Genomic DNA, 144,179 nt, shown 5'->3' on the forward strand with positions numbered 1-144,179 from the left:
GGATTCAAGAATTCAACCAGGGAAGGAACACAGACAACGGGCATCCAGGTACACTGTGGTGTCCTTATGGAAGTGACAGACAGGTATCCCAGTGTAGATTACAAGAGTGTCACATCTACATGGGAGAGAAAGGAAATGGCTTTCTGACAGTTTAATCCTGGGAACCAGAATCCTGAAGCATTATGTGGATCAAGTCTACAAGTACATCTTCCCAGGGTATCGCCAGGCTGGCAGGGCAGCCCAAGACCCTCCTACATCCTCTCTCTTCCTCTTCTCTGTCTCTCTCTCTCTCTCTCTCTCTCTCTCTCTCTCTCTCTCTCTCTCTCTCCCTCCCTCCCTCCCTCCCTCCCTCCCTCCCTCTTCCTTCCTCCCTTTCCTTCTCCCCCTCCCCTTCCTCTTCTTCCTTCCCCTTCCTAAGACCCTCCTACAAGCTCTCATCTCTCTCCTTCTCCCCTTCCCCTTTCCCCTCCACCCACTCTCCTTTTCTTCTTAGAACATGGGACACAAACTAAAAATGATGCCAAATGTTAAAGAATGCTGAGGCCGTCCTTTAAAAGATAACAGCCCCACGTTTCCTCATCACAGGACACAATGTCCAGTCTTACATAAGCATTGTTTCATCTCAGGCTTATGATGGGGCTCCAGGGGCAAGCACACCACTACATCAGGGGATATGTGCTTCCTTTCTTAGAGAATCTTTTAGAAGCTCTACTGTGTAAACATTCTGAGGCTCCCATGGTCCTGAGTGGCTGGCCATTTCTGCCCTTAGGTGGACTTGTTTTTTTTTTTTTTTTCTCAACTGACAGGGTAGGAGTGGCCTCTGCTGTTACCCCTCCCATCTGTCATGTTTTCTGCAGGTGCATCCAGTGACTGGGGCCATGTCACATGGATGTCCTCTTTCACAGCCTCCTGTCTCAGCCACCTTCCTGGCAGCCTGCCATACTTGGATGTGAGTTCCCAGCTTGGCTCTTGTCACAGTCATCCAGCCAATCTCCAGAGAGTCCGACAAGCAGGGTAATGGAAACTCAGCTGACAAGTGGAAGACAACCAACACAAATTTCCCTTTCTCGCCACAATTTTATAGGACTCTGCAAAAATGCACATCAGCACTTCTGCAAGTGGAGCTGTGCTCTGACAAGAAGCCCGCCTTGTCAGAGGCTCTGAGCTTTCACAGTGTTGTTTTTGTAATGGTTTGATCCTTTACCAAGCACATTATGTCCTTGGAACCCCCGTCTCATGCCATAGAAGGAGGTTAGAACACCAGGGTTTCGGGAAAATCTCTTTGCCATACCAACCAGAATTTTAAGTAACTCTTGGTGCATTTTATCCTGTGTTCACAAACACTGACCCTCTGTTAATGTTGTTAAAATCCCTGGCTGGCTGAGCTCACTTCTGAGTAACAGGCCCAGGATGAGAAGTAATGTTAGCAGCCAGTGACACACCTGTGTGAAAAGGCAAGGTCTTCAGCTGAATGCCCTGAGTGCTTCACAGGCTCTCGATCACCTTAGGCTTCTCTTGAAAAAAAAAAAAAAAAAAAAACCACATGACATGTAAGATTTTAACCTCCCTATACCCAGTTTGGACCTCAGGGGGGACAAGCTGATTTCTTTCCCTTGATCTTAACTCTTCAGAACCAGACATGACACTTTGGAGTTAACAGTGAACATGACTGTTATTGACATGTTCTCAATAGCATGCTCAAGCAGGACCTTGCCCAGAGAGATTGTCTTGATCTGGAGGTAGGACTGAACCTTCACAGTGTGACCTCTTTGTGGGCAAGGCTGCTGTATAATTATCTTTTTATGTGGTTGTGCAAAGGATGGGTATTGTAACTGAGTAAAACCATATACTAAACACTAGACAACCTTCCAGGGCCTCAGAGGCTACAACATTCCACGGCCTGGCCTTGGCTCGCTGCTATCCACTGTTTCTTCATTGGCCAGAGTAGTACCTTCTCTTCCTTCAAGCCTTCCCTGGGCTCCTTCCCTGTGCCCTCTGAAGTCTACCTCAGAAACACCAGAACATCTCGAGAAGTCTGATACTATAATATACAACATTTAATTGTCCCTACATGTAAACATGTAGATTCCATTTCTCAATCTCTATAACTGTTGATATATTGGGCTAGGTATTTCTTTGCTAGGGGTGTTTTCCTGGGCTTGCAAGGTACTTAGAAGAACTCTGGACCTCTGCTAGCTACATGCCCTTTGCTTGCAACTTTCTCAGAAACCACAGCTTGAGTGATTATTGTCAGATGTTCCCAGGAGACAGATTTGTCCTAGTAAAGAACCATTTCATTGGTCTCAAAGCTCACAGGGACAAGCACAAAGCTGTGTTTTTCTTTGAGTTAGAAGCATGGTCCCTGCTCTTTGGTGGGCATTTAGAACGCAGTTGTTGAGTTCTGAGTGGAACCAAGGGGTTACATGGTGAGTATTTGCGTTTGGACAGATGTCAACAGTTCTCTTACTGCTGTTGGGAATCCAGCCACAGGTAATGATGGTGTCACTGATGGCGTAGTTCTGTAGATGCCTGTGGAGTGTAGCATGGCTGACTCTAAACTTGGGTTGACCTCTGGGATGGCTCATGCTCCCTGAAGCTTGTGAACACTCTGGAGATCTGGTCACCTGACTCTGGACTCTTATGTGTCAACCTCGTTTATTGGAGCTTGCTTCCAACTTTTAGCTGCAAGTCCAGCTGTGTCTCAGCCTCCTGATCTCTCAGAGAGTCTAAAAGAAATGATCTCTTTTCCCACTACATGCCTGAACCACCACCCGTTTCTCCTCATTCCAGCCAGCTCTTGGCCCAGGGCCACTTGCGACATCATTTCCAGTGCCTCAGGATTGTGTTATTTTTGGACACCATAGCAAAGAGGTGAGCTGAAAGGACCTGTTCTGACTAGTAACTGAGCCTAGAGCTCTAAACTGTGTGAAACAACTAGCCCAAATGGCTACATAGCAGCCCAACAGTTTCAATGTGGTGTGAGCATAGTTCAGGATAGGCTTCAGTAAGATGCCATCAGAAGTGGTACTTAGTGGGCTATGGCCACATTATAAATCTGTCATCATCCCAAGGATTTCTTGCAGCCATCGTCTCCTTTGAGACCTGCAATAATATAAGAAATAAATCTTGCACTCCAAGAGAGTGTCCATCTCCTAATGACATCAGTGGCCTACTTGAACTGACAAAATGATTCTTGCTAAGGATAGTGAACCTCAACAAGACTCTCTGTAGTTGATAGCCTTGACTCTCTGTAGTGGATTGCCTTGACTCTCTGTAGTGGATAGCCTTGACTCTCTGTAGTGGATAGCCTTGACTCTCTGTAGTGGATTGCCTTGACTCTGTAGTGGATTGCCTTGACTCTGTAGTGGATAGCCTTGACTCTGTAGTGGATAGCCTTGACTCTCTGTAATGGATAGCCTTGACTCTCTGTAGTGAATAGCCTTCTGCATATTGCAAAGTCCATTCCCACTTCTCCTCCACTCCCTTCAACACCATAAGAATGTGTATCCCATAGTATAAATGGCTAATCTTGGTAGCCAACTTGGAAAGAGGAGTTGGAGAACTGCCTCCATCAGATTGGCCTGTGGGCATGTTGGAGTGATTTTTTTTTTTTGATTGCTGATTGATATGGGATGACCCAGCACACTGTGTATGGTGCCACCCCTGGGCAGGTGGTCTTGGGATACATACATACGTACATACATACACACATACACATATGTCATCATGTCAAACGTGTGTGTGTGTGTGTGTGTGTGTGTGTGTGTGTGTGTGTGTGTGTGTGTGAAAGTTAGCTAAATGTGATCCTGGGAGCAAGACAGCAGACAGCATTCCCCACGGTCTCTGTTGCAGCTCTCCTGTCCAAGTTCCTGCTATGAATGCCTCTGCTGGCTTCCCTCGGTGGGTGATATACTGTCAGTTCATCAAACCAAATAAATTCTTTCTTCTCCAAGTTGTTTTTGTTTCTGAGGGGAAGACAGATGAATAATAAAATGAAATCAGCAAAGTACCTGAAGCCATAAAGGCGGGATAGGAGAAGGAGGAGGGAGAGGAGGGGGAGAAGGGGGAAAGGGGAAGAACAGGAAAAGAAGGAGGAGGGGAAGGAGGGGATGGGGAGAAGAGAGGGAGGAAGAGGAAGGGGAGAAGGGGGAGGGGAGGATGACAGGGGAGGAGGAGGAGGAGGGGAAAAGAAGAAGAGGGAGTGAAAGAGGAGGAGGAGAAGGAGGGAAGGATGATGGGGAGGAGGAGAAGGGAGAGGAGGGGTGCAGGAAGAAAAGGAGGAGGGGTTGATGTGACTTGACTCTTCAGGACAAGCAGGGGCCCAGGAGCAGGAGCAGCAAGAAACACATGTGAGTCCCCAGGACCCTCTTGCAGTCTCTCAAGTGCAAGTCTGAGGTGGTTCAGGAAGGCATGTTTCCTATTTGCAGGCTCCAGAACTGTCTTCCAATGTACAAAACTCAGAAAGTGCAGGCCCATTCATGCCTAGTGGGTAGAACTAGCCATTTACGAGACAAATCTACAAACCAGGCAGATGTGAAATGTAACTGAGGAATCAGACAAGAATATTCAGGGGCTTCAGGATGCCCACTCCAGAGCTAGGGGCCTATGAGTTCTGGTTGCCTTTCACTTTCCCATTTTAAAGACTCTTCTACTGCGAAGAAATGTTAATACTTCTGTTCATCGGCTGTAGCTTGGGTTAAAGTTGACAATAATGGATTCCAGTGTTGTCCTATCTTGGCCAAGTCTATTCATCTGTAAGGTTCTTTGCTTCTTATCAGTACCATGATAAAGCCTAGATCACCCACAGCTGATCCAGAACCTTTAACACTCTTGAGCTGAAAAAAACTCATTATGAAAATTGATCACAGAATGGACTTTCCAGAATTCCATAGATACCTAGGAGTGAGCCATCGCAAGGTAGGAGTGTGCTAACTGATTTCACTTGGCTTTTATCTTTGCATATCTCCAGCAGGCTGGAACCCTAAGCTGTCTGGGTGAGGACCATGTGAAGGCCTTCCAGGCTTCCCAGCACAGCCCAGTACACATCACTCCAGACCCAATATGATGCCCAGATGACAGGCATCACCATATTCCCTATCTCCATGATCAAAACCAACCTCACCTTACAGGCACCAGTTTGAAATATGTGTTAGCCAAATGGTAAGCTCCGTGGCTGGATGTTTTGCTGACGATGTGTCGGTTTCTGTCAGCCACTCTCATGGCAGCAACAAGAAACTCGGGCCTTGAAGAGCTTTTAATGTGTAATTGAGCTGGTGTTGGGAAGAAAACGTCAAAACACTAAAACCAGACTGAAGTTAAAAATCTGGCCTCTGAGCTCATCAGTCCTCATTGTATATATACAGAAGCAACCTCACACTGTCCCGCGCTACTGAGGACAAAGCAATGTGAAAATAATCCTGTGGGCTGCAAGCAAGTTCCCCAAACAGGCTGTCATGAGAGGGCGGGAAGCAAGAAGTCTCAACCATAACAAAGCACCCTTGCATTCTCTTCGGAATTCCCCCAAGAGAACTAATTTGCAGTGTGTATTATTTTATTTTATTTTATTTTATTTTATTAAGGCAGCACAGCCGAGTTGAGTCAGATACAGCTGATTTACACCCGTTATTGTGTGTCTGTTCAGCTGGGAGAAGGTCAACAAGTCTCTCCTCTTGGCAGGTTCCAGATTCGGTCTTTTGGTCACATGATCCTTGCAGGTACTCCAGGACTTTCCCCAAGACTGAGGTAGGGGTCCAGGATCAGACTGCAACCATCAAATTCAAGCAAAACCATTGTGCTTTCATCTGTTATTGATACCAGTTTGATGGCTTGGATAATTATAGGAAACTGTTATTAAAATGTTATACTCTCTCTCTCCCTGTCCTCAAAATGAAGTTCAAACTCCCAAAGAAGTTGGTTACTGACCGGGAGCAGATCCTTACTTAGTGGCAGACTACAGTGAAATCTTATTCTTCTGCCTCTCTTCAGTTTATAGATTTATCTAAATTAGAGATTTCAGAACTTTCTGGTTAATCTCCCAAACGCTTCTTCACAGTACTATATGAATTCATGATGTGAGTTGATTGGGAAAAAAATCCACTGAAGGTTCATGTGGCTTGAATTCATTCTTAAGTAACAGATCTTGTAATTACCAAACTACTTCAGTGTCTAAGCACAGAGCCTGCCGGCACAGACCCAAACAGAATTCTTCAACTTGGAAGCCCTTTGAGAAGTTAGTTATGTAATCTATCCCAGAGGTGGCTGTGAGACTTAGTTGGCATGCTGATCCTGATCAATTGGTAGTGACTGATGAAAATGAATCCAGGACCACCCTGGCCACAGAGATCATACAGCAATGATTGGTAATGTCTGCCATAGTGTGGGAGGGGATTGTGATATAATAGCCTGGCTTTCCTGGGCTTTCCCAGAATAATACATTTGGCTCACAAATTAGCTTAGAATTCCTCTGTTTTTTTCCCCAACCACACTTCTAGTTTTCAAAATTAGAGATTGTGCCTAAAATGCCTAGCAGATTGCGGTACATGAAGCCGGGTCCTAACAGCTATTAGTAGAATAACATCTTATAGCTGAGTCGAGGTAAACCAAATAAAAATGTAATTATGTTGACTTAAACAAGAACATTCAAATAAATACTCAGCAGTGAATGCATGCCTGTTCAGAAGCCAAAAATATTTTCATCAATACTTCAAAATAAAAAAGTTATTCCAGATTGAATCTGAGACTGCTTCTCAAAAACTTGCTTTTAGAATTGAGACACAGTTTCCAAAACATCTTTTTTTTTTTTTTTGGTCTGTAGGATATGGAAGCTTACAGCATTGGACAAAATCAAATCAGCACAGATTTCATTGTGAAGGAGAACTTTCACGCTTTCTAAAAGAAGTTTCTGGGGGAAAACTAATTGTACGTTGTTCGGTTTGTTAAGAACAGAATTGTATTCAAAATTTGGACATTTTAGCCTCCTGTGAGTCTCTTCCTAGGAGTATTTTTGCGTTTTCTTAGTAATACTAGTACATAGAATACAATGTTGGCAGCCAGGCTTGAAGGCTTCTCAAGTCAAAATGCTATAAGCAGAGGAATTAAGATGAGGCTGAAGAAAGTGCTTCCCCTCATGCAGCCATAAACATATATTCTACAGACAAGTATAACATTTATAAGTGTAGAGAATCATGTGGCCCAGAGACAAAAACCATCAAGGACATAGCCTAAAAGCCAAGTATAATTACAGAGACATCTATCCTTGCCTGGCTGTTCTTGAGGGATGATAAGAAGACCCAAACACAGGGCCCTACACTATAGAGTCATTTATGAGAACCCTCTGCCCACCCCATCTACCCCCTCAGCATTCTGATCCTGATCCTCAATCCCCTGACCACTGGCTCCTGGTCATCCTCGCCTCCTTCCTAAGTCACTCACTGCCTCCCACCTATGTCACCTCTCTTATAGCACTGTCACAAGCAGCATCTAAGAAGTGAGGAGGCTTTTGAATTCTTCTCTAAGAGTTTTATCAGGATTAAGTTTCAGAAGCCAACTTACAAGTAATGTGCACACACTAGCTACTAGAAACTCAGTTGATTGCAGTGTTGTGTGCTGTACTGTCCCAGGGTAGGCTGGGCCCAGGGGCTCGGCTTATGCTTTCTGGAACCTTCACATAATGGGCTGTCTTATTATGTGTAAGCTCTGGTATCTTCCAGTTTCTACAAGGAGCATCAGATGCACGGTCTTGCAGCCTAGCCTGGGTGGAAAGATAACACTTCTTTATAAATTGTGTCTAGATGCTAGCTGACACCCGCAATTATTGGCATCCTGAATCCTCAAAGGACAGATTTCTCATGTGCCTGGCTCTTCACACAGCTACAGGAGCTGAGGGATAGAGGAGCTTCATCCATCTCAGATGCAAGTGGAGAATGCTGATGGCACCCCCCCCCCCCACACACACACACCTGATAGGCAGATCTGTACTTTGAGGTCATCCAGAAGCCAGAGCAGTGAAGGACTATTGCAACACTTATGCATGATCCCATTATCAGGAAAGGGAGTGTGGGGACACCCGCTGATCATGCCTTGAGACAGCACACCTGACTTCTGATGACAAAGAGAATCAGAAAATTGGAAATGTTATCACTGAGTCCCTTCATTGATAAAGCTAGTAATGTCACAGGAGAGAGGTCTGGACACCATGGGCCTTCCTATGGCTCCTCTTTTACAGCTGTAAACCCAAGACGAAAGGGATGACAGCATGTCAGAGGCAAGGACTGCTATATTTTTCTCTTATCTCCTATGGTCTCCAATGTCTATGTCTTAGTTAGGGTTTTACTGCGGTGAACAGACACTGTGACTAAGGCAACTCTTATAAGGACAACATTTAATTGGGTCTGGCTTACAGGTTCAGAGGTTCAGTTCGTTATCATTAAGGCAGGAACATGGCAGCATCCAGGAAGGCATGGTGCAGAAAGAGCTGAGAGTTCTACATCTTCATCTGAAGGCTGCTAGCAGAATACTGACTTCCAGGCAGCTAGGATGAGAGTGTTATAACCCACACCCACAGTGACACACCTACTCCAACAGGGCCACACCTTCTAATAGTGCCACACCCTGGGCTGAATGTATACAAACCATCATAGTCTCTAAAAGGATTCCAGGTGTGTCAGATCCTATTTTTTTTCTGTTTCCAAAAGAGGAAAGACAAGAGCGGATGGGAGTTATAGTTTTCCTCATGATGCCTGAGTTTGGAGCAGCCCACGTATCAGCTCCTGCTGATAGGTCTTGCTTGTCACCTGATCAGCAGGGCAGGCGTGCAGCAGATGACGTGGAGACATTTGTGTAATTTGGCGTGTTTAATGAGTGTACTTTTCATCTCTCAGTCAATATACAAATGGTCACTTGAATTACATTTCAAATTTGGTGACAGGTTTTGTTTATTAATTAGCACTAAACAAAAGACTGGACTCCTCAAAAATTTCTTTTAAAAACAGGTCTAGAGTTCAAGGCCAGCCTGGTCTACAGAGTGAGTTCCAGGACAGCCAGGGCTACACAGAGAAACCCTGTCCTGAAAAAACAAAAACAAAAACAGGTCTATTAGTGAACCGGTGGTGGTGCAGCGGCTAAGGTGGCTGCCTGCAGAGGGTGCAGGCCCTCTGCTCTCTCTCTCTCTCTCTCTCTCTCTCTCTCTCTCTCTCTCTCTCTCTCTCTCTGTTTTTCTCTCTGCCTCCACGTGTTTGAATCCCGCTCTGTCCCGTGCGTCTCTGCCCGAGTCTCATGGGGGAAAAAAAGTTTCTTTTTGGGGGCTGGAGAGATGGCACAGAGGTTAAGAGCACTGACTGCTCTTCCAGAGGTCCTGAGTTCAATTCCCAGCAACCACATGGTGGCTCACAACCGTCTGTAATGAGATCTGGTGTCCTCTTCTGATACGCAGGCATATATGCAGGCAGAAAACTGTACATGATAAATAAATCTTAAAAAAAAAAAAAAAGGTCTATTTACTTTCTTTTCGCATTCTTGCTTACTGTGCGGACTATGCGCGTTGTTATATGAATAATCATGGTGGCTCAGTCTACATGTTCTTCAGCAGCTTTTATGAATACGCAAAGGCAAGCACCACTGCATGGATATGCAGCCAAACGAGCTACCAAAGTGCTCAGATCTCACTGAGAGATGTTCACTGTCTAAAATGTTGTATAACTAGCACCCAGGAAGGGGCAGGCCCCCAGAAGTCATTCAAGAACCCATGAAGCTTTTCAATAGAGACACAAAAATGTTTGTAATTTCTGTCTTAAACACATAAATTTTATTTTGGCAAATAGGTCAATTTTTTTCATGAAATTATATAGCAGGAAACCAAGAAGTTGAAAGAGTTTGTATGAATGACATCTGTTCATGTGTTAATCTCAGAGAACGTGGATGGCCTCTCAGGGGAGATGGCCACGTTTGTTTGTATAGTTATTGTAGCCAAAACTAGGGAGGAAGAATTCCTCATATGGACCACTTGTAAGCTAAAGACCATTCCCATTGGCCCAAGTGACTAAAAATTAGTGAGGTTAGAAAGTCAGACTGGATTGACTGAATTCCGCTGGTGTAGGATCCTTGGCAGAAAGAGAGAGCGTGAGACATGGAGATGGGCAAACAGATTTATTTAGATCTGCAGAACAGGATGCCCTCTGATGTGAAATAGCTGGTTCTGGACAACTATAAGTCAATTGAAGGCAAAATCAAAGGCCTCACAGATGAGTTTGAAGAACTGGAATTCCTAAGTAACAATCAACGTAGGCCTCACCTCCATTTCGAACTTACCAAAGTTAAACAAACTCAAAAAGCTTGAATTAAGTGGAAACAGAACCTCAGGGGACCTGGAAGTATTGGTAGAGAAATGTCCGAACCTCAAGCATCTAAATTTAAGTGGCAACAAAATAAAAGATCTCAGCACAATAGAGCGGCTGAAGAAGTTAGACAATCTGATTCTAGACCTGTTGAACCGTGAGGTGACTAACCTGAATGCCTACCGAGAAAACGTGTTCAAGCTCCTGCCCCAGGTCATGTACCTTGATGGCTATGACAGGGACTACAAGGAGGCCCCTGGCTCTGATGTTGAGGGCAACGTGGAGGATGAGGAGGAGTATGAAGAATTTGCCCAGCTAGTGGAAGAGGAAGAGGATGAGAAGGAAGAAGGGGAGGAAGAGGATATGAGTGGAGAAGAGGAGGAGGATGAAGAAGGTTACAATGATGGGGAAGTGGATGATGAGGAAAATGAAGAAGAAGCTGGTGAAAAAGAAGGGAGTCTGAAGCGAAAACGAGAACAGGATGATGAAGTCAAAGAGGTTGACTAAGGGGAATGAGCCTGTTTGGGGAAATTCCTGTTGTGAGTGATTTGACTGTTTTTACCCATCTCCCCTCCCCCTCCTATTTCTGCCCCTAAAACTTTTTTTTTTTTCTGATTGTAGCATTGCTTTGGGAATGAGAGGGGAAGAGTGTACTGGGGGCTGCCGGGGGGTGGGGGTGGGAGAGGAGAAATAGAATACCATTTTTACTGCCAAAAAAATCATAATAATTCAGACTGAATTCCTGTTATTTCCATGGTCAAGGAAAAAAGTGACTTCAGCAATTTTGTTTATTAGTAAGACAGAATCTACTTGTGTGTGACCCTGGTTGGCCTTGAACTCATTATGGAGCTCCAGCTGGCTCAAATTCATGGTGATCTTCCTGCCTCTGCTCCCCAAATGTTGGGATGATAAGCATGGGCAGTCACATCCATCCATCTCTACCCCCCAGCACCCTGAAACAGCTGGAATGAATAAAGATGACTGAACAGAACTTAAGTCAATAAGCAGCAGACGGCTGTCAATAGAGTATCAGATTTCCACTGACATATACTTGACATTCAAAATGGAGGAACAGGGGCAGCACAGAAAACTGGGGCTTAATTATATCCAAACACATGAGTAAAGCTTCTGAGTAACTAATGAGTCCATAACACTGTTAGGACGTCTGTCTGCCACAATGACGCAAGACAAGGGAGGCAAAATGCATGTGAAGCAAACATGTGAGTGGACTCGAGAGCCTGGAAAACCAAAGAACACACTGTTTTGTTCGTTGAGTAAAAACCTCTGCAACTAATTGAATGCTTTCTATATACAAAACACACTCCTGAACACTCCGCAGGGTTTCTCCTCAGCTGACATGGTGGTCTCACAGGAAGCCATCAGGATTCAGCTCCTGCTATGGCAAAAGTTTCAGAAAGTTGCTTCTGATCCCCTGAAGCTGGAGTTACAGCTGGTGGTGAGTGAGCTTCCATGTCGGTGCTGGACACCAAGCCCTGGCCCTCTAGAATAGCATCTCTTAACCACTGAGCCATCTCCCCAGTCTCTCTGAACCAGGGGTTCTTAACCTCACTAATGCTGCAGCCCTTAATACAGTTCCTTATGCTGTGTTGACCTCCAGCCATTAAATTATTTTTGTTGCTACTTTATAACTTTAATTTTACTACGGTTGAGTCTGAAATATCTGTGTTTTGTGATGGCCTTAGGTAACTCCTGCGAAAGGGTCATTTGACCCCTTCCCCCCTCCAAAGACGTAGTCACCCAAAAATTGAGAATGGGTCTAAACTGTTTACAAGTGGAGAAATCCAGCTAAGGACAGGCAAGCAAGCAGGTAAGTGCATGCGTGCGTGCATGCGTCTATTTCTTCCTGCAGTTGACTGTAGATATGAAGCAAGCGGCTGCATCAAGCTCCTGCTTGCCGTGACTTCCCTGCAGACTGTACCATGGAACCATGAGCTAAATAAATCCCTTGTCCCCTCCGTTGCTTTTAGCAGAGGTAGTTTGCCACAATAATTGCAATGAATTGGTATCAAGGTATTATGGTATTGGTATTATGCTTTTGAAGAACTATTTTGTGGAAGAATTTGGAATGTTGGGTTGGAAAAAGCCACTGGGCGTTAGAGTCTGTTCTCTGGGACAGAGCTTTCTTCCTGCAGCCTCCACTGGCCGATTCCACGGGGACCTGTTATCATTCTCTCAGGAACTGTGTACACTAGCCTAGTTAGACTGAGATTGAGTCCAGTCTCTCCCTTGTCCACAGGCAACAGCTAGAATCTTACACCCGTTTCCCAAACCTTCACTCGGCTGCTCTGATCCGGTCCCGTGCAGCTCAGCAGTGAGCCTGGAATATTGTTGTCTGACACCATTTCTGGGAAGATGTGAACAACTCTACTCACCCAAAACAGAGAATCGATGACAGACCAGAGTCACGATACTGCCAAAGGGCAAACTCTCATACACATAAAATAAAAACAAGTCATGAATTAAAAATACGAAACCTTATTCTCTGTCTGCTCATACGCTTACTGGCCATCCATTTTTCATTAATGAAATGTCTTTTAAAAATATTTTAGGAGCTAGGGACATGGCTCAGTGATTAAAGACACTGGCTGCTCTTCCAGATGACCTGGGCTCAATTCCCAGCACCTACATGGCAGCTCACAACTTTCTATAACTTCAGTCCCAGGGGATCCCACACATTCTCCTGGCCTCAATGGTTACTGCATGAATGTGACACACAGACAGACAACACACACACACACACACATGCACACACACACACACACAAATAGTAAGTTTAAAAATATTTTACCCACTAATTTTAACTGGCTGTTTGTTTTCTTATCACTAAGTTGGTATGAAAATATATATTTTTGCCAGATTATGATGTGTTTTCTCCCAGTTCGTGGCTTGATGTTTTATTTATTTCCCTAATGATATCTTCTATACAGCAAGATCTTGTGCATGGGTCCTTATATCAATTTTATTCATAATTAAAAAGAGCAAATTCCTACAGTTTGGAAGATCATGTAAGACTCTCAGACGCATTGTGTGTATGATCTCTCTTCTACAGTGTCCTGTAAAAATATGAATAGAGAATAAATTGGTGGTTTGAGGGCAGGAGGTAGATAAAAGGGGTTATTTAGGGTGTGCCAGAATTGCTTTGTTGTGAGCTGTGGTTATATGCTTACATGGTTACATGCATTTGTTAAAACTTACAGAAATGTGCACCAAAGAAGATGGATTTCACGGTGTGTAAGTTTCCAGCCGGTCCATAAAACAAGGGATACATGTGTGCTCAGCAGGGATGCTGGTACTTAGTGAGACTGTTAATAATACATGGGCAGATATGTGAATAGTGTTATCCTGGTCATTTTCAAACTCTGAGCCGGGGCACAACCCAGTTTTGACTATAATTTAACCCAGGATAATCTGACCACAGATAAAGCAAGACCAAGAAAACCCTCTGCTCTGGCTGACAAGATTCTGTGCCCTCTCAGATCCCAGTTCATTTCCCAGTAACTACAGGCTTCCCAGTGAATAAACAGCACTTTCTGGAAAGGAGTCACAGGTCATTAAATAAGTATTTCCTATATGATAAGGCAGCCCTAAAGCATTCTAAGTGGAATCCAGAGCGTGTCAAACAGCTGTACTCCCCACAGAGTTAGACCATTTGAGATGGCAGTTCGCAAACACTTTTAAGTCTAACATTTAGCTCTTGTTTTTCAATCTAGCATAAAGAAAAGAAGCCATTACAGTTGTCGTAGTTCAGCTTATCACAGTGGACGTTGCGCTGGACTGGACTTGTCTCTCACTCATCCTGCTGGCACACATGGCACTTCAGGGTTTGCTGAATTAAAGCCACGATGGATAAACACTAAACAAAGAGGAAGCCTGACAAATTCTAGATGCCAGGACATGAGTGGGGCTGTGTCATCCTGCAGGTGACCTTGGGCCCAGGGAGAACTGTGTCCCAGGAAAAGGCTGCTTTTGTCTCTGTGCCCAGGACATCCTCAGTCACACCTTCATTCCCCAGTGAGCCTCACACCCATTATAGTACGGAAGTGCTTACGTGAAGCTTTGAACACCCAGCATTGTGTCCCCTCTCCAATCCGTCTAGATTTTAGCTTTCCCAAGCCTCCCAGGAGGTGATAGTGGGTGGCCTTGTGAAGGTGAAAGGGCGGAATGCAAACCAGGCTTGCCGAGAGCCAAGTGGGCAGCCTGAGGTTGAGGGAGATGACATGCTTTGACATCTAGTCTGGGGCCAGGAGAAAGGAGGAAGAGGAGGCTGCTGCAGAGGGTGGGTAAGCTGGAGTTACCTTGCTCTCCCAGACCGGGAAAGAACTGTGAAGGAAGTCTGAGGTTTAGTCTTTCCTTCTGAGGGCTTGATTGTTTTAGTCAACCACATATACAAACAACAGGAAAAAGAATATGCAAGCTCCATTATGTGCCCAAGTGCAGGAGCCACTTGTGTTCAGGCTGCGAGGAGGGAGACGATGGCTGAGCCTGACTTATAGCTCAGAAAGAGGTCAGTTTCTGAGAAAGGGAGGTGTCACGGGACGGGGAAGATGCACTCTTGGGGTGTAGACGGTCTTCCAGGCAACAGCCATTGTGGCCACTTCCATCTGGGCTAACATCTGATCCTTTGTCTCCCTGTGGGCAGAGTGTTCCTATGCGGAAAGCACAGCATTGAGTGGACATGCTGTCCTTTCCTCCACTGTTAACTGGAGTAACCAACTCTAAATATGCAAAAGGGTGGGACAAAATATGCATTTGGGGTGGGGCATTTTCTTACTCACGTGAACATGAGTGTCTTTCCCCCTAAATTTGATTAAACTTTTTAAGGAATACACAGTTAGACATTACTGAGGAGATAATGTAGGCTGAACAAGTACTTGATAAATTTAACTAAATAAGAACTGGGATCTGCAGGAGGTTAAAAAATATATATATATGTCAAAATCAGGAATCTCCTGGGTGGGAAATGCTGTTTTAATTCACATTAGCCACTATCCTGTTTTATTCATGGTACCCATAGAGTCTGGGGGTAGAAGGTTCATTTCTGTCAAAACTCAAAATGGAGAGCCATTTGCATTGGCAAAGCAGAGGTGGTAAGTGAGCTTGAACTTGGCCCTGGAATTACTTAAGAAAACTGCTCTGCACTCGGGGTTTATGAGGATGAAGCCAAATGCAAATTCAGAGGGAGAACAGGCTTGATTGATTAGTGATGTCTGTCCCAGGTTAAGGAAAGGTGAGTGGAGGCCCATGTGCTGGCAGAAAGAGTGTATCTCTGCCTAACCCATCCTGTGCTTTCTAGGAATCTATCCTACCCTACCCTAGCCTAGCCTAGCTTAGCCTAGCCTAGCCTACCCTACCCTACCCTACCCTACCCTACCCTACCCTACCCTACCCTACCCTCTGCTATCCCTTCCCATCCCATTCCATCCCATTCCTATCTCATCCCGCCCTGCCCCCTGCCCCACCCCACCTCACCCCACTCCACTCCATTCTATTTATTTGCCTAATAATAAAATGTTGTAGAAAGTCTGTGTTTGGTTGTCTCCCCGACTGTCAGAAGACTATCTGTGGAACATCTTTGATACAGAGGAAGGAAGAATTTGCTAGCCTGTCATTTCATTATGAATTTAGGAATGTTTCTCACACTTCCTTCTCCAGCTCCTCTTTGAAGTAGATCTATGATGTCTTTTCTAGAAGCCCAAAAGTCTCACCACATCCAAAGGGAAGCCATTTTACCATGAGCACTGTCCTAACGAGGCAACTCACTTTCCTTTCTGGCTTCTCATTCACTGCATATCCACCGGGAGAGGCCAGGCTTGTCTTCTGTTCTCTAGTCAGGCTGAGAATCAGCTGATTGGATCAGCATACATAGTCAGAGCCTCGTTCAGCACCTTTGAGTCTGGATCTGAGACACTGGGACAGGAGTCTGGGAACAGCTTCCTGAGGTCTAACAGTCATGATCTAGGGGTGGCATGATGTGTCTTAAGGGTAAGGGGAAATAGGGGCCATTCAGGCAATAGACATCCAGCAGAAGCTGGTCTCTAGGAGAAAACTGAGCATGCATACACAGAACAAGAGTAGGAGTTATTCAAGCAAGGAACCCAGAAGAGCCCAGGAGATCTAGATGCATGTTACACAGCAACTCCTGTCCTGAGACTCTGGCTCACTTGCTTACCCTCTATGACAGTGAGCCGTGTTTTCCCCCAGCAGCCCCTAGCTCAGCCTTACATGAGACTGGGGCATGATCTAGGATCTGAGTGAGATGTTTGGAAAGGTACTTTACTTTAAATAAATCATCCACACATGACACCTTAAAAAATTAAATCTGTCTGTCTGTCTGTCTGTCTGTCTGTCTGTCTGTCTATCTGTCTATCTATGTGTATGAGTGTATGCGTGTGTGAGTTTATGTGCACCAGATGTGTGCAGGTATCTGCAGAAGCCATAAGATGGAGACAGATCCTCTAGAATTGAAGTTACAGGTTGTTATGAACCAACAGATGTAGGCACTAGGAATTGAACTCAGTCCTCTGCAAAATAGTTAGTGTGTGTGTGTGTGTGTGTGTGTGTGTGGTTTTTCAAGACAGTGTTTCTTTCTCTGTGTCACCCCAACTGTCCAGGAACTCACTCAGTAGACCAAGCTTGCCTCAAACTCATAGATATTCACCTGCCTCTGCCTCCCAAGTGCTGGGGTTAAAGGCGTGTGCCAACATCACCTAGTAACAGTTACTTCTTAAAGAGATAGTTGGAGGTACTGTATATGAAGTTACAGGTCTGGGAGCTAGAGAAGTACTCATCAGTTAAACACACTAGCTGCCCTTGCAGAGGACCCCAGTCCAATTTCCAGCACCCACAGGGCAGCTGATAATTGTAACTCCAGTTCTACAGAATCCAGTGTCCTCTAAAGACACAGACATATATTCAAGCAAAACACCTATACACATACAATAAAATAAATATAATAATGAAAATATTGAAAAACTGTGGTCTTTTTCTTAAAGGTCTGAGGTCAACTCTGACAGTAGGATTGTTCTGTAATTACTCATAATGACTAAAAGCTGTTGTCCTCACATTCTGAAATTCCCGCCCTGCCACCAACTGACCCAGATATGTAGCTTGAATAGGTCAAAGGGGAAAAAAAATAAGTCAAAACTCATTTGGAAAATGCTGAAAGTTATGTCTTAAGTAAACAGCTATGTTAAATGTGCCAGAAGCTGCCTACAGGGTATAAATGACTCCCAAGATTACAGCCCAAGTGAGGGGCCTTCCGAGCAGGAAGTGTGGGACCTCAGGGCCCAGCCATAAAGCACAAAACTCAGGGAGATGGCAGTCAGAAAACAAACGTATTTCAAGACAAAAGACATAAATATATAAATTAATATATGCGACTGTATGTGTATGGGTGTTAGTATATGTTCAAGGGTGTCTGTAAGTGTGTCTGTGTGCATGGAGGCCAGAGATAAAGCTTGGGTATTGTTTCTTATAAGCCATTTATGTCGGTATGTGTTCTGTTAGTGTGTGGTATTCTTGTTTGTGTGAGTGTGAACACTTGTGTGTGGGGTGTCTCCCTTAACTAGAAGCTCATCAGCTCATTGGTTTGGTTAGGCTGGTTGGTCCCCAGGGCTGGGGTTATAGGTATATGCCACCATGCTCAGCTTTTTGTAACAGGACTTAGGATTCCAACTCACGTCTTCACGCTTAAGTATCAGGGACTTCAAGAACTGAGCCATTGCCCGGGATCCTGCCTCCGAGAGAGGGTCTCTCAATTGGTCTGAAACTTACCAGTTCTGAGAGCTTGGCTGTCTGGTGCTCCCAGGTTTCACTTGTCTCTGCCTGGGATTAATACCACATGCCATGATACATGGGCTTTTGTGTTTGTGTGTGTCTGTGTGTGGGTGTCTGTGTGTGCGCATATATGTATGTACGTGTGAATATATGTCTGTGTTTTAAGGTGGGATCCAACTCAAATCACGGCAAGCACTGAGATCTCTTCCCAGCCTACTATATGTCACTTTAAAATTAGGATTTTAAACTTGGACAACTCAGACCCATGACTAGACTTTTCCTAAAAGAACCAGATCGTAAATGTTTTCAGGCCTCACACACCATTTATAGTTGGTGTTCCAGACCATTGACTTTTGTCTTTCTCATTAGTATCCTTTACAGAGCTTCACATATGTACAGACAATTCTGGATTTACAGGCCACATACTGTAGGTGGGTCTCAGACTGAGGGATCAGCATGCTGGGTTGTGTTTCGGGTTTCTCCTGGGGAAGGGAAGCTCTCCATTTAGAAAGATAAGCATTCTTGGTAGGGCCCTTCTAAAATTAGTTGTCACTCTGGGCCAGTTTGCTTTTTCTGTAAACTGATGGGCATCTACTCTGGCCTCTAGAGTTGGCAAGCACTCTTTCCTCACAGGCTTCTGGGAGGTGACATTTTTGTCTTTAGGCAGAGCATCTGGTGGGCGTCATTACAGTGAGAAGTCATATTTTCCTATCTTCCTCTGACTTCAACATCACCCTGCTGTCAATGGCTTTTCCAAAGTGTCACATCCAAGATGACTACCAGAGACTTATTTGATGTATTCTGTAATTTAATGGGATGTTGCTGATAGCACTACCCATGGTGGTTCATTTTTGTTACCAACTTGACTAGAGCCTAGAGAAGTAATGACTAGACACTAGAGGGACAGTCTGCAATGGGGTTCCCTGTGGAAGCTGGCGTGTTAGTCAGGGTAGAATATCTACCCACAGTGTGGGTGGATGATGTTCAGTCAGCTGAGGCCTCAGGAAACAGAGGCAGATGGAAGACAGCAGGCTTTCCTGCTCCTAGAGCTGGGACAAGCTCTTCTTTAAAGAAAATCCCAGGATCACTATCTCTGGATGCCATTGGCTCAGCCTCTCAGGCCTTTGGTCTTGGCCTGAGAGTGACAGGGGTGATGTCTTTTGTTCTAGGCTCTACAGCCCTAAACCCATTTATACTGCCAGAATGCTAGGCTTTCCTGCTCTCAGTCAGACTATTGTGAGTCTTGTCATCTTCTGTGAGCCAATTGCTTCAGTTAAAACCTTTGATAGCATCTATGTATCTGCATATCTCTGTATCTTTGTATCTATCTATCTATCTATCTATCTATCTATCTATCTATCTATCTTCTATTCATCCATCCTCTCTCTCTCTTTAAAAATTTATATGTGTATGTGTGTCTTTGTGTGTATGTATGTGTTCACGTGTGTGCAGGTCCCCAGAGAGGCCAGAAGAGGGTGTCAGATTACCTGGATCTTGAGTTACAGGAGGCTGTGAGCCACAAGATATGGGTGCTGGGAACTAAACTTTGGTCTTCTATATAAGCAACAAGTGCTCTTCACTGCTGAGTCCTCTCTCTAGTCTGTCTGTCTGTCTGTCTGTCTATCATCTATCCCATGGTTAGATCACCCTAGAGATCACTCCTGACTGATAGCCTATGCTGTAGTTCTTTTTTTTTTCTTTCTTTTTTTTTGGTTTTTTCGAGACAGGGTTTCTCTGTGTAGTCCTGGCTATCCTGGAACTCATTCTGTAGACCAGGCTGGCCTCGAACTCAGAAATCCGCCTGCCTCTGCCTCCCAAGTGCTGGGATTAAAGGCGTGCGCCACCACCGCCCATATGCTGTAGTTCTTATTTAGCTGCTTTAGCTTTGGTTTTAGCTGCTTATCTTCTGAAGGTTATAGTAACTTCCATCACCTGAGCACAGTACAGGGACTTAATGCCACCCAGCCACACTCCTGCACCACACTCTGGCCCTTGGTGGTCTTCAGACTCAGCAGCATTTTCTCCCACCTCATCTTCATCTCAGCTCCACTGATGCTAACACTTGGATGTAGGAAGATAAGCCATTTATTCACAGGACTGTCTGGGGAATATAGGAAGACGGATACCTCTGTGACAGTGGAAACGAAGGGTCCAAATGCACCCTCTTGCATTACAATCCAGGGAGGAAGATGCTTCTATTTTAAGATGTTAAGATGGGAAAGAAAAAAATTGAATTTTTAAAGGCATGACTTTAAAATCACTTGAATCTAAAGTATTCATTCATCTGGGAACACATTAGCTATAGAGGCTGGGAGAAGTCAGCCAGGAAAGAACTTGCTATACAAGCGTGGAACCTGAGTCTGATACCCAGGGCTCAGATAAGAAGCTGGGTATGGTGGAGCATCCTTGAAATCCCAACACTGGGAAGGCAGAGACAGGCAGATCCCTGGGGCTTACTGGGGCTTACTGGCCAGCCAGCCTAAAATAATCTGTAGACCCCAGCTCTCAGTGAGAAACTTTTTCTCAAGGTCTTGCCTAAGAGCAATAGCTCCTGAGGGCTGATGTCTGAGCTGACTTCTGCCTCTGCACATAAACCTACCTACACACACACACACACACACACACATGCACACAAGCCCCACCCCCATGACATTGTCTGTCTGTCTCTCCCCCTGCCTCCCCCCCACCGGCATGCTTCAACAAAGGTAATAAACTCATCTCCCTGACATGAAAAGTCTGGAGGAAGGTGTTTGGTTTGCTGGTAATGATGTCACTCCTCAATGTTATCATGGCTTGAGTCAAGCAGCACCTGCAGGAAGCATGCATACCTTTTTTAACTGAAGCAATATTCTTCAGAGAACCTATCCCCTGGAGATCTCAGAAAGATATTAACAAACAGAACCTATGTCCACAAAGTCTTGCACACATTCATCTAAAGAACAACTATAAATTTAGTGCAAGTTTAATCAATATTCTTGATGAGTGTGAATATGTATATGCATATATACACACACACATATATCAAAATTGAGAATTTACAAATAAAATTTGAGGCACTTAGCCCCGTGGTGGATAAGTCTTTAGGATAAATCTCAAAGAGGGTGTACTTTCTTCAGTAATTTTAGTAATTCAATTCTATTTCATACAAAGACATGTGAAGCTTAAAGTCAGCTGATTTGAAGAAGAGAAAAGCAGAGAGCACTCTGCAAAGCCAGCAGAGCATGCCAGTGCTGTCCCCTGGAGAGTCTGGAGTGTCCAGGTTTTGTGTCTGAAGAGTCTGGAATCACACTGGATCTGCTGCAGAGTTGATGTCTCTGGAATGTGTGATTACAAATGAACAAAGTGCAGAGAAGTGAAGGTTCAGCAAAACTGAATTATATTTATAGTCCAGACCAAGAAATGTGGCCAAATTCCGACGGAAGAGGACCAAATGTCATGTCCACCCTGTGGCCTCCTGATACACTGGGGCAGGAGGCTTGGAACACTGTCTTTCTTTTACCCAGAGTCCCTAGTGCAGATAGTCAAACAGGCCAGGAAGATGAACTTGCAGCAGGCCCATCCTGTGGTCACCACTTTCCTGGAATGGAGACTCCACACTCGTACCAGCCCACATAGTAATAGGGGGTTCCAAAACCAATGTGTCCAAAGCTGACAGGCTCCTGGCGATACTGGCGATGATAGCCTGGAAAGGCAGTGGGAAAGTGAGGGAAAGGCCAGAGTTACTAACAGGAAAACTTCTCACCCGCAGTCTGCATTCAGACAGAATGTTTTGATGAACATTTCTGAGTGTTGTTTGTGAATACAGTGGACCAGTTTTATATGTCACAATAAAAGTAGGTCCACCCCCAAGGCATGTTTCATGGGTGATAATCCTCTCTCACTCATCACAAAAGAATGTGATTTCAGCCACCACTAGAGAGAAATCCACAGAGGAATGCAACCTAGTCTGGGGAAACTACACATCACTCAACCCCATTCTGTTTTCTGAGTTCAGAGCTTCCAATCTCCTGGAACTGCTCAACTCCAAGGTTTAAGCCTGAGAACTTAGAGCAGACTTGTAGATCTTTCTAGAAAAAAAAAAAAAAACCTGCACATTGCTGACTTCCTATAATAGAAGAATGCTCCAACAGCCTTAAAATGTCTGGGAACTTCTTTTGCTCTCAACTTTGGCCTTATTTCCCTCTTGCCAAATAATGACTAGCCACCAGTCTACCAGTGAGCACACCAACCAGTCACGGTCAATTCTACAACCTTAGCACAGAAACACCAATGAAGACAGACAACATAGGACTATAACTGAAGCCAGGACACTGCAAGAGCTGAAAATATATGGGTTATGTAGACATGTGTATTTATTGTGATGAACTGAGCTGGCTTACATATTTAACCCAAAATGACAGTAGATCTTCCCAGTGAAGAATTTTTAGATGAGGTTACAGTTTAAGTCAGTAAACTAAGCAGATTATCTCTACAGTGTGACCTCACCTGATCAGGTAAAACTCTTAACAGAAATTACTACTAAGCCCTAAGAGAAAGATGTGCACTCATGCACTGTCTATTTTTATCCATATTGTAAGACTCAACTCATACTGCCCATCCTGACAACCTTCCTTAACAGGGTGTTTGCCCCCCTTGATTCATATGGGCATACTGAATCCAATTCCTTGACAAGAGGACAACCACATGGCACAACCAGTTATTTACATATCACAGTGTCCACTATCATGAACCTTCCACGAGTTACTTCCCCGTCCTGGTGACAGAACTTGTTTCTGAGCACAGGGTTGGGGTCCTATAAAGCCGTTTGTATTTCCAGTCTCTTAAGGCCCACCCCAAGGCCAGAGTATGGTAGAAGTGCTTTAATTCCTTGATTCGCTAATTCTTACCCTTTAGGATCCAAAGTGCTCCCAGCATGAATCTCTAAATTATAAGTCAAAGGCAGAGATACCATACATTTTCTCATTATAGTCATTTTCCCCCCACCCATCTATAAAGTAGCAGCTCTGTTCTTACCTTGAATGGTGGGGAGAGCTTCTATATAAGATTGAGGCCCTGTTCTTCCATCCAAGTGTGAATCCACAAACTGACAATGGTCTTCACCCCTTCCCCAGCTGTCTCCAATGCTGTAGAATGTGTCTGCATGAGGGAATATCACAGGCCATTGGCTACTAGAGACTGTCACTGTTGGGTTATGCGTTATAGCAAGCTTTGGAGACTGTTTAAATTGGGAACATTACTTAAGCTATGTGTTCCATAGTTTCTATATCTAAAAAATGTTTATAATGGCACGAATGTCATTAAGCAGTATAAAAAGCCAGCAAGATTTTGTATACTAAATACTTAACATATGTTCAGTGTGTGTGTGGAGGGGGGGAAATCTTGAGCAATACAACCAGCTCTGATGTGTAAAGCTTAATCCTCAGCTTTCCAGAGAGAGTTAAACACACACACACACACACACACACACACACACACACACACACACAGAGAGAGAGAGAGAGAGAGAGAGAGAGAGAGAGAGAGAGAGAGAGAGAGAGAGAGAGAGAGAGAGAGAGAGAGAGAGAGAGAAGATTGGAAGTCAGGCAAGTCTGTGTAGTTAGAACCTATTTCCACAGTCTCAAGGCACTGGGTGCTGTCCATGGTTCTGAAACACAACTCAAGGCTGGACCACATTTGTGTTTCCCACGCCAGGATCCTGAAGATGATTGTGCAATCTTTGAGAGTTTAAATGGAAAGAAAATGGGTGGAAGAGACATAAACAGATAGGTAGAGACACATAAAGATAGGCAGAGAGAGAGAGAGAGAGAGAGAGAGAGAGAGAGAGAGAGAGTAGAGGGAGGGGGAGAGGGAGGGGGAGGGGGAGGGGAGGGGGAGGGGAAGAGGGGGAGCAGTACCTAGTAACAAGATGAGGCAGGTAAATCTCCAAAGTTAGGGACAGAGGGGAAGACATGGTTTTTATAAAGGAATCTTTTTTTAGCAAGAAAAATAAATTAATTAAAAATGGTTCAGTTGATTTTGGATTTGGATTTCATTTCTAAAATGCAGGGAATATCATATATATATTTCTTCTAGCCTCACAGCTCCAGGTCTCAGACATGCCCCAAGGCATCTGCTTTTTAAGTTAGTAACAGGCAGAAGTTTACCATAGCCACCCAAGTGTAAGACTTACCTTTGAGATTGTCACTGAGGTAGATCTTATACCTTAGAGAATTACAAAGAACAACTCCCACAAACTTTTTGTACCATGTCCGTTTCACATACTGCCGACCATGGCAGTCACTGTAACCAGGGTCATGCTTGAAAGCGAACGGGATCCAGATGGGCTCACCACCTTGACAACACAAAAAAACCACACTCTGAGGTACAGTGGGTTGCAGGGGTTATTGTTCCATACAAACTATCAGGAAACTGCCCTCCTTCCTCTCTGGGCTTCTCTGAACAAATGTGCATTATTCTTTCTTTTTTTTAATACTAGAGTACACTGGGGTATCATGGGTTAGAGCTAAAATGTCCCCCAACAGCTCATGTGTTTAAAGGTTTCGTCTGCTCCTGATGGACTGTGGAGAGATTAACGCATTAGGAGGGTTCTCACTTCATCTTGGGTTATCCCACTGATAAATTCAAACCTGAAGCAGGGAGGGGCCTGGTAAAGGAAACAGATAACTAGAGAATGGCTATAACGGGATCTCCCCTCCTCCCTTTCAACCGCCTGCCTGTCATGGAGAACAGCTTTGCTCCACCTGTCCTTCAGCCAGAATGTTCTACCTCACCTCAGGCTTAGGAGCAAGGAAGCCATGTGACTCTGCTCTGGAATCTCTGAGAGGACACACCAAAATAAGCTCACCCCACCTAGTTTTCTCAGGTATTTCATCAAGACATCCAGAAGCTAAAAGGCAGCGTTCTTTTTTATGTTGAGTATTTAGATCTTGTGATTTTAACAGTGGACTTTCAAAGCTCATGAAAGTCTCAAGGAAAAGCAGCTGCACTGGCACACACGACCTTTGGGACATGTCACAGTAATCCACGTCCCTCAGCCTAGAATCTTGCTCTTTCCGCCCCTCTTTATTCCTGTCTTGAACGTGAAACACAGAGCTTGCTCAGGTCATTGGGGGAGGGGAAGGGAAAGGAGGTAAAATGTCCTAGTAAGTACACTTGCTGCATTTTGCCAACTTTTCATCACTTTAAGATGCTCATGGGGCTTTGTATAAGGGGATAAGAATGGATCAATTTGCATCCTTCTACATGCTGACCTTTAGTTGAACCAGCACCATTTGTTGAAAATGCTGTCCTTTTTCCACTGGACAGTTTTAGCTCCTTTGTCAAAGATCAAGTGACCATAGGTGTGTGGGTTCATTTCTGGGTCTTCAATTCTATTCTATTGATCTTCCTGTCTGTCTCTGTACCAATACCATGCAGGGGTTTTTTTTTTTTTCACTATTGCTCTGTAGTACAGTTTGAGGTCAGGGATGGTGATTCCTCCAGAAGTTCTTTTATTATTGAGAATAGTTTTTGCTATCCTGGGTTTTTTGTTATTCCAAAATAATTTGAGAATTTCTCTTTCTAACTCTGTGAAGAATTGACTTGGATAAAGGACCTTCACATAAAACCAGATACACTGAAACTAATAGAAGAGAAGGTAGGGAAGACCCTCGAATACTTGGGCACAGGGGAAAAGTTCCTAAACAGAACACCAATGGCTTATGCGCTAAGATCAAGAATTGACAAATGGGACCTCATGAAATTGCAAAGCTTCTGTAAGGCAAAGGACACTGTCAATAGGACAAAACAACAAAAGATCTTTTTTTTAGAAAAAGATCTTTACCAATCCTACATCCGATAGAGGGCTAATATCCAATATATACAAAGAACTTAAGAAATTAGACTCCAGACAACCAAGTAACCCTATTAAAAATGGGGTACAGAGCTAAACAAAGAATTCTCAACTGAGGAAACGCGAATGGCTGAGAAGCACCTTAAGAAATGTTCAACATTGCCGGGCAGTGGTGGCACACACCTTTAATCCCAGCACTTGGGAGGCAGAGGCAGGCAGATTTCTGAGTTCAAGGCCAGCCTGGTCTACAGAGTGAGTTCCAGGACAGCCAGGACTACACAGAGAAACCCTGTCTCAAAAAAAAAAAAAAAAAAATGCTCAACATCCTTAGTTATCAGGAAAATGCAAATCAAAACAACCCTGAGATACCACCTCACACCAGTCAGAATTGCTAAGATAAAAAATTCAGGTGATGGTAGATGCTGGCAAGGATGTGGAGAAAGAGGAACACTCCTCCATTGTTGGTGGGGTTCCTGGGTGGTGGGGGGGAATGGGGTAAGGGGATAACATCTGAAATGTAAATAAAATATCCAATAAAAATAAAATAAAATAAAATAGAATTAAAATATCACCAAAAATTCAAAACTTTAAAAAAAAAAAAAAGGAGGGCGGACAAAAAGTCATGCAGATGTAAAATGCTCCACCATTTCTATTTGTGGGTCGCCATAGTGACTGTACATCTCACACCCACTATTCACATCTCACGTTCACAGTGTCAGAATCCTCAAGACGAGAAACTCACCTGGTGGCCTCACAACCAGCAGAGGATTGTCTGTGGATGAAAAACAAGTAGTTGAATTTGTAGCAGATGTTGGGAAAATGTTGAAATGCTGACTGTAATTAAAAGAGCAACCCAAATTGGAATAGAGAGAAAAATATAAGGTTTGTTTATCAGACACCAGAGGACTCCATAGGCTCACTCTGTAAGCATTGTCTTTTGAGAAATACTTTCTGGGTAACTGCTTTATTGTTGACACAGAAGCTGTGAGTTTCTGGAAGTAATGTTTTGAAATTGTGTGCTGTGAATATACACATATTCATATGTGTATATGCATATGTGTATACACTTAGGCTGGCCAGCTGGCTCAATGAATAAGAACCTGGGCTTCATCCTTGGATCTGTGTGGTGAAAGAAGACTAACTCTTGAAAGCTGTCCTCTGACCTCCACATACACACTGTGGCACACACACACACACACACAGACACACACAGAGAGGGACACATCCTCTCTCACAGGCTCACTGTGGCATGCACACACAGGTGCCCACATAAGTGCCATGCGTGGACTAAATAAACCACAGTCCTCTCTGTTGGTCATCCTCTCATTTTAATTTTTGCAGCAGTGGGAGAAGGCTTCATTCATTCTAGGCAAATCTGACCATTGCACTAGATCCTCAGCTGGAAAGCTGCATTTCTGGGTTCACAACTAATAAGTGTGAGCATACATAAAAGCACAGAGCTTCCCCTCCACACTTAGAATATGCTATCACCCCAAACTCCCCCTTCGCTTCACCTCAGCAGCTCATTCTGGCACCAACCACTCTTAGTGAAGTAGTGATGTCAGTTTAAGAGGAAAAGCTACAGATGTTCTTCTCAAATTCTCCAGAACAAAAGGGTAGGGGTGAAAATGTAACAGTAGAAAAAAAAACACCTTTGGGGCTCAATGACCCTCTCACAGAGGTGGCCTAAGACCATCAGAAAACACAGATGTTTGCATTGAGAGTCATCACAATAGCAAAATTGTACTTATGAAGTGGCAACAAAAAGTAATTTTATGGCTGGGGGTCATCCCAACATGAGGAACTATGTTAAAGGGGCCGCATTAGAAGGTGAAGAACCACTGGAATAGGAGTTAAACTGAGTATAGATATTTCTGCTTCTTCATAAAGAAAAAAATCTTAGATGGGGAATTGGCTACCTGGAGAAGCAGCTGCCTCCCAGGTCATCTAAGGTGGATTCTTCCCAGCTATTTGGAATAAAAATGTTGTTCTTAAACTTTAAAAGGTATGCTTGCCCATGCCTATAATCCCAGAACTCAGTACCCTGAAGCCAGCCTAGGCTAAATGGCCATTTCCAGGTCCGCCTGGGCTATTTTGTCTCATCAAAACCAAAAACAAACAAAAATCCAGCAACAAAGAAAGCCCTGAAACTACTTTATGCTAATGAGTTCAACCCATTTTTAGATTGAAAACTAAATTTGTTTTCCCTTTCATTAGAATTTGACCTCAGATAAGGACTCCACGGAAAGACCAACAGAGTCAACTAACTTGGACCCTTGGGGGACTTCCACAAACCAAACAGCAAGCATGGCCTGGAACTAAGCTCCCTGCACATATGTAGCAGATGTGCAGCTTGGTCTTCATGTGGGTCCCCCAGTAACTGGAGCAGGGGACTATCCCTGAATTTGTTGCCCATCTGTGGATCCTGTTTCTCTAACTGGGCTGCTTTGTCTGGCCTCAATGGGAGAGGATGCACCTAGTCCTGAAGTGACTTGATGGGCCAGAGTGATACTCAAAGGGGATCCCCCTTCTCAGAGGAGAAGGGATGGGTGGTAGGGGGGAAGAGCTGTGGTGGTGGGGACTGATATTGGGGTGTAAAGTGAATAAATAAATTAATGAAAAAAATTTGACCTCAGTTCTCTCCTAACCTAGTGGGGGGAAGTTTGTTTTATAAAAGGAAACCTGAACTCATCCAACAGAAAAAGAAACATTTTTCTGCCTCAGTTTCCATTCTGTCAATAGCTGTTGTTCTGATCATTTATTTAATTTCCCAAAGCAAGCAATACAAAGGTACCTGATTCTGTAACAAATGAGACTGAGGAGCTGACAGGCCCATAGCCATGAGGGTTTTTGGCTTGAACTTTGAAGTAGTACCTGAAATAGAAAGAAAACATCTTTTAAAAGAGAAGTTGACTTGACCTCTGAGTAATGAGACAGATTCTTAAAAGCATGTTTTTGTATTAAGCTTGGAATTGTGTTTGTCTGTTTTTTAGACACACATGAACAGAGATAGATGATAGATAGATAGATAGATAGATAGATAGATAGATAGATAGATAGATAGATTCATACATACATATAGGCAGAGAGAGATGGGGAGAGAGAGAGAGAGAGAGAGAGACATGGGGAGAGATGTTTATCCTCTTGTTTTTTGCCCGAATTTTCTCATTTTGATATTTTTTTTTTGAAATGGTATAATATAGCACAGGCACTGATGGACTGGAACAGAAACACTAGGCTGACGATTGCTCAGAATGCTTTTCTCAGAGCATCCAGGCAAACACTGGGTGACGGTCCCAGTCCATACTTTAAAAACCTGCCTAAGACTCAGAGGCCAGTATAGGCTTCAAGAGAGGAGCTGGGGTAACAAAACACAGAGTAGAATGCAAACATTAACTTAACCAACACATCCAACTCCATGGTCCATTCAACACAAATATGGCTTGTGACTGGCAGGAGGGGGAGGCTAGAGAGAAGCCTTTTCAGTGGAACTCACCCGACAGCCATACCTGGAGCTTTGACACCAGGAAAGAGAAGACATGTCCAGGAAGAGGAAGTGTGTTGGGAGGGGTGGGGTAGAGGAACCTGAGGGCAGAGGCTTTGCTGCAGGGTGGTACTTTGTATAGGAACAGAGAATGTTCTGGAGAGCACGATGTTTTAGTCAGCTCATTCATAGAGAAAGAAACGGAGTCTCCAAGTATTTTTTACTTTGCCAACACTGATGCTCAAAGAACAGCTAGGCGCTCAGTTGGCACCACTGTTGTTAACTCTTGTGACTTCCTCATGCCGAGGTTCCACAAGGTTCTTCTAGGACCCATGAATGGTGGCTCTTTGAGCCTTAGAAATAGTGTTTTCCTCTAGATTTTGGCCAGAAGAAATGTCTCACTTAACTATTTCAAAATCCTTTATCTGGTTAAGCCAGGTACAGATGCAAGTACTGACTGAAAAAAAAAAAAAAAACCACTAAGAAGTTTTAAGGAGGAACTGTTTACATCCAGAGGGTGACCACAAGCCATAGGTAATAATATCACTACCTCCAGCAGGCAGTCATTCTCCTGTGCTTTCACTAACTGTTAAGAGAAAAGCCACTTGGTAAAATCTTAAATAATCCACATACTATGACTATTGTTTTTTTTCTATTTCAATTCTTTGAAAAAAATAAAGAAAGATATGTACAATTAAGAACGTGTTTCTAAACCTCAGTTGACCCAGAAGTGCGTGTTTTTTGATTATTCATGCTCTCAGTGGCTGTGCGGGGATTTATGGCAAAACCGCACAGGTAGTCCAAAGGAGGGTTTGCATGCATCAACAATTCTTGTTGGATTTTGCAAACACTTTTTTTTTTCTTTAAAGAGAAGCCATTCAAAAATTAGGAGTGATATCTATGTCCAGAAGCCACGTGGGACACTCATGTTGCACAGGTCCTCACACCCCTGATGGAGTGTGATCCATCTAAGACTCCGATCCCAGCTTTTTACTGTAAAATTTTAAAATATGCAGACCCTAAGGAGTGACAGTGGGGCCCTTGTTTAGTGACTAAGGTGAAATACACTTGTTTTAGTTTTAAAAAAAGGGGAGGATCTGACAGAAACCATCAAGTTTTAGACTCTGGCTCCTCCTTTGAGTGGATTGTTTTCTTGTCTCTCCTGAAAGACAACCTGCCCCTCTCCTCTCCTGCAAAGAGGCCGACTCAGTAGGATGGATACCTGAGCTTTGGAAAGGGGAGGGGAGGGGAGTCTGTTTATTGTAGCAACACTGTTCTGGCTGTGCTGTAGCTGCTATTCACATGGGTCCTGAGGAAATTTGACCAGAGAAGTCCCCATACTACATCATACCTGCATACTCCACCCCAAGAGTCAAAAGCCTGTGCTTGTCAGGAGGAGCCACAAGAGTCTGGGTGCAGGGGCCAGATGGAGCCTCGTACTGTTCATTGTCTCTTCATCCCCACCTTCTCTCTTGAGAGCATCCATTTCCCTAGAACATCTCAGGGCTTGGGGCTTCCTCTTCCTGAAGCAATTTTGCACTTCCTCACCTTGCCTACTTGTTCTCTGGATTACTGCAACATATGCTGTTGAGCTAACTTTCTCCTAGTCTTGCCTGACTAGCCTCAGACTCAGAAGAACAAGAATTCCCCCATTGTGTACTCTCTTTAAACTCCCTCGTGACTCTGGCTACGGACATCTACATCTGTGTTTCCTTTTTGACATCTGTCTTCCCTGCCACATAACAAGTCCCATGAGGACAGCACTGTATACTTCAAGAGGAGTGCATGTAGGTCACCTCCTGTCATGGTTTGTATATGCGAGGCCCAGGGAAGGAGTGGCACTACTAGAAGGTGTGGCCCTGTTGGAGTAGATATGTTTCTGTGGGTGTGGGCTGTAAGACCCTCATCCTAGCTGCCTGGAAGTCAGTATTCTGATAACAGCCTTCAGATGAAGATGTAGAACTCTCAGATCTGCCTGCACTATGCCTGCCTGGACAATGCTATGCTCCCACCTTGATGAGAAATAGACCGAACCTCTGAACCTGTAAGCCAGCCCAAGTAAATGTTGTCCTTATAAGACTTGCCTTGGTCATGGCATCTGTTCACAGCAGTAAAACCCTAACCAAGACACCTGCATACCCTAAACCCTGGCTCAAAATAAACAGTAAGAACTGCTTGAATGAAATTTGGACCCAGAGCCAAAGTTAGAACAAGTACATCTCCACCTTACTCCACCATCACCTGACAGTCAAAATGGCAGAAATCTGACAGAGCGGCCAAAGGTGTGGAAAGAACATTGGGCAGGAAGAGGTCAGGAGACTAATTCAACTCTTTTTGTTAGTTGTTAGGATAAATCCACTGGAAGGCATCGTTCAGCTTTTTGATATGTATGGTGACTGCTATAGAAGAAATTATTATACATGGTGAAAATAAAAATGCTGGCCCTGTTCCATCTGATTCTGTTGCTTTTATTTTCTCTGGTCAACTTTCACTGCTCTTAGAAAGGAATGAAGCACTTTCTCTGTTCCCTGACTTATTGCTTCTTTTCATCTGCCAAATTCTGCAACTCATAACAGTTTACGGAAGCTTGGTTCTAGTGACCCTAAATGGCACATTAAAATGTCACAGGGAGTGTTCCCAGCTTTGGGGAAGTCTCCTGGTAGCCTGGTTCTGGCCAGATCCTGTCCTTTCGAGCACATGTCTGTTTACTGAGTCATTTGTTCCAGACTTTTCTGTAATCCACTGCCTGTGGAAACCACTTTGAGCTCTTCACTGCAAACCCACTGGCTCTATACAACAGTGTGGTGCCATGGCTATCTGAACAACCTGTCAGTCATCACCCATTCAGGATCTGTGAAGCTATGTAGGAAAATGGGATCTTATGAGCCCACTGACATTAAAAAATTGGCTATAGTGGCAATCCCTAAACCATAGGCATTGAAAATGCTATAAACCAGGGATTTCCCCATCCCACACCCAGCTGCCCACACACACCAGCTTACCATCACACCACTGCCTGGCTAAGGCATGCGCAGTGCCTCACGCATGCTCATTGACCAGGTCGCTTTCTGAGAGTCATGTCTCAAAAACCGGGCGGCACAATAGAAGAGTAGACAGTCAAGCACTCTTACGTGAACAAGTTTGGCCACTTTCTCAGTGAGTGTCATAAACCTTGGCTTCCAGAGTGCTCTGTCAGCCAGCCATTCCTCATGTGGTGAAGGCAGACTTGTAATCTTTACTTATGTGTGTAACACATCTTTCTAGAATGTTCTGAACATCTACATCACAAAGGTTCTGTGTCACTTAACACGTTTGGCAAATACTATTCCACTAATGTCACATAGCAAGATTATACTACCTAAATGTCACATTAGTGACTGAAACTGAATCAGCTCCCTTCCAACACACAGAACAGCCTTTCTTTGTTCTAATGCCTAGGAAAACGAGGAGCGAGCAGTAACTTCTCTTCAGCAGGAGACATGGCACATGGCGAGCCTTCATTGGTATCCCACGAGCTAAACCAGGAATTTAAGGAAATGGTGATGACTGATTAACCGTTTGTTCCCAACCAAAGGATACTATGACCAAGCTCACAGGTCCAGCCTTTTGTTTGCAAACAACCACCATGCCATACCTTGTGTTTGGCTTCAGGTTCTCAATGGGCAAATGGGTCACTGATGAGGTCTGAGTTGACCATTTATTCCTGATGAAGTCCTCGTAAGAGGCACTGTAGACCAAGTATCCTGGAAACAGGGAGAGGGAGGAACCTGGTGAGCATCAAAGAACCTGTTCTAGTTTGCATTTTCTGTTGCTTCAATAAACACCATGACCAAAAACAATTTGGGAGAGGAAAGGGTTTATTTCACCTTATGCTTCCAGGTCAAAGTCCATCATTGAGGGAAATCAGGGAAGAAGCCCAAGCAGGAACTTCAAGTAGAACTGTAGAAGAATGTGCTTCCTGGCTTGCTTCCTCTGGCTTGCTCAGCTACGTTTCTTATACAGCCTACACCCACCTGCCTAGGAATCGTACCACCCACAGTGGACTGTGCTCTCCCACAGCAATTAGTCATTAAGAAAGTCCTATGGCTGTGTCTATGGGCCAATCAGATAGAGGCAATGCCCCAGTTGCCCCCTCAGATAATTCTGGGCTGTGTTGAGTTGATAGCTGAAGCTGACTAAGAACCAAATCACACAGGTATGATAGGGAATGGGTGATGTATGATGTCTCCATGAGACCCTCAAGGAGAGCAAGTTTCACTGTGAGTCAGGACGGTTCACTTCAGTTACGTCTGGAGCACTCAGGTGGGGACAGCAAACTCAATAGCTTTCTGGTGTTTTGCTGGCCTCTTATTTCTCTTCCTACTCTACCAGCCTCATTCCCTGGCCTCACTCACTTCATGGGACTAACTATATCTAATCTTGACTGCACAGAGAAGAAAGACGTGGGAGGCAAAAGCAGCGTGCAGCACTCAGTATTTACTAAGCCAGACTCAGACAAGTGCTCTGTTCTCCCTGTCATATGTGGAGTGTAAATAGATTGATGGATTGATAGATAGATAGATAGATAGATAGATAGATAGATAGATAGACAGACCGACCATTTGGAAAAGGGGAGATGAACGGTGAAAAAGGAGGAGCTGAATATGGTCCATGAAACATTAGAATGAAAATGTGATTCTGAAAATCATTACTTTGGACAATGAATGCATAAATAGGAATTTAAAAGACACACAAAACCCAAGTCCCTTGGTAGAGATGTACAGTTGTCCTTTACATGAGAATGAAAAATATTGACAGTGACTGCCAGGCATGTGGTGTGACTGAAGACTCACTGTGACCCTATTTGCCTTTAAGGCTTGCCAGTTGTGGTGCTGGGGTGGTGGCTCAACAGGCAAAGAGCCGAGTGTGCACACATGCCTTCCTATAACCCACTGCTGGGGCAGGAGGGGGCACAGACAAGAAGACTGCTGGAATTTCTGGCCACCAACATAGATCCATGTCCAGTTCCTGTCTACAGAAGAAGCACTAGAAGTGCAGAGTTACACATGTGACTCCTGCAGTGGATAGTGTTGACCTCTAACCTCTGACACTACCCCTGCCACCCAGGAACTCATTCACAGCCAACATGTGCACCCTCCTCTTACACAGCTCACAGCCCTGGTAGGAATCGTGTACAAAGGAGATTGTTCATGAAAGAACATGTTGATTCCCTTTCTGTAAGAACTCACTCATCTCAACTAACTCATACTTGATTGTCATCCTAGTAGAGTAACAGAAACTCACAAGCATCTCATAGGTCAAAGCCCAGAGGTGGAGCTTAAGGCCCTTAGGATTTCCCCCAATGCCCATATAAGGAACCGGGCATTACTCAGGCTGTTATGGGAGTGGCCAGCAGGTGAGGAAGAGGGAGAGACACAGTAGAGATTCAGTAGAAGCCTTTTTACCATTTGACAAGGGGTTGCTTGGCTGTTTGTTTGCAGAAAAACAAGATTTAATGATATTTAATGAACATTTAATGATATTTTTTTTCATATGAGAAAACAAATCCCAGCAAGATAATGTATTATCAACTCAAGGTGATACAAACCAATCTAAGATTATAATTCAGGACTCTGGCTTTCATCCAGTGTTCTCTTAACTACCCACAATGCTCCTGCATTCCTGTATTCCCCAAGCCACTGAAAAAGATGTCTGCCTACCCCATCTTACCTGTCCATCCACCCACCCACCCATCCATCTCTCCTCTCTCTTATAGACCAGTCGGAACTCTGAGCATTTACCTAGGACGTACCTGTTACCACATCTCCAGGGATGGCTTTGTTCCAGTCCACAATGACAAAGGAGTGACAGCCTTCCATGGCGACTACAGTAATGTTCCGGGGAGCATGCTGAGGAGGCAGTTCACTCTTGGTCAGGTCATTTGGAATGAGTTCATCCAGGCTTTCCACTTGGAAATGATCCAGAGCATCAGTCAGGGAGCACGGGGCCGACGGGTCTTTACTGAGGTATGTCACATAAGGAGCTGGAAAGCACAGAGATGCCCAATTGGACTTTCTTTTGTTCTTTTTCTCTTTTTTGGAAACAGAATCATAGCACGTGCTGCATGGACTCAGACCCACAATTTAGCCTCTTCCTGCCAAGACTCCAGAGACATCTGATACTAACTCAAAAGCTCATCCTTGGGGCTGAGAAGATGCCTCTGGGGATACAGGACATGCTACACCAGAATAAGGACCTAATTTCAATCCCTAGCACCCATGTGATGGTGAAGCAGGGGTGGAAGCTACCCATAATCCTAATATTTGAGAGGCTAAGACAAGGGATCCCTGTGGTAAACTGACTAGCTAGACTCAAATAATTGGCAAGCTCTGGGTTCAATAAATGATGCTACCTCAGCAAACAAAGTGCAGAGTGAGCAAGACACCCAACGCCAATGTCTGGCCTCTGTACACGTGTATGCCCCAACACATGCAAGTATGCATACATACATATATGCACTACACACATGTACATAAGCAATGTAAAAGAACATACCCCTATCTCTCATGTACAGATCCATGTACACATAGCTTAAGATAAGATGGTTTCAAAGGGTTTCTTTGCCCCATCAACATTGATGGCTACAACTTCCACGTGATTCAGAAAGGTCCTCTGACTAGTTTGGTGTAATATAAACCTCCGGCATTCTTCCATGCCTATGTCCTCAGATTTGGAAAACCGTGAGTCCATTAATTAGCATATCTGCGTCATATTTCATCTCCTCAGCCATCTTGAGACCAGAGAAACAGATGATGGCCTCAAGCCTTTTCCCCAGGTGGCCTCCGGTAGAGCTTTGTGAACCTAACAATCCTCTCATGAAGCCGAGGCCCAAGGGGCCCTCTGCAACATTGTTCATCAGCTTCTTACACACATGGCATGTTGAAGCCCTTCCTAACCACATGACTTCAGTGGCTACGGGAGACTGGGAATATGCAAGCCATGGCCTGGTGCTCTGTTATGGTGAGAATGCACTCATGAGCCATGGACAGACAGTAGGCTCTGCTACTAACCCACAGGCCCTTTGATTGTATTTCATTCTAAAAAAGAAACTAAGCTAGGACTGTCAAGGAATTGAAGTTAAGGCTTTATACACTCAAGACCCTCAAGTCCTCTCTCTCTCTCTTTTTTTTTTTTTTTTTGTTTTTGTTTTTGTTTTTGTTTTTCGAGACAGGGTTTCTCTGTGTAGCCCTGGCTGTCCTAGAACTCACTCTGTAGACAAGGCTGGCCTCGAACTCAGAAATCTGCCTGCCTCTGCCTCCCAAGTGCTGGGATTAAAGGCGTGCGCCACCACCGCCTGGCCCCTCAAGTCCTCTCAATTGAAATGGCTAGAACTCTCTAGAAACCTTTCAGTCTTTAGGAGCAATCTGTGGAAGGGCTAATGGTAACACTGAATGATATCATTATGGTATCATGGTATAAATGGTATCGGTACAGATACCACTACTAATACCACGTCTCTTTCCCTTTCTGTTGTGGGACAGCAGGAAGGGAAGGGAGGGTTTGGTGGACTCCACCAGACTTCAGAACACCACAGCAAGCATTGGCTTCAGCTCCTGGAATGTTGCCTCCGGCTAATGGTCTTTCTCTTTAACTCATATGATGAGACGCCCAGTCACAGTGTCTTAGCTGGCAAGATGTCTTCTCTGCTCGTGGCAAGACATTTGTTTTGGAAACTGAAAAGTACGATGTTAATTTAAGCTGTTGCTTGTCTCCACTCAGTAACATATTAATCCAACTGTCTCATTAATACAGTTCATTAAGGGCATGGGAAAAGGAATGGCTTGGAACGAGAGCAGAACATAGTTCAGCTACACAGAAATTTTCAATTGAAATGGTTTTAGCTGCTGAGAAAAAAGAGGGGAGAAATGAATTTCCAGATCCTGATTCTCTGAGGCTAGTGAAGTTGGAGAAGATAACTGTATAAAAATGGCGTTGGTTCTGCGACATTGTCAGGACTAGTGACAGCATTCACAAAGCTTCTCTGTTCAGAATTTAGCAAGTCATGAGCAAGTAAAGGTCCAACCATCCAATTTATCTTCAGAAAAAACTGGCCACAGGGCTGGGAAGATGGCTCAGTGGGTAGGAACGCTTGCTGTACAAGTGTGAGGGCCTGAGTTTGAATCCCCACTGCCCACATAAAAAGTTGGGCATAGCTGTGCATTCCTGTAACCCAGGTATTGAGACCCCGAGACAGGCAGACCCTGCTATCTCCCTAGCCAGCCTTGCTGACATAGGTTCTGGTGCTGTGAGAGACACTGCCTCAAGGGATTAAAGTAGAGAGTGACAGGAAGATACCAGATGTCCTCTGGCCTCTGTGTGTGTGTGTGTGTGTGTGTGTGTGTGTGTGTGTGTGTGTGTGTGTGTGACTGGCACCCTCATCTGGACACACTTGCTGAGATCCTCTGTTGGGCACTAACAGTTCTCTGGTCTTCCTCTTATCTGACTTTTGCAAATTATTGCCCATCTAAGTAAAATGGACTCACTAAACTACCCTACATGGACAATTCACCCCAGGGAAGCATTTTCTTAAAGTGCCAGGCCACGGCTTAGTTATGCTGGCTTCAAGGAACAGAGCTAAAAATCAGTTTCTCCAGTTACTGGAGTGACATTCACCAACAAATCGCCTCTTTCCAGCAAGGTCAAATTCTTCCTCTGGGAAGGAGCTGACAGTGCCTTGCTCTGGGATGACCTTCGGTGTGGCAGCAGTGGTTGAGGGCATGGTGCTGGTCATTGGTCTTGTGGTCTCAAATCCATAATCTGAAAAGATATGAAGTCTTTGTAAATGTGTAGTACCAGAAGAGGCATTGGTTGTAACCTGAGGATACTTGTGATTTAACTGTAGATACACACACGCACAGACACACACATACACACAGACACACACACATTAGACTTGTCAACACACACATATACACACACACACAGAGATATACACCATACATACACATACATACATCTATTACATATCACGCAACATATATAGCCATACCACACATACATTAGAAAAAGATACCACATATCACCTAGACAGATAGACACACACACATACATATCCCACATGCCACACCAGACCTGCCTCCCCAAACCAAACACCAATTCACACATACACACAGACACACACACACTTATACATATACGTATCAGATATCATGCCACAATACAGCCATACTATACACACATATAGAGACACAACACATACCCTATATACATAGACAGCACATAACACAGACACACACATATACAGATATACACACACCATATGCAAATATACAGATGTCACATACAGGAATACACATACCTGTAGCACATATCACACACAGACACACACACACACACACACACACACCTCCCAACACACACACACTGGAACAACTGCTATATGCAGCTGCATATTTTGAAATGGAAAGAAAGAGAAAGAACAAAGACACAGACATACCCACAAACATGAAGTTTTAGGAACAGCAAGGGGAAGACCTTTAGAACTTCCCAGGCCATGCTCATGCCCAAAGCTAATTCTTACCTGAATTTCCTTTTCTTTTCTCTTTTTAAGCTATAAAAGATCACATCAGGGAAGAGAGATGGCTCAGTGGTTAAGAGCACTTATTTCTCAGGCAGAGGACCTAGATTCAGTTCCCAGCACCCATAGCTAGTGGCTCACAACCTTTGACACCACCAGTTCCAGGGGACCTGACACCCTCTGACCTCCATAGGCATCTGCATACACATGGTGCATATGAACTCACACAGCACACATATGTACAGATAAATAATATGTTTTATATAAATCTTTTAAAAATCACATTGGAAAATAAATTTAAGTTTAAAAAAAACCAAAAACCTTGCAGCTGGAGAAATGGCTTAACAGTTCAGAGAACTTGCCGCCCTTGCAGAGGACTCGGGTTAGGTTCCTAGCACCCACATGGCAGCTCACAACTGCTTGTAACTCCAGGTCCAGGGGATCTGGCGCCCTCTTTGGGTAACCAGTGGTACTGTGCTCATGTGGCATACATATATTCAGATGGAACATATACACATAAAATTGTCAAATGAATTAATCTTAGAAAAAAATCTAGGTGTAAACATATTGGGGGAGGAGACTGCAATTAATGCTCTTTAAAAAGGAACTCTCCTTTTAACATTTAAAAAAGAAAATGAAACCGATCCTCCTTAACTGCTCAAAGATAGAAAGAAAAAAAACAGTGCATGTTTTCCAAGGTGCTGAGAAATCTTCTTGGGTTTCCTAACACCTGTTGGGTTTTGGTTTTTGCTTTTTTGGTTTTTTTTTTTTTTTTTTTCAAATCAATCCTCATTTAAAAACTGCCATGGGTCCAATTTAATTATGAATAAAGAAAGCAACAAAGGCAACATTGTTCACAGGATTGTGGCTCAAGAAACCAGACACTAGAAAATGAGAGGAAGCAGACCCTGGGCATGGACGACAAGGTCCACACCAGGTGGGCAAGTCTCCAAGGTGAACTCACTTGCAGAGGCAATTCCAGAAAAGACAAGATAAGCCCAGGGTCCTACAGGTAACTAAGAGCAGTTGGCACTCCTTAGGAGACTGCTGGAGCTGGGTCGGGGGCATTTTGGAATTTTGGACTTGACTACTTGAAAAGATTCTGTGATTAGAAACCAACACATTTGTAGCAGCATCTATACTATTGAATTAGATAAGGAAAGAAATGAGAAATGACAATGTGTTGACTTACAGGCAATTCTGCTGGGCTACTCCCAGGGACCTAGCGGCTGCTGTCACCGCCTGCCAGTGGGCAGCAGCATATAAAAAAGACTGCTTGTTACCTGCCTTGTCCCTCCATTTCCAAGTTCATGCCACCCTCTCTTTCTCTGTTTCTGTCCTTCGCTGTCCTCACTTCCTCTGTCCTCATGGCTCTGCTTCTGTCTGTCTGGCCCTAATCCCTCTCCAGGTCCTTAGTCCCCTCTCTTCCCCCAAATAAGCCTCCCTTTGATTTCTCAGGGGGACACCTTAGCATGGGCCCGCCTGATACCCACTGACTCCCACCCGCCACCGCAGAATATTTCCTCACACAAAGTCCAACTAGGAGGCTCCCCACTGACTTAAACCACAAGGCTTTGCCAATAGAAATGCTGGTGCAGGGGAGGTCTGAGCTATGGCAGTCTGAGCCAGCTTGGAAGAGGGGGTAGTTACCAACACTGTCCCAGACTGAACCAGAGAAAAATGCAATCAAGATCAAACACTTGTAATTAAAATAAGATCTCACGACCAGAAAGCAAAGTGGGATCGGCTCCATACCGTCATCGTACACAACATAGTCTTCCGTAGGTAGTGCCGTGTCAGTCTCCAGGCCTGAGAGGTCATCTAGGGAGGAAGAGGGAAGAAGACACATCATCATGTGACTCTTCCCAGAGCTCTTAGAATTCTGCCCTCAAGAATAGCAACTCACGAATCCCGAGCGTCTCCCAGAAACCAGCCACCGATACCAGTCTCCTCACTTTTACAGAAGACCAACCATCTGAACCCTCAAACAGAAGCCAGGCCTCCTCTCTTTAGATCAGAGAAAGGCAACCTAAAACCTTTTACTCAGGAGCAAAGCCACCCAGCTCTGCACTCCTAGAACCCTCTGTCACCCTCCCATTCACCTCCACCCACCTGTCTGAATTGCTCTAGACCTGGAAGGAAGGCCTCCTGTATTACTGTCACAAGCCTGGACACTTTTGCTCAGAGATCAGCCAGGAGCGGGGGGGGGGGCCCTGGATGGTGATGAAAATCCCCTTCGCAGGGAGTTCATGTTATCTGCCTTTATTCTCCACCTACTTCTATCTTGCCGTTAGAATATTCTAGAACCAGGGTGATTTCCTGCCTCTGCTTCCTTCTAGCTTGGCAGACTGCTCTGAGTTTTCCTTGCTTCTCTGTGTCAGCCAGGACCACGCCCTGATGTAAAGGTCTTCCATTTTGGTTGAAATTCAACAATTCCTGCAACTTCAGTAATTTGGTTCAGGAGCTTGCTTCTCTAGTCCCTGCCCTCCTTGCCTTGGGGGACCCTAGTAATCGCCAGGGAAGGTATTTGTCAACCACTTGACATTGACTGGTTCAGTGGTTACCCCTAGCAAGGGGGACTGTGAGCCAATTCTAAGGGGGACTATGAGTCCTTCCCTGCCATTCCTTTGTGCCCTAAAACTGTCCCCACTTGTAAGTAGATGGCAAAGTCAGGGTTTTACAGAGAGCCCTCCCTGCAGCCCTACCATCCAATTAACGGACTTATTGTCTCAAGTCATTCTTTCCCACATGTCTTTCCTCCCTAACGATCTTTTACTCAGGAAACTGGTACCGATTAGCTTGCTTGACTTACATATGAGTTTTTGAAGCCAACAATTTTTTTTATCCAAACAGCTCAGAGGAACTCCTCATTCTCATGAGCTGAAGTCCATGCCAGCCATGAAACAGAACTCTCTAGACACAAGGCCTTCTTGAGAGGGGCTGAGGGGAGGACATGGGGAAGGCTACTTGATGCTGTCTGACTCTGGGTGCTCTTAGTGGATGCTGTGTGAGTTAATCTTCACAACACGCCCTTGGGAAAATAGTGTTTTTCTGGGCTCCATACTGAGGTTCTATAGGATTTATAGTGGCCTGAAGCCACACAGGTGCAGAACACAGAACTGGAGCTTCAGGTTCTTTGGCTCAGTGAACATGTATTTATACTCCAGCAAACCGCCTCTATGTTTTAGAGTTGAACCAACCAATCCAACTGTCTGTGAACCCTTGCTATCTGACTCAACATTTCACAGGGAAACAAGTATCTAAATTCCCATCTCCAGGAAACCACATGTATTAACTTGGCATTTTCTAGACTGTTAGAAGTCACTGATCTAATTCACCCAGCAATGTTTCAGTGTAACAATCCTACCAGTTCCTTTGGAGATTTTAGTTAGCATTACACAGTGAGCTTAACAGTGCTGAAGTGAGCTCCCAAGGCAGAGGGCAGGGGTACTCGGCTCTCACCAGCCCTTAGCAGCAGGACACCCACAGCCATCCTCAGACTGTGCGCCTTAGACAGGCTCCAACATCCCTGACCATCACCTCTAGGGTGATAACTTGTGCTTATAGAGGTTGCTAATAAGGCCAGTTCCAGATCATCCACCCTTCAGAGGCAGGACGATCATCTATTCAAAAAGTCTCAAGCATGGTTATTATTATATAATATTATTATCCATAGGCCAGGGCAATACCAACAGCCTGAATCCAAGATGGCGCTACTCCTGAGCAAATTCAAGTCTGTTTTCTGGCTCATGGTGCATGAAGTTTGGCTTTATCTTGCCACTGGTTCCTGACTTCCTCACTTTTTTTCTTTGTCTGCAAGTTTAGTTTTTTAGGAGCACACTGTGACTTTCTTATTGATTGTTTCTAGTTCACTCCCATTATGTCTTGAGGTTAAAAAAGAAACCAAAATGCTCATTTGTAATATCTCAGGTCAAACAGAACAGGGAGAAGCAGAGTTTCCTTTTGTGGATATCTATGTTCACTGCAATGCCTTGAGATGCTGAGGTAGCTGGTACCTTGCAGAAGGTCACAGGTACTTTTTACCTGCCAACTTAGATCACCTCTTGTGGTGACCAACACAAGGCCTCTGGCACAAGGGAACATCCCACCGAGTCATTTAATACATCTCTAAAACCAAATAAAATCGCTTATTTGTTTTCAGAATTACCACAGTCTTCTCTCCAAGTGTATCATCTGTGTGCAATGACTATACAGCCACATTTCATCAGAACAGATGACCTCCTGGCTCTGCTGTACAAAACCATCTGGAACTATGTACAACTGGGTATCCTATAAGCCAACATAGACCTGCTCTCAAAACCCTGACCTTCATATAAAAGTGGCCTCCAGTCATCAGCATGAAAGAGTATTTGAGTCTTTCCAGTACCCCACCCACAATCGTGTTAAAAAAAAATGATGTCTCCAAGAATTAAGGCTTCAGCTTCAGAGACACTCAAAATAGTTTTTTTTTAAAGTTTGTTCTCTGTAGAAGTTCAGAGTGAGGAAGTTGAGTCCAGCCATGGGAAATCGGGCACATCCCCATCGTAGGGTGGGTCCACTGTGAATACATCCAAATCATTGTCCTTGTATTTTCTGTCAGGAGTGTGAACATGGCAGGCTGGAGATATTTTCTGTAATGACAAATGTGTGTCTCTCCAACATGTAACAAGGTCATGTTACAAATTCTTGAATGTTCAGTTGGCTCAAAGCACTTCTGGAGATGTGCGTTCATCCAATCTAGAGCCTAGAAAACAAAGATTACTGGCTTTAACTTCCCAGTTAGACAACCCAGAATGCCTATATCTTAAGATATTAAGACGCCTGATGAAGATAACCTGGTACCCAGAGAAATTAGAGGGATGAAAGAGTCAGTTATTTCACCCCAGAGGTTTATTACTGAAAGAATTCTAGCTGAAACTAAAAACAAAAAACCACTGTCCGTGTGTGTGTATGTGTGTGTGTGTGTTTATGTGTGTACTTGTGTGTGGGTGTGTTCATGTGTGTGTGTATAAAGACAGAAGAATAAATGTAATAATACACAGGAAAAAAGCCTGTAATGTAAATCTCTGGCTACGGGAAAATATGGCATCCGTAACAAATGAGGAAGTGTCCATAAATAACAGTTGCTGGCATGACTGAGTGGCCCAAGGTTATTCCTAGAACATTTCTTGGAAACACTTTTCAAAGGAAAGGAGGAGACGTGACTTAACCAAGGGAGCCAAGAGTTGCATGTTTGAAAAGACGCTTTTAAAGCTGGAGTGCTGGAACAAAACACCAGGACTTTACAAATGGAATGGACTGTCCAATGGCCAGCTGAAGTGGGTGAGGATAGAGGATTGGAAAAACCCCTCATTGATATTCTTCACTACCACCAGGACAGGTTTCAAGTCACAACGATTGCAGCAATGAATACTCTGGTTCCTAGGCTGGGGGGGGGGGGGGGGCGGGGAGGGGGGTGTGCCACAGCCAGGATGCTGTCTGGGTAATTTTAAATGCATATAAAGAGAACCACAGTGTGTGCACAGTGAGTGCATATTCAAGACTGAACTCTACTTAGCACAACAAAGGAGGTTGTACTAAGATGAAAGGCAAAACTAGGCATGGATGAGACCCAGGAGTTTCTGTGTTTCTGTATTCCTCCCCTGATGCTGGGGTCTTACTGGGACCATCTCTTCTCCAAGTGCCATTACATGTTAACGGAGCATTCTGCAACCGGGTCCATGAGGAGCTCAGGACAAAGAGTGAGCATGTTACACAGTTGTCAAGCAGCTTCTCTAGAGCAATCTGACTCCATTTTCAAACCTCAAGGCATCTTTGCAACTAAGTTTCTACACAAGAGGCAGGCACTGTGGCTGGCTCATGGTCATAGTTGATAATGATGTGTTAAACCGTAAGTGAATGGACAGAAAGTCATTGGAGCCTGCTGTAAGAATCTCAGAAAGGAATAACAGATGGGTGCTAGCCAGTGGATCAGCCTAGTGACACAGAGGGGGGAAAAGCCACTCCAAGACATAAAATGGAGGAGAAAACTAAAAAAAGTAAACACTGCGTGGGGAGAGGAGGCAAGGACTCTGAGTGGTGATGTATATGTCTGTGGTCCTGATGATGGAATAGGTTTATGAGTCTTCTCATCCCCAAGCTTCTCAGACTGTGTAGATTAAGTATACACGGCTCCTTATACATCAACCACACATCTGTGAAAGGGTTTTAAATTAAAATAACTACGATTGCAAATGAAAGCAGGAAAGAAAACATTCAAGTTTTAGAAACTGCTGATAGAGACTGCAGAGCGCACTGAAGGATTTTAAGTCTAACGCATAGTCTGAAAAACATGGAGGGGAGACATGCTGATCTTGCCAAATTTAATTTTGTGCCAGACTCTGTGTTTATTTGTTCTTGATTTCAAAATGCTGCTGAGAGGTACATTAGCCTTTGGGTTGGACTAAGGAACCAGAAGAGGGGATGCAAGTGAAATGAACATCCGGCATTGTGGTTGGAGAGAAAGAGCATTGTCAGAAATAAATACTCAAGAAATCTATTGGGTTTCATGCCAAATTAAAGTCTGTAACAGGAAAGCGTCAATGAACAGACATGCTGCAGGGCCTTTAAGCTGCAGACCAGGTGAAGTGCAAAATAGCAGGATGGAAATCGAACCCTGGGGCTGTCATCCTTTTGTTTACAACCAATTGTTACACAGTTATCAGTTTTTGTTACATCTGTACTTCCAGAAACAAATGTATCAATGCATGCAGAAGGAAGAAGTCACCTAAATACTACTAGCGAGTCAAAGACAAATCCTGGGACCAGCCAGAAGGCTCGGCAGGTAAAGGCTAGACGACCAGAGTTCCATCCCTGGAACCCACATGGTAGAGAATTTACTGTCACAGGTTGTCTTCCAACCTCCATATGCACGCTTTGCCATGTGTGTATCCAACATCCTTTCCCCAATAAACAAACAAACAAGTAAATAAACAAATGTTTTTTAAAAAGGAAAAACATTCAGAGTTATACTCACTGAATGGTCATTATAAGACTTCTCTCGCCGGTGACTCTCTCCCTTGGTCTTCACTTCTTTGCTCTCTGCTGCGGATTTTTAAGATGTCAAGTTTTCCCGTTAATTTTTTTTTTTTTTTTTACATTCCCACGCAGACAATGCCTCAGAAGCAGATCCTCATTCTGAACAGTGTTAATGTCAGATTCATCAGGGCTTGTCACGTGCAAGAGTTCTAGGCTTGCAAATACCTCCTGAGAGAAAGGGCCTCCAGTCTGTGTTAGACTAAGGGACATGGGCTTTACAGCCTATGTGAAACTAGCAGGAGTCTGTCTCCTGTGTGTCAGAGGCAAAGCTTCATCCATGGTGGTCTGAACTGAAGCCCGAGAAGAGAGGATGGTGTTGTGCTGTTTAACCGTGACCTGAACCATTGGTGGGAAGACAGGCAGATGTCAAGAGTGACCAGAGAGTCCGGATCAAGCATGGTGAAGCAGAAGACGTGGTCTATTTTTATCTGATGTAAACTCCACTCTCTCAGAAGAAGCCTTGCCACTTGACAATGGCTTTCTCCAAAGGGAAAATTGATCACCGGGGGCTTGGCTGCCAAATGGCATTGATGGCTTTACTGGAGCTCACAGGGAGACTGTTAATCTAATGGGCTACCAAGTCAGAAATCCATTCGACCTGTTAAATCGCATGATCTCAGAACTGACCTACCAATATTTCTTCCTCTCTCTCTCTCTCTCTCTCTCTCTCTCTCTCTCTCTCTCACACACACACACACACACACACACACACACACACACACACACACACACACACATACACACACACACATACACACATACACACACACACACACACTACACCGTAGAGTCCCTTGGGAAACATAACCTGAATCAATAATCAATAATACTGTTTCAGTTGTTAGATAGACAAAAGACACGCTGAATTTTTAAACATAACCTATGTGTATAGGTGTGTACCTCACACCATATTTCTTATTGAGTGAATCTGAGTCTTGATTCAAGATACCTCTGCTTGGCTGCCATCCTGCCCTACACAGTACTCACCTTTTTCTGTGGGGTTCTGAGACCCATCTCTGACTTGCAGTCTATTAAGTAAGTAAGTTGAACACATTAGACCAAAGCCAGTTACCTTCCTCAGGGTAGCACTCTGGCATCCCATTTGAGCCCATTATAAGGTTGCCGGCTTCATCCTGGTGTTCCAGGGTCCCAGGGGGACAGGTAGGAGAAGGGGTGGTAGGTTCTGGAGTAGTGGTAGTGGTTGTTGTCCTGCGAGTAGTGGGACGCCTGGTAGTGGTGGTCCGGCGAGTGGTGGTCCGGCGGGTGGTGGTTTGGCGGGTGGTGGTGGTTGTGGGCGGCAGGGTGGTGGTGGGCAGCACAGTGGTGGTCGTTGTGGTTGGAGGCATGGTTGTGGTAGGAAGATGGGTGGTTGTTCTGATCACCTCTAAGCCCACTAAGGGCTTCCCTCCGAGACTCAAGATGGGTTTATCCTGGGCACTGGCCACAGGTTTGCCGTGCCTCCCCTGCCCAAAGAGGGGGAGGCCATCAGGACTCACCATAGGGGTTCCTCCCAGATCTGAAATAAAACCGAGTGAGAGATATGTAGTAAAGTAAAACAATCCAGAGAACAGGGAGCACAATGAGAACCTGTCTTCTTGGAACTTCTGTATGTCTATGCTTTTAACTAGCAGGGCAGGGGAGTAGTAACTGGGGATGTACGTATCTGAGGTGGTAGTCTCGGCTGCTATCCAGAATAGATGGACTTAGGACATTGCCCATCATCCCCCCCTTATAGAACCTTATAAACTCTTAAATCAGAATGTGCTGTTACTAGAGAAAACTCTGTGTCTGCTGAGGGAAGTGGTCCTTTGCTCTTTATTTCTACTCCTGGGGGAAACACATGTTAGGTCGGGCCAGGGACAGCAAACATTTCTCACAAAAGGCCAGAGAGTATGTATTTTAAGGTTTACAGGCCAGATGGAGCTGTTCAACTCAGCCTTCGTAGAGCAAAACATACACTAGACAGTGCATAAACAATACACAATAGATGGGCTACCTAAATAACGCTCCTGTGTTGCAATGATGCCTCTGTGTGTGGACGCCAAAATGTGAATTTCATATGAGTTTACCACGTGTCAGAAGACAGACATTGTTCTTCTGTGGTGGGGGGAGGAATCATTTTTAAAATGTAAGAACTATTCTGGGTTCCTAGGCCTTGCAAAACCAGGCTGTACAGGATCTGCAGTTTTCTGGCCTGTGCTCTAAATGCCCGAGTTCAGGAACAAACTAGATTCCACATTTCTAGAAGGGGGTTCTAAAGAAATAGGGTGATTAAAATCATGAGGCAAATGCTGTGTTCTGGTCTCTTTGGGGGATCTTCTTCCCACACGGCTGACAGGGCCACCGGCATGGCCACTGCAGCCATTAGAAGGGAGGAGTGTGGTGAAGACCACAACTCATGTAGCTTTTGTTCCTCAGAACCAGTCTCACTCACCCACGATGGTGCGACCATCTCCCCCGAGTCTCACCCGGAGAGGATTGCCATGTGAGTCTTGGAGGTACCGCCCTTCTGCATTCAACACCAAGCCACGGTCCAGGTCTACAACCTAAACCAAGACAACACAGATGGAAGGATGTTCCGGAGAACCCCTAAAGTGCTCACACCTCTAACTGTGTACAGACATGTGAGCATCCCCAGGAAGAAACTAGGGCATGAGAGGGAAACACTCATGTCACTAGGGTTTGCAAGGCCTGCATAACTAAATGCAACAGCACCTCCTCTTGTGCTGCTTGCACTGTATCACAGTGCTTACCTATATAATACATAAACTGTTTTGCTTATCAAATATGCAAAAAACATTCCAAGGATTTTTTTTTGACCGTTAAGTATATCGCATCTAATGTCAAAAACAGGAACCAACCCAAGGATTCATCAACTGACAGGAGAACGTAAATAAATAATGGTCCATCAGTCACCAACAGAGGAATATAGGAATCTTGTATATATTGACCTAAATTGATGCATACACAGGTAACAGGAATGATTACCTTGAAAAAAAATGCATTTTGTACATAAGCTTTAAAAATGTCAAAGACATGTGTTCCGAAAAGATATCCGCCAAATTGTCAGCAAGGGGTCATTCCTGAGAACCAGTTGGAGTGAAGAATGTTTGTTTCCTTTCCCATATTTCTGAAATACTTTAATGATTGACAGATATTACCAGCTGCTTTAAAATATGAAATGTTTTCATTGTGTTATGTTAAAAATAAATTAAATTTTGATTATTGACTTATTTTTTTAACTTACAGAAATGGTATAAAATATAGAATGCATAGAGAAACATCCTATCCTAAGAAATTATAAAACTTGAAAATTCATTCTTTTCCCTCTGAGGAGTTCATGTCTTCCCTGACAGTCCTTTATATGCGGTCCTGGACTAACAGTCCCCATCCATTAGTGACTTTTCAGATATACATTGGCCTGACAGGCTCATAGTGACCCCACTCTGAGGAACATCTGAAACCCTTTCTCTACATAACCATGCTACAAAGGAAGTTCTGCTTTAACAGCAAACATAAGACATTTGTTATACATGCTACTTTCAAAATCAGCTCTGATCACCTCTCAGCATTTTGGCTAGGAAATATAGTTATCAAGACCTTTTCTTTTTCAGTTTTTTAACTAATTATTTTTTAACATACCAATTGCTGCCTCCTGCTCCCCCCCACCTCCCCATGGAGTCCCTACCTCCATCCCTTAGTCCCCTTCTCCTCTGAGAGGGTGGGACCTGCTGAGTATCCCCACACCCTGGTATATCAAGTCTCTGCAGGATTAGGTCCATCCTCTCCCACTGAGGACAGACAAGGAATTCTTTTCAATTCAGAACGATTTACAAAGTAATTCTGTTTTGATTTGCATAAATCTCATCTTTAGATAACATATGATGAAAATTTTCAGAGGCTCTCATATTTTTTTAAACTTTTTCATTGTAAATAGAAAGCTCGGCTGGTAATTCTACAGTGAGATTTTTTTTTTTAATTCTTTCAAAGAATATTTTCAAGCCTCGAATATTGTTTTCTATTCTTTGCATGCAACCCACAAAAATCCCCTAACCATTTATCTTAGCCCCAGGCAGGAATTTAACATATTCTTTGTCAAAAACAAAAAGTACCATGGCATATTTTCAATTTTAATCAGACAGCGGTCAGATTCAAAAGATTATCTGATAAAATGATTTATTTGATTTAGAGGTTTTTTTGTTTGTTTGTTTTGGTTTTACTATTTCTTTTACAAATGATTTGAAACAACTAACAGAAAATACATATTGTAGAGAGAATCTCTTATGCCCTGTGTGGAAGCCTCATTTGTCAATAAAAAGCTGACTGGCCAATGAGCTGAGGCAGGAAATAGAAGGTGGGACATCCAGCACAGAGAGAGAGATGGGATTCTGGGAGAGAGTCAAGAAAGGGTCATTTGCTCCAGGCTCTGAGGAAGTTGGATGCGTGAAGCTGAGGACATATAACTAAGCAGATGGAAGACACAGAATAGAATAAATGTGTTGTATAAGTTACAAGCTAGTCAGAGAATGGGCCAAAGCATTTATTCATAAATAATTAAATCTCAGAGTTGTTATTCTGAGAACAAAGAGGACAGGTAGAAAAGCTAGTGACTACAACATATAATATCTAATTATACACTAAGCTAAAAATAAAAATTAAATAGAGAGGAATGTAAGAAAAAACATTCTATAGGCTCCAGGTAACTGCTGCAGTGGGGCCACACATTTATCTTATTTCCTGTCAGTCAAGACAAACAGAAAACCTCACTGTGAGGTTTCCCAAGCCCAAGCTTCACTGCTCAGCGTCAAGGAACAAGTTAGTTACTCGGGAGAGCCAAAGACTTTCTAGACATTGAAAGTAATTATATTCAAGTACCCTGTACACAGGTAGTTAAAACTAAAGATGAAGAAAAGAGAACATTTCTATTGTAGAATAGTCATCACATTCGCTGAACATGAGAAAGCCTCACTTTACAAGGTAGAAATGTGTCTTTTCCTCTTTCTTAAGCTATTAAATTCTTAGATGGTCAGGATAAGGCACACCTATGAATCCAGTGCCAGAGAGGCTGTAAGTCAGTAGGATCTTGCATTTGAGGCCAACTGGAATACACTAAAAATTTATCGACAAGACAGGGAGAGGAGAGGAGGGGAGGGGAAAGCAAAGGTGAGGGGAGAGGAGAGAAGGGAAGAAGAGGAGAGAGCAGGGGAGGGGAAGGGAGAGGAGAAGAGAGAAGGGAGAAGTGGGGAGACAGGGGAAGGGGAAAGAGAGGAGGCAATGGGAGTTACAGACTGCTTGATTTTTGGCACACAGTGTCCATGGTTTTTCTCTTCCCACCAGGAAGACCAAGAGTGTGTAACGAAGTCACCCTACCCACTTTGTTCCTTGAGGACCATTGATAATTCTCTGTCCCTTTGGTTTTCCAACACTACCAGGAGGTATGTTCTCTTCAACATTTGGTCTTCCATTGTAACCTACACAGCAAAGAAAAGCGAGGAAAAACTAAGTGCCTGGTAAATTAAACTTTCCTGGACTATTGACTTCATCACACTGTAAGTGCAAACACTCCATTTCCAACAAATACAAAACAAAATTTCAGTTAATAGCATCTATAACATTATAGATGTTAATATTATTAACATATAATAAGGAAGTCGAAATAATGTCTGTGCCTGGTTATGGTGGGTGCTTAGTAACACAGAATAAACTAAAAACAAGCAAACAAAAAACACTTTCAGAAATTGTGACAAACACTAAGCACTTTAAAAAAAAAAGAAATATGAAAGTTTGGGTTGCTGAAGGCAAGAGCCAGGTACCTGGTGTAAGCACTGGTCTTGGCGGAGGCTGGCGCGAAACCGGCGTCCGGAACCTACGCTGCATCCGCTGCCGCAAGGAGAGCATCGGTGTCGTGGAGGAGTAGCTGGAAGGGGCCTGGGTGGTATACCTTGGCCAGGAGTGTGTGCTTGCGACGGGACTTGCTGTGGCAGGGTTTCGAGGCTGGTACCCGGTAAGTGGGTGTGAGGCTATTGGGGGTCGCCTTCCAGGGATGGTGTTCTCTTCCTGCACAAGTTGCCCAATGGCAGCCTTGTCTTTTTCAAGGTTCCTGTCTGCATACTTGTCCCGCGGGGAGGAGGAAGAAGGCCACTTTTTAACTGAGGTAGTCAGAGAGTCTTCCTTGCCTTTTAAATTTCCTTCATCTTCCTCTTCCTCCTCAGCGATGACTGATTGCTGAGAATCAGGTGGCAGAGGATGTTTGGAAGGCAGGATCTTCTTCACTGGTGTGGTCTGGACCCCAGTCCTGCCAGGAACCTGGCCCCGTGGGTGGGTGTTGCTGGGCCGAATGGGTCTCTCAGAGGCTCCTGCATGGCTGGGCTGAGGTCTGTTGTCACTGTTCCCTGACTGGGAGCCCACCTGCCGAGGTTTGAGAACAGATGGGGTGGTATCCTTGGCTCGAGCAGAGTGGGTGGGAACCCGGGAGTCTGGACCCTCAATTTCAGTGATGTTGTCCTCATAGCTGCTCTGGGAACCCTCGTTCTGATCCTGGGGAGCTGAGGGGAGCACCCCACGGGAGTTTGCTGCATGCGGGCGGTCATGCCCTGCGTGAGCAACCAATAGCTTGGGTTGAGAAAGTGACCGATCCTTGCTCTGAGAACTAGAGAGCTCTGAGCTTCGACCGGGTGCCATTCTTCTGGGAACAGTGGACCCAGGGGAGGGTTGTGATCTTGATGCTGGAGGTCTGGCAGGGGACAGCTGGTGGCTGGTGGACGCTGGGGACGTTTGAGGAGCACCCTCAGCTGTGCTCTGTTGAAAGCCCTGAGCCTTGGAGGAGAGAGGGGACTTGCCCCCAAGATGTATATCTGCTCCAGCAGCTTTGGAGTTTTCTGGGATAGGTTCCTTCCGGTACAAGCTGGCCCCTCTCTGGGGGCCTCTTCTCAGAATGTCTGAGCCCCCAGAGATTGGGTGCCTGGAAGAGGAAGGTGTACGATCGTTGACCACAGTGGCTGGAAGCGGTTCTTCATCCTCACCACCTCCATAGACATCAGGCCTAGTGTGGGATGCTGGCAGCGAAGGAGCCCTGGTGAGGGCTTTTGAGGCTGAGGTAGACTGAGGAGACCCAGAAGGCCTTGGTCCACGGAGTCTGGGGAATCTGTTTGGAGTTCTACTGTGGGCAGTGAAGGGCTTATTCCGTATTAAACTAAAGTGACCCAAGGCTGGCCTGGTCTGTTGGATATGAGCAGTGCCCTCAGGCCGCCTTCTGGTGTCTTCTGCAGCTCTGTCACTATCCGCCCCACCATCCAAAGTGTCCTCTTCCTCAGAGCCTTCTGGTAGGGCAGAGGGATGAGATGAGCTTGCAATCTGGGAAGGCGTGTGGGAGCTAGAGGCATGAGCATCCTGGCGGTCCTTCCAGCCCCTAGAAAGCGGGGATCGAGAGGATCCTCTATGCAGTGAGAAATGTCTCGAGGTTTGGGCTGCAGCACTGGAGTCTTCCTCGCTGGTGGAAGAATGCGACTGCCTCGATGTTGATGATGATGCTGACTTTGCACCTGGGTGCACCCGGCTCTTGTCTCTGAGTGCGTTAGAAGCTGCATGGCGGCTAGAGGTGGAGGTTGGCCTGGACCTGGCTGGATTCTTGAGAGATGACTGGGACGAGGCAGCTTTAGGGTCAGGGGATCCTGCTTGATCATCCTCATTTTGGTCCACAGAATCATTGTCTATGTAGGCAGAAGCTGAAGGTTCAACCCCTGGATGAGGATGGGGGTCCAGTGAGGGGCCACGCCTGTCCATCCCTTCCTTGTGGGACAACACTGGCAGGCCAGCCCTGGCTGGAGTCCTACTAGGAGCCATAACCCCATGACCGGATCTACTTGGTACCCTCAAGGGTTGCTTCTGGTTTAGGGTCTCCAACCGTGATGAACGAGGATCTTCAAGGGAATCCAGTTCCTCCTCGCCAGTGACTTCTGTGGACTGCGGATCCAGCTCTCCTGTTTTAGAGTGAAGCTGGGTTTTCCCAGGTACCACACCATTAGTTCGGATTTTGTTCTTTAAGTCCAGGAGAGCATCCTTGACATTTTTGGCTGGGGGTGTGTGTTCTAAGGAAGCTGCAACTTTGGGGGTAGGGGAAGAAGGCTGCTGCGGTTTCTCGGGTTTCCTGCTATTCCTCCCATTTGGCTGGGCACTGGCTTCAGTAGAACTGGCTGAAAACATCAAAGGTTGTAGAACATTAAAGGACGGACGTCAGAGGAGATTTAAGGGTAACCAGCATCCAATGTGGATGTGTTCCAAATTGCTCACTATAAATGATTACTCCCAACTCCTTAGACCAATAAATACATACATTCCCAATTACAACATTCTTTTTGAAAAGTTATATTTTACTATAAATAACAGAGTCCTAGAACACATATGTGGATTGAATCAGGAGATGCCTCAATTTGTCATTTGAAGAAATTCTGGAATGAGTGCTTAGATACAGTCAGCTCTCTGCAGCCATGGAGTCTGCAGCTACAGATTCAGCCAATCTTGCCTAGAAAACGTTTGAGGAAAAAAATGTCTGTACTGACCATGTATACACTCATTTCCCCCTAAATAACACAGTGTTTAAACAGCATTTGCCTTTCCACTGCACTGTTATATAAGTAAGCTAGGGGTGATTTAAAGTATATGGGGAAATGTGTGTCGGGTGTGGGGGGGGGGTCTATGCCAACAGTTCTACTTCATAAAAAGAGGATCTGCAGAGTTGGTTTCCTTGCGGGTATTGGAACCAACCCCAAAATACTAAGGAATGACTATGAGTCACTGGTTTTGTAAGTGCAAAATCCTAAGTGGGACTTTCTTCAACTAATTGTCGGTACACTGCCAATGTAGGATGGCTGTTCTTAATGTTCTTAATTTTGAGTGACCTACACTCAAAGTTAGCCAAATAGTATATACAACCTCCAGGTGAACTAGAGTGAGCACCAAGCTTTAAACTCTGAAGCACCACAAAGAATCCCTGTTTCCTTTCAAACATACTTTCGCTTGCTTCCTCTCTCTGGCTTAACGTTTCTTTCAAAATGGATACATTGTATCCCCCAAATAAAGCTTAAAAAAAATAGAGCCTCTAGTCGGCAAAATAGTATCTTAAACATATCCTGTAATTCCTTCTGTGGTAGGAGCAGAACTGATTGAGGGAAAGGACATTGTATTGGAAAGAAATTTCTATAGCAACAGAAGAATCTAGAGGGAAAAAACATTTTTTTTCCAGTGTCTTCCAGCATGAAACTGTGGTCCTTCACAGTAGACAGTGGAGGCGGGAGCTGTTCCTATCCAGAATAAATGTGGAAGCAATAAAAGAAGCATGGTCCACACACAGTCCACCACATCTCTGGATCTTCATCAATTTGTTGGTTTTAATACTGATCAGACAAACAAGACAGTTGCAAGTATTCTGAATAACGTGGCTTTCCAAAATAACAGAGGACAAAGTGAACACCTTTCAATGATTGCAGCAGGGGCTAAAATGACAAATTAGCCTTACAAAAGTGTTTATATATTTTCCTCCTAAGCCCAAAATTAAATATTAATACCTAAGTAATCATATAATTAATATGTCTATAATACTGTAAATAATTATTAATACCAATCAGGAGTAATATTTTAGTCTTTGGAAGGATTGACTTTCAAGGAGTCTACAGAATATTTTGAAAATAATTGTGCAAACTCAGCACTGAAAAATCATCAACTGAGCATTTCTAAACCCAGAAGCATAATTCAAAGTTACACAAAACAAATAGCAGGAATGGGAGGGGCAGTAGGAGGGAGGGAAAGCGTGAAGGGGCGGGACGGGAAGAGGGGAAGCGTGAATGCACCAATGCTTACTTGTTGGTATAGCGACAATGAAGGCTTTGGAGTGTGGCCCCGGGCCTCTCCTGTTTGTGGCCCGGATTTTGAACAGATAGCGTTCCCCAGGCTGCAGACCGTCCACGAGGGCAGAAGTAGTGTGTCCAGAGAAGGTGAGGGACTTTGCTCCAAATGGTTTGAGAGCCGGGGCATATGAAAGAATGTATTCTGAAATGATTTGGCAGATGGTTGGAAGGAAGAAAATGAAAATGGTTCTGTACCCAGCAGACAGATGGATCACGCACACAGGATGAGTTAGGACACACACTGCTGAAGCTGACACCCCAGCGATGCACACCTGACTAACAGCTACAGCAGAAGAACAGGGCACAAGGCGAGCTCACACTCATTAGAGACCCTGGAAGTTAAATTCCAGGCAGACAATTGCTATTTTAAGCAAATAGAGCACACAGGGTGGGGTGTTTGCACTACTTTTTGTTTGTTTTTGCACTTATCTAAAAATTTTCCATGCTGACCTTAATATACCCAGGTAAGAAACCAAGGGGCCCCAAAAGTGCTGACTCCCAGGAACTGGTTCTGAGTAAACCACTCACATCAAGTTTCATTTAACACGTGATGTGACTTTTAGTACATTAACCCAGAAAAATGCCATGTTTTCCATATAACCTCACTCTTGGAAGAAGTATAAAAGTTCTTCTTCACCCTACACTGATACGAATATTTTATAGTATTTAAAACTGTGAAGAAAACTCACTGATAGAACTGTGAAGTTCCTAATCCTCTGTTGGTTTGTCTATAATCACATAATGGCCTTGACGGTTGAAAGCCACAGACAGTGGAGTGGAGTATAAGGAGCTGTTTCTTCTATTACATGTAATTTTTATATTTATTTATATGTCAAGCTTACTCTTTATTTGGTTTTTATTGGAACACAAGTACGTCATTTCCCCCTTTCCTTTCCTTCTCCCCCTTCCTACCTCTCCTAAGTGCTCAGGACTAAGCAGGTTGTATCTATATAATTAGAAATACACACACACACACACATACACACATACAACAATGAAAAAGGCATATTTCACAGTGGGACCTTAATATTCAACAAATAACTATCCTTGCCCATGCTCTCTATAAATTTAAGATTCAAAAATCTTACCAAGTTAATATTAGGATGGCCTCAGGGGAAAAATGAATTACAGAAAAAAACAAGCAATTACATTAGTATGGGGGGAATCCTCCCTTTCCCTACATTTTAAGCTTTAAAAGGTACGCTAAATAAAGACATTTTTTCAACCAGAAGTGCCCTTGAATCATCTGCTGGGGAAATACAGCAGTCTTTGCTCATAGAACTAGTCATTTGTAGTGACCAAAAGCAAGAAGCAAGAGCGATCCCATGCTACAAGACCTTGTCATTACTATTACTTAATGGATTGAATACATCCGCAAAAATATTTAACCATATCAATATGTGCACCCTCTTGCTACCCTTTATGTTTCTCTGACTTAGAAAACACCCCTATTAATTATGACTTTTAATCTCACAATTATACCCATATAGAAACTAAGCTATGTAAATCTTCCATTTGTAAGAACTCAGGAGCTGAGACATGGATGGCTCAGCGGTTAAGAGCACTGGTTGCTCTTCCAGAGATCCTGAGATCAATTCCCAGCAACCACATGGTGGCTCACAACCATCTGTAATGGGATCTGATGACCTCTTCAGTATATCTGAAGACAGTGACAGTGTACTCATGTACATAAAATAAATAAAACTTTAAAAAAGAGAACTCAGTAACTATCATTATATCTGGCGATATTTAGCTGGTGAACTATGGCTTTCTTCAGCTTTAGATTTAAACTAAGAGGTAGGACAGAAAGGACGAGTCCGTAGTATGAAGATAAATTCACTAGATGGGCAGTCCCTGTTGTTTTCAAGGACTGGAAATCTAACCAGACAAAAAGGTGTCTCTATTCCCTCTTCAGAGGTCCTTCCAGCACTGGGGTCTTAATACAGAGGAGGTCAGTGCTCATGTGAAAATCGCAACTTAAAGGGGCCAGCTAAGTATATATATTCTTCATCTGTTCTGGACTTACTGCTAAGCAGAGGAAGAATATGCTAGAAAAATAAAAAATCCATTCTTTCTTAAAAATGGAAAAAAATTAAGTACAGAAAATGTCATGCCAGTCATATTCCTGGGGTCCATGTCCTATGAAAAGACACACTACCTGTGAGCCAAGCCAACTCACAGTTGAACACACACACACAAAAAGAATGCACTATTCAGTAGTTCACACCGGGAGACTCTCACAGGAGACTGGAAGTGGCATTCTGTGTTTCTCCAAGCTTAAGCAAACTGTTTATAGTTTTGGGGTATACCAGACTTAAGTTTGCCTCCCCCAAACCTAATGGCAATAAAAAGACTCCCTTCTCTAAATAAAGATTCCATCTCTCCTACCATGGGGGTAGGCAAGAATTGTGGGCAAAGCCAGGTAAAATCCAACACAAAAATGTTGGGATTTCTGAAGCTTTTCAAAGCATTCTAACATTGAAATGAAAAGATTTCAGTGTCTATTTAGCAGTCCCAACAGACGACTTTCCAACCTGTGCATACCCACTTCTATTTTTAGTCTTTAAAGTTCCAGAAAAAAAAAATTTCTTTTTCTATTTTTTATCCTTTCCTCACGCGACTCAAATGAATCAATACAGGCTGAACTTTAAGGAACAGATCCATGTTCTGGAAATCATGATGTAAGGTTCTTAGCTCCACTAAAAGCATTTATGATCTCATTAAAGATCTTTATGGTCCCGACAGACCCCTGTGGACTTCTCTTTTCAGGATCTCACAGGCACGAAAGAAAGCTCCAGAATTAGCACAGGGTATAAAGGTTATGATAGCACATGGTGCAGTTAAAAATAACTCCTGCATGGCTGTCTCAATGATTGTGCCTACAGGAAGATGACAAGAATAACTGGCAGGTGACTTCCTGTGGGGAGCAGACAGAAGGCGGCTATCATCCTTTCGGCCATCTTGAGCCATATACCCTGATAAGAGATTTGATTACAATGGCCTATAATGGTTGAGCACATTCTGATAACATCTTGCTTTAGATACCCAGGATCTTCCCTTGGGTGTGTGAGACTTAAAGGTGTGATTTAGAGCCGAGACTTAAGGGTGTGACTTAGAAATCAGATTTGGAAACAAGACCTACGGGCATAACTTAAAGGCGTGACTTAGAGGCCAGTGGTTTAGAAGTGAGACATATAAAAGGCAAGAGGCAGACAGAAGAGTTCAGCACAACTTGGAGTTAGTTATTAGGTATTAGGCACTTGGAAGAAGAGCACTTGAGATTTGGAGCTGGAAGAATTATAAGGTTATTAGGCAAAGAGAATTAGACATTAGGCACTTAACACTTGGAAGAAGAAACTTGGAAGTTGGAGGCACTAGGGACTAGCAACTAGGGACTAGGAACTCAAGACTTGGGACTTAGACTAGGAAGAAAGACTGAAGAATAAACAGGATTGAATCACACTCTGTCTGGTCTCCATTCTTCGAATCCGTCCTCACTCTCTCTCTTGCTGAACCCCGACCCGCAGACCTGAGCAGCTTGGGGCAGTGCAGGCTCTTACAGTTTAGCCCCCAAAGCTTTTGGCAGTGCAGGTTCCAACATTGATAGAGCAGTCCCCAACATTTTTAGCCCCCAAGTGTGGGGCAGCTCGGGCCGCAACAACTTCCTAGCTCGGATAATGTCCACCTTCATGTCCCATGGTTAGCACCTTGTTAGCATCTTGTTCACCTCACCATGGCATGCCACTCATCTGCTTTTCAGTCAGAGTCACCAAAGTAGAATTTCTCAGAAAGAACACACAGAGGGTAAGGATGAGACACCCACCTTTCACTTTCCCCTCAGACTCTGGCAATGCATCCCAGGATACGGTGACAACTGTGGGCTTGCCGCTGACTGGCCAGACTCTCAGGTTCTCGGGTGCTGTGGTGGGAGCTACAAGATGACAGGAAATTAAGCATTTCATAAGGCTCTCATGACCTCTGACAGGCCCCTTATATGCTGTCTACTGAAGAGATGGTATGTTTGTGTTGATGACACAGGAGAGGTGGTTCTTTCTATACTAGCTTTTTGTAAGGTAACTTTTGTGGCCCTCACTAGCTCTGAGTTGCAGCAAGTTTAGAAACATCCAGAAATAGGATTTTAAGAACTCCAATTTCTTCCTTCCAGATAAATATTGCGCTATTAGAAGTTCAAAATCTGCAACATCCCTTTAGTACAACTTTCATTGTTTCTTTGTTGACAGGGCCTTACTATATTGCCCCAGCTGGCCTGGAAGTCAATATGTAAACCAGGCTAGCCTTGGACTCCCACAGATCCACCTGCTTCTGTGTCCCAAGTGCTGAGATAAAAGTCATACGCTGCCATGTCCAACGTACTGCAACTTAGAAAGACGTAGTTCTAGCTGTTATTGAATGCCTTGGCTACAGAAAGGGTTTTCTTGGGAAGATTATACAACAAAAGCTAAGCCACCCAGGGATATCTGTGGCCATAGTAGCAATGTATGTATGCTATACACTGGAACTTGAAGGATTTAATATGTCAGAAGACCATTTTAGTAGAAAAAATGTCAGAGTACAAAGTATGAACCCAACAAAACTGTTCCTTATCCCCCCCCCAATTTAATACTTTTAAACCCAAACTCTACTTCTAACTATACATACAAACTCTACTATGAAGACTTGTAGTGAGACTTCAAAGGCTGCGTGTACTGCTTGAATTGTCAATTTAGAAGTGAACCCCAAGGCCATTTCAGACACAAACCCGATTCCGGCGTTCTCTGGAAGACAGATGCACTCCATTGGCCATCTCGTTCACCTTGTGAAATCCGGACCGCGAATTCATACACGGTGTCTGGAATCAGGCTGTCCACCAGTACTCGCCTATTAGAGACTTGCTTGTAATCCCACCTGGCCGACTCCCCCTTCTCACGGTAGCGCACAGTGTACTGTCTGTGAGAAAATACAACAGGACAGTCATCCTGAGGACCTGAGTCTTTGCCATTGACTTCCAGATTCCTTGCTGTCTACCTTTCCCCATAAGTGGTGATTCTTAAAAGCAAGCAGGGAGATTTGAAGAGAAAAAATTTAAACTTTTGGCTATGTCATTGACTCTAAGAATCTGAAGCCAGGGTCCTGGCAAGTGTGTGTAAAAACAGGCCAAGAAATAGAATGTTTCTGTCCAAGACTAAAAATGTCCCAGTGTTCCAAAGACCAGAGATGAAAAATGGAAGTGGTAAAGGGAGGTGGGCAGAATTTACAAGCATCTGATTTCTCAGTGATGTGTAAGTGCACACAGAGGAGAGAATGTGGTGATACCATGAAGGAGAACTGGTTCTCTCTGTCTCTCTGTCTCCCTCTCCCTCCCCCTCCCCTTTCCTCTCCTTCTCCTTCCCCCTCCCCTTCTCTCTCCCTCTCCCTCTCCCCACCTCTCTCTCCCTCCCCCTCCCCTTTCCTCTCCTTCTCCTTCCCCCTCCCCTTCTCTCTCCCTCTCCCTCTCCCCACCTCTCTCTCCCTCCCCCTCCCCTTCCCTCTCCTTCTCCCTCTCCCTCCCCTCCCCTTCTCTCTCCCTCTCCCTCTCCCCACCTCTCTCTCCCTCTCCCTCCCCCTCCCCTTTCCTCTCCTTCTCCTTCCCCCTCCCCTTCTCTCTCCCTCTCCCTCTTCCCACCTCTCTCTCCCTCCCCCTCCCCTTCCCTCTCCTTCTCCCTCCCCATCCCCTTCTCTCTCCTTCTCCCTCCCCCTCCCCTCCCCTTCTCTCTCCCTCTCCCTCTCCCCACCTCTCTCTCCCTCCCCCTTCCCCTCCCCTTCCCTCTGTCTCTCCCTTTCCCTTTCCCTCTCCCTCCCTGACCTCTGCCTGTCTCTCATACACATGCACACAAAGCCAGAAAGCTTCATTTCATGCTTAACTGGACATGTTCTACAGACTCTGGGGAGCAAGAAGCAGGTGGTCTTGTGCAGACTTTCTGCCATGAAATGGAACAAAACTCTCCAACAGAGCAGAACAGAGTGGCTGAGAGAGGATGATCCACTGGGAGAGAAACACCAAAGTATTGATTCTCAAAAACCCCAGAGAGTAGATATCCACGACACTCTAAGGAGCAGCACACCCTGAAGACTAGACCCCTGGTAATACAAATTTTCTTTATGGCTTCTTCCCAGTAGAAAGCCTTCGAGGCATTAAGAATGTTCTACTGGGGATCTACAGAGAAAGTTCAGTTACAAGGTACTTGCAAGATGAAATATAAATATCAGTACATGAATCAGACTCTTCTGATTCATAAAAACCATGTTTTTTTTAAAAAAAAAAAAAAAAAACAGGCTTGTTATATGCTTGTAATGTCAGTTTCGAGGAGGCAGAGACAAGGAATTCCTGAGACTGCTGGCCAGCTTAGCCTACTTGGCAAGTTTCAAGCCATTGAGAGACTAACATCCAATGTTTACCTCTGGCTTCTGCATGCATGTACATGTGTATACACACACACACACACACACACACACACACACACACACACATGTTACTCATTATACTTAGTAAATCAGGAGAAGACATCAGTTGAAGACATGGCACAACTATGAACAAAGCAGTTATTCTGAGGAGAGTCTAGCTTCCCCTGGTTTTCCCTAAGATGTTGGAAACCAAAGCCCAGAGCCAGTTAGGACCTCTTCCTGTTGAGAGAGAGTATGTGGACAGAGAGACACAGTGACTCTTCTGAGCCCTTAGACAGAAACATGTGTCATCCTACCAACAGACAGCAAGGCAGTCCTGTACCTATTAAAGATCACACTTTATATACTTTCACAATCTTAGCATTATATTTCTTTTATTGCACTTTCCTGCTGTAGATAGGTTTGAAACTTAATACATAAAACCAGGCCACCAAATTTTTGGCTTCTTAGTTGTATAAATTATCAACTCTTTGAACACACACACACACACACACAAAACATTTTTAATCTATATTCACCAGTTTCTATACAGTGTAGAAAACCATAAAACTCACATAAAGATTATTCTAACCTGATAAGTTGGTTATTTTTTGTCTGTTGCTACTACAGATGGGTATAAAAGAGAACAGGACAACACCATGAGCTAAGGGAAAAGAAGGTGCTCTTTGTTACACACAACCAAGGAGGACCTGACACACTTCAGAGATCATCTAATGTCTACTGAAAAGTCACACATGTGACATTAGACAAGCATCTGCCTCTTAACATAAAAGTCTATCCTGCTTTGACTCTTCAAGAAGACTCTTCCCACAGTAAACTCTTCTCAGGGGGAAACTACATAATTGAGGCAGCAGGAAAACAAACAGGGAATTTCCACAAACAAGACAAAATGAAGCAGATGAGATACGAAGTCCCGTCCTGTGAATTACCTTCAGGCCCTATATGTTTTGCAGGAAATTAGTTGTCACCAAGTACTGGACATTCAACAGGAAAAGAGGGGTCAGCACCCACACAGGAAAGAAAATAAAATCAGGCTAGAAAGATGGGTCCATGGTTAAGAACACTGAGCTCTTCCATAGGATCCAGGTTTGGTTCCCAGCACCCCCATGGTGACTCACAGCCACCTGTAATTCCAGTTCCAGAAGATCTGACGTCCTCTTCTTCCTCTTCAGGCACCAACCATACACATAGTACACACATACACATGCAAGCAAAAATATTCATGCACAAAAAGTAAAATAAATAAGTCTTCACCAAATTAAAAAGAAAATCACTGAATTCATTTCGAGTCCTGAGAAGCTGCACTTCTCATACCCAAAGATTAGAAATAAGCGTACATGTGTACCTTGATGCAACAACTCTCTTCTGTTTCTCCACAAGAGGATCCACCCAGGCCACGAGCACAGACTGAGACGACATGACCCGGACACTAATGTCTTCAGGTACATCCAGCTCATCATCTTCTGCAATGACAGTGGATGCACAAAAGGGGGTCCTCTCACCACAGGCTCTGCACTGACTTCCTCCGGCTAAGCTCTGCCTAACTTTTAGTTGTCTATGCTTAATTTAGGTAAGACGAGATGAATAGAATACTAAGTGATTATCCAGTCTGCATAAAGGGGGGCATCTCCATTTTTGCTTTTCCTAACCATAGCTTGAGAAACAAGTTCACCTTAAAAGCTGCCTGAGCCGATCAGCATGCAGGAGAGCGTAAAGGGGCTGCTATGCCTTGGTAGAAAACACTGCAAGAATGCTCGGGCTCTCTGCATGCTATAAATTTCTCAGAAGTAATAAAACTTTTATGAGGGCAAATGTTTGAGGGGGTAAAAGTTTACATTGTTACTCATTAGAGACCATGATGGCAAATGAAAATTCTGCTTCGAACAATGGTTATGAGTCTCATGGGAGTCAGTGTTCTTTATATTTTGGAGTATGTGGCTGAAAGGCAGGTTAAATGTTACATTCAGATATAAGATAGGGCTGAGTTTGCCAGTTTCTTCCTGAGATTTATTTTTGTCATCCAAAACTACCGTCACAAGGCTCATCCGTCTTTTCTCGGTCTCTAATTAAGATTTACAAAGTGTCCTCAACTTTGCTTTTAAGTTTCTTTGTTTTATTGTTTGGGTTTCTGATGTTTTGGGTTTTGTATGGATCGAAATAATTCAGTGTCTAGCTAAGTGGGGGACGTTGGAGAGGACTGTTGGAGAAGCCATCCTTCTCTCTGGCGACCATCAGTGATTGATACAAGTAAAAGGCCTCAGGTGGGATGTCTCTATGCAATGTGGAAAAGCATAGTAGGCCCCACTCTGGATCATGACTGCATTAAAGGTCTGTGCTAAGGTATCTTCATGTCTGCTTAATTTTTGTTGTCAACTTGACACAACCTAGAGTCACCTGGAAGAGAAAACCTCAACTGAAAAACTGCCCCATCAGATTGGCCTGTGGCCATGTCTATAAGAGATTATCTTCATTATTGATTGATGTGGGAGGGCCCAGCCCAGACCCAGTACACTGTAGGTGGCATTGTCGCTGGGGAGGTGGGCCTAGGCTGTATAAGAAATCCAGCTGAGCATGAGCCAGAGGGTGAGCCAGGAGCAAAATTCCTCCATGGCTTCAGCTTCAGTTCCTGCTTCAGCATCTGCCCCGACTTCCCTCAATGAATGACTGTGACCTAAAGCATAAGAAGTCGTAAGTCTTTTCCTTTCCTAACTGCTTTTGGCCATGATTTGTCACAGCAGCAGAAAAGAATTAGAACCCATTGAGGTTCGTGGCCAGAAAAGTATGTGTAATTTGTAAATATTATGAGTGATGTTAAAAAAAAAAAAAAAAAAAAAAAAAAAAAGCCCATCAATGGAGGTAAAGAAAAACACACTTCAGTAAGTGTACAATTGATGGGCTACTAGTGAACCACAATTATGTGTTTTCATACTTCTCTTGATGCTATCACATCTGCATATAGTGAGCTGAAATGGCGTGTGTACCTCCAGGATGCCCAAACCCACCTGCCCTTTCTCCTGCTTTGTTCAGTGCCTCCATAGGGACGATAACAGATTAACTAGACTGTCTTTCCATGGAATGATGCCTCACTCCCTCTAACACTGCAGAACAACTGTGCTATAAAGCTGTTCGTGATTCTCAGTGAAACAGGGCTTATCAAAAGAATTCTCCCATTTCTACACAGGGAAAAAAACATGCTGACAACTATTGTTCCCTTCACTCCCCTTGAAATTCACCAGTTCCTCTCATCCCATCACAGCCAGCATCACGTGGAAAACAGCATTCACACCAGACCATGGTTTCACCAAGTGCATCCTTGGAAACGTACCTGCATTCTTGCGCTTTGTGAGGGCAGCCCTATAGACGGGCTGACTCTGCCCCTGGGAGTTCGTGGACTGCAGGGAGACCACATACACCGACTCAGAGGCTGTGGACCAAAGAGCAGGACATGGGACAGTGTCCTCATTCCTCAGTAGTCTATGTGCCCTACAGCCTATGGTCTCTCCCCTCCCCCTCCCCTTGCCCCAACTACACCAACCATTTCACAGGTAAGTCTCCATCTAGTTATTACACCTGCAGAGAGGCCCTTATCACTGTCCTTGTTTCATGGACAAGGACAGGCCCAGAGGGGTGAGGTGACTGTCAAAGTCATAGAGTAATTTCGTCTTGCAACCAGTTTTACATGACTTCAAGGCCCCGACTCTTAATAACTTTAGAATAAGTTGGAGCAGACTGTATGCATCCGTCACAGAGATACAACAGAAAGAACCCAACAGTAGGCAAACACTTCTCTCTATTCCTTGGTTATTGGATACTGGGTAGAAATACAATCTCCAAACTGACACTAGAATCACTATCCAATGAGCCCAGGACACCCACACACACCCCATCCATGCAGACTCTGGCTGGCTCATTTCCCTGCCTTGAGTATATGCAGCAGCAGAGTTTCTTCACTTCCCATCCGGCGTCTCCCTGAAGGTCTTCAAACTTCCCCGTTTTCCAGGTCTGATCTTACCATCTCCTCTTCTAGTCCTGAGGCCCCTCCACTTCAACATAGCTGCCTGGAGATTTCACTGATTCAGAAGACCATCCATAAAATGTGTTTACTGATTGCCTAGGGGTAGGATTCCTTTGTGATGGGACTTCAAACCAGTCTCTAAGGCACTCAGTGTGTGTCCACGCCCGAGGTGCCCGGTGGCTGGTAGCATCTCTGTGGGCAAACAGTGTTAAGGTCCTATGCAGAATAAATTTCGAAGACTGGCTTCCAGGATGCCGAGGATTCACTTCATCCTCACCCCGTGCCCTGCCCTTCTGTTTAGACTGTCTCTTCACAAAAAGCCCCCATGGGAAGCCCAAATCTGTTGATGAAATTCAACAAATAACATAGTGTAGAAGGCTGCAAGGCGCCTGCTCTGTGTGATTGATTATAGAGAGCCTAGAGCTTACGTCCAAATGTGATCAAGTGTAGGCAACAAAAGATCAAGGTCATGTCATCTTCAGGTAAGCAGGGGTGCGCTACTGAAGAGATGAAAAACTCGCAGGCCCAGTTACGAAGGTCGGTGTAACGCCAAATTATGTCCCAGTGCTTGCGGTGAATGAGACCCGTGAATGAAACGTTCCGCCTGAACAACACTCTCCAACAGTATCAGACCTGCAAAGAGAGTCTCTCCTCTTTGACTGGATAGCCAGGTAGAGTTTGATCCCTACCATTAAAGAGCTGAACAATGTGCATGATGAAACTATCCAGCCACAAAGGGCCAGCTCAGGAATGGAGGGCTGGAGCGGTTCTGGATTATTCTGGTGGTTCCCACACCAGCAGGTCACTTTTCCTCCCACATCTGCTCACACCCAGCCTAGAGCCTCCTTTGGCTTCCTTGGCTCTCTCCACATTTCTTGTGGCATTGGAAAAGAGAGTTGTTTGGTGTCTTCTTACTGGAGTCTGGGCTTTGATGGCTCAGAGGCTTTGCCTGTCTCAGAGGGCCTTGTGCCTCCTTGTGAGGCCCGTGTAGATACAAAGAATACCACACAGTTGTCTCAGGCTGAGAACACCCCATCAAGAAGCTTGAAAGACACTGTAACACTGCAGTGTCCAGCAAGTGGCTGAACACAGATCCAATAAAGCAGAGACTTCTGGAATTCTTCAGAAAGGGGAATATAGCCGTCTACCCAGAATCTTCACCAGTTCAAATCGGTGAACATTGCAGCATGGTCCTGGGAGCCAGAACTGGGGGTCCTGGAGACTAAAGGACTACCTGCCTAGGCTTCATAAGGATGTAGACTTATGCCCTTAGCTGGTGAGTTCTCTCAGCAAACCAGCAATGCAGGCTACTGGGCTTTCTTCCCAGAACTCTGTCTCCCTGAAGCTACTCACCCAGGGCTGTTCCCTGAGCTCAAATCATGGTGTCTTATGGCCTGGTTGTGAGTCTCTCTTCTACATGCTCTGACCCCACCTCCACATCTCTCCATCTGCATGCCCCTCACCTATCTTGGAAGAGAACTTACCTTTTATGACGGAGGTGCCAAGCAAGAGGTACTGCACTTCCTTCCCACACACCACAGGCCTGTGGGTGCCTCCTTGCTCCTTCCCACCCTAGCTTCTGACCCCAACAATGCCAATCTCCACTTCCTGCCTCCATGCCCCTGAGTGATATGAGCCTCCATCTCCACTGTCTACACCATCAGGTTTGCAATGACATGAGAGAGGCGGCCGACTACATTTGAGTGAAGAGACCAGGTGTCTTACTAGAATCTTCTGAGTAGCGCCAGTAAGCAATCGCCTCTTCCGTGGTTGAGTCTTGACCCATTAGGAAATAAAGGAAGCATGAACCATGGGGACCAAAATATTTATCACTGGTAAAAGAGCATGTGGCAGGGCATGTACCTAGGGGTTTTACAACTAGAGTTATAGCACAAGATAAATATGCTGCCAGAGACATCCTGGACCCTTTAGTCTCTATAGCCTGGCTTCCCCCAGAAAGGTACATAAAGGGGCCCAGATACACATCCAATTCTTGGGTAGATAGTGGGGCAGGGGCAAGGGCAAGTATCTATTAGCAGTTCCTCAGGGGACAGCAGCATCTCCACAGAACATGGTCTGGGTCCTTGTCTAACTTGTTAATGAAGGTTAAGACCTATTAAGATGGACCACACAGTATCTCCCGGTCCCAGCAAATATGCCCACAAACATTCGGTAACTAATGTTACCTCTGTTAAGGGGGAAATAGTTTCCCTCCCCACCATACCTCGCATCTAGATAAGTGGTTTCAAGGATTCTGTGTATAGAGACAACTTACAAGACAGTGTGGTCCTGCCACTCAATAAAGGTTAATGTGATAGGATTATTACCAAGACAGGATGAGACAAAGTGATGTTGTGGTCTCAGTAAGAACTGTCCCCATAGGCTTATGAGTTTGAGTACTTGGCCCCAAGATGGCAACAGTTGGAATGCAGTGGGATATTTACAAGACGAGGCTTGCTGGAGGAAGTGTGTCACCAGAGGCAAGCCTTGGGAGTTCTGTAGCTTGGCCCTACTTCCTGTTCACTCTGCTTCTTATTTTACTGAGATTTAAGTTCCAGGAGCACCCTCCAGCTACCATAAAGCTGCCTGCCCCCATGCCTTCCTCTCTGTGGGGATCCGTCACCAAAACTGTGAGGCAAAATATTCCCTTCCTTCCAGAAGTTGGTTTGTTCACAGGGAAGAGGGGGGTGCCTAACGTAGAGCATTGAATAACCATCATAGCTGGGAGAAACTCCTCTCATTTAGACAACATTCTGCCTTGAACAATGTTCTAAATATAGAAGTGGTGGGTGCATTGCATGGAAGATCATTTCAAACTCACCGAGCTTTTTAATTTCATGTGATCTCTCATCTCTGGTCAGTGGGACATAATTCATCTTCCGGCCACTTTCCCCGTAGCCCAGAAGAAAACCCCGAGATCTTCGTGGGCTCTTGGCTCCAGACAGACGTGGTGCCTTCCATGCAACTGACAGCCTGTCGTCTGAGGCTCGGACGCGCATACGCAAGGGCTTGTTGGGCACTTCCTTTTCTTAAGAAGGACATGACAGAGATGATTAAAGCATGCACCGCATGGAGCTTACATCACGTATGTGAAATCTCTGCACACATTGAGTTTCATCGGTTAATTGCTGGGCTTAAAACACTCTTTTTTTTTTGGTACCCTGCTCTGTTAAGCTCCAGGGTGGAGTCTATCCACATGGGCTTCCATTTCATGCCAAGAGTTCTCTGAACATAAAATGAAAACATTCCATGTGTGAGGCTGCCAGCCACATCGTAAGATCCATTTTAATCTACTTCCCTTCACTTCCGTTAGGCTAGACAGACTGTATATCCCGTGACGAGGGCTAGAGGTAGATATTAAAATACAACAGAGTCACTAGGCATTATTTATAACTGGCTTCCAGAAGGCTTTTTTTTTTTCTCTGTCATGTTGAAAGGATAGCTTTCCTCTCTGTAACAAGCTAAAGACTAACCAATTCTGACCCGGAGTCTCTGTCTCCACTCCTATGTAAATTTTGCCCCTGCCCCCCACAAATCTTGGCCATACCTCACTGTTGCTACTATCCTCAGGGTCTCTGACCTTTTTAATTGACAAATTAACAAGTTTCCAGAAATCCTGAACTGAATTGAAATGTTCCTGTTGTTAACTTTCTCAAAGTAATATATCCTGGGGACCCTGGTTGGTATTTTGATCTATCTATCTATCTATCTATCTATCTATCTATCTATCTATCTACCTACCTACCTATCTACCTCTTTATTTTTAGGAACAGATGGCAAAGAAAGGATTCTTGGAAGTAACTGCCTTATACAATTAGAGACACTCTCTTTTGCTTAGCAGCATCCTCAAATGAGGGCTAGAAGGTGGTCCATTGTTAGAGATGGGCGAGCATGGTGGTCACATGAGCCATAAACCCTTGTTCCTCGGATAATATCTGAGAATGGATGCCATGAGTTAGCATGAGCTTCACAAGCAGCCATCTCAGTTTAACTTTGAAATGACTAACTCCGATGTTGTGCATCTAAGCAAAGAACTATCCTTTTGTGGGATTCCTGGAATTACCTAATAAGTCACTGGACATCCTTCCTTAAAGCCATCTGAGAACAGTGTGTAAGTTGCAACAAAAGTTTTCCCCAATATACAGAGGTTTAAACTTTTTTTGCAACCCAACAGAATGACCCAGCAAAATGCAAAGGGCCCGGGTCTTCTGTGAGTCCAGGCACTTGCTGTTGCATAGGACTGACACGCTCAACCTGCACTTGTTTTTCTATCCCTGAGTTCTCCCAGTCAATCAATTGGAAGGAGACCTGGTGCCCCCTGGACTATTCTGTCCTTGAGGATAGCTGCAGGTTTCCTCTCAGGACAGATTCTCATTTGGCAACTCTTGCACTCATTAGCACAATGTTGAGCAGGGATACCAAAGACTCTTGGAATTCTGTAGTGATGGGGTCAACAAGAAGAAAGAACGAGGTTCTCAGGACAAGAAGCTTTGTCAAGACCACGCAAGTTTGTTGGCTGTAGCATACATCCTGGAACTGCCATGCACAGTAGTCCCATCGAACATTAACCACACAACGCCATGGCAGAGACAGCAGCTGTCCCAATATGCTGTGTGGCTCCTGCCACCAGCACTTGCCAATCTTTCTAGTGGGGCCCTAGAATGGGGCCAGGACCACAGAACAGCTGATAACCCAACACAAAAACCCATCTATGTTAGATAGAACTTGAAAGTTGGCAATCAACCAACCAACCAACCAACCAACCAACACAAACCCTCCCGTCTCTATCCAGGCTGTCTACCCAGTGGCCTTGCAGTAAGAAAGGAAGACATCCACACTAGGGACAAAGCAGATAAAGTCGCAGGGCCACTTAGTGGCCACCAGGGATGGGGACCCACCTATTCTGATCCCCAGTGCTCTCTCTGTTTAAACTCACGTCACACACCTCACACTAGACACCCAGTCTCTTCTCATGAGTGTGAAACAAGAGTTTGGGTCTAGACAGGTTCCTTACAGAGTGGTACACTATGCCCTGCCCAGCTGTCTCTACACAAGCTAGAACTGCAATCTCCCAACGGAGAAGAGAAAGATTTGGGCTAGAGGTTATTCCCAGGACAACGGAAGTGTGGACAAAACCCACAAGGTAAAGAGAGGGCCCACCCCTTCCGACATAGTCACTTCTCTTTCGAGGCTTTGATTTTCAAGCACCTTGAAACTTTCTTTTCTTTAATAGTCTGGATTGTGCAGACTGTCAACTGTCTTTTGCAGGTCACCCAGGGAGCCTCTCTTAAAGTAGATATGTGCATCAGGAAAGCATTCCGTGCGGTTAGAATTCATCTGCAATCAAATCATGCAAGTATTTTCTCTAAGCTGTATACAATGGCCTCACAAAAGCACTCTGAATTTTTCTAATAAATTCTGTAGATCTTTTATCTTAAAAACAGGAAGTCACAACTGCCAAGATCAGTCAGGCTCACACCCACCAGGGCAGAGTGTATTTATTTCAGAATCAGTGGACACATCCCCTCCCCCATTAGTCTTAGCACAACAGAACCAGGTAAGTCATGGGCAGAGCTTGTGGGTCACAGAAGACCTGGGACAGTTACACACTGTCCCCCTGCCAGGCATAGACTGAAACAAGCACCACCTGGCTGTAAGCCAGGAAGCCAGGCAGGACTGGGCTGGTCCTCATGTTTTGTAAGTCAGCACATTTCTCCAGTTGTATAGAATCAATTTTTTTTCTTTTTACCATGAAAAAAAAAGGCAAAAATTTCACACAATTCTTTGCCTAGGTATAATTCTATGCTAGTTAAATGTGACAGGCTTTTAGATCAAGCTAACCTAGACTCTAGACTCAGAGTCTACATCAAATCTACTACTTACAGAAGACTCCAAGAGTACTCCCTGACTACGCCAGTTTCTTCTTCTCTGAGACTGTATATAACAGCCAGGTACAGAGCTTATGTCTGTAACCTCAGCATGAAGTAAAGGATAGCCCAGGCTATACAGCAAACTCTGGGATAGCTTTGGCTACAACTTCCTCAAAAGCTTATACCCATCATAAACCCATTCTTCCTGGGCAAATTCAGATGGGACCTCCTGAACTGTCTCTGAATGGATTCCCAAAACTCTTCAACACACACAATATTACAATACAGCCGTGTGTCTTTAACCACAGAAACACAGTCTGGTAAATGCACTGTCCGGTGATTCCATCACGAGCATGCTATACGGCACGCTCACATACACTGAGGTGACTATGGCATCATAAGTGCCATACTCTCAAGGACCAAGATTGTCTACACAGTTCACTGTGATGCTGGTATCCTCTCCAATAAATGACTTTTTGGTGTGATACTTAAATAAGATCATCTACTTAACAATAACAAAGAAGGACTTTTAATTTCCTTATTCTGGAATGGATCTATCAGATACCACTGGGCAGGAATTAGAACCCTGCTGTTGGACCTGTAGCCCTACCTCACTGTGCTGCAGGGCTTACTCAGAAGCTCCCGGTGGCTTCACTGTGAGCATTCCTGTAGCCACACTAGTATAAACACTGCGGCCACTCTGGGGAGGACTCTGGTGCTCCCAAGTGCTTTGGGTAAAGGATCTGGCTCAGTGGAGGTCTCTGTCCATTGTTTCACACTTAGCTATTTACACAAATGATTGGTTGAGATCCCCAAGCTTTGGCTCCCCATCAAGAAGTAAGTCAGTGACATCTGTCTCACTGAGGCCTACTGAGTCAGTGCCCACTGAGGTAGTGGCCCTTCCTTTCACATTAGAGCTGTGCTCAGTGCTCCAGGGGAGGACCATTGGATGAAGATCCAAGGCCCTGGCCAACCATGCCAATAGGTCCATTGGCTCACTTGCCCAAGGAATCACTCAGAACCCAAAGTAGAGAAAGGCATCCCATAGACATCCTGCTACCCTCAGAGACACCAGAACAGTGCCTCTTGGCCAGTACCTGGAGTCAGGAAAGCATTTACAGAAGGTGAAGGGGGAGATGCTTTAAAAGACAATACAGTTTGAGATGAAGAAATAGGGAGAGAAGAATCTTGACAACCTCCAGGGTTACCAACACCACGGAGATCATTATAGGTTCCAGAAGCCAACGAGCCTTCACGATAAACATAAAACCAACTTCAAACACCCCCACAGGGCCCTTCAGTCCCAGCTCATGAGCCTGTGGAGTGTGTCTGACATCCTGCTTTCCGGCTTCCAGGATGTCCTCAAATGAAGACACTACCAGAAGCCTGCTCATCATAAAGAACAGAAGCTACACTGTAGACAAAAATAACCCCACAAGACAGTATCAAGCTGCCAGCATCTGCAGCCTAGAACTGGCTCTTGAAATCCAGTAAGTCATCAATCAGAAGTAGGTCAAACACCTTGCACTACTCTGGGGCCACTCAGAGTGCAGCACTTACTCATTTAAACAATTTTCCCTCAAGGTTTCCACAGAACAGCAAAGAAATTTATCTCTGTCCCCCAAAGCCTTAGGTGCTGCTACTTATACACAATCTGTTTTATCTCATAAGTCTCAAGATTGCATTTCAATTTCGTAGACCACGCCACCAAATGTTGTTGCTTGCTTTATGATTAAAAAATAGTACTTTTTTAGTGCCTGATCACAGAGAGGGGACTCCCATTGGATTGGATGTGTCCAGTTTTTCTTATGCCTTTGCTGGTTTCTGATCATACCTATGGACTCGGGTCCCAAGGGTCACAGTTTGAATGAGCCCATAGCTGGCAGTCAGAATGGCCTTCTGTCAATAAGCAGGTGGCGTTGTTATTGACCCCACCAGAATTGAACATCAGTGGGCCTATCAATACCAGCATCTATTTCACCAAGTGGGGCTGAGGCCCTGCTGTGTGTAAGATGCCAAGTCACCCACAAATTGCTATGGATTGACTTAGCGGGGCTCTGCATAGGCCAGTGAAAAGGCTTTTGATAGCACTACAAGAATCAAGAGGCCTATGTGGATATGTCTGGGTTTCCGTTAATCACAGACGTTCCCTGGGGCTCTCACTGAGTAGACAATACTGTTGTCCCTGTGCCCTTCTGTGCCAATGCCATCTATGCACCCAGGAGACCAATGCCAGATGCTAATATCCATGTGACTCTGACAGCCACATCACCATCTCACTTGTAAAAAGAGCACAGCATTAGCACGTGCCAAGTCCAGGCTATTGGCTCCCATTGCTGGCCCAGTTCCCCCCAACACACATGAAGGGATCATCCAGATTCTCAGCGTAGCCAGCTGTGAAGGCTCCCTATGCTCTTAATGGGTGAGTCAGAACCCACAGCTGCTATGGATCCATCCCATGCCATGTTAGTTTCCATCCACACTTCCTGACAGCTCACAAGGGCCACCAAAAGCAAAGAGAGCAGTAATCCTTTCCTGACTTTAATAGCTGATGCTCCTGGGCCCCTTGGGGACAACACAGGAACAGGATCACAGACGATCAAGGCTAAGAAGGACTAGTGTGAAATATTCTTGGGAAAAGCATATCTCAAAGGTTTGGTTTGGTTTTCTCTAGGGTGGTTTTAATGGAAGTCTTCCTACATTTACTTCATCTGGGGGTCAAATGAAGAGCAGAGTGTTTTCTGAAAATGAGAGGCCTCGTCTTGTTGACTGGGTGCTTGGTTCCTTCAGCCTGTTACCTGATCCCCCATTCATAAAAAAAATTCTATGTATGAATAGCTTGATAGGAAAAAGCTGTTTCTTTACAGACTCAAATTAGATCTTTCAGGGATCCTGGATAATTTACTCCAGGCTGACAGTCACAAGCTTTTTTTTTTTTTTTTTTTTTTTTTTTTTTTGCTTTCAGACTTTGAAAGAAGAGCCCTTGGTAGACACAATAGTCAGAGAGCTGCACCACACAGGACCCCACTCAGTGACCTCAAGACGGACCTCGTTTCTTTATTATGTAACAACCTCAGATATTCTGTCTTAACAACAACAAAAAAAGTAACGAACTACATAAGACAGCAAGAAGAGGTTAAACTGGTTTTTCATGATTTCATGGTTAAGTTATTTCAGTGTTGAATTATTTGTGCAACAGTGTGTGTGTGTGTGTGTGTGTGTGTGTGTGTGTGTGTGTGTGTGTGTGTGTCAACACCTCGAGCCAGGCATCAGGGGGGTTGCTGGAGGAAGGCTTCAAAGAGGAGTACACCCCAAATTTGCCCTGGGGTCTTTGTGGTTTGAAGATCCTCTGCTAATGAAGTCAGCCTTCAATAGAAGGGCTGACTCAATTTTCCCCCAAAGCAGGGAAAAAGGGAGATGGAAGTCACCCAAGGAAGATGAGGTATCTCACCCTGAGAGGAACAGGAAGAAAGGCACCTGACAGAAGGAAGATGGCACAAGCCAGAAAAGAAGCCGAAGAAAGTTGATACCTTTTGTGGCAGCCCTCTTGGAAGAGAAAAAGGTGACCCTGTAAGGACAAACAGATACATTGAAGCGTCCTGGGGTCCCAGACTGAGGGCAGCTTAGCTCTTTGTTTCTCTCCGCTAATCCAGCTATGAGAGGCCAAAGAGAGAGCACCAAGCAGCTGGGTGGTCCTGGTGGGGCTGGTGAAGACAGTTCAGAGAGGGGAGATGTTCTGAGTGCAAGTGTGGGTTAAAGCAGAAAAGAAACAAGCCAAGGATGACCTCGGGACTCTGCCAAGGGGAAAGGCCTGCAGATCTGGGGCCTGACCAGGTCTGGAAGCAAGCTCATGGTGTGAGGGATAGAAGAAACAAGATATCCTGCCAACAGACAGAGGAGTTCAGAATTCTGACTTAAGCAGGGACCAACTTTAGCCTAACTATATATCTATGGCAAGATCTAGGAGTTAGAAACCAGGAGACAAGGTTAGCAGATGGGCTACCATCATGGATGCCTGGTGTGTAAGATATACTACTAGACACATGTCCTATGTTCCTGGACTAAGGAAGCAGCTCAAAGGCCAGTGGCTATAACCAAATGGTTACAGTGTCTGAGCCACAGAGCTGGTGGCAATGTCAGAGAGGACTAATCCACAGCACACACAACTTAGATCAAGCTTCCTTTGAACTACTGAAAGCAGGAACAACCTTCATCACTAAATGACACAAAAACCCAGACTTTGTGTCAGTTCTGGATCCAGTTCAACTCCAGAGTTCGGGGTTCATAGGAGTCCACGACAATTATTAAAACAGATATGAGCATGTTTTGAGGAAAAATTAACTAGGATCTAATGTGGTTTCCAAGATGAAATTTTGCCAAATACAGAATAACTGGCCCAGCTGCATCTGTGGGCTTGTCTCTATCAAAATTGGGACATGGCACAGTCCTGACCTCGTTACTCTGGAGCCAACTGCCAAGAAAGCTAAGACAGGAGAAAAGAATTCTGAACTACAGGATAAGATGCCAGTGTTCTGAAAATGAACAGTCTCAAGATGTCACTTCCCTGAGATCAGAAGAGGGGGATACAGGCAGATATCCCAGCAAGGAGGGTGGGTTCTGCATGCAAAACAGAGAAAACCTTCTGCTGAGTCAAAAGCAGCAGGCTGCCACCCAGAAACTGCATTTTTATTCAGGCTATCATTTCTGGGTCCAAATCTTTTATATTTGGGTGAGCAACCAGACTCAGATTCACTCAAGTCCTGTCTAACCTCTAGGACTTTCTAGAAGGTTCTTCCTCCTTGCCCCTCCCCCCATCATGTTACTTCATCATCTCAGCTTGATGGCACAGTCTTATCACAGGCTCGCCATCTGTTCATCCAATATAACTATGCAGTTATTTTTTTTCCAAATAATTGGTGATTATTTTATTGTGTCCTCTAAAATTTCATATACTATCATCTTAATCCCAGAACCTCGGAGTTAGCTATATTGGGCTGTAGGGTCCCTAACGAGGTAATCAAGTTTAAATGAGGTTATTGGGGTGCACCCTCATCCAACCCAACTGGTGTCCTTTCAGAAGGAAGGAGTATAGACCCACAGATGCTTGTCATCTCTTTCCTGCGTGAGATGGGGGACGTCTGGGTAAAGACAGAAAGGGGAGGACACAGGCCGCCTGCAAACACAGAGAACTCTCAGGGTTCAAATCTGTTCACACTTTACTAGAAGACCTCAACACTGCAGAACCACTCAGCCCTCACCAACATTCCTTTGATGCGTGTGACTCACTTCATTGCTTCCTGGTTTTCTTTCCCACTAGTGTCTACATTTCATGCCAATGAGTCTTCATCTGTCTTGTTCAACATGCTAGAGACCTCTGGGTCCTGTGCCTGTAAAACCACAGGCACTGAAGGAATAGATTAACAACCTTGGTTCTATTTTTAGGTAAAGAATATTTAGACCTGATAGGTCTGAGCCAGCAAAAGGAAGCCTTCTGGAATTTGAATTGAAATCCCTGTTTTCAGCAGAATAAAGAATGGATTTTGCCCTGATTTTCAAACAGGGCACTGGTGGGGCTTTGTTTTTAAAGGCAAATGTTTTCCTATGGATGAAAACCTGCATCATTCCGAATGCTTCTTTTGCTTGATCAAATGGTTATCCACTTAATCATTGCTCTGAACAAGAAATGGCTTTTTTTGTTTCAAGACCCAAAAGCAAAAGGTGTAGGTAGCGTATCAATTAGTCATAGACATTTTCCTGTAGATTTTCATTCTTTCAGTGATCATGAAATATAGCATTTTCTGAGTCTGTGCTCTCTGGATACCATTAGTTGTTCAGTTTAGTGTTTTGAGGTCTGGCCTACATCATATGCTGCAAGTTCAGCTAGGGGTCTCTCTCCTAGTATATTTTATTCATTATGTATGGCAAATGGAGATCATATATTCTAACAGAGAATTTTGGTAGTCACAGATCCAAAATCTCCTACAAAAAGAAGCTGAATACAGTCCCAATGCATTAAACCAACAGTGAGTTGGAACTTGAATTTCTCTTATTCCAGAGCCTTAATCTGTAACCCCCAGGAGTTCACATCACACATATGCAGACATGCACCCATAGATACTTTCAAACACACTCATACACTCCCATTAAAGGTGACAGAAGGGAGTGATCATCTGTGAAAAAGCAAGAAAAGTCCTAGTTCTAAATCTAATGTCAGATCAAGAGTATAAAATAAACATTTGAAATGCAAATATGAGAGTCAAATGCAAAACGTGAATAGTTGTCAGTAAAACATTTGATTCTGACCGATTTCGTATGTGTCTTCGGGAGTAAACACACCTAAAACAAACATAGCCCTTATCTTTGGTGTGAGGTAGACCCCCTCCATCCAAAGCTTAACTTTCCCAGGTTCAATTACTTGTAATATAATGTATCCACCCCAAAATGTGGAAAATTCCAGAAATAAACAATTCATAACGAAAGTATAAAATGTGCTACAAAATGTAATGGACCCTCACATTACCCTACTCCATCCTGCCCAAGATGTAAATGGACCAGTGTACCTGGTGTGAACATGTTTCCCCCTGATTAATCAATCACCTAATAGCTTTCTGAGTCATCAAATTGGCTCTTACAAACATACAGGTCCTTTTGTTCTAGCAGCATCTCCTTACATAGAATATCCCACTATTACTACCACAGTGACTAATTTGTGTTACTGTATCTAATCATCTGCATATTGTATCAGCTCATTATCACCTTGAGCAGAAGAGTAAAGACAGTGCACTTGGTTATTCTAAGAGCGGCAGGGAAGAGCATTCACACTCACATTACCATTACAGCGTAGGATTATGGGTTTTTATGATTTATTATGGTTCATGTTAAAGTCTCGTTGTACCAAGGATATGGAACCTGAAGAGGCTACCTCCTGTAGCCAGTTAAGAACCCCAGTGGATCCAAGAGAGGCACCAAACCACCCGCAAAACTTTCAACCCAAAAGTTATCTTGTCTATAAGAGATGTGGGCACAGAGGATGGAGCAGAGACTGAGGGAATGGCCAACCGATAACCCACCAACTCGAGACCCAACCCATGGGCAAACACCAATCCCTAATACTACCAATAATACTTTGTTATGATGCATACAGGAGCATGTTGTCCTCTGCGAGGCTCCACCCAGCAGCTGACTCAGACATGCAGATACCCACAGCCAAACAGTGGATGGGGCTTGGGGATTCTTATGGAAGAATAGGAGGAAGGATTTTGGCCCCTAAGAGGATAGGAAATCCACAGGAAGACCAACAGAGTCAACTAACCTGGACCCTTGGGGGCTCTCAGAGTCTGAACCACCAACCAAAGATCATATACAGGCTGGACCTATGCCTCCTTGCACATATGTAGCAGATGTGCAGCTTGGTCATCATGTGAGTCCTGAACAACTGGAGTGGGGACTATCCCAAAAGCTGTTGCCTGTATGTGGGATATTCTAGATGGGCTGCCTTGTCTGGCATCAACGGGAGAGGAAGTGCCTAGCCATGCAGAGGCCTGAAGTGCCAGGATGAGGGATGGCTGGGGGCAGGGGGAGGCCCACCTGTTCAGAGGAGAAGGGGAAGGAGAAGGAGAAATGATTGTGGGAGGGAGTGACTGGGAGGGGGCAGTAAGTGGGATATAAGGTAAATATATATATATATAATTGAATTGAATTAAAAAAGATTTTAGAGAACTATGAATGCCAATAAACAAACAAATAAATAAATAAATAAATAAATAAATAAATACTCTTATTGTACCTACCTTAAGAGTTCTAAATGGCCATAAATATAAAGATTGAGGTAAAAGCATGAGTGTGTATAAATCTGGTACCATGTGTGGTTTCAGTTTCTACTTGGCTCTGGAAACATACACTCTGCAGATAAAAAGACTTGCTATGCTGCCAGGGTGTGTCAAGCTTGATCCTTGGTCCCTTTTCTCTCCCAATCCTCTCCTAACCCTGTACTCTCTAAAATTCCATTCTCACTCTGTCAGATGACTCCCCAGACCATACCTAACTCCTTGTTCCCTCTTCCAGCTTGCAGCCCCTCACCTCTACTCGCTCACAAAATGTTTGCATTACTACATCCACTGCCACTTGGAGCATCTCTGAGGAAGAGCATGTTGCCTCTCACAGCCTTTCCCTTTATTTTACTGTTTTATTCTCCCACCCCACCCCTTTTTCTTATATAAAAGACTTTGGCAACTGTCTGCACCAGGAACACTGATCTAAGAAGTTCACTCTGGTCATCAGCCTCAACGTATACTCACTTCTCTCTCTAACTCATTCCATGTCAATGTATACATGGTATGCAAAAACAAAACAAAACAAAACAAAAACAACAAAAAAAAAACGAAGCATAGCTCTCTGCCCGACTATCGCCCAACCACATTCTGAAATAACTGCATTCTTGTGAATTATTTTTTTTAACCATTAATTAAATATATTCAAGGAACAGCTCATAAGAAATAGCAACTTTTCTCTCAATAAGTAAAACAATATGACCAAACAGCATTAATGTCCACAGGGCAACACACACATAAACAAATATGGAGCAGAGATGGAAGGGGTCTGGCCTGTTACAAAATATTCCAAGAAAAATGCAAGACTTGAAGACACACAGTGGCCAACGAGAGCCATTGTTTTTAAGGGTCTCAATGAGCTGTTCACAGATAAAAGATTATAAAATTCCTAACTGGGACAGTTCTACCATCTCAGCCGCCATATTTGCTTGTTAGCAAGTGACGATCTCCAGATGTAAACACAGACATTGCCCACATGGGGAGGGGAAAGAACGGGAAGTCGCACACAACACCAGCTGCAGTCTGAGCCACCAGCATGTGCGTTAGTTTAGCGATGAGAATGAGATGAAGACTTGTGAGCACATGCGTGTGACAGAGCCACAGTCCTCTTGGGAGATGTGGCTCCGGTGAAGGCATGAGCCGGAGTACAAAGTACCTGTGATGGTCTCATTAAATGGTCCTGGACCCTTGATGGGAAAAGCATTTATCTTGATCCATTCACCTCCTAGATCAGGGAAATGCAACTGGATAGTTAGAAACAAGGACTCCAGGATTCTCCGAAGTTCAGTACACCCTTAGTGACTAGTCAAAAAACGTCCTTGAGAAACTCCATACCTAAGCTTTAGTGACAAGTTATAGGGTCTGCACATGGCTAGTTGAGCCATGTTGAAAACTAACAAAATATTCGTAAATTGCATCAAAGCTGTTCCCAAAATGGAAAGAAAAAAATTTAAAACACACACACAAAAACCCTCTCTCTCCTAATTGTCCATCTTTGGTCTTACCATACAAGCCTACAATGTGGGAATCTTTTAATCATTCAAACTTTAACTTTTTTTTAAAGTTTTTTTCCCATGAGACTCGCTGAGAGTCACATGGGAACACGGGTTTCGAACTCGGAAAGTCAGGCACAGTCCGCCCTCTGGCAGCGGGCACCAAAGCCGTGCACCACCGCACGCTCGCTTCAAATTTTGATTTTTAAATTATGTTTATTTATTGAGGGCATGCATTCCACACTGCACATGTGTGGCTCAGAGGGCAACTTACAGAAATCCGTTCTCTCCTTCTACGGTGTACGCCCCAGGGATCGAACTCAGGTCAACAGGCTTGGTGGCAAGTGCTTTTACTCACTGATCCATATCACCAGACCAATAATTCTGTGTTTTTATTGGCGTGAAGAAGCCAGGAGAAAGGAGCTCTCCCAGTCTAATCATCGAAGCACAGCCTCCAGGTCAGACTTACCGGGTGGGCTCTCAGCTCTGTAAACCGGGCGGCTCACTCCGCTGTGGTTCTCTGCGGTAACCAGCACAAAGTACACCACCCCCGGCTCTGAAACACACGGTTCACATCAAACCTCTGCCTCCGGCCTCCAGAAACACACACTTCATTCATTCACCATCTCACTTACGCCGGTTACACACGAATACAAAAACTCAAATGCAGTGCCAAGTCCAACGGTAGCTTTCTCTTCAGTTTTACTGAAATCGCTAACATCCTCCCCATGCAGCTGAAACAGGGCTGACCCTTAAGAATGTCAGCTGTGTTTAATACAAAATGCAGGCAAGCAGAAGAAACCTGGGATCCTACATCACTGATAACAAGACTTTGAGGTCTATAATAAACTCGGCAGAGAAATTAGGAGCTCACTGACCACATTAATACCCAAACATAGTGTCACAAACTACTAATACCTCACAGGGAACCTCCTAATGGAAAGACCCAGAAAAAAAAGGGAAATATCAATGAAACTCATAAAATCTTTATTGCTCTACATAAAGCTTCATGGAATTTTTCTTTTTCACTATAAAATGTTCCCCAGGCTACGTCTGCATGTGGTTTTTGACTATTTCAATCATTAAAAAAAAAAGGCTAGAAAAATATTTCCTGGAATTCTGAAAATGCTAATCTTGAAATAATTAGGCTTTTGCTTTTTGACTTTGGTCTTAGGGTCAAGGCAAATAGCAGGAGTCTCCTTGGCTGAGTCCCTGAAACTGTTGAGATTCAAAAGGAGACCAAGGGAACAGTCATAGCTCAAAGAGGACACGCCCAGGACTTACAAATTTTCAAAACTGTAACACTAATTTCCCTCAAAATGAATCATTGTCTTGTGACAGGTAAGGTGGGAGCAAATCCTTGGAGAGCTTAAAGGCTGGAAGTGTGGGGAGGGATGGAGCACTGGAGAGATGGCAATTGGTCCTGTTGTCAAGGCAAGGGAGAGTGGCATTTCTCAAAGTCTTTTAAACAGAACCTTACTCAGTCCTCAAGCCAGAAGTTCGAGGATATCTGGGACTTCCGCTATGCTCAAGCCTGGTGTGAGCTGTTGTCTGACTGTGGCAGGAGCTGGTGGCATTTAGGGTCTGGCACAACCTGCTGAGCTAATGGGAAACTGTTCCGGGTCCCAACGGAATACAGAATTGTGCTTTGTCCACTTCCCTTGCTCTGGGCTCATTTGAATTCTCCAGCAATGGAATCCACATGTCTCCAACTCCCGACCATTTAACTCATCACTTCCTTGGGAGATGTTGTTTATTGGGCAGTACAGCCCTCTCCCGTGTGTATTTTTTTTTTCTCTCCAGCAATCATAACAACCCAGTGTGTGAGCAAATACAGCCCTGTTCATGTCTTTGGTCTGACGGCACACACTTGACCTCACAGCTGGACTGGGGATGGGAGCCATGGTGCTTCAGAGTACTGTGTATTCAGCTGGAAGCAGAAGGAAGGGAACCTGGCCACCTCTAGGTCTGCTTTATATACTTTCTGTTCAGTTACCCAAAGAACACAGTGGTACCCAGCAGAGGGTGGAGATGTGGAGGGGTGTGCTGTGGTTCATGCCAGGATCAGAACAGTAACATGGCACAAAGGATACTGGCTTTTCTCTAGTTGGCTCTGTGACTTCCTCATGTCCAGTCTCAAAGTTGTAGCCTTATGTGATGGTAGAAATTTTATCAGAAGAAAACAAGATACAGAGGCAGACCCCCTAAAGCTGTACCTTTAAGACAAGGCACACTGAGGCAAGATTTAAAATGTTCCCGGTTTGCAGAATCAACTGAAAATAAAGTTTCAGTGAGTGCAAAGGTTATACTGTCCACATGCATGACCTTCTATGTGCCTTCACAGGAACACAGGAATGTGATATAGCTGACTTTGAGCAAATCAGGTGTTAGGGGCCCCCAACCCCTGTGCAGGTGAAAACCTGAAAATAATAACTTTGACCTTTCCAAAATCGTAGCTACGAAAAGCTTGCTGGTGATGGGAAGCCCCATGGCTAACAGAAGAGGTCAAGGGACTCCTATTTCCATATTGTTACGTATCATATTGCATGAAAGGTTAGCCAGAGTGAGAAGATATAGGGTCTTTTTTTTTTTTTTTCTTAAAAGAAACTGAGATGCATGGTTTACTAGGGAGATGGGCTTGCATGGTTTACTAGGAAGATGGGCTGCTCGCACACGGAGGATGCCGACATCATGAGAGTCGGTTTTCTGCAGTCACAATTTAACACTGCAGCCTTCGTTTATACATCCGAAGTTCCTTTCTGTTGCTGTGATAAGACACTGTGGCCCAAAGCAACCTAGGTGAGGAAAGGTTCATCTATCTTACAGTTGCAGGTCAGAGTCCATCACTGAGAAAAATCAGGACAGGAACTCAAATAAGAGCTCAGAGCAGAAACCATGGAGGAATGCTGCTTGCTGGCTCTCTCTCTCTCTCTCTCTCTCTCTCTCTCTCTCTCTCTGGCTCACTTTGGGAGGCTTGCTTATGCTGACTTGACTTTTTTACATGGCTCAGGACCATCTGCCTAGGGATGTTGCTGCCCACAGTGAGCTGGTCCTCTTATATCAATGAATACTCGAGACAATCTCCCATAGGCATGCCCACAGGCCAATATAATCCTGACAACTTCTCAGTTGAGGCTTCTCCTCTCAGATAACTCTAGGTTGTATCACACTGACAATTAAGACTGAGACAGGTGCTATGTGTGTGAACTCTAAGTGTGTGCATGTGTAAGTGTTGATAAATGCTAACTTTAAGCAGATTTGTATATTACATTACAGTAGCAGATAGGGTAGATAATCAGTTACAGATTTTATGCATTTTGGCATATCCAACTTCTTCATGATAGCACTAGGGTTTGAAATTCTTCAGCAAGCTTTTTTTTTTCTAATTGTCACAATCCACCCCACTCCCAAAAAAATCACATATGAGCAGACCAACACAGTTCAAACCAAAATTGTTCAGTGGTCAACTGGGCTCAGTTATTAAGTGGCTTGTGAATGAAAAGATGTTCATACTAGATTATTAAATCATCTAATAGTCAAGTTTCTGTAAGACCAATAAATAAGTAAATAAACAAATAATAAACATATTTTCCAAAGCACCATCAAAAACTAAAACTTCCTACTTCATTTCCACGTTAGGAATGCTTGAGTTAGTTGTATGGGCAAGAAGCCTGGGGTGAAACCAAAGGCTTCACAGTGAGGCCTCCAAGCATATCCTAATGATGAATCTCAAAACTTGCCTTCCTGTTTACAAAGACTCTGGGCCAGCTACACTCTGTCTTGCCAACAGTTATCCTAAGTGCACAGCTGCGCCTGTTGGCGCACAGTTAGGGATGAGTGGAGAAGGGAATATGTGTCACTTACCCACGTCCTTAATAAGGAAGGAGTGTGTCTCCGCATTCACCTTGATGGACTTAAGACTTTTCAGTGACTTCCCATAGGCAATGTTGTAATGCTCCACCGGTCTACTGGTAGCATCTTTGGGTGGGTCCCATGTGGCCTTCAGGCCCATGTTAGTGGACAGCAGTTTCACGTGCCTTGGCTTCAGTGGGTGGTCAACTATACAAACAGCGCAACTATGAACTTTACACAACGGCAGGCTGGGAGACTAAATCCAAATGCTCTCTGATGTTCTCAGCAAGAATGTAAATGACATTCGATCTGTCTGATCCTAAAGATTTGCGTGCAACCATGTTTGCACATCATCACGGCGTGACGGTGAGAGAAACACACAGATCCCATGTGCGGTTTGTATTTTTGGATAACCGTGGGTGGTAAATTTAAACCAAACGGGTAGAAAGTCAAAATAAACCCTTGGCATTCCCTGCCTTGATTATGCAGACATGCCAGGGCAAGAAAAAAACAAATGAGTAATTTGTTTCACATATTCTCCAGAAGCATTTGTTCACTACATACACCCCTGGTGTCTTGTATGTGGAGCTGAACAAACTTTCCAAACGTCTCTAAAAGGAAGGCACTATGATCAGAGTTAGGAGGACCGTCTGCCATATTCAAAGTGCGGAGACAAAGTGTTTGTTTCCGCAAAAGCCAAATTATGCTTAAAGGGGATGTAAAATTCTGCATTTATTTGTCTATATTTAATCTTTAACTTGTTCCATATTTTCCCAGAAGGAAAAATAATAGCAGGTAATTAAAAAGGATTATCGTGGGGAATGCAACAATGGCTCAGTGCCTAACAACAATGGCTGCTCGTGTAGAGCACCCATGTTAGGTTCCCAGCACCCACATGGTACACAGTCATTTGTGGCTCCAGCTCCAAAGGACCCGGCACCCACTTCCAGCCTCCATGCATAAATGCAAACAACACATTTATACGAATAACTTTTTTAAAGCACCACCGCATCTTCAATTATGAGAACCCAAGTTTTTCTTCGTTTTCAAACTTACCAAGCTATTACATAACATTTTGCCTAACAAAACCTCTCAGCTCCCTGCATAGCTAGAACTGTAATGCAAGGTTGTGGCAGCGTGTGCTAGACAGTAACGTAGCGATTGCAAGAGCCAGACAACGGTTGAGTTGATTTGGATGAGACATTTTCAGAAAATACATAAAAAGTGATGTAAGTGCGTGGGGAGGAAAACCTTAATTTTAATAACATCTTTTTTAATGCACTTGCAATCTCATAGAGGAAAGAAAGGAGGAGACAACACTTTCATGAGGACACACACATGGGTTAGCATGTGATTTTGGTACCGATGAAACATCTGAACAGAACAAACACAAATGATTGTTACATCGAGCACCTATCCTCCCTCTGGGCATTGCCCCATGGCCTCTGGACCAAAACGGGTTGGGAGAGTCCACAGCATTCGTAAAGAGGATGATGTGATGCCTTTTGAAGCATTAGAGGAAGGGTGTTCATTCTGAGGACAAAAACAAGATGTCAGATGATGTGCTCTAACCATAATCCCCAGAGGACCCATCCCAACTCCACATTTGAGGCTCCCAAAGCCCCATGAGGGAGAAGACACGGGTAAGTGAACCAGAGAGAGAGAATGTGAGATGCTTCCTGGTCCTGAGAAGTGAGCTGTGCTTGCTTCTCCCAGTCGCTCAGGTCAGAAAACAATTCATTGCCACCTAGAGAGAAGAGCCATCCACAAACGTTCACTTTACTTCCCTGCTGCGACTCTGTACTGATCAGTTTCTTGTCGCTGCTATAAAATATCTGAGAGAGTCAAGTGAGAAACGGGAGGGCTTTGTGTTGGTCATGGGTTTGGAAGTTTCTGGCCATGGTTGATTGTCTGGCTCTGTGAGGAGGCAGCCGTGATGCTGGGGTCATACAGTATAGCGAAACTGCCCACCTCATGGCAGCCAGGAAGCAATAAGAGAATGAGGATGGATTCCACTGTCCCCTTCTAGAACAAAACTAATGACATAAAATCTCCCATTAGGTCCCACGTCTTAAAAGTTCTATAACACCCCACCCCCCAAACATCTGTGAGGTAGAGATCAAGCCTTTAACTAGGACCTCTGGGGGCCACAGCCATCTTGTAAGTTAGATTGCATACATACAAGAGTTCTTTTTCAAACCAAAGTTGGACAACGCCTCTTTCTGCTTTCTGGGAAGAAAGATGTTAACTGACGCTCCGTGTGCTCTCTTGGGGACATTTGCCTTCTCGTGACAAAAAACTTAACCAAAGAAACGGCTTTCTAGAAATAGCTTTCTAGGCTTTAGCGTGTCACTGGTTGAAAGTCACTTTTGAACATAAAAGCTTTGGGGTCACCCTGAAGTCATGTCTCAGAGGCAGCCCTAATCTGAAGTTAAGGTTTGTCAAAACTCGTTAGATCGGCATACCACCTCCTCGTTCTCCCAACACATGCTGGGCCAGTGAAACGGGGCCTTCAACCTGATTAAATGTTCTCATTCTCAAGATTTCCATCAGCTTTGATATTTACAGCTGACATCATTTCTGGCACCTCCTAATAAACACAACCCATGGATCACTAAGAGAACTAACTGACCAGAGGATCAGGAGAGTGAACAGGAACAACCTTGTGGCCATGTCAGCCTCACAACAACCCCCTCCTCCATCGATGCCTGGGTACCAACCCAGTATGGAGTGAGATCAGTCCTTCCAGCAGTGTGCATCATATCCAGATTCAGGTCACAGTAAGCTTATGCCTGGGCTAGGAGCATGACAACATGTCCTATTTCTGGTGACCATTTTTGAAGGTCTAGTGACTTTACTGTCTAAATATGACGCAAACCCACACAGTGAAAGTGGTTTCTGGAATTGCAGGCTGGTTTTCAGGCTCTCGGTGAGGAATGAGTGTTCTGACAGCATGAAGCTTACTACAATACAAGAGGTTCTTATTTACTTATTCACTAATTTATTTAAATATGAATTTAATTATGGCACCAGAGATCAAACATAGGGCTTTTCACTAACAGGCAATGGTCTGCCACTGAGTTAAATTTACGGCTTTTTTTTTTTTTAACATTTTATTTCCAGACCTATTTTTACTAAGTTACTAAGTTGCCTGGGCTGGCTTTGAACTCATTCTATAGCTCAAGTGGGCCTGGATCTTCCCACTCTCCTACAGGCCTGAACTGCCAGGCTCAGGTTCTTTTTGAATGCTCAATAAACAGCTGAAGCACACAGCCTTTTTAAAAGTAGTTTTCTATCCATTTCTTGACAGGGAGGACGCTGGTGCAGCTTTGAAGGCTGTCTAACCTGGGAGCTCTGTCTCTTAGGAAACAGACAAACTCAAATATCAATGTGTCAATGCTGAAATCTCGTGAAGGGTAGTGGGGGACAAGCTGCTTGTCTCCCAGGGCATACAAAATTCAGAAGTAAGCTTAAGCCACAGCTGAAGGGATTTAGGGCTAAATTAGAAGAATTTCCTGTCTGCAACCTGCCCCATCACCCTATCCTTTGCTGTCTTTGAATGAAGACATATGGTAAGGTGGCTCATCATGAAACAGCAGCCAACAGTAGTGAGCTAGGGTTCCAGCAATTCTGTGTTATGGCAAAATCATGCCAGTAGCTCATGCCAGTAGACTTTGTCTAGACTTGAAACTATTCTGCCAGGTACTAAACAGCAAGACGCTGTTCTGGTGGCCTCAGGTAGCCAGTCCTTTGCCACACTTCTGGGTCTCAGCTGCCACAACATGTCTACTTGCTCATTAAGAATGGTACTTTGTACTCGATTGACTCCTTGCTTTGGGCTAGTTCCAAACCTCGAGGCTTATCCAGCTCTAGGAGGACTGTGTGCTTCAAAAGTCAAAGTGCAGATCCTGGGACCAAGGTCAAATTATTGAGCTGTCACTAGTCAAGACAAATTCTAGAATCTGGAACCTCTACATTGACTGTCTTCAGCTTTCAGAATAGAAAAAAAAAAAAAAAAAACCCTCCAGTTAATACTCAACCTTAAGCCCAAGCCAGAGCTAAGTCCTTAAGGCCAGCTTGGCCAAAGTCTACAGTGTCTGTTCCAGAGCAGGCAGGACCCAGCACCTGGCTTTCCCCCTACCTGCCTTCCTACTCCGATATGCCTTGGCATCTATCATTAACTATACACTGGTGCAGAGAAGAACATCTGATAACCACATCAACCCAGAGTTCTCCAACCCAAATGCCTACAAGGGCCAGGAAGCTGTAGCAGAGGAAAACCTGCAGATTTGGGGGTGCTGTCTAGTTTTAGGCATCTGTTGACATAACAGACTTCAGGAGCCTCCCAACTCTCGGGTGCTCACAGATCCTTATCCTAAGAAGACAGGAGTCATTTCTTCTTTTAAATGAAGCACAATGGAGAAGGAGACAGGCATATACACACCGTGGGCATGTATAAAGACTCCAGAACAAGTTACAGGAGTTGGACCTCTCCTCCAGCCATGTGGGATTAAACTCAGGTGACCAGACTTTGTGGCAAACACCTTTACTCACTGAACCATCTTATCAGCTCTGAGACAGAAATCTCAATTTTTGGTTAAGAAATCTCAATTTTTATTCTAACTGGCAATGGAGTCTGCTTTTTAAAACAGCATAGGAATGCATATGCAAACAGTTGGTAGGCCAGACTGGATCTGCTGATGGCCAGTCATCAACCGATATCTTAACCCCAGGAAAGATCCTATAGCTGCAAACCCAGACAACACCCCACATCCTTTGGTCCTTTGCAGTACAGAGATGAGTATGGGTTCATGAGAGAAGACTACAAGGGAAGGGAGTTAAAGAGCGGAGATGGTAGATGAAAAAGGATGCACCGATTGGCTAAGTTATCACGTTCCACCTCCAGACACCCCTCCCTTCCTAAGAAACCCAAAGAATTTGGAGATGCCTTGACCTGGTCTCTAAGAGATAACAGAGACCTGTGCTGGAGGGGATTGGGGGTAGAGAGGATCAGGGGTGCTATCCAGGCTTAGCAACAAGCAAAACTAATGAGTTGCATATCTATGCATAGTCTGCCCGCTCCAGATATACCACAGATCTGTGTGAGCTCCAGACCGAGCTCACTATCTCGATGTGCTGTTCAGTGTCTTGCTCTGGATAAGCCCTAGCCTGAGTATTCGAGGCAAATAGTCAGAATCCTCCTTGAGTTCCAGGCCGGTCTACCTTGGGAATAAACACAGGTTTTCACTAATGAGAGCCCCATGGAGAGCTATATCTCAGAATAAAGAAACAAAATGTCCAAAACACAGTCAATAAAATGAACCACTGAAGGCGGGCTCCATGCAGAAGTCATGCTTAGAAAAACTGATTCAAAGTTACAACTGAGCCCTTCTATGCTTTGTTTCATTTTTTAAAAATACCCTTGCTTCATCCGGTTGAGAGAGAGAAGAAGATGTGCGGAGAAGGAAAGCATCAGGAGGCATGGAGGGGAGAAGAAGAGAGGAAAGGACCAGGGGAAGGTTTCCCGGGAATACGAACCCAAGAAAGAACAAAGCCGGAACTTCCTCCTGTTTGGCTCACTTGCTTTGAATTGTTTCACTGTAACTTTGCAGCTAAATGATTTTAGCCAACATTGTTAAAGCCCAGAAAGTGCTGGCTTAAGCTGGCATTCAACTCGTGTTAGATGAATGGGAAAATATTTAAGTTTGACTGACAGGCAGTTTACCATCTAGAAAGTAAGGGAAGCTATCATCCAGCCTTTCTTCATCTCGGTGCCTACCTGAGACAGCTACTACTGACAGGATCATCTTAAAACCTCAGGTTAAAAACCCACAGCTGTAGAGAAAACCACTAAGAAAATATTGACTGGAAAGAACCAGATATTTTCTGAGGCAATTAACCACACACTAGTGATTTAAAAGGAAATACTATCTCGTTCTTTGATATTCTCCCAAGTACTTACTGAAAGTTAGTCTGATTTGGACTTAAAACAAAACCACATCTGAAAAGTAGATTTGAGGAAAACTCATTCGGTTCTCCAAAGTCATGGTCACATACTGTGTGATGACAGTCACGTGTTCATAGAACCATCTGCAAGTCTTCAGTAGCAAATAGCACCTGTGTGCGAGCGACAGAAAAGAGCTGTGTGTTTCTACACCATCAACAAATAACAGGCCAGGCATAGACTTTATTTTGTCTGACAGGTATATTTAGTGGCTTCTCTGTGTATTTATCTAAACTCAACACCAAGTGAAGAACACGAGACAGAAAGGAAAATGTAAAGTTCACTGCTGATAACATTGAGTCAGAGGATGGGGTGCTCATGTTTCACCACCAATGTGTTTCCTGTTTCTCTGTCCCCTTTCTTAAGCGTGGGAGCATCAGACAAACCCAGAAGAGTTTTTGAGGGTGACAAATCCCAGGGCAGCAGGTGACCAAGCCAGAGCAAAGTTGAATGCAAACTTCCACCTACAGGAAGCTCCAAGGAGCTTCAAAGCCACTAAACCTGCCTAACAGAAAAAGTCAAGTGCCCTCAGCACTGCACAGAGGAGTACGGATAGAATAGAAGCCAGAGTCACTTCAGAGACGTTCCCTGACTGAAGACAACAGAGGCGGTTCCCTTACAAACAGCCCCAGCTGTTGGGCTGTTCCTGCCCACACTGGGCGTGACCATTGCTCTATGGTCAGGCTGTAATGACCCCTCCAGGTAAGGATCAAGATGACCTCTCCCTATGTTTGGGGGACCCCTGCAATACCCACTGAGGTGCAGCCTGTGTCTTCCTAGGATTAGTAATGGAGACAATGCTTCCTAGGCCCCAGAAGGCTATGAAACAAGCAAAGCCCAACTCCAAAACCAAGTTGATCTCTAGGCTGAAAGTCTCCTCCTTAGCCTTTCCTACCCTGATCTCAAACTTTGCCCAAAAGAGCTCACTTTGGTGTAGGTAAGGAGACAGTGTGATCTCCTAAAAATCCTGGCAAGAAAAACATGCACCAACGCTCAGGTACGTTCATCTCATCACTAAAGTCCCCAGGACAGTTACAGACGCTACAGACAGACATGAAGCCATCTTTGTCTTCAAGTTTAAAATCAGAGAAACAAATATCTCAACTTCTCTCCTCCATTTGGCCTCTGGAGAGATGATTCATTCAAATGCCCAGATGGGGGCAGAGTTCTCTCAGAAATAGTATCTCCTTCAAACTGGTACAGAACCTGCAGGCTCAACCTGTGGACCAAGATCCCTTTTGGAGGCATGGGTAGAGTCAAACAACCCTTTCACAGGAGTCCCAGATCAGATATCCTGCATATCAGATATTTTCATTATGATTTATAACAATATCAAAAGTAGTTATGAAGTAGCAATGGAATAATTTTATGATGAGGGGCCACCACCACATGAGGAACTGTATTAAGGGCGGGGGTGGGGGGGAGGTGCACCATTAGAAAGGCTGAGAGCCACTGTCCTAAAGAAAGAGTAACTGAGTCCAGAGGTTGTCGGTGCCTTACACTGTTAAAGACCCTGGGGTCTCTATAAAGCAGTGGACTCAGGAGGAGCTGTATAAAGGGTGTATCTTTCTTCTGTCTATCCAGTAAGACCTTCCTCAATCCTGTGACGCACCTGTGACCCTATGGCTCTATAACCCTATGACCCCGCCCCCCAATATGCCTAGGAATCTTCTCTGGACTTATTCTAACCGGTGACACCACCAAGAAGCTAAGGAGGGGGTTCTGGGATTCAGGGAACCCTAAATTTACTGCTGTACACCAAAGGAAACAGAGATAGAAAATTGTGATCTGAGCAAACACCTTTTCTTTATATAGCATCTAGCCTTGTATATTTAGTTATATCAATTAAAGCAGACTGATAAAGAGTTCTGGGTTGTCAGGGTCCCTAGAGCCAATTCCTGGGCTTCCCATGATCTGGCTCCAAGAAACAATGAATTCTGAAATTTAAATAAGTCCACGGGGAGATTCTGCTACTATAGTATTCAGGCACTGTTAATAAAGACCTGCTGTGAAAATCAGAAGCAGCCTTTGAAGCTAACCCAGAAGCCAGTGCCTTTGGTCACAAAACCTGCCAGTGATGAACCCACCCAAAGCAAGGAAGGCCGAGGCCAGCACAGAGGCTGCCGTGTCCAGTGAGCACCCGCTATAGACACAGAGAGGCAGGTGGGTCCATGGAGCCGGTGAGGACAGGCTTAGTTACAAAGAAGCTCCCCCCACCCCCAAGAGGAATGTCCAAAGCTTGAAATAAGTGAGCCGTTGAAACACCAAATACACTTGAATTACTCTCCAATGGTGTGGAGTCTGGGTGTTGACAGAAGTCTCCCTGCTTCTTCTTTGAAAAATCAAGTCCTACCATCTTTTGAAAGCATCTAGCTGCAACCACTAAATTCTCTCTGTCTGTCTCTCTGTCTCTGTCTCTGTCTCTGTCTCTGTCTCTCTCTCTCTCTCTCTCTCTCTCTGTCTCTCTCCCTCTCTGTGTGTGTGAGTGAATGTGTGTGTGTGTGTGTGTGTGTGTGTGTGTGTGTGTGTGTGTGTGTGATAAAGGACAACCTCATGTGTTCTCTCTGGAACACCACCCACCTTCTCTGAAATAAGGCCCCTCACTGACCTGCAGTTCACTGCTTAGACTGGCTGACGAGTGAGCCCCAGGGATGTACCTGGCTCTGTCTCCCCAGCACTGAGATTATAAGCATGTACCATGATGGCTGGTATTTAATTGGGTTTTAGAAGTCAGTACTTACTTATGACAAGTATATAACCAGAAATCCAACAGGTGCACCAGATGAGAGGAGGACACACCTAACTTGTAGTGCAGCTTGCTAGTGGGGATCAAGGTGAGAGGTGAGTTTGAGATGTATTTGAGAGGGAAGTAGAAGTACTTGGCTATCTCCCACAAGTACTAGCTAAGCATCGGAATATACAGAAACATCCAGAAGGCTGGCTATACATGAGCAAAGCTCTGAGTTAACTGGCTAAAGTTTAAATCAGTCTTTAAATGGAATTATACTTGCCAAAGTATTACCACCTTTCTTGTCTCCCCAAAAGGGGATAACTGAAGGCGAAGGTTGTGTAACACAAAACTGGTACCTGCAAGACCCACAGATGGTTGGCTGAATCTTTCCTGAGAAGAAAGACACCTTAAAACAACAGCCTGGTTTCTCTTCTGGAGTTTCTCGACCTCAAGGCTCCATAAAAGCATTTCCATAGTTATTGGTTCCTTGGGGGTCTGTCTCTAGGTTTGTGGAGTCTGCCCTTATAAAACGCCACAGGGAGTGGACATAGTAGCATGGTCTTTAATCCCTGTGTGATCGAGGCCAGCCTGATCTGTATAGTGAGTTTCAGAACAGCCAGGCTACATAGTGGGACCCTGTCTCAATACCTCAAGATAGATAGATAGATAGATAGATAGATAGATAGATAGATAGATAGATAGATGATAGATACATACACACATACATGCATACATGCATACATACATACATGTATACATACATGAAATAAAATACCACAGGGAATTGAAAGACTTTTGCACAGAAAGGTCTGACCCCACCACTGGGAAACCACATCGTGTTTCTGCACAGAGAAGTATCAAGGCAATCAAATCCCTCAGTCCACAAAGACAGCCAAGTCAACAGCCAGGATGTGCAGACGTCATCCCGTTGAGGGTCCTTGGAAGCCAACCATTTCCCACGCAGTGCTAACTCGATGGATTCTGCTTCCCACGCTCAATGTGCTCGGCTGCATTTGTGCAGAGGAAGCACCACACACATCTGAGTGTGAGCTAGAGAGACCCAGAATGACCAGGGCTGCTCCTGGCAAGTGGCAGCAGCATGCTTGGCTGCCATCAGCACTCACTGATGTGCCCAGCAGCCAGTTGGACCCTCGGGCTCTCATCTCCATGGGTAGTTGTCTCCCCACCCCCAGCCAGCCTTGTGATAACAAAGTACCACTTATTCAGAATGGAAGATGGAAGGCTTCATCCCCCTGCATGCATGCCAAAGTGCTCATGACAGCACCAAGTGACTCTGAATACAATCGTGAATCACATTTTTAATTCATCAGCCCCAGGAAGCCAACTGGTGACTGACGGCTATCCAGCTCTCCCTTGCTAACCTTTACACAGAGTTTGTCACAGTCCACTCGTGTGAGCATCACCGGTCTGCACTCATCTCTGTCCACAGACAAGTAGGCTAACTCAGTAGGTTCACACTTGATTATAGAAACTGCAGCCAACACTATGTCATTTGAGTCTAATCTGGGTGCTACACTCAAGCTGGTCACATAAGGCTACCACATATACTGTTGGGAGTGGCTCAGAGCAAGATCTCCAATCTACATGCAAGACCATCTGCAAAATTAAGTTGCTGGCTCACAAGGTCTTCTCATCAAGCATGCCAGGGGTTAGCAGCTTCTTTCAGACAGAGTTGGTGCAGATTATCCTTGTATTCAAGGGAAGCTGAGAGACAACAGTGCACGTCGTCGCTCACTGCATCTCTCTTCCCAGGATTCCTTCTCCTTATCACCCTGCTTCACCTCTCCCTCCTCTAAAGCTGAAGAAAGAGCTACAAAGCATAGAAACATAAAATGGAGCAATAAAAAGAAACATCTGGGCCAGAGAGATGGCTGAGTGGTTATGAGCGCTCACTACACAATCACAAGAACCCAAGTTCAGATCCCAGCATCCATGTAATGAACCAAACACCTGTAACTCCAGTTCCAAGAGAGCCAATGCCTTCTGGCCTCTCCCGTGTGCATGTACATGCACACATACACTCACTCATTCACATAACTACATGCAGATACACACAAATAAAAATAAATATTTTGTTTAAAATAGTTTAGGTCATCCTGAACTACATGGTTCAAGGCAAGCCTGGGATTTCAAATTTTTAAATAAAAATAACAACAACAATAAAGAAATCATTAAGGAATTATTTTTTTAAAAGAAAGAGTAGCAAGTAACAAAATTAAAATCAAACACCTAAGTCACTAGAGAATGATTCCATGTTCAAGGATATTCATAAGATAAACCAGCCTTATCTCCCAAGAAGCTTTCTGTTGGATTTTTATCAGTCTTATTCAAGTTTCATGAGTAATTTATAATAGTTTAGCAACTTGATGGAATCTGAAACTGCCACAATAAAGACTACCTATAGGCCACACCAAGAACATTGCCCACTTCCCTGGCCCTTGCTTTCCCTTGCCAGAAAGCTAGAGTGCTGAACACAGAAATGCCCTGCCTCTCAGCTTCCCTTGCAGCTAGGATACACTTACAAGTTAGCCTGGCCAGTGACACAGGTGAGGAAAGGTGCTGTCATTTATGTGAAAGCAACTTAAAGGGCCATCATGTGTTCCTGACCTCTTTTAACTTTCTCTTTTCTCACCTCCTGTGATATCATACATAATCCCTAGACAGGCAACAACCATCTAATTGCCTGTCTAGGGATAGGTGAGATGATTTGGTCAGCAACTGCAGAGTGGAAACATGAGATGATCTGGGACCCTGTTGGCCTCACTAAACCCCCAGTCCATGTCTCTCTGCTCCCAAGTTTACAAGGAAGAGATAAACAATTCCCTCATCTGTTTATCCACTGATATCACAAAGGATTTGGGGTTAGCCACACTGTTGCTTGTGGATTTACGATGTTAAGTCACTTCTGACTTTAAGCGAGAACTGTGCTCACTTTAGCTTGCTCCAGTTGATTTTAGGTGTCCATTCTGGAAATGTCATTTTGACAACACCAATCCTTATGTATGCCATTGACTTGAGTAGGTACATCTGTCCCCAGAACAACAAAACCAGAAATGAAAGTGACCCTAACCAAGAGCTCTGGCAAAGTGTGATCATTAGGACTTAACATTTTAAAGCTCTTGGACTTTCTGTTTAGAAACTAACATAAATAAAAGCTACTGTTTCAGGGAAAATAAGATCCCCTCCACCCATGTACACCACTGGCTTTCTGGAATAAATTAGAAAGATAAATTGGAGGGATTTGGTGGATATTTTCCTTGTAACAAACATAAGACGATATGCCACTGGAAAGAGCAATTTTTGAGAGCTGTGGAGGAAACACCGCGCCATGCCTGCCGATGGCAACACCACAGACTCATGGGAAAATCACTACTTCCCAGGTTTCTATGGGATCTATTGCACATTCTTCAAATTCAGTTTGCAAACAAGAAATGATTCCCTAAAGAACTGCCATTGTTCATTGGTCCAACTCAAACTCAGCCCACTCTAAACTGCTTGACATGCCAGGCAACCAACAAACACACACACACACACACACACACACACACACACAAACACACACACACACACACACAAATCTCTCTAAATATTCATTTCTTTCCCCAAAATGTGAAAGTCATTGTCTAACTATGTTAAAAATGTTAAACACTTGGACAATCCTACGTCATTGGTCACCACTCGTACAGCCCTGAAAACTCCCTGGAAATTTTCCTTAGAAAATGTGCCAGGCAGGGTCTTGGGACTGGGCTCAGTTGCTGAGTTCTGGCCTAGGGTACATGAAGCCCTGCCCTCTATAACCCAAAAATTGTGGTACACGCCTGCAATCCCAGCATGTGAACACAGAAGGATCAGAAACTCAAAACTATCTTTGGCAAGATAGTGAGTTTAAGGCCATCCTGGGATGGACACACATACACACACACACACACACACACACACACACACACACACACACTAATAAGAGAGGCCAGACAAGTGCTGTGAGGAGGTAGGTTTAAAAAACAAAAACAAGTGAGACAGATGTGACCAGGAACCAAAAAGACCCAGTGACAGTCCAAATTTCAAATGAATAGTTTTTTTTTTAAATTTAAATCACTTAGTAATTATTAATGGGAATAGACAAATAATCTATCAAAAAGGGGGGGGGAATACAAACAATATATCAAACAAAAAGGTGTGTGTGTACGAAAAATCTTAAAGAAGAAAGGAATGAGAATTGGTTAAACAGATAATTTTCATCAGGCATGACAACAAATGTTTTTTGAGCACTTAGTAGGTCTCAGAGCGTAAGTAAGGCATGAGGGATACAGAAGTGATTAGAGAGACTTCCTCCTGTGTTAGCCACGTGTGTTTTCTGTTGAGGTTTGATCTGTGACTGTGTACTGTAATGCTAAACTAGACCCAAAGGTCCAGTTGCCTACGGGTGAATTCTCACATCTGCCAGCTTCTGTTGTGTAAACCTTGTTCCTTAATTTAAAACTATTGGTTAATAAAAATGGTACAATCACTGGAGAGATTAGAGGTAGAGGTAGAGGTAGAGGTAGGTGGGTTTGAGTTACCTGGTTGGGGTTACAGAGAGAAAGAGGTGAAGGATGAGAGAGACAGAGAGAGAGACAGAAAGAGACAGAGAGACAGAGAGAGACAGAGAGAGAGAAGGAGGAGCAGTGGGAGGAGGAGGAGGCCACCATGAGAGGAGATGAACCATGAGCACATGGCCAGGAGAAACAGCAAATATCTGGGATACACCGCTGGGGAGGTAGCCAGGCCAGCAGTTAGAAGAGTAGACTAGGGGTGACCCCCCAGTAATTGTCAAAGCCAAATCAAATAACCATAGTCTGAGCCTTATTCATTTGTAAAGTAGATGCGGATAAGTTTAAATTGGTTCAACTACAGTTTTCCACTTGGGATTCCTTGAAGTGACCAAGAGAGCTCACACAGCTGGAAAGAGCACACTTTCAAAGTATTTACAGGTAGAGAGCATGCAGTGCATATGTGTGCTGGCTATGACCCCGTGGGGGTAAACCATGAACGGGTTAGGGATGGAATTAGACACACAAGCACAGGACTCCAATGGTTATGGGGTAAGTTTAACAAGACCTACTACGGGAAGGACCGGGTTATTACCGTGCCCCTTGTTAGAAATCAGGCATTTCCATTGGCCTGCCCTTCGGGGACCTAGCTGCAGCAGCTTAGGTCATCTCCTAGATGGCCAGATACATCAAGTGCAGTGCATAAAACACTCTGGTCATCCCAGATTGGGCTATCTCTCTCCAGTTTATTCGCTGTTTCTGTTTGTCTGCCTGTCTGTATGTCTGTCTGTTTCTCATGTTCCCAGAGACTGCCCTTTGATTTCCCCTTCCTTCCATCAACCTCTTGTCCTACAACTGTTGAGCGGGGTAATTTCTTAGCGGCGCACACCTTGGCACAAGCGCCCCCACGTCGCCACTTTACCCTAACACCTCCTAGTCCATTTTGTAATAGGGACCAGGTTCACACCAAGGTCAATTTCAGAGAAGCCCTACTTCCTAAAGTGCAGCGTACCACAGTGTGACACAATCTTCCCGCGGCAGCCAACCACAGTAGGAGAGACCCAGAAAGGGTGCTGTTCTTGCTTCATTCCTTCAGCTTACTGTTCCAGTTTACAGTCTGCCGTGTAGGGAAGTTGAGGCAACCGTAATTTGTAGGCGGCATCACATCCACAGGCAGAAGTAGGAAGAAATGAAAGCACGAGCACTTGCTTGTTGGCTTGCTCGCAGCTATGAGCTCTGTCCTGCCTTGTACTGCCTACTTGCGCTCACAGTGGGTGGGGTCTTCCTACATCAGTTACTGAGGGAGATCTCCAACAGACCTGTCCAAAGGCCACACCAATCTAAATAATCCCACATAAGACTCTCTTTCCTGGCAATTCTATGCTGTGTGTAGTTGGCAGTTAAAACTAACCAGCCCCGAGATCAGGTCAGAAACGCTGGTGCTGGCATTTACACACATAGCCTAGGGAAGAAAATCTGGTTAGCACAGTTAATTCCCAGACATGTAACCCCAGGTAGCCTGCAGGGGAGGATTGTAGAATTTCTAAGATTTGAGTCCAAATCCTAGGACAAGTATATACTAGATTGTGCCTGTGGAAGAACAGTTTAAGAGCTTTACACCTGATGCCCACAGGAAGAAAATGAGAGTATCACCAAGTTCACATGGTAACTATGGAAACCAAGCATAAGAACACATTGGGAAGAGCCAGTTAGGAAGAAGACCATTTCTAAACGTCTCCCTACACGGCCAGGGTGAGATTCACATCCGCAGCTTGTGTTTTATTGAGTATTTTAATGTCACCGCAGAAAACTACGCTGCTGTCTGTCTGCTTCAGTTGAAGTTGCTACACTCAACAGTAAGTCACAATATATTCTGTAATTTAATTATATTACAATTAAAATAATTTGCAATAGTCTCCTAGTTACAAAAGTAAAGCTTGAGGCTAGGAAAGGGAGAGGGAGATGGGGGAAGAGAGCGATTACCAAGACACACACACCCCATGTATTTTAATTCCCCCCCCCCATGGTCCAACTCTTTCAATTTTAGCCCGGGCCTACAAAGGTACCAAGGGTACCCCAACAGCTAAAAGGTTGCAAACCTCTGCTTTAGACTTAAGTTTCAAATCCCTCAGGCAATTGTTAATGTGCAGTCATGTCAGCCATGTCCTTCCCAATTTAATGTCTGCAGGAAGCTCCAACGAGTGGCAAGCTAAAGAAAAAAAATTTTAAGCAGTGCACTAAGGGAACAAAGAAGATAACTGACAGCTGTGTTCATTTTCGGCTCTCTAAGGCCCAGCTTGAATGAAGCCCAAGAAAGATGGAACCGCTTCCGAAAGGCCAGGAGCGCCCTCTATGGGCCACAGAATGCAAGTGCGAAGGAGGAAGAAAAATGATGCCGGTTTATGCGACTAACCAATGGTTCCAAATACACAAATGCACATTTATTAACGTTGAAGAAGATGTGCTGGCCACAAAAGCCACAGTTGTCCCCTTTCCCCCAACTACCTGCTCTCCCCAAGGCACCGAAGTTTCCAGTTTGCTCTGTATTTTAACAAATGAATTCTGTGCATTCACAAGTAACTACACAGCAGGCCTGATCCTTTCTCGCTTTCATTTTTATAGTTTTAAACACCCAGCCCCCATGTTTTCAAGCTAAAATGAAAGCTCCTGATAACAGAAGTTTAGTTATAACCTAAAACAGCCCTAAAATTCTGTAACAAAGTAAACAGAGGTCCTGTCCCCCAATCAGCTCAGGAGCATCTGCTGAAATGTTTGTGTCCAGGTTTCTTATTCACACCCCTTGAGGTTAGCAGAGTAATAGTGGTACCCAAAGTTCTCCTCCTAAGTCTCCAGAGCCAGGAAAGGTGAACACTAGGGACCCGGACATGAAAGAAACCTGATCATGTCCCATGTCACCCAAGGGAACACAGCCCTGGATTTTAGGCCCAAGAGACCCAATCTGGTCTCCTGGCCTCCAATACTGTCTATAATAATTCCTGCTGCTTTAAGCCAGGATGTGTGTGGTCATTCCTTACAGCAACCATAGGGAAAGGATGCAGCCTGTATCCATGTCCCTCCTGTAGACAAGGGATGGGCCATCATGACTTATATGTAGATGTTGGTGACATGGGGAACTTTCTAGTGATGGCTTCCTAGGGACATGAATTGTCATCCTGCAATCCCACTACACCCCCTAATTTTACAATAATGTTTTCTATGCTCACCAAAATGAGTGAAATGAGTTGTCTCACTGCTAGACTCCAAAGCACAAGCTGAAGCCAAAAGGGCCCACCTGCTTGCAAAGACAGGAATGAAAAGAAACAGCAGAGAGCTGGAGCCGCCTGGGTCATAGGAAAGTTTCCAGGGCTTCTGAAGGTAAAAGGGTCTCTCTGACCACATCTATCCACAAGTGAAGATGGACCACCGAAGCCCAGCAGAGAGACCGTGATGGTGTTAAGACTCTGACCCAGGCATCTGGACTTCTAACATCCATTCAGCTGTGTATCCCAGCAGCTACAAAACTCTGTGGCCTCTGGATTCCTTTCCTCCTTCAAGCTTACAAGGTTCTCATAAAAGTTATACTTGAATAGGAGGCCTGTCATCTATCCTTCCCTAGGAATTATGATAATTTAACAATTAATTAGTTTATAATGGGGTATAGCTCAGGGGCAGTGTGTCTAGCGTGTTTAAAGCCCTGTGGAAGGTTCAAGATAAACAATACTAGATTATGTGCATGCATGCATATGTGTACCCATGTATGTGTGTGTATGTATGCACGTATGCCATGTACTCACACGTGTACATACGAACGTACACTTGCACATGGAGGTCAGAAGATGGTCTTTGGAAGTCCATTCTCACGCTCTACCTTATTGGGGTAGAGTCTCTCTTGCTTCTGTTGCTGTACGGTGTATTCCCACGCACCTGATTCACAACTGTGACTAATTTGCAGATTCTCCCATCCCCACCTCCCATCTTGCTCCAGGAGCTTTGGCACTCATTGCAGATGCATGCCACCATGTCGGACCCCTGTGTACTATCATGTGTGGCCGCCACTTGGCTTTACCATGCCTCATTGTGTGACATTTTAAAAGTACATTTTCATTCATATTGCTATTGAAATCACTTCCGTTCCTATCACCATTGCCATAAGAAAGGCTGCTAATGCAGAGAAGTATGTCAAGCCTACCAGGGGAGAGACAGCTTAGCTGCACCCAAGTTTTAACTTAAGAAACTCAAGTTGCATCACTGACAAGAAATTGATGTAATTACTTTACCTGAGGCATCAGGCTCACTTTGCTCATTTTTTTTTTTTTTTTTTTTTTTTTGGAGAAAAAAAAATGTGTGAGAGCTATTCTAGTCAGCAACTACAGTTTGTCTGTAGACTTTTTTTTTTTTTTAAGTAAATACTGCATTCCACTTAGAAAGCCAGTCATTCAAGTGCTGACTGGGAGTCCCACAGGTGTTTATCCTTGGGGTTAAACATTTAGTGTTTTCAGTGTCCAAGCCTTGGACCCTGTCAGGTACCATTTATTACACCCAGCAAGCTTTTGCACCATCCATGTGAACATCAACTCAGGAAAGAGGCCCAGAGTGAACGCATGTTACTTTGAGGATAACTTTGGCCTTGCGGAGTTATTCCAAAAATCTTTAGCTTTAAAGAAGAAAAGATGACCCCTAGCCATCCCTGGGTGTCTACTATAAATGCATGGATGGTTTCGGTCCTACACACTGGGGAGCACCCCTGTTATTTTGACGTTTGCCTAGTAGTCTATGGCGGTAATGAGTGTGGTGGGGGAGGGGCATCACCTGCATACTTTGTTCTGTTTTAATCTGTCCTGAGTTGCAGGGATCTTCCGTGTGTGTTGCAAGAAGAACCCCCGTAGCGCCCCTGTAATGGTGTGCTAACTGTCAGCATAGCTCTGGGTAATTTGCCTTACAGAAATGCTGGACCCGAAAGAGGAGGAATCTGGCTGACAGCAGCCACTTGCAGGAAGCATGAATTATGTCTGCTCATGGCTTTGCCCCACCAGACACAAATCCAAGCAGCCGCTGCAACTGCTAATGGCAAGACAGACAGACAGGAAGGCTCCTCAAGGAGCCCACGGAATAAATTACATGCTGCTTCGTGATTTCTTCCCTGGCACAGGAGCCATCTGCAGGCTGCTATGCCCACTTCTTCCCTTCCCTAATTGAACTTAAGTACGGTAAATAGGCACTTGGAAATGTACTTGTCTCCTTTGTCCGTTTCCAGTCTGGTCATCATTTTACTGCAGATCCCACGTCAACGCAGTAGACAGAAGTGCCAACAAGCCTTCCAGTTCCAACATTCCACAGCGCAGTGATTTGCAGAGCAGAGTGCAAAAGAAAGAGCGGCTGGCAACACTGTCGAACCCATGAGGATCACAAACAGCCCTGCCTTCCCACACTCACAAGCAGAACCCATCCTAAGGTGACCCTGGACTGGGGAAGGAAGAAGGCTGGAAGCATCACAAAGCTCACTTACCAGGGCCCCCACGCTCAGATCGCTTTCTGTAACAAGAACTCTTTCAGCGCCCAGAACACTTTAGCTTAGAAAGAGTGAAGCCGTGGAACTGTAGGTGGGGAGACTGGGAGACTAGAAGAGATTTATTCTGTCAGGCGTTGTATAAAATAGGAAGTGAATGCTCTCCTTGAGATCATAAACAGAAGAGAAAAGACCCCTGCTTCTGTATGATCCTTTTACAAAAAGGGAACTCAACGTCAGAGTATGTGGCATCTGATACTACCAAGCAATTTGCATGACAGATACCGAAGAGGTTACCAGCTCTCTCCCTTTATCCTTATGGGGCGAGCAATGCAGACACCAGCATACAAAACTCATGGCCCATGTTGGAAAAGAAGTTTGGTTTTTTTTTTGTTTTGCCTTCAGCCCTGCTGACAATTTACAATACCATAAAGGGGAGCGGGGGAGTCCACTTTTTAGGTCCCCACAAATTGATGGCATAAATAAAACCCAGTTTCCAAGTGTGGAAATGCATTCATGCTAGAAACCAAGACACCAAGGACAGGGATGAAAGCCCACTACTGACTGACCAGCAAAGCGCTGGTAAAACACGCAAGAAAACGGAGAGTCAGCTAAACCTCTTGTGCAGAGCAAGTGTCCGTTCAGGCTGCAGCCTGATCTTTGGAGAGGATTAGCTTCTCTGGAACTCACTGACTGTCCTGGTTCCCTCTCCCTCCTCGAAAGACAAGTCTTCTTCCAGCTGCGAAGTTCCCAAGCCTGCCGCTTAGGACTTCAGTTGTTGCTGGTCCTGGAGGGCAATCCTGCCTCTCAGCTTCCCTCTGAGCTCCCCAGTGACCCTATGCTACACCTAGACAGGTGAAGAAGATGACAGAAAAATGCTTACCCTCACCCCCGGGGAGAGTCTGACCAAAGAAAGTGCCCCCAACCCACCCACCTCCTGGCCCCGTGCAATGCCCAAAGTCACTTCTCCTTTCCTTTGCCTGGATCTCCAGGGCACTTAGACAACTTCCAGTCCCCAGGTCTCTTGTGCGATTGGTGTCCACAAGCCCATCTCCCATACTCAGAGTGTCCAGTGCCCACACCCAGAGCGTCCTGACTCCACTTACGAGGATGCACAGGTTAGTGACAAGACACGCACGCTGGCAACACAGAGTCAGAGAAGGACAGTGGTCCCCAGAGTGACAAGCGGGTGGGTAAAGAAGAGGATAGCCGAACCAACCATTGAGTCAGGCGTGCGCGTACCTGAGGGTCCAGCTGAGGAAGCCACAGGGAGCAGCGCTGCCAGGAGCAGCAGCGCCGCCCTGAGCAGCAGGCGCGGGGATGCCCTGGCCTCGGGGGCCATCGGGAGCCCGGGATGCGCGGGGACCGAGCGTGGGCAGAGCGAAGGCCGCAATGAGGGGAGTGCAGAGCAACGCCGTCGGGTACCCGTGGCCGGGCGTCCGATGTCCTGTGCAGGGCGGCGCTGCAGCCCCCCTCGGCGACCGCTCCTGGCCACGCACCGCGGCCGCGCTCCGCCACTGAGGCCACCCGAGGCCCGCAGCGCCTTTTAGCTGCGCTTGGGCGCCCCCTGCCGGCGCGCTCGCGAAAAGACCCCACGAGGCAGGCGGGGCGCAAGTCCCGGAACCCCACTCGGTGGCATCACGAAGAGTGACTAGGAAAGTCCTCTTCCTTTGTCTAATTCTCTAATATGTTCTGGCAGGGGAAGTGACCTATTGTAAAAATCGGTGCTAAGACAGGGAGTGAACTTTGTCCCCTTAAACCTCCTAGCCCCTCTGTGTAGTTTCATCTTCGGGGACCCGGCCAGGACCCTCCACCCTTTTCTGCACATGACAGTGGTCTGGGGGCTCGCGGTATCCTTCCCACGCAGCCAGAGAGCTTGTGAAGGGTGGGAAACTGTACTAGCCGTGGCAGCTCCTGGCTGTCACTGCGCGGGAGCGCGTGATCCCAGTTGAAACGGAAGCAGACTTTAAGCACGCCGCCCAAGCCCGGCCAAGAACTCATTTGACCTCCCTTTCTGTAATTTAAACACTGCCTTGGGGTCCCGCTGTGCGGGATAACAGACTGGGTTTTGGTCCACTCCCAACCTGAGGCACTAGCGGAGTAGGAGCGCCCCTGCAGGTGACAAAGACTCGCGCAAGGGAAGCAGGGTGCTGCTCTCTGCAAACCGACCTGATGCCACTGACAGGCAACAGAATATGAACTCGGTTCGCCGACGTGGCAACCCCAAACTTGACCAGAACGTTAAGCCAAGGATGGAAGGATGGTAATGAAACATGGAATCTCTATTTGGAAACAAAAATGACAAAATCAAGACATCCACACGCACTGAGCCCCGGCTGGCACCTCTGCCCTAACTATGACCTGCAGTAAGGTCCCCAGGTTCCCTCCAGGAAGGCTCTCCATTGATCCCCTCTTTAGAGTTCTGGAACATTCTACAGCTAAACAAAAGCTCTTGCCTTGCCCCTTAGCGCTTTAGTTTGTCTGGCCTCTGGCCTTTGTCTCCCCAGCTCGGTCTCCCTTCAGGAGTGTCAGGTTCCTTCCATACTCCCCACTCTCTCTTAGAAATATGTTCCAAGCCAGCTGGTCCAGAGCTCCGGTGGTCAGCTCTAGCTGGTCAGTCAGAGGTAGGAATCTCTCTAGGTGAAGCTGATGACAGAACCTTCTCTTCCTCCTTGGTCAGTGATGGTGACGGACAGTAGCCATGGTCTGCTGAAACTCAGTCCCCAAAAATGTCTGTCTGTCCTCATCACTGGAGGCTGTGTGTATTAGGTACTCCACATGAAGGTGGCTCGTAGTTCAACTGAACATTCTCAGAGAGTGTAGGATATGAATGTAACATGCATGTTTACAAAAAGAAGAGAGGGACTTGGTCTACACATAAAAGAAGACATGTGACCACAGACCATGGGCTGTGGGAGACCAGGAGGGGGAAGCAGGCAAAGGCCAAGGGATTCAAGCAGCAGCTACCCGAAGCAGGAAGAGGTTAAGGACAGCTCTCTCCACGGCCCTGCAGCCCTAGCTGGAAGGCCAGCAGACCTAATTTTAGACCTACAACCCTGACAAAAGAAACTTCCAAGTTTGTGCCACCCACCCAGTGTGTGATGCTCTGTTCTAGAGCCCAGAGGAGTCTGATATAGTAGCCAAAACGGGCCGTGGCTCTGGCTCCAGAAGATGCAGCCTGAGAAAAAGGAAACCTCCCATGGCAAGCCACCAAACAGGGATCGAGTGCTGGGCTCAGAACTCTAAGCAGGAGACAGAGAAACCAGGGCTAGACTCCTATAACCCAGGGAAGACTAGGGCACACAGCCGGGACATCAGTAGGGCATGAAAGCCATAAACATCCCAGGATCATCTGGAAAAGATGGCTAGGAAGACTGATGAGCTGTGGAGAAGGGAGACTGGCAGTGCACAGGTCATGCTGTCCTCAGCCCACTCTGCGGGACTTTTGTAACTTCGAGATGTCACTCCTTAGTTTAGAGTCAACAAAATTATCCCGTGACAGCCTGTGGCATCTCAGCAGACAATGGGTCCCTTCTTTTAGCTTGAGACACATACACATTTACCTCACACCTCATAAGGTCTCTGTTTAACTGCCTTATGTGGACTCTTTAGAGAGCACCAGACAAGTCAAGTGCTAGCGTTAGAGTCTGGACATCCAGCCAGAAGTCAGCTGAGGGCTGCTGAACACCCAATGATGTGATCAATGTTTATGTGTCCCAGGGTTACAAGCTCATGACACCACACCTGGCATTTTTGTGGATGCTGCAGATCTGAAGTGGTCTTCACGCCTGCACAGAAGCATTTTACCAACTGCACCATCTCCCCCCCACCCCTCACAACTTTCAGGTTCAAAACACACAAGGGTAGGGCGGTGCTCACTTAAGAGTCATTGCCATCGGTCCTGCATATGACCATCTCAGAAATGTCGGCATCCTGACATTTTCTTCCTGGCTTGTCGAGACAGAGTCTTATGTGTTCCAGGCTGGCCTCAAGCTCCCCGCTCTGTGAGAATGACCTTGAACCTCTGCTCTTCCTGTCACTGTCTCCCACGTGCTGGGATTACAGGTGTGTGTTACTACCACACTTGGATTAAATGGTGCTAGGGTTAGAACACAGGGCTTCATGTGTGCTAGAACCCACTCTACCAACTGAGCTGTATACGTGTATATGTATAGATATGTATACATCTCGTTCGTGTGTGTGTGTGTGTGTGTGTGTGTGTGTGTGTGTGTGTTATATACCTTGTTCTAATTTGGACCCCTCCATTATTGTCCTGTGCCCTCTCTGCCCCTCTGGCTAGTTCCCGTTCCCATAATGCCCCTTCTGCTTTAATTTTGAGGGTGCTCACCTACCAATGCTGTCCTAACAAGTTTCACTATCTTTTCCACACCTTTTCTTAATCTCCTACCTGTTGCTTTGATTTCACTCATCAAAATTTAAAAAAACAAAAACCCTAGGCTTAGTGGCATGGGTCTAAGTCTTCAGAACATCAGAGTTGGAGGCAAGAGGATCAAAAGTTCAAGGCCAGCCTTGATTACATGAGCTCCTGTCTAGATAGATAGATAGATAGATAGATAGATAGATAGATAGATAGACAGACAGACAGATAGACAGATGAACAGAGGTCTCTCTGTGGTCACATGGATCATCAGCTATTGAACTCTGACCCTCTGTTAGCCTGCCTCCAGCTCCGTTCTCCGGTTTATTCCCAGGTACAGGCATCAGGCTGTGTCCACATACACCATCTCTGGTTCTAGTTATGTTTTAAATAGCCACGCATCAAAAGAGCTCAGCACTCTCCCTACACATTGTCAGGACATTCCTATGTGGCAGGGCAGGGATTAAAGTGCCGTTCTCACGCTTCGCATAGATAAATGAGAACCATGTCCAGACGGCCATCCAGAGCAGACCCAAGCAGAGTTCTGAAAGTGTGCATCACATCCCTGTCATTGGGCATCCAGTCCTGTTCAGCCTTGGGTTTGGCTCTTTAATTCCTCTGAAAACACCTTCTTTGCAGATGTACCTCATGGGTGGTAATAGCAGATACCGTGCGGTGCCTGTTAAACAATGGTGGTGTGCACACAGTCTTTAGAGGTTACACACAGAAAACAGAATGTGCCTAACATGCTTGGGTGTGAGTGAAGGGAAAACATAACTTCACCATGACGAATCAGGAAGAAAGCATGTTTCTCTAGGACTCGGTAAACAAACAGAAAAGACAGAAAGACAATAGAAGCCAGTAGCAGGCTCATCCATTCCTCTTGATGCTGTCGATATGGAAAAATAAACTTGCTTCCATCTGTCAATACGGTAAGACTTTGCAAACCTTCTCTTGTACTGTATTCATTCTATCCTTGAAAGAGTGCCAGCATGGCTCAGCTTTTACGGAGAGATCAATGATTCCGGGAGTCTGGTTAGTCCTGGGTCCTCTAACCAGTGGGCATGACAGCCCGACTAAGCTTCGACTCCAAGCTCAGGTCTATCTCCACCACCCATGACCACTTTGAAGGTGATCCAGGCAGAGAGTGCAGATTAAAGTCTATTTTACTTGCCCAAATACCACTACAGATTTGAGAGGAACATACTCTTGGTATCAAGATGGAGCCCAACCTCTATAGCATGCAACCATGCAAGCCCTGGGTGTTAAATCATGTATCTTCTCAGAGTTTGGGAGGGATGGGAAAGAAATGGTGTCCAGGGTTGGAAAAGCATTCTGCAGCTCGGTCACTGCCTGTGGTGAGTTCCTGAGCACAGAGGTTCTGATTTGCTTCTGTGCAAGGTCAAGGTGATTATCCTCCTTAGTACAAAGGTGTTGGGGGGTGGGGGGCATGAAAAAGAACTTAAGATGTCAGCCTGGCCTGGCTTGTGCTTCCTTAAAGAGCTCTGACTGAAACTGTATCTACTGACCCGATATAAAGCCATAGCCTGCTCTGTTGACAAAGTGTTTGCAGTACATCACAAAGTCCAAGAAAAATCCCTAGAACCTCGGCAAAGGGGGGTGGGGAGAATCTTTACAATCCCAGCCCTGGGAAGGTGAGACTGGTAGGTCTGTAGGACTCACCAGCAGGCCTAAAATGATTTGCAAGTCCCAGGCCAATAAGAGACTTTGTCACAAATAGCAGGGTAGACAACTCAGAAAGAACAATGTTGATGTGATCTCTGGTTTCCAGTTACACATCATAGTGTGTGTGTGTGTGTGTGTGTGTGTGTGTGTGTGTGTGTGTGTGTGTAAACAGAAAGCCAGAAACCTGGGACCTCCCCTTCTGTTCAGTGTCCTCGGTCAATCAGACACACCATATCACAAGAGAAAGCTGGTTGTCCAGCTCTGTCATCTGCATTCCTCAATGGTCCCTTGACTTGGGCTAAATTAAGGAGAGCTTGTTCACCCATCACCTCTTGTGCATACTTGATACTGATAATCTATTCTTGTTCCATGTAATGTACTAGGATCTGAGTGTATGAACTGAACGTGGTCAAGACAGATCACTCTTGTCTCAAAGAGCTCCTGGTCAAACGCAGTGGATCAACCAATCAATCAAAACCAAACTAAAACCATGAGCACTGTCTGAGGTGATGATGCTCCAAGGAAACTTGACACACATCGCCTGTCTTCCTTTATTTTATCCCAAGGAGGTGTCTGACCCCCATGGGTGCTTCCTTAGGTCAGTGGTTCTCAACCTCCCTAACTCTGCAAACCCTTTAATACAGTCCCTCAGGTTGTGGTGACCACAAAATTATTTTCGTCGCTACTTCACAACTGTAATTTCGCTACTGTTAACAAATCATAATGTAATAGTTTTGGAGATGGAGTTTTGTCAGAGGAGTTGTGTCTCACGGGTCACGAACCGCTGCTGTAGGTAGACACAGTCACATTTACTCTAATCCTAAGGAATTACAAAGAGCATGGGATGGGTGGGTGGCACTTGTGAGTCTGATTAGAAGCAGAGCTCAAAACATACAGTTCTCAAGTTGCAGTCACAGTTTTAAAAGTTGGCCCGGGCACCATACTAGGGAAACATGTCTGGCCACCTTCCCAGGCTGCATGTCACTGACTCCCAGCCCCTTGCATACAACCATGAAGCAAGCCCTGCTACAGAGCTGGGCACACAGTCCTAAGCTGCTGGGTCATCCAGGACATGTCCTCCAAGCCCCATGTTCTGCGTGCCTCAGACCGTGTGAGGACAGACAGGCACTTGTTCTCAGAATGGGGAAGCTAATTATTATCTCGGTAGTCCTGTGATTTGCCCCAGCCATGTACCTGGCCAACAAGGAGGGTACAGACCTGTGCTCATCTGCAAAATAACATCAGAACCAGCTGGCAATTGACCGAAAATTGGCTTGCCATCACTGCAGTGAGCTGCCACATGGAAAAGTCAAGCAAAACTCTCAAACTCTGGTAGCATAATCCTTCCCTTCAGAGGCTGATGGGGAGGTAACCACCTCTTTCTAACTGACTTGTGAGCATCTGGGAAGCCTTCAAGTTGTACATATGTAATGCTTAACAGCTCATGCTTTCCTTCATGTTCATAAACAGGAGACGTTTTGCAGAGGTAGAAGAAACAAAGGGCTTGTATATTCATTCCGTCAGTAAGCAGCACAGCCAGGGGAGGTCAACCTGGTTTCCCGTGGACAGGCTTGGGGTTCTTTGCATCATCTTAGAAACGAAAGTATGACTCTCCAACATGGCATCAGCAGAAACAGTGTTGGCTGGGAGGCAAGGACCCTTGCATCCCTCCTTCAGGTATTTCTAACCCTGGAAAAGGGCCATTTTCCACACCTGTGTTTTAAGCAGCCCCCCCCCCCCCAGCCATGGAGGCTGCCTTTCTCTACAGCGCTCCACATTATTTTTCAGACGGGGCTTCTCACCAAACCTGGAGCTCAGCGATTAGCTGGACTGGCTGGTCAGCAAGCCCCGAGGATTCTCTCTGCCACTCCAGCTCTGGAATTACAGGCATGCTGTGCCATGCCCAGCTTTTACACAGATGCTAAGAACTTGACTCAGGCCTCCATGCCTGTGTAGCAGGCACTTTGCTCACAGAAGCAACATCATCAACAACATTCTGTGGTTTCTGTGTCATCTGAATTAAGCCCTTCTCTTATGGCTCCCAGGTGATTCTCAGTCCTTATTTACCTGACGCTCTGGGGAAGAAAGGAGACACTTGAGCTCCTCCATCAAGGAAGGACCTGTCTGTCTGCCTTTGCCTCAGTCATGACTTACTGAGCAGTCAGCACATTCAGCCCCAAGGCATCCTCTGTGTCTGGAAGTGTCTACCTGTTCCAGCTTCTGTTCGATCGCGCAAGCACACACACACACACACACACACACACACACACACACACGCACACACACAAACATACACACAAACACACACACACGCACACACACACACACACATGGCCAATCCTTCTCCATTCCCACTGTATCTAAGCCTCTTCCTGCCCCCTCTCTGCTGCCCACAAAAGACCTATCCACAACCTGCCTGCTCAGACCACGGGGCCACTGGGTCTCCACATGGCGTGATACTGGCCGTTTTCCCTTTCTGCCTTCACTTAGCTTTTCCAAGTTCAGCTTCCACCAGAGTTGCGCACAAACTTCTCTAGGTCAGGGAAAGCCGAACCCACTCTATATGCCAAACAACTCTCCTTTGCAGTTGCTCTTCTGGCTATGGAATTACTCTTATCTTTGGGGTTAATCCTTATCTCTTATTCTGGCTTGACTACACACTCCATGAGAACGGGCGCCATGTTCAGTTTTACCCACAACCTGCATGTCTGTCAGCTTTTCCTCACAATAACGAATAGCTGAGCTAAGCAGCTCATCATAAGGCGGAGGGTGTTATTCAGCCCTGTTGCTTTGGGCCTGTACCCCAACAAAGCACATGGGAACTGACAGGAGATCCAAATCATTCACCTCATGGACAAAAAGAAGACAAACCAAAGTGTCCAGGTCCCACCATCCCATTCCAGGGCATTTACCCAATGACCTCAAGACCCTTCAACTCTTCCCCGCCTCCCAAAATGTCTACTACCTCCCAACAGTGCCAACTGGGGACCAAGCTTTGGCACATAGACTTTCAAGGGACATTTTCATCTAAATTACATACACTATACCCTACACCCTTAGGACCTAGCACACCCCCTACCTTGTAGCAAGTGCATAGAAAGGGCTTGTGAGTTCGTTTATGAACATTCTTTACTCAGCAGTACAGGCTTGGGAGAACGGCCCTTTGCAAGAAACCAGTGGAATCTGGTCGTTCCACCCCCCATCCCACCCCCTGGCTATGGTGAATGCCCTGCACTGTCCTGTGAACCTGTAGACAGGTAGGTAGGTGACTTGAGGCAGAGAGACCCTGCAACAATCACATTTTAGAAATGGTCTTTTTCATCCCACTAGTGAGGTGCCTCTAGTCAGTTATGAAAGGCTGGTTGTTTATTTCCAAGGTGGGGGTGGGGGATAGCAGGAGCTCATTCATCCGAGTCCCTTTTTTTTCTTTCACAGTTTCACCCTATTTGCGGTTTCCTCCCTTCCGACAGTAGCTGGACACAGATTCCCTCAGGGTGTGCAGATGTGGCATCTTGGTCCTCAGGACAGCTACGTCTTCAGTGTGGCTTGTCGCTGGATGATTCCTGTGGGGGAGATCGGTTTTCTGTGGCACAGTGTTGAGAGCTGGTAAGAATCATCAGAGATGGGGGTCCTCATGGGAGTTCTTCTGGTCACAGAGATAGGACAAAGGTAGCTTCATGGGACTCTGGATTTATTCTATATTTAATATAACATTCTAAATTGTATTGCAGAATTGTGAAAGCCTGAGACAGAGTTACCTTATAACATGAGTTCTCACTTCTACGTGTGTTTGCACTGTGATGCCAGCCCATGAAACTATTGAAAAAATGGAGCATACACTCAGTCTCTAAAAATCTGTTCTTATAAATAAGTTCGAGGATTTTTTAAAAACATTCCTAGAAAACCTATTACATGCAGAGCATTAAATAAATAGCAGAGGCCCACAGACACAAATGTGTGGTGACACTGTCTTCGAGTGGGGCCGTGACACATTGTCCTCTAATACGTGACTTAGGTGTCTGTGAGTAAGTAAACTTCTTTTCAAGTCAAGGCTGGACTGCAGCAAGGTAGTCATTTTGCATATTTAAATGGTTTGTAAGCTCAGAAACAAAGCCAATAGGCGAGCTGGATACTTTGCATTTTGCATAAAGTCTGACATGAATGTACCATTGGTGTGTAAATGTTTTAAAGCAGAATGCCTTGTTAGAACTGTTGTTGCCAGGAGAAAAAAACATGTGAAGTACCAAAAGCAACAAGAAACTTGAAACTACTGAGTCACTCATCAAATCAAGGAACTATCATGGGTCTATTAGGTAAGGGCTGGCTCACCAGGATAAACTCTGTAATGAGCAGAGTCCTCCATCAAAGGAACCGGAACCCAGCCTTCCACCACACAGCTCATCTTCTCTTTGTGAGCATAGATAGTCTCATGGTTTACTTGAGTTTGTTTCCCTAATGCACAGAAACTACAGATTTCCAGAATTTGGCCCCTAAGCCATCCTCTAAATACATCCTGTGTGTGCTCTGCTCCATCCAAAAGTCCTGGGGACTAGAGAGAGACCCTGTCTGAAAAAACAAAAGAAACAAAGATTAGAAAAGAAATTACCAAATATATATATATATATGGTTATATATATATAGTTAGTAATATAATATATTCATATAGTAATACACATAATAATATAATAGAGATAGAGATAGATATATACATGTGAGCACACACACACAAAGACAGAGACTGTCTTCTTGTAGAAGAAGTAAGAGGATAAAAATGGCATTGAAATGTCTAGTGGGTGTCCAGGCAACGTCTAAGAAGGCAAGAGCTGACTGGACAGAGAAGAAGCAATACTCAGTGGAACTGTGGCTGAACAATGAGGAAAGATATAGATCCACAGATTCAGGAGCAAACGAGTGCCAAGCCAGGGGAGCATGAGGAAACCCATCTCTGTACACACCAGGGTTCAACAGATGATGAAGAAGAGTAGCCAGAAACCAGCAAGAGGAGGCCTGCAAAAGGAAACCTCTCAATAGGAAGCCAAAGCAACACAATCTTCAGACTTCGATGGTGTCTCACTGTGGGTTTTACTGCTGTGAACCAACACCATGACCAAGGCAACTCTTACAAAGGACAACATCTAATTGGGGCTGGCTTACAGGTTTGGAAGTTCAGTCCATTATCATCAAGTCAGGAACATGACAGCATCCAGGCAAGAATGGCGCAGGAGGAGCTGAGAGTTCGGCATTTCAATCTGACTGCATCCAGCAGAAAACTGACTCTTCCACACTGAGGGAACTTCAAAGCACAGTGACACATTTCCTCCTACAAGGCCACACCTCCTCACAGTACCACTCCCTATGGGGCAAGCGTATTCAAACCACCACAGACGGAAACGTAACCTCAGTTCTAGGTCTATGTGCTTGGCATAATAACCTTTCACGGATTAAGTACAATGAGGCACTCTCCAATGAATCAACTTTGAAAGCAATCACTGCCTGTAGACCTTTCTCTAGAGAGGCTTCTAAAGGTGCTTCAGGAAGAAAAGACAGACTTGGAAGGAAGGTCTGGGGAACAAAGAAATTTTAAAATGTACAGATATGTCTAATCAGACACCAAATATAAAGTATCATAAAGATTCGTGACCTAGAAAAAAAAGATAACAGAAATTCTGTCTTCACACACAAAAGAGTGGAGTTTATGTGAGCACTGACAAAGGTATTCAAATGAACTGGCTTTGTTTAGGAGGAAAGATGGAAATAATTACATTTTCTGTTATTTATCACACATGCCAAAATTGAAAAATATGAAGCACATAACTTCAAGGCCACGAGGAGTGGCTTTCACCATCCGTTCTCCACCGTGGGTGAATACACCGGATGAAGTAGCAACACTGTGGAAAACACGAGCTCCACACTGAGAAGCCTGACTGCACGGTCCTGGATGCAAAGCACATTTTTCTCAAGCACACGAGGGAAGCTTCTAAGAAAATCTGACCATAAATTGGGTCAGACAGGGGCAGAGTAAATTTCACTAACTCGAGATCATACAGACTATAGTCTCATTTTATTTTGAAATGAAGTCTGGCATCAAAATGGAAAGTTTAAATAATTTTTTTTAGAAATCAGACAATGTCAAATAGAACATTTTGATGCTAAAAAATTTGAACAGTGGTGAACTTTGTGTATGTAGCAACTTATAAGATGTTGAAAGTAGGCATGAATAAAGGCCATGGTACATGTGTACACAGAAATTTTAAAAGTAGACAGTATACAGCTCTAAGGTTTAAATAGGAGAGAAATATGCAACTTTAAATTTTGGGGTTTAAATATGTAAGAAACAAAAAAGCTAGAGAAGGCACCAATAAAGACCTATAACGGGGTTTTTTAAAAGCACAAGTATAAAGCCATAGAGACTGATAGGAATAAGTCTGAATTGTTGTGATTATTTTATCTGATTAAAATTACTTCATCAAATATCTTGGCAAATTTGAAACATTATGTAAAATAAGAAAATTCCGTGGCCCGGCGGTGGTGGCGCACGCCTTTAATCCCAGCACTTGGGAGGCAGAGGCAGGCGGATTTCTGAGTTCGAGGCCAGCCTGGTCTACAAAGTGAGTTCCAGGACAGCCAGGGCTACACAGAGAAACCCTGTCTCGAAAAACAAAAAAACAAACAAACAAACAAACAAAAATTCCTGATTGAGGTATATTGGTGCACACCTGTAATCTCGGTACCCAGGAAAGGCGTGTGTGTCAAGACCTGCCCCAGCTATAAAGCAAGACCCTACACAGAAAAACCAATGGCCTGAGATGTCCTTGGTGATATTTCACCTACCAATCGTTCACAAGGCCCTGGATCCATCCATTCATAATAACAAATGAAAAGTTCCTAGAGATGATAGTTTCTAAATTCGACCCCAGAAGAAAGGAAGTCCCGAATGGTCCTATAATCAGACTTGATAGTAAAACTAGACAAAGATAATCTGATGACAGAAGACTGAGACTAAAGCAGATAAACTCATAAATTTTGGTACACATATCATTTCAAAAATTAACACATCAAATCCAGCTTAGTATTTAAAAAAAAAAAAAAAAAGAAAAGAAAACATACCCAAATTTCCTCTGTCCTAGGGATTCAGAAGACATTTAACATTAAGAGTAAATGTAATTTAGCAGTTAGGAGAATATCCATGTGGTTCTCATATGGTCATACGGTCAGAAAGTATTTGATAAAATTCCACATCTCCTCATGTTGAAAAAAAAATGAGATTACTCTTACTAAATTTACAACCCAAAGAAACCTAATAGGCCCATGGTTAGTCTCAACCAGGGCTCTCCTGTGAGTTGCCCTTAATTCTGAAACACAGGAAGCACGGATGTCCGTGGTCATCAGCCCCATCCCAGCTGCACCAGAGGCTTTGGCACAGGGTCCTTTATCTCTTCCAGGCACTTGGCAAGTTTCCCCCCTGCTGTCAGTTGCATGGCTTGGCACGTGAAAGGCAGTCTTTCCACGTGTCTTAGCAACAGGACAACAGGACTCTATTTACTTAAGTAAACTCCCTCACAGCGATCCTGTAAAGCACGGGCTGGCTACTGACTTCACCTCTGTCTGATGTGTTCATTTACATGATTAGGGCGGGTCTCAAATTTTGCGAATGGCACCCTGGCTCAGGAGAATCCTGACAAGCCCCGGTGTTAGTTCTGAAAATCCCTCTCCTCTGGGTAGTTTCTATTGTCTTTAAAAGCCTGGGTAAAAGTAAGCTGAATTAGGAAAATGGACACATGTCTCCTTTTATGAAATATTTTGGTGGCTTGATTCATTTCTTCATACTCTTCCCTTGACACACAGTTCTTAGTGATTCTGTCCTTACTGTAGCTCATCTTTGTATAGAACTTATCTGTGTCACTTAGATTTTTCTCTTTACCTAACACAGGCAACTCTACATGCGTGTACTATAAACGTAATATTTTTGTCCCAGTTAGTCTGAACTGTTGTCATGTGCTGCCAATTCCAAATCGCAAATTGCTCTACTTTTCACACTTGCCTTTTTTTCCCCCTGATGTATATTTAAAGTAAGAATATAGGAACCAGTTCATTGAAGAAACCCTTAATATCATGGTAGGCCATCCTTTGTGTCAGTATTTACTGATTATGTCATTGTTTGTATTCTCTAAGGTGGTTGTGTAAGAGGGCTGTGTCTAATTCTGTGACTTAACGTACTTGTGAATCACCCCACGTATCAGCAAGATTAATTTGAAGCTGGATCATTTCACCGAGGGTGCCTCCTGCAAGTTAATACAAACCAGTTGTATTCCGGCAGTAACATGAGTTATTCGCTGGCCGCTCCAGTGCCACAATCATTGTACTAAAAAAACAAACAACTGTCAAGAAACAAAAGTGGAGACAAGAGGCTAGAGAGATGGTTTGGTGGTTTTTAAATGCTTGCTGCTTCCCCAGAGGACCTGGGTTCTGTTCCCAGCACTCACAGGGGCAGCTCACGGCCACCCGTAACTCCAGCTCCAGAGGATCTGATGCCCTCTTCAGAACTCCTCGAGGTACTCAAGAAAAAATTTTTTTAAAAAAAGAAATATGATTGGAACTGTGTTAGGAAAATGAAGAGAAGATTCTCTGTAACACAGAATTATTAACAGCAAATCAAAACAAAGCTCCAATTGTTCCAGATGGTCCTAGAAATTTCCATACTGCCTCATATTGGGGGGCAATGGGGTATTATTTGTTAAAATAATAAGTGATCATAACTCTTAACATTTTGGTAAAGAATTAAGAAATTAGCTAAGCTTTTAAAGGGTGTTGGAAGAATAAGAGGTGACTTAGTGGGTTAAAGAAAGGCTAAGTTACACAGGTGGGGTGACAGGACCCAGAAAAGCCCTGGAACAGACACACCCAGCCAGCTTCTCTCGGACTTGTTTTGGGGCACACTTCTTCTGACCATTTCCCATTTCTCTATTAGATTTTCCAATAGATTTTTTCTGTTAGTGTGCCCAAGATTCATGTTCCCAAGAAGGAGCATATGGTTGACTTAGCTAGATCACAGGACTTCCTGTCTCCACAAGCCTAGGGAAGTAGAACTGTCTTTCTTAGGGGGCTGGGAGCAAGGTGTTGGCTAGTTTTATGTCAACTGGCTACAAGCTGGAGTCATCAAAGAGGAGGGAGACTCATGCTGAGAAAAGGTCTCCATAAGATCAGGATGTGGGAACTGGAGAGGTGGCTCAGCACTGACTGCTCTTCCAGAGGTCTCGAGTTCAATTCCCAGTGACCACATGGTGACTCACAACTGTCTGTAATGGGGATCCAGTGCCCTCATCTGGTGTGTTTGAAGATGCTGACAGCATACTCACATACATAAAATAAACTTTAAGAAAAAAATAGGGATGTAGGTGAGTCAGGTGGTCATTTTCTTGGTGATTTATTTGGGGGGAGGAGGTAGCTCATTGTGGGTAATGCTGGTGTTCTGGGTTCTATAAGAACGTAGGCTAAACAAGCCATGGAGAGCAAGCCAGCAAGCAGCACCCCTCCATGACCTCTGCATCAGCTCCTGCCTCCAGGTTCCTGCTTGGTTTGAGTTCCTGTCCTGACTTCCTTCAGTGATGAACAGTGCTGTGGAAGTGTGAGGAAAATAAACTCTTTCCTCCCCAACTCGCTTTGGTCATGGTGTTCCATTCACCACAGCCATAGAAACCCTAACCAAGACAGAGTTTAATAGTCACGTTTAAGAACAGTTGTTATGAAATTTAATGTGGTGGGCCCATCATCATGCAACAGATCTAGTGTGAAGGAGGTTTATTTGAGGGAAAGGAGGGGAGTGACAGCCTGGAGAAGAGGTAGGGGGAGACAGACGGGAGCAGAGCCATGAGGGAAGAAAAGAGGGGACGGATAAGGACAGAAAGTGGGAGACACAGAGAGAGACTGTCGGGGAGGGGGAGGGGGAGGGGGAGGGGGAGGGGGAGGGGAGGGGGAGGGGAGGGGGAGGGGGAGGGGGAGGGGGAGGGAGAGGGAGAGGGGGGAGGGGGAGGGGGAGGGAGAGGGAGAGGGAGAGGGAGAGGGAGAGGGAGAGGGAGAGGGAGAGGGAGAGGGAGAGGGAGAGGGAGAGGGAGAGGGAGAGGGAGAGGGAGAGGGAGAGGGAGAGGGAGAGGGAGAGGGAGAGGGAGAGGGAGGAGAGGGAGAGAGAGACAGAAAGATTTATATGCTGTCCACACTTGGCAGCACCAGGTAACAGCATCAGATGCTGATGCTGTTGCTAGGTCCCTGGGAAGAGCCTAGTGGAATTGCCTATAAGCTAACAGCCAATGCTTCTTCTTTATTAACTCCACTGGGGAACGGAGAGGCTGTGATCCGGGGTCAAAGGGCTCCTGTCCATTCCCATATGGAGAGCACACATCTACCCATTTCACACAGTTGATGGGCAAGGTGGCATGTAGCCCATCAGTGAGGAGGAAAGTCGTGCATCTATCTATGCCCCAGAATCCTAAGCGTCGTGAACATCCGCAGACTGAGTCAAGCTGCAGTATGCTAACACACAGCCTGCTGAGGCACTCGGACCCCCGACACTGCTTAGGGGAACATTCGAAAGGGGCTCTCTGAGCAAGAAACACATTTAAGCTCTGTAAGAAGCCACTGCTCTTTAAAGCACATTTATTGGATAAAGTTCTTCTGCCTCAGAGAGAAACTCAGACAAGCATGGCTTCTGAGGCCACCAAACAGGAAAAAATAAAAGTGCCTGACCCTTTCAAGCCAAAACCAGTGTCAATCCACTAACCAAAACTATCTACTCCTTTATAGGGATAAAATTTCCAAACAACATAAAATTGTATTTTCTTAATCCTACATCTGGGAACATGCAAACCATTGAAGATTTTCCTCCATAAATGTTTCTATCCAGATGTTTTCTGGCCTTTCAGGGTGAAGGTCAAAGAGGGAAGGACCCCAACAGGCAAGAATCGTATGGTATATGCTGAAACCCCTCTCTCCTAAAATCCCACTTCTGAAGAGCTTGTGGGGTCCTCCCACAGTGTCTCAAACAGTGCTGGCTGAGTGTTTTTGTTTTTGTTTTCCAGGTGATTGAGAAACAGGTGCCTGCTGTTTCTCCAAGAATTCACCCCCCACCCCCACCCCCCAAAAATGTGGATATCCCATTAGCATTCCAGATCTATCAGGTCTGGTTTGGACCTCTGACCCCCAGATCAATGGGCTGGACAATAAATGAGTGTGTCTTTGTTGCAATACCAGGAACAAACACACATCCTTGTGTGTCCCCAGCATTTCTCTGGCTCCCGCCTCTCTGACTGCATTCTGACCAGTAAAGAGCAGAGGCGAACACTGTGCCATTGCCAAATCCTGGCCCCTAAAACATCCATGGGACTTTTCTCGCCCTCTGGTGGCCAACTTGTAGAAAACCCAGTAGAAGATTTCTGGGCCCTTCGAACAGTTGAGCCAATGGGTGAAAGGCCCCTGAGTCCCCAGATGGCTGCTGGCCTGACTTTGTGACTTGCCCCTGTGAAGGAGAAATGTACCTTATCATATATAGTGAGCCATTAAAATCTTGGGGTTTGTTTTAGTTAGGGTTTTACTGCTGTGAACAAACACCACGACCAAGGCAACTCTTACAAGGACAACATTTAACTGGGGCTGGCTCACAGATTCAGAGATTCAGTCCATTATCATCAAGGTGGGAGCATGTCAGCGTCCAGGCAGGCATGATGCAGGAGGAGCTGAGAGTTCTGCATCTTTATCTTCTATCTCCAATAGGAGAAGACTGGTTTCCAGGCAGCTAGGAGGAGGGTCTTAAAACCCACGCCCACAATGACATAATTTGTCCAAAAGGCCACACCCCCTAATAGTGCCACGCCCCAGGCCAAGCTTATTCAAACCACAACAGGGTGTAATGGCTAATCACCACTGCCAAGTTGACTGTATTTAGAATCGTCCAGGAGGTACACCTGTGGGTGCATTTCCATGGAGAGTCAACTGAGGCAGGAAGTCCCACCCTCAAGGTGGGCAGCACCATCCCATGAGCTGGATAAAAATGTACTAGACTGAATTGCACACCAACATTCATCCTTTCTACTCCCTGCCTGCACACAAGAGCAGCAGCTCCCAGTTCCTGCCATCAGGCCTTCCCTGCCATTGGACTACACACTCAAACTGTAAGCCAAAATAAACCCTTAGTCCTACAGTTGCTTCTTACTGAGTATTCGGTCATAGCAATGCAACTATCGACCAATACAGACAACTAGAGTGAAGCCGCTATAGCTAACACAAGTCTTGCTTAAGTGGTAAGAGATGCAGAAGAAAGGGCTCCAGTTGAGCTTGGCCCAGCATCGTCATAGTGGTTCATGTCCAAGTTTACTCTCCAATGATAAATATTTACAAGCTCACCTCCAAATGGACTCCGAAGCCTCAGGCTTTGGGGACTGAGCCGCAAACAGTCCTCTCTGTTGTTTGCCTCATGTTCTCAGGCAAGCACAATGACCCGGCTATCCAGATTTTCTGATGCCTCTACTTCATGACACTTATTTATAAGTCTAAGTCAGTGCTCACAGCACTTAGGGAGTGGTTTCTGGACATGTGTGGAGTGCTGAAATCTTCAAATACCGCACCTAGCACACTCCAGCAGAAAGCTAACAAAGCAACAGGCACCCTTTGTCTCTGGGCGCTCATTTGATAAATATGTACCACCGTCCACATTTCTCTACCCCTTGTTGGTGAGTTCTCGATATCAAATGGTCCCCAAGCATAGCGCTGAAGGCCAGCACTCCTAACACTCCTGAGTGCATGTGTTAGAAATAGTTGCCGGGCGGTGGTGGCACATGCCTTTAATCCCAGCATTTGGGAGGCAGAGGCAGGCGGATTTCTGAGTTCGAGGCCAGCCTGGTCTACAGAGTGAGTTCCAGGACAGCCAGTGCTACACAGAGAAACCCTGTCTCGAAAAAAGAAAGAAAGAAAGAAAGAAAGAAAGAAAGAAAGAAAGAAAGAAAGAAATAGTTCACTCAGGGAAAGTATGTGCAGTCAGTCAGAAGCATTCTATAGTGTTAAGTGGACAATCTATGTTAAATAAAGTGTCTTTAAGCAGAAACATCTCATTTAAAGCAAATCACGAGTGGCTAGTGTGGTGGTTTGAATAGGATTGGCTCATGCGAAGTGGCACTGTTAGGGGGTGTGGTCTTGTTGGAGTAGGTGTGACCTTATTGGAGGAAGTTCAGCTGACTCCTTCAGAAGCCAGCCTCCTCCTGGTTGTCTTCGGATCAGGATGTACATAATTTTCTACATCATCTCCCAAACCCTGCCCTACAACCATTAACCCTCTCTATTTCTGTCAGTGGTCTCCACCCTCCAGGACTCTCAGACTCAGCACCTTGGACTCGATCTCTCCCTCCTCAGCCAATCCTTGACTCCACTCCCTCCGCCGCAGAAGAGTCTCCTCTCTTTGTAGTCTTCTGACTCCCACCCCAAACAGATTTTCCATCATCCCTAGACAAGCGCCAGCCCCTTCTCCCCAATGCCCCTCATCTTCCCAGCCTGTTCAGTACTTTAGTATAAGGTTGACTTCCTAAAACACCCCTCGCAAATGTCATACGGCTGATCGGATGCACACTGCCACTGGCTTGCTTTGACTGCTTCTCTGGTCCAGCCCCAGACTTTAACAGCTCATTTGTCTTCCCTCACTGGGTGCATCTCTCAAACCCACAGCTTTCAAACCAACTCCATTGTCTATTGTCCCTATTTTTCTCGTATTCCTGAGTGGACATGGTTAACTACCTAACATGTTTCTACCACCACCAGTTGGTACAGGGGAAATTTTTTTAAAGTTCTACGAGAGGTTTGTGGGTAAAGATTAACCTTAGGTGTGCCGTTACTTAGGACAGCTATCTATCAGAAACTGATAGTAGCTGGTAATGCAGTTACTTTAGCTGTTAACACATTGTGCTGTTTTCTCTTCATGAGAATGCTATGGGGTTCCGTCACTATTTCTACTGTTCAGGTGAGGAAACTGAGGCCCTAACACTATCAAGTTCAATGCCATCTTTTTCAGCTGCCAATAAATCAAGTCAGTCTAATCATTCATTATAGACTCCAGGGACCTTCAGAGACTGAGTAGCTCACGAACTTTTGATAGGAAGGAAGACTTTGTAGAAAGATACAGTACAGCAGTCTAGATGAAAAATATTCTTAGAGAGTTGGAGTCATGATGAGGTCTTCATTTTGGTTCCTGTGACAGATCTGTAATAACCTGGAAGCAACCAGCTTTAAACTGGAAGCAATCTGTCCTTAGGAGGACAAGAACATAGATTACCAGGCTACCTGAGTCTGCACCACAGGTTGTCATTAACACACTCTGCCCAACTCCCAGACTATGGAGGACCAAACCTCTGTGATTAAGTCCTCAATGTGTGTGAATGTGTGAGTGTGTGTGTATACTTATAGCATTAGAAGGCGAAGATACATAATGATTGGCAAGTAGGTAGATAGATATAGTTAAATGATAATAGCTAGATTATTGATAGATAAGTAAGTATGTAATTTGTAGGTAGATAATTTGTATGTAGATCAATAACAAGGTAGATAGACAATTGATAAGCAGGTGATGACAGATAGATACATAGACAGACAGACAGACAGATACATACATACATAGATAGTTGATAGACATATACATACATGATTGATAGGTAGAAGATAGATAACTGATAGATCTCATAGGATTATGATGGTTTGTATATACTTGGGCCAAGGAGTGGTACTATTAGGAAGTGTAGCCCTGTTGGAGAAGGTGTGTCACTGTGGGTGTGAGCCTTAAGACCCTAGTCCTTGCTGCCTGGGAGTCAGTATTCTGCTAGCAGCCTTCAGGTGAAGATGTAGAATACTCAGCTCCTCCTGCACCATGCCTGCCTGGATGCTGCCATGCCCCCCCCCCTTAATGATAATGAACTGAACCTCTGAACCTGTAAGCCAAGTAAATGCTGTCCTTATAAGAGTTGCTTTGGTCATGGTGTCTGTTCACAGCAGTAAAACCCTAACTAAGGCAACTATAGACAAATAGATAACTGATAGGTAGGTGATTAATAGGTAATACATAGATGGGTGATAGATAAATAGATAGATAGATGGATAGATAGATAGATAGATGGATGGATGGATGGATGGATAGATAGATAGATAGACAGACAGATAGATATGATAGATAGATCCTTTCCTCCGTGACTCAGTTTCTCTGGATCCTGACTGGTCTTACCAGCATCATCATGGCTAGCATCCCTATGGGGATCAATCAATGCTTCTTTCTGAAGCTGTCTGAGGCCATGCTCAGTTATGAGATGCTTTGTCTCTCTTCTCTTGCTTTCATGACTAGTAGAGAAACTCTTCCCAAGCCTCAAATAAAAAAGTAACCCAGGAATCCCTCAGGAGCCAGGGTTCGCACACTTATCCTTCATTCTGAGACTAAGACAAGGAATAACGGACTAGAAGCCAAGTCCCCTGCCCTTATTTATCCTCTCTTATCTTGACCCTCACAAGGGTCAAGAGGCCCCTTGGTGTCAGGAACAGATGGGGCATTCTGTAAATATGGCGCATCTTGTTCATAAAAACTAAATCCCTGCGTCTTTTGCTTCTGAACTACTGACCTGCCTGAGCTTTGTTAAGGAAACTGCTCTGATTAGCTCTAACCAGCCTTGGGTTGGGGATTACAAACCCCCCAGGCAAGCTTAAAGTGAAGCCAGCTAAGTCAAACCACAAAAGGAGGGTATGGCTTCTGTACAGGATTTTTTTTATTTATTGGCTTAATCAACTCTCTTTTTAAACTTCCCTAAGGGCCTAAGATATTAGGGTTTTCATACAAGAACACACATGCATGCCGTCACCTTCCTGAACCCATAGACGTTTAACATGACAGCTCCACGGGATGCATGCTGTGTCAATGTTTCTATACGTCCCGTGTGTCTGGGGGCAGGTGTCATGGTCCTCAAGTAAAGCTTTATTTTCTGAGCCTATCATAGTTTTCTGTTTCGATTCTCCATTATAGAAGGATGAGGGAGGCACCGTCCCACTCCTTGGCATGGGGACATTTCTAAGTCCTAGGAAGCCTAGACCATGGAGAGGCTTTTCCTCATCTCTGTTCTCCTGGGCCCCGCTGTTCCTGACTGCTGTACCCTCCTTACTTGGCAGGATCTTTCATGAATCTGGACCACACTTAAGGACACAGGGCACATTTGCAGATTTTAGCACCCTACAGGTGTGCTAACCTTGGAACCAGCCTACTGCCAACTTGAACAGTGTGTGTGTTGGTGGGGGGGGAGGAGGCAAGAGGCAGAAAAGGAGTTAAAAGAAGGAACTAACTGACTAAACAGTGCCCTGCCCTCTGTGACATTCAACTTCCTCTACGTTTTACATCTTCCAGGCAAGGTGGTGGCTGACTTTCGGCCTAATGGCGTGGGGGGGGGGGGCACTCCAGGATCCTGGCATTGCCGGAAATAATCCGAAGTAGATCACAGATTCATATGTCTCCGTTTTCATCATATCCCAAACCTCTCACTGTTAGCAATTTCTCTAGGCTCTGCCCAACAGTTACCTAGCAACACCCTCCATCTCTGCCCGCCCCAAGTTAGAGCCAGGTGTATAAGGACTGCTCAGCCTCTCTCTCTCTCAAAAGGCTTGGGGACTAACTTGTTAGCCCACACTGTCCCAAGCAGCTCCGGTCTGTGGGTCAGAGAGAGAGTGAGGATGGACTCGAAGAATGAAGACCAGACAGAGTGTGATTCAATCCCATTTATTCTTCAGTCTCTCTTCTCTCCAAGTCCCAAGTCTTGAGTTCTTAGTCCCTAGTTCCTAGCACCTAATCCTAGTTCCAGTTGCTAGTCTCTTTCTAAGTTCTTTCTCCAAGTGCTAAGTGCCTAATCCAAGTGCCTAATACTTAATAATCATGTCTTCTGTCTGCCTCTCACCTTTTATATGTCTCACTTCTAAGCCACGCCTTTAAGTCACTCCTTTAATCATGCCCTTAGGTCTTGTCTCTAAATCTGATCTCTAAGTCATGCCCTTAAGTCACATAGCTTTAAGTCTCACACACCCAAGGGAAGATCCTGGGTATCTAAACCAAGATGTTATCAGAGTGTGCTCAGCTGTTGTAGGCTAATATAATCAAGTCTCTTGTCAGGGTATATGGCTCAAAATGGCTTCGAGGATGATAGCCGCCTTCTATCGGCTCCCCACACCTTCCCCCACAAAACTTCCTTTTATACAAGGCCTGTCACACGGCTTAATTGTTCAGGGGGACGCCCATGGAGGTGCTCCCTACTGTATTATTAGACTGTTTTATTAAACACAACACACTCCACAGAAACATGCCCTACAATGAAGATGTGTGCATGAGCAATGTATTGCTATGAAGATGGCACTACCAGGGATAAACAGGAAGGAAGCAAAGAGAGAACAGGCTAGGCAAAGGTCTATCTCACGGAAAAGTCCTATAGGATACATGGTTTCCTTGGGTTCCTCCTCCCCTGCCTAGCTTTCCCAGGCTGGCTCAGGGGATCTAGGCCATAGGCTGCCCTGAGGATGGCCCCTTAACTAGTGAGAGTATAAAGACATGGGGGAAGAAGTTCCCAGGGGCGCCAAGCAGAGCCTGGCCATTGACAAGTGTGCCCAGCGCCCCTCCCCCAGACTGGGCAGGTGGGGTGGGAGAACTCCAAAGCAGGGAGGGAAGGGCCCAGAATCAAAGGCTGGGAGTGGGGAGGCTGTGGGTGCACAACCAGAGCACAGAGAAGAAAGAGTTGCTACAAGCTTCAAACAAGGTGTGCACCCGCTCTGGTTCACTGAGATCCTTCAGGGCATGATGTCAACCCTGCTGTGACTTTATGAGTTCTTGGCTTCAGGCCAAGAACTGATCAAATGTAAGAAGACCACACAATGTAAATACTGATTGCGGATAGTCACAAACATCGGTCATTACCAGGATTCGGGGAAGAGGAGAGATTTTAGCTGAAGTTTAATATGTAGGTGTTCAAGAGTCTACTGTGGATTTTATGTTTGTTCTAGTTTGTGTGTTAACTTATTTCAGGGAAAAATGATCTCATGAGAACTTGAGGCTGGGGAGATGATGGTTCAATATAACCATCTCTGTAGTGTAACCACGGGGACCTGAGTTCAGATCCCTAATGCACACATAAAAAGCTATGCCCTGCAGCAAGCCTCAGTAACCTAGCACTAGAAGGAGGAACAGCAAAGACTGACAGATACCCAGAATTCACTGGCAGGTCAGCTTGGCCTATCCACAGTTCCAGGTTGAATGAGAGAGCCCACTTCAGAATAGAGAAAGCAGCCCAGTGTTGATCTCTGTCCTACACACACACACACACACACACACGCATGCACACACACACATACACACAGAGATACACACACATACATGTACACACATACACGCACATGCATGCACACACACAAGCACACAGATACACATACACACACAAATATACACATACATGCATTCACACACACATGTATACACACACAAATATATACATACACACATGCATACACATACATGCACACACATACACTCACACATATACACATACACACACATGCATACACACACAGACAGACACAGACACACACACTTAAGAACCCTTTCATATTGTTTTGTGTGTTTTAAAAGGAACAGTTTCTAGACAAGCAGTCAGGCCAGGCAAGAGATTATTACTTCTGGCTTGGAGATGCCCTTTTTCTTCTTTACAGAAATCATTCTCAGCGTGACAGTAGATACTCCAGAGTGGCCTCTGCCTTCCCTGGCCACTCGTCAGAAATGTAAATGTTCAGGCCTTGCTCCAACAGACTGAATCAGAAAAGTGGTGTGCGGCTCAGAAGTCAATGTTTTCATGAGCTCCCAGGCAATACCAAAGCATACTGATGTTTGAGGAAAATTTGTTAGAGAGACCGATTTAGAAAAACAGAGAATGGGCAGAATTTGGGGATAATGAAGATATTCAGTAGATATCTTCCATTGATATCCACTATGGATCCATTCACATGTACCTTTGTCCAAATGCCTAAAAGCCAGCAGCTTCAAGAGTTACCCTGAATGCTTACCATTAGTTACTATGGGCTCTGAGTCATGCCACATCTAGAGTTTCACATCCTGTGTTCATTAATACACCAGTCACTTCAGTGTGGGCCACAGGAGGTGCTGTGCCTGTGATAGGAAAGTTATTGGAATTTCCATACTCCCAATGTTATTTTACTGTGAGCCTTAATCGGCTCCAAAGGTTTAAGAATACTCACACAGAAAGAAACGCATAAAGGTTGTCAGGTGCAACCTCAAACTCTGTCATTCATAAAGAATGTGACAGTTTGTATATTTAGGCCCAGGGAGTGGCACTATTAGAAGGTATGGCCCTGTTGGAGTAGGTGTGTCTCTGTGGGTCTGGGCTTTAAGACCTTCATCCCAACTTCCTGGAAGTCAGTATTCTGCTGGCAGCCTTCAGATGAAGATGTAGAACTCTCAGCTCCTCCTGCACCATGCCTGCCTAGATGCTGCCATGCTCCTGCCTTGATGATAATGGACTGAACCTCTGAACCTCTAAGCCAGCCCCCAATTAAACGTTGTCCTTTATAAGATTTGCCTTGGTCAAGGTGTCTGTTCATAGCAGTAAAAGTAAGACAAAGATACATCACAGTTAATGATCTGTGAGCATCACTTCTGACTTGATGCACGCATGGGGCACAGCTGTCCCTGGTGTCTACCCAAAGGGTGCTGTAAAGCTGTAGAGCTTTGCCAAGTGCTTGGCGAGCAAGGCAGGAACTTCAAGCAAGTAGTCACTTCACACCGGCAGTCAGGAGCAGAGAGAAATGAATACACTCCCTTGCTCACCCGATCGCTTGCTTGCTTGCTCTCGGCTGGCTTCCTCTATTCTTGCACAGTTCGGAATCCCTTGCCAAAAAAAAGAAAGAAAGAAAGAAAATGATACTGCCCACAATGGGATGGATCTTCTTACATCAGTGAACAATCAAGACAACCCCTACAAGCATTCCCACAGGCCAACCGGGTCTAGACAACTCCCCACTGAGGCTCTCTTTTCAGGTGACCTTAGATTGTGTCTGCCTGTTAAACTGAAAAACATATCATGAATGTGTTTTAGAACCAACAAGTACGGTTCTACTTATAATTTTAGTTTATTTTCTAACCCTTTGGAAGAAAAGCTTTGGGGGTTTGGATGAGAATGGCCTCCATATGGTCTTATAGTCAAACATTTTATTCCCCATTGGTGGGCTGATTAAGGATTAGGAGGTGTGGCCTTGGAGGAGAAGGTGTGGCCCTGTTGGAGAACAAAATGTCTCTGGGAGTGGGTTTTGGCTTTAATCTTTCAAAAGCCTACACCAGGCCCAATCTCTCAATTGCTCCCTCTCCCCAATTCCCTCCTTCTCCCTCTCTCTTCCCTCTGCCTCTGTCTCCTTTTTTATTGAATATTTTATTTATTTACAATACAGATGTCATCCCCTTTCCCCTTTCCCCTCCCTAGAACCTTCCCCTATCCCATCCCCCCTCCTCCTTTATGCTTTTATACCATTTTGATTACATGCATGTATTAAGGTCAGTTCTAGGTTGAGGATCTAGCAATACAATAGATGCAAATAGTCAAGGAACAAGCAAGACAATAAACACAAATAGTCAAACAAAAAGCAAGGCATTAAACCCAATTACATGAACACTCCCGCGATCACTGTTTCTAAAGGCTCATTAGGATGACCAAAGTATCTGAGCCTACTTCCCTGTCCTAGCCCAAGGTCATTTTCATGTCTGAAACCTACTTCTTTGTTCTAGCCTAATATTTAGGTTCCTGCCCTAGATTACGTCTTTGTTCTAGCCTAGTGTCAGATTCCTGCCTGAAATTACTTCTTTGTTCTAGCCTAGTGTCAGATCCCTGCCTGAAATTACTTCTTTGTTCTAGCCTAGTGTCAGATCCCTGCCTGAAATTACTTCTTTGTTCTAGCCTAGTGTCAGATCCCTGCCTGAAATTACTTCTTTGTTCTAGCCTAGTGTCAGATCCCTGTCTGAAATTACTTCTTTGTTTTAGCCTAGTGTCAGATTCCTGCCTGAAATTACTTCTTTGTTCTAGCCTAGTGTCAGATCCCTGCCTGAAATTACTTCTTTGTTCTAGCCTAGTGTCAGATTCCTGCCTGAAATTACTTCTTTGTTCTAGCCTAGTGTCAGATTCCTGCCTGAAGCCCACTTCCTTGTCCTAGGCCATTGTCATCCTCTGTCTCATGGATAAGATGAAGGCTCTCAGCTACTGCCCTGGCAACATGGCTACCTGCCTGCTGCCATACTCCCTGCAGTGATAGTCAAACCTTCTGAAACTGTAAGCAAGCCTTCAATTAAATGTTTCTCTTTATAAGTTCCCTCTTTCATGGGGTCTCTTCACAGCAACAGAAAATAAGGCAGCAGCTCCTTTTGCCGTTCTCACACAGCGCGCTGCAGGCCAGCCTCGTACCAGCTCCTTCACGCTCTTAGTTGAGTGGCTAATTTGCTAATCTTGTACACAGATTGGATGGTCCAAGCTCCACATGGGAGCCCGGCTAGAGCTCAGACCTCTTGTTCCCTTCTGTCTTCTGTGGTGGTTTGAACAGGAATGGTCCTGTAAGTTCATAGATCTGAATGCTTGGCCACCAGGGAGCAGCACTATCCGGATGTATGGCCTTGTCGGAGTAGGCGTGGCCTTGTTAGAGGAAGTACGTCACTTGGGGAGCAGGGAGGGGCTGAGGTTTCAGAAGCTCAAGCTAGGCCTAGTGATTCACTGTCTTTTCCTGCTGTCTTCTGATCAGGATGTAGAGCCCTCAGCTACTTCTCCAGCACCGTGTCTGCCCGTGTGCCAACAGACTTACTGCCGTGATGATAACGAACTAAATCTCTGAATATAAGCCAGCACCACTTAAATGTTTTCCTTTATAAGAACTGCCGTGGGTGTGACATCTCTTCACAACAACAGGACACTACGACCTCTTCATCCTTTCCTCTGTCTCTCTCCTTCTCCCTTTCTCTCTCTGAAAAAGAACCCTGCCTCTTGCCTCCTGCTGACTTGGCTGTGCCTGGGGGATAGACAAGATTCTGCAGAAAAAAAAAAAATAATGATAGACTTTGTTAAATTAGTAAATAAATAACTCTTCAGTTTCTAAACTACATTCTTGTTTTTTTTTTTTTTTTTTTTACCCTCATCTTCTGAGGAAAACTTGAGTCCGTCCCTGTGGGAAAGTTGTCTGTAATCGTCCCTGTCACACTGAGAGCCCCGGGGCAGGTCTCTCTTACTTAGAAGTCATGACCAGGATTTGGGGAAGGGCACACATTGGCCACCTCTTTGTGTGAGAAGAGAGGAGTCTGAGACTGTAGTGGTAGTGATCTGGCCCCAACATCACATGCAGGGAAAACTAACAGAAGGAAAATGTACTGGCTGTGGTGGTGAAAGAAAATTTTGAAATAGTCCCAAACTAATAAAATAGCAGGGCCCTGTGATTCCTTTTCCGTAACCTAAATAGTTAAAAATGCCTGTCAGCAGCTTTGGGCCCAGTTAATTAGTTACAGAAAATATAAAGTTATAAGACAAGGACAAAGGCCTGTAAAGCCTTCCAGAAACTGACTGACCATGAAAGATAAAAAGGTATACAAAGACATCCTTAGAAGAACAGAGATATGTCCAAATGAGTAATGGGCCATCTGGTGTTCCTCCAAACCCTTTCTCCCCCCACCCTCCCCTCTTGAGGTCTTCTCAAGGTCCAAGAAACTGCAATTTAAGTTTAACTAGATACTATGCTAACTTAGATAAGCTTCCATCTGCAGGAACTGCCCTCTGCCCCTTCAACTGATACAGCCTGTTGATGTAAAACATCCAATCATGTGTACCTACGTAAAAATCTCCCAATTCCCCCACCCCTTGGCTATAAAAGTCCTAATTCTTAGAGCCTCCTGGTCAGTCCCTCTATCCCCTATGTGAGATATGGAGATAAGGACTGGCCCAGAGCTCTGATATTACACTGCCTCATGTGTTTACATCAAGCTGGTCTCTCGTGAGTTTTTTTTGGGTGGGCGCCATCCTGAGACTTGAGTGAGAATCCCCCTCTGAGTCTTTTCATTGGCAGAGGCCTGAAAGCCAGCACTTGGGAAGTGGAGGCACCAGGATTGCACAGTGTTGAAGGCCTGCCTGGGCTACATGGCAAGTTTCACACTGGCCAGGGGTACATAGCAAAACTCACAGCTGTCTGGATGGACAGAGAGAGAGGTGGGGGAAGAGGGAGGGGGGAGGGACGGAGAGAGAGAGAGAGAGAGAGAGAGAGAGAGAGAGAGAGAGAGAGAGAAATAAGGAAGGCGGGAAAGGGGAGAAAGGGGAATTGGTCTGTAGTTTGAGGGTGTGTGGGGAGGGGAGGGAGGCTGCAGCCTTACAAGGAGCATCTTGCCCGGCTCTACCACACCTCGCTTGGAGCAGGGGTTATATTCAGTACCCTTTACAGAGATATTCACCAAACTGTGCTTCTATTAGCCCTCAGGCCTTTTCCATTCCTTTACTGCCTCAGACAAAATTTCATTTCTACTGCAGTGGCTGCAGACCACAATGAATACATCGCCAGCAACTGCAGCTCCTCTCATGCCTCGGAAATCCTTGGGGCAGATTTAATCAGAAAAGCCAAATTAGCAACTCTCTCTCTCCCTCTCTCTCTGTCTCTCTCTCTGTCTCTCTGTCTCTGTCTCTCTCTGTCTCTCTCTGTCTCTCTCTCTCTCTCTCTCTCTCTCTCTCTCTCTCTCTTTCTCTTTCTCTCTCAGCTAAGAAGGACTTTTCCCTGTGACCGTCTCATTTGGATGGTGTGGATGGAAATCCCACGGAAAGAGCAACATGTGTCAGAAATTGAAAAGAGATGGAATAAATAAATCACCCTCAGACTCAGGATCCAAATCCAACTGCATACTTTCCATTCCACTGCAGCAATGACAGTAGTAAATGCCAAAGAGGGGGGTGAGGGGGAGGAGAGGGAGAGGAAGAGGAGGAGAGGGAGGGGAAGGGGAGGACAAAAGAGGAGGGAAAGAGAAGGAGGAGGAGAAGGGAGAGAAGGGAAGAGGAGGTAAGGGAAGGGAGGAAGAGGGGACAGAGAAAGGGGAGGGAACAGAGAGGAATAAGGAGGAGAGAATGGGAGAAGAGAAAAGAACAGAGATTGTTGGGTTGTAGTGTTCTTGGGTCCTGTTGTGTGGGTCCCGCCTCTGTCTCACTACATGGCTAGGGCCTCTCGTGGGGACAGAGGTGCAGGAATTTAACTGTGTTCACTCCATGCTGGCACAGAGCAGACATCAGGCTGCCCAAAGCCATAGGACTCCACTCGGGGGTGGGGAGCACAGTCTGAGGTCCACGGGGAGCTAGAGCTCTTGGGTTAGGGGTACCCAGGCCAAAAGGTGGCCGGAAACTGGTTGGTTCTCAGGCTTTTGGGCTCTCAGGCACCGCTGGGAGGCTGCAGAAGGTCAGAGACCATTAAAGTGGGGGTATACGGACTGGATTTGCTGGCAGACGAAAGGGGAGAGGAGAAAGGATGAGCTCTGTCTGCATCCCGGTGGGGATGCGAGTCTTGGTCATGGTGACTTGCTTGGCTGGGTCACAGCTGGCCCAGCTTGCTTGCTTGGGTTGCTGGGCCTCCATGGCTGAGAACATAGAGAGGTCATCAGTGGGAGATTAGCAGCTCAGTAGTTGAAAACCTTCTTCACGGGTTGGTTCCAAAGAAGAGAGATAGTCCATGGTCTTGAGATATTTATTGTCATGGCGGGAAATGATGAAAACTATACTCCAGAATTTTCAGGGCAGGCCTGAAGTTAAATACCTTCAGCAAGGAGGAGGGTCTGGGAAGGAATGTTTAATTGACTACACCCTCTGGCCTTTAGGTATCTCATTGATATGGTGATCTGTCTTGAGGCTCTGTGGCCTGTAGTCACCTCCTGTACCTGTAGAGGGGCTAGTGGGCATTGTCCTACATAACTGAAGGACCTCACACTATGGAGGTCTTCGGCTTCTTGTCAGGAGCCTGTGTCAGGAGCCTGGAGTCTGGGAGCATGGCGAAATGTATGCTGTCTCTTAGGATCTCCTGAGGTCTCCGTCAATTTCTAGCCAGTGCTCGACCAGAAATCATGCTGTCCTTTCACAGGAGATCAGGAAGTAAGCAGAGAGGGAGACCTGAGATTCAGGAAAGGGGAATTGGGAGACAATAAATAATTAGATCACCCTGGCAGTGGTTTAGGTTTGCAGGTGGCATTCTAAGCCCCTCCCACCACTCCACAGACCTCACTTGCTCTGTGCCCCCTTCACTCCCTCAGTGGTGGGACTTCTGAATCATCTCTGCACCTCCCACTCTGGGACCTTCTTTGCCGTCTAATGGCCCCACTGAGGGTTGACAACCCTAACTCTGGGTCACTAGAACTATTCTCCACACTTGGCTTCCAGCTCTGGCTCTGAGTCCAGTGAAAGGGAACGACGTCTTGACCTTTGCTGCATTAGCCAACACAGGTTCTCAGTGTTGCCCTCCATTCCCCACCCTGGTCATTTATGACTTGACACCAACTGCTGACCAGAGGTAAACCCCCTCCACCACTGCAAAAATAGATTTGGCTGTGTGCATCTGGTCCAGTGGGACACAACAAAGATGGAAGCTGGGGGACCCTGGTTCAAGGGAAAGGGTTAAAAATTTCAAACCCTCCTAGCAGACTGAACAGAACCAAGAGTGCAGGTCAGCTTGGTCGTGAGCTCTGTGTTTCAGGAACTTGGCTGACCACAAGATAGTTGGCTGATTACATACAGGCTCTTAGAGAATAGCCCATACAAAATGTTCCCCCATGACTCTTCCTTGGACCTTGTCACAAACTGAATAATGGGCTGGGACTTTCCACAGGTACTCTCCTATAACCCTCCTTCACTCCCCCTGGGTTGTGGTTCCCGCCCTGAGTTGTGGTTTTTGGCTTTAAATTCTCTCTGTCTCCAAAGCCCTGGGGTCAGACTCCACTGCCCCTGCGTGGGTCATGGGTCTTGACCTCAGTATACTGATTGAAATATACCTCTTGCTGATTACATCAAGTTGGGTGTCTTGTGAGTTAATGGGTGGCGTGAATTCCCAAGGCTTGGGTGAGGTCCTCCCTTCATGGGGGCCTTACACAAGCACAGTGTAGCAGAGCTTAGGTCAGTACCAGAGAACAGGTCACACACACCTCAGCAGGCACCAGACAACACTGGACACAGTTAGAGAAGCCATCTTGGACAACATAGAAAAGACCAGCGGGGGCTGAAAAGATAGCTCAGTGGTTAAGAGCACTGGCTGCTCTTCCAGAGGACCAGAGTTCAATTTCCAGCACCCACATTGTACTCACAACTGTCTGTGACTACAGTTCCAGGGGATACAACATTCTTACACACACACACAGAGAGAGAGAGAGAGAGAGAGAGAGAGAGAGAGAGAGAGAATAACCAAGGTGCATAAAATAAAAATAAATAAAACCATTTTTAAAAAGAAAATGCAAGGACCAGCAACCTGTGATTAGCGAGAGAAGCAGCAGATGGCACGGGCCTGTGGATAGATACAGTGAAGCAGGGACAGAGCAGGAGCCATCTTTGTTTTCAGGAACTCTGCTGGGGGGCGACTTTACATGTGCATTTCCTTTTGTTGTAGACATAGAGTCTGTTAGATCAGATTAACCGAGGCAACAGGAAAATAAAAGAAGGAGGAACCCAACCTCTATGGACGCAGAGTGTCCTTTAAACAGAACAGAGAAGGCAACAGTCTCTCCTTGGGACTGGAGACGGCACTGATTGGGGTGTGTGTGTGTGTGTGTGTGTGTATGAACATGTGGTCTGTGTATGTGTGTGTATGATGTGTGTGTTTGTGGGGGGGGGTGTTTGTGTGTGGTGTTGTGTAGGTTTCTGTGTATATGTATGATGTGTGTCTGTGTGGTGTGTGTGTGTAGTGTGTCTGTGTGTCTGTGTGTGTGGTGACGGGGTGAAGGTTTTATAGGGCAGAATAGATAACTTTGGGGTTGAAAGATTCCATCTGCAAATCTGTCCCCTGCAGCATCCACGTTGTAAATACCAATGCAGGTAGGTGTGTTGATCTTCCCAGGAGCTGCCCACATTAACTCCCTGCAGGAGATCTTATCTGCATGGCAGCTTTCCAGTCCTGAGCTTGTCAGCTCACCTGAGGCCTTTGGGTCATCAGCCCTTCATGTCAATCTCTGTAGGCCTAGAGATTTGACTTCAAAGGACACTCCCCAGATTCAGGATAGACTGTCCTGAGTTAGGAACCACTGGAGGCCTGCATTTGGAGATGGAGCAGGCAACAGGGACATAAAGTCTGTGTTCAGAGTGAGCCGGGAATAGCCAGTCCTGTCCCCAGAGCCCAGATAAGTATTGTTCACTGTAGAAGTTAAGCCCAGTTCTTTTTCCCAACCCCATGCCTGCTTCTGGAATGATAACTCTCAGACTATTTATTATTAAATGCTTAGGCCATAAGTTTTGGCTCATTCCCTTACTACGTAACTTAATTTAACCTATTTAAACTATTTTATGTCTCCCGTGTGGTTAGTTATCTCTCCTTCAGTCCTAGCCTGCTTTTTCCTTTGCGTCTTCTCAGACGTTTGCCTCGGCGTCTCACTGAGTTCATCTACCTGCTGCTAAATGTCTGTCTCCTCGGTCTGTCTCTTCTCGTCGTCCATCTCATCTCTTTTATATGCTCAACTATTTCCCAGAATCCTCTCTCTTCCTGCCAGTGTCCCACCTCCTATTTCCTGCCTCAGCTCATTGGCCACCGACTTTTTTATTGACAGGTAATGCTTACAAGAGATTCTCCGTACATTACAGTTCACAGTCTGAGAAATCCACAGCACACACAAAGGTGCCCCCGCCACACTGCACTGGCTTCCCGTACGCATGTGTATGCACACCTGTTCACACTTGTTCGCATGCCCAAGCATAACAGACCATAAAATCCAGAAACAAGGTCATAAAACCCCCTCCCAAAGAACAGCCTGACGATAACCACAAAAATGGAGGAATATCTTATCTTAGTATGGGCCATCTGCGCTGGGCAGGCCTATCTCACCCTATAGTTAAACGTTCATGACATAGGAGTGCAGACCACTGACCACCTGTGACCCCCTAGCACCCATCAACGAGGTTTGAGATTACCTAACTTGCAGGGCGGTGGTGGCGCACGCCTTTAATCCCAGCACTTGGGAGGCAGAGGCAGGCGGATTTCTGAGTTCGAGGCCAGCCTGGTCTACAGAGTGAGTTCCAGGACAGCCAAGGCTATACAGAGAAACCCTGTCTCAAAAAAAAAAAAAAATACCTAACTCTTCTAAAGTGTCCCCCAAGTTCCCTATAAGAAGGCCTGTGTGCCTTTGCCTGGGGTTGCCATTTCAAAAAATTAATCGTGCTTGTTTCTGCAGAATAAACGCTCTGAGTCTGGGGTCTTCCCTCAAAGATTTTCAGACCCTTACAAAACACAAGACCTTAGGCATAGTGTTTATGAGATGCCTTCCTCCTGAGGCTCACTTGAGGAACAGCCAGGCCACTTCCAGAAGACAGGGACAATGCCCACACTAGGCAGATCCAAATCAAAGGACCGGGATTTGCTCCTGTCCCCCTGCAGGACACAAAAAAAAGTGGTGACAAATGTTGACACTCTGTTCCTGTTTGTCTGGTGCCTTCTCACACTGTCCCTGAGGTTCAGGAAAAGACACTCCTGGAGTGACACAGAAATATTCTAAAGATATGTTTTCATTTTAATCCCAGAATCGAATTTAATTAATTGTTTTAATTAATTGATTAGATAATTAAATAATAAAATAAATTGATAAATAGATTTAATAACTAAATAACACCTCCAGTTGTCCTAGCTGTCACTTTTACTTCTGCATCATTGTGCTGGAGGGCTCCCCTAAGGTGTTCCCGATACCCTAAAGATGACAGTGTAGCCACACCCAGAGGACCTCCCCCCCCCCCCCAATGCTAATTCGTCAGCCCTAAAATCATTTCCCCTTCTTCTTTAGCTGGAATCAAGGTCTCGTTCTCCCTCAGGAAGGGGCTTCTCTTGGAGCTGGCTAGCTGAGCCTTTTTTTTTTTTTTTTTTGGTTTTTCGAGACAGGGTTTCTCTGTGTAGCCCTGGCTGGCTGTCCTGGAACTCACTCTGTAGACCAGGCTGGCCTCGAACTCAGAAATCCGCCTGCCTTTGCCTCCCAAGTGCTGGGATTAAAGGCATGCGCCACCACTGCACGGCTAGCTGAGCCTTCTTATATTTTACTTTATGTGACTGTCATACACCTGCATGTTAATATAATCGTCTATTTTTCTCTTGCCTGTTGTCAGTTTACTTTGACAAACTCAATCATCAAGGTTTACAGAGGGGAAAGTCCCCTCCCCCGATCACTGTTAGCTACTGCTCTGTGCCTTAGACCATTTACAAGGCCTAACATGTAATCATATGCTCTCCTTGGCCAGCGTCTCATTATCCCTCTACGCTGTTGAGAAAGGGAGTGTTGGGCTTGATTGAACTGGCACATTGGGTTATTTCATTTTTACTCTAAGGACACATAAGATACAGTTAACGACACATAAGATACAGAGGTGGTGGCTCAGAGATGAAGAGCATGTATTGTTCTTGCAGATTTTGTTCCCAGTACCTGCATGGTCACTCACAAACATCTGTAACTCTGGTTTCCAGGTATCCGACAAGTGTCACCTTCTGACCCCCTCATGCACTGCACATACAGTGTACTTAGATAAACACAAGCAAAACATGCATCTGCATAAAATAAAAATAAGTCTTTAATTGAGGGGTGGGGGGGAGCTGGAGAGATGGCTCAGCAGTTAAGAGCACTGTCTGCTCTTCTAGAAGTCCTGAGTTCAATTCCCAACATCCACATGGCAGCTCACAACTGTCTGCAACTCCAGTTCCAGAGACTCAAACATGCTCTTCTTTCTGGCTTCCACTGGCACCAGGCACACATGTGCTTCACAGCTGGGATGTCTGTGGAACCACTGTCTCTTGCTGCTTAACGCTCCGCAGGTGACACATCTTTACTCATGCAGCTTCCAAGCTACTAGGCTCCTGCTGTTATGGGAAGTCCGTACTTTCCTGAGTCTCCTAAGGTTACATTGTAATATTGAGCAACACTGTTGCTGAGAACACAAACACAGATGTATGTACAGAACTATAGCGCAGTGCGTTTTCAGGAACTGGTCAACTTCACAATCCAGAATCTGTTTATATTTATTAGATGGCCACCAAACCTCAAAGAATATTCAAATTCTCCAAAATTTATTGCAGGAGTCAGTTAGAAAAATATTCTAACCACAGGCCTCTTAAGAGGCTTTAAAATATGCCTACTTTAAAATGGGTACATTTTTAAACCTTCCTGCTTTAAAACCTGATCTGTTTGCGGCCGCCTTAAGAAACGTCCATTGCAGTTCTGAGATTAGCCACCAGATGGAAACAGAGTTCCATCGTGAAAAAGAGGGGGCGGCCCTTCCCTGTTGGCAGAGGAGAGCTGCAGCTCCCCAACACCACTGACCCTAGAGATGAAACTGCCCAAGCAAGCAATGCACGTGGTGTGTGGAAATTACTAGAAACTCATTGCTTTTGCTTAAATAAGAGAAGTTTTTCTCTTGTGTTTATTGAACAAACTTTGAGTGCCTGCCATGTGCAAGAAAAAGACCAATTCAGTATGTCTCCAAGGCTGGGGTTGCCCACAGAATTCTCTTTGGAGTCTCTGTTTCCTCTTAAGCACATATTATCCTTTCAAAAATAATGATCGCATACCTATAAAATCCAGGCACCTTACCAGGTCCAAAGATGCAGAGAGGAATCCACACAGCCAGTACCCTGTAAAAACTTTACATGCTATGCACCGGAGGCGGGTATATCGAGCACAGTCAAACCAAGAGCCAGAGGGCCGCACAGAGTAGGTCATAAATAATGTCATCTGACTCCCAGGAAACTCCAGCAGAACTGAGAGGAAGGGGTGTCCCAGATCACTTGTTAAGTCTGTTCCATCTTTGTCTGGTAGTTAGGGGAAAGGGCAAAAATCACACCAGCAAAGAACGCTGGAAAGTAGTGTCTCTGGATACTGAAGACAGGTCGTAAATCAGATGCAGGGATAGCCAAAGATGGCTCTAGGCTTCTAACTGAGAGACAGGCAGGCACAGAGAGCAGAACACAGACGAGCCAGTTCTCCAGGGACACAGGGCAGAGTGCCACAAACGGTGGAGCTAAAAAATCAAAGTTTGTCTTCTCACAGCTCTGAGTCAAAAATCCAAAGTTAAGGTGTTGGCTGCGGTGATTTCTTCTGAGAGCTTTGCTCTTTGGCCTTGTAGAAGGTGACATTCTTGCATCTGCCTACAATTGAGTCTGCACGCACATCTCTGTCCTGGTTTATTCTTACAAGGACACCAGTCACGTCAGATGAGGGTTTGTCATGTGCCCTCATTTGATTTTAATGTCCCGAAAATGCCGCTAAGCCTTATCTTGGATCTAGAATCAGCCATTAGGTGCTGTAATTACGACTGTCGCCAGCAGGAGGCGCATGATACAAGGAGAATATAATCAAATCTCTTCGAGTTGGAGGCCAATGAAAGGGGCCTAGGAACAAAGGTACACGAATAAACAACAAGAAAACTTGAAAATATAAAGCTCACCCTAAAGCCGGGCGGTGGTGGCGCACGCCTTTAATCCCAGCACTTGGGAGGCAGAGGCAGGCGGATTTCTGAGTTGGAGGCCAGCCTGGTCTACAGAGTGAGTTCCAGGACAGCCAGGGCTACACAGAGAAACCCTGTCTCGAAAAACCAGAAAAAAAAAAAAAAATCCTTTAAAGCTCACCCTAAGGCCTTCTGCAAGAGGGCGTGTGTCAAGATCTCCACCCACCACTGTTCAGAAAGAACAAAGAGAGACAAAGGATTGGGGTAGGGGAGAAGGGAAGAGGGTCTGCTGATGGGAAGCGCCCCCCGCTGAGGGATTCAAGGCCACATCCACATTGGGGGGATCCCTCCCTACATACGATCCAGTCCTCGGGCTGCCACTTTCCTATATGTCTGTTTCTCCAGTCTGGAGCTGGAACTCAAACGTCCTGGTCTATTTCCAGCCTCCCGACCGGAGCGTTGTTTCTGATGGGCATCCTCCAGGAAGCCTTTCCAGACCTCTCTAGACCACTTAGCTTCTCTCGGTGGCCTCTCTGCAAGCAAGCGCCTTCTTCAGCACTGCCCCTCAGTAAGACCCACGCAGTACTAGAAGCAACGAGGGAACTCTACGCTGTTAAAGCCTCATCGTCCACCTGTTCGGAGGTCAGCCGGTGACAGAAAACCAGACAAAGAAGGGTGCACGGTGCTGGCACAATTCTTAAACTCTGCCACTTTCAGGCTAGCTAATTATGCACCCGCATCATCGTTCATCGAAAGAAACTGCGAAAGAAAGAAAGAAAGAAAGAAAGAAAGAAAGAAAGAAAGAAAGAAAGAAAGAAAGAAAGAGAAAAAGAAAAGACAAGACAAGACAAGACAAGACCTGCTCTGTGCCAGGCTGACTCTGGAAACAGAATAAAAAGATACAGTCCCTGCCCTCGCGGGCTACCCTATCAAGGGCAAGCACTCAAATATGACTTTAGAAACAACACTGTACACTGTACAACACTTGTACAACACATTTCTAGAAGCAAAGCAGCTGGAATATTTTGAGTTCCAAAAAAGGGAAAATTACTCTTCAGCTACCTCTCTAAATTGATTCCCACTTGGTCTCGGTAATTTTCTTTCCTCTCGTGAGAATGTAAACGTTCATAAAAGATGTGATTTAGAGGACTGGCTATCTCTGACAGGAGCAAGAAAATGGAGGAGCAAATACAGCCATTGAATGTACAGGGGAATCTTGTCTATAGGAGGCTGAGTGATACAGCTGGATTCACAGGAACCTCAGGTTCCTCCCTCAGGCACTCCTTGCTTACGGTTCCCCTCACATCCTCTGCACCCAACCCAGGGCACCAGACAGAGCCCCAGTGTTCATCCTGTGTTTCAAGGTGGCTGTGTAGGAGAAAAAGGACATGACTTCTGTCTTACTGTGAACCGGGAAAATATTCCCTCCTGAGCCCCAGTTAGTGCAGTGGGGCAGCAGCTCAGCCTGTTCCTCCAGTGGCAACTTAGCTTCTTTGCAAAGAGCAATAGGGTACAGCCAATGAAAGTTCAGTGAACCTCTCAAAACCCTGCCATAAAGGTATTGAGTGGTAGTTGGGTGTGGTAGAGCACACCTTTAATCCCAGGACTCAGGAGGCAGAGGCAGGTGGAACTCTCAGTTCCAGGCCAACCTGGTCTGCACAGTGAGTTCCAGAACAACCAGGGCTACACAGAGAAAGCCTGTCTTGAAACACCAATGGGGTTGGGGAAGGCCAAGTTGTGTCTTCTTACATTTGAAGGTGTTTTTCCTTCACACGCACCCTACTTGGAAGAGATAAAGTCAACAGTCTGAAGGAACATATGAACAGGATCCCTGAGTAAGGACAGCTGATGGCAATGTCCTCGCTTGGACCCCAGGAAAGGAATGATGGCTAACACTGTGCTGGCGATGATGCCACCAACCAGCCACCTGACCACCCAATGTGCGCTGCAAGGTACTCGCCAGCAGAAAACTTGCTACTGTCTTTGGGTCTAAAATTTAACATGGTCCTGTGCTTAAAACATTGCTCCCTTGAGTTGCATCCAGCCAGTCGGCTAGCCAGTCGGCTTCAGTTTTGTGTCTCTGCAGCTAGCCTGGCACTTGTAGCAACTCTCCAGGTAGATTAGTTAATATCTGGCC

At 45.1% G+C, this 144,179-nt stretch overlaps 1 protein-coding gene and 1 pseudogene across 4 annotated transcripts; one reads left to right on the forward strand and one right to left on the reverse strand.

The window, feature by feature from the left end:
• Window positions 1–10,123: 10,123 nt before the first annotated feature.
• Window positions 10,124–10,838, forward strand: LOC143439958 (putative acidic leucine-rich nuclear phosphoprotein 32 family member C; annotated as a pseudogene).
• A 10,236-nt stretch (window positions 10,839–21,074) lies between these two features.
• On the reverse strand, window positions 21,075–105,782 carry Fndc1 (fibronectin type III domain containing 1). Of its 4 annotated transcripts, XM_076926675.1 has the most exons (23): window positions 105,512–105,782; window positions 85,491–85,685; window positions 82,096–82,182; window positions 81,290–81,358; window positions 69,256–69,462; window positions 65,745–65,843; window positions 63,765–63,882; window positions 60,738–60,925; window positions 59,802–59,909; window positions 55,932–56,120; window positions 51,890–54,268; window positions 51,447–51,547; window positions 48,511–48,622; window positions 47,149–47,592; window positions 40,755–40,820; window positions 38,096–38,239; window positions 35,235–35,465; window positions 33,078–33,186; window positions 28,754–28,833; window positions 26,702–26,731; window positions 24,298–24,459; window positions 23,142–23,264; window positions 21,075–21,810 (listed from the first exon to the last, which is right to left on the reverse strand). In XM_076926675.1, exons 1-23 carry the CDS (start codon window positions 105,609–105,611, stop codon window positions 21,695–21,697), a joined length of 5,457 nt encoding a protein of 1,818 aa, XP_076782790.1. In that variant the 5' UTR covers window positions 105,612–105,782; the 3' UTR covers window positions 21,075–21,694. The 4 variants fall into 4 exon arrangements, with proteins under 4 accessions (XP_076782790.1, XP_076782791.1, XP_076782792.1 ...); XM_076926676.1 differs by lacking the exon at window positions 65,745–65,843; XM_076926677.1 differs by lacking the exon at window positions 55,932–56,120.
• Window positions 105,783–144,179: the final 38,397 nt, after the last annotated feature.

Source organism: Arvicanthis niloticus, chromosome 28 (assembly GCF_011762505.2).
Source record: "Arvicanthis niloticus isolate mArvNil1 chromosome 28, mArvNil1.pat.X, whole genome shotgun sequence".
Classification (NCBI taxonomy): domain Eukaryota; kingdom Metazoa; phylum Chordata; class Mammalia; order Rodentia; family Muridae; genus Arvicanthis; species Arvicanthis niloticus.

What these genes read in the sequence shown, in the direction of transcription:
- Fndc1 (XM_076926675.1), bottom strand. Translation starts at nt 105,611, where the DNA reads ATGGCCCCCGAGGCCAGGGCATCCCCGCGCCTGCTGCTCAGGGCGGCG. An exon ending in AAGACCAGTGCTTACACCAG is followed by an intron (nt 51,548 to 51,889) that starts GTACCTGGCTCT and finishes TTTGCTGTGTAG; the next exon opens with GTTACAATGGAAGACCAAAT. An exon ending in CCCTGGAGATGTGGTAACAG is followed by an intron (nt 33,187 to 35,234) that starts GTACGTCCTAGG and finishes CCCTGTTTCCAG; the next exon opens with GATACTTGGTCTACAGTGCC.